General features: G+C 42.4%; 5 protein-coding genes across 15 annotated transcripts; all 5 read right to left on the reverse strand.

Annotated features, from left to right (window-relative positions):
- Window positions 1-11013: 11013 nt before the first annotated feature.
- Window positions 11014-14076, reverse strand: LOC148896482 (uncharacterized). The gene is made up of 2 exons (XM_088998316.1): window positions 13883-14076; window positions 11014-12485 (listed from the first exon to the last, which is right to left on the reverse strand). The coding sequence occupies exon 2, from the start codon at window positions 12445-12447 to the stop codon at window positions 11029-11031; it is 1419 nt and encodes a 472-aa protein (XP_088854442.1). The 5' UTR covers window positions 12448-12485; window positions 13883-14076; the 3' UTR covers window positions 11014-11028.
- A 3411-nt stretch (window positions 14077-17487) lies between these two features.
- On the reverse strand, window positions 17488-58404 carry znf1035 (zinc finger protein 1035). 8 transcript variants are annotated; one of them, XM_088998287.1, is made up of 6 exons: window positions 58098-58238; window positions 52565-52637; window positions 50560-50614; window positions 41214-41274; window positions 38899-41136; window positions 28570-31999 (listed from the first exon to the last, which is right to left on the reverse strand). In XM_088998287.1, the coding sequence occupies exons 5-6, from the start codon at window positions 41099-41101 to the stop codon at window positions 31947-31949; spliced, it is 2256 nt and encodes a 751-aa protein (XP_088854413.1). In that variant the 5' UTR covers window positions 41102-41136; window positions 41214-41274; window positions 50560-50614; window positions 52565-52637; window positions 58098-58238; the 3' UTR covers window positions 28570-31946. The 8 variants fall into 8 exon arrangements, with proteins under 8 accessions (XP_088854409.1, XP_088854410.1, XP_088854412.1 ...); XM_088998281.1 differs by lacking the exon at window positions 28570-31999 and adding an exon at window positions 46757-46817 and having other exon boundaries at window positions 32363-41136; window positions 58098-58404; XM_088998283.1 differs by lacking the exons at window positions 28570-31999; window positions 38899-41136; window positions 41214-41274 and adding exons at window positions 17488-20580; window positions 46757-46817 and having other exon boundaries at window positions 58098-58403.
- A 6319-nt stretch (window positions 58405-64723) lies between these two features.
- On the reverse strand, window positions 64724-67021 carry LOC148896484 (uncharacterized). Its single transcript, XM_088998300.1, has one exon. It carries the CDS (start codon window positions 67019-67021, stop codon window positions 65267-65269), a length of 1755 nt encoding a protein of 584 aa, XP_088854426.1. The 3' UTR covers window positions 64724-65266.
- A 17187-nt stretch (window positions 67022-84208) lies between these two features.
- On the reverse strand, window positions 84209-95063 carry LOC148896485 (chemerin-like receptor 1). Its single transcript, XM_088998353.1, has 2 exons — window positions 94434-95063; window positions 84209-87863 (listed from the first exon to the last, which is right to left on the reverse strand). Exons 1-2 carry the CDS (start codon window positions 94539-94541, stop codon window positions 86763-86765), a joined length of 1209 nt encoding a protein of 402 aa, XP_088854479.1. The 5' UTR covers window positions 94542-95063; the 3' UTR covers window positions 84209-86762.
- Window positions 95064-95215: 152 nt separating this feature from the next.
- fpr1 (formyl peptide receptor 1) lies at window positions 95216-103016 on the reverse strand. 4 transcript variants are annotated; one of them, XM_088998328.1, is made up of 4 exons: window positions 102916-103016; window positions 99228-100375; window positions 96999-97039; window positions 95216-95513 (listed from the first exon to the last, which is right to left on the reverse strand). In XM_088998328.1, exons 2-3 carry the CDS (start codon window positions 100362-100364, stop codon window positions 97037-97039), a joined length of 1140 nt encoding a protein of 379 aa, XP_088854454.1. In that variant the 5' UTR covers window positions 100365-100375; window positions 102916-103016; the 3' UTR covers window positions 95216-95513; window positions 96999-97036. The 4 variants fall into 4 exon arrangements, with proteins under 4 accessions (XP_088854454.1, XP_088854455.1, XP_088854452.1 ...); XM_088998329.1 differs by having other exon boundaries at window positions 95216-96413; XM_088998326.1 differs by lacking the exons at window positions 95216-95513; window positions 96999-97039 and having other exon boundaries at window positions 97070-100375.
- Between the last annotated feature and the right edge of the window lie 24028 nt (window positions 103017-127044).

A 127044-nucleotide genomic window follows, 5' to 3' on the forward strand; every position in this document is an offset into this window, starting at 1 on the left:
ATGGCCTCGGGCGGGCCAACGCGGGAGGGATCTCGCCCTGCCGTAGCCGACCGTAGGCAGTTGGCGTAGCAGTAGGGGCTCCAGCCCTGAATAGTGGGACCCTCCCAGGAGATGGATGGGTCGTGGGTATTCAGCCAGGGAAGACCCAATACCAACGGCGCATTCCGGGAGGGCATGACTAAAAATTGGCGGTGCACAACGTGGTTCCCCGCTACCCGGAGTTTAAGCGGGGCCGTGATGTGCGTGACTCGTGCTAACAGTCCTCCGTCCAGGTCTACGATCTCCTTGGGGGGCAGGAGGTCGATAAGCTGGCAGCCCAATGAGTCTGCCAACTCGGGATCGATAATGCACCCGTCGGCCCCCGAGTCCACTAGTGCCCCCACGGTTTGGGAGCTGGAAGGCCCAGTTAATTCACTTTCCAGCTCCAATCGCGTTACGGGGGTAGGGGGTCTTGCCTCCCGCGGTCGCCGTGGTCGCTTCTTCGACTGGGACTTACATGTGCCGGAGGTCTTTGGTTGGGGGCCTTGGGTGCGGCGAGCCCCGGGATCGATGCGGTCGCTCCCCCCACCAATCAGCATGGGTTCGGGGGAACCCTCCCGACGTCGCACGCGCTCGCTGCCGGGGTTGGTTGTCCTCGACCGGCTTCGTGGCTCAACGGGCCGCCGACCGCTCGGCTCCCTCCGTCGCTCCCGGAGGCGGTGATCTAGGCCGATGACAATGTCGACCAAGTCGTCGAAAGTGGTGCCAGAGTCGCGTGTTGCCAGTTCGTCTTTGAGATCGGAGTTAAGACCGCGACGAAACACCCCCCTCAACGCTCGGTCGGTGTAGCCGCTGCCAGCGGCCTGAATCCGGAAGGCGACGGAGTACTCCGCAGCCGAGCGGGACCCCTGGATGCAGTCGAGGAGTCTTCCTTCTACCTCGACTTCCGTGACCGGATGGTGGAATACCCGGCGAATCTCTGCCACGAAGTCCGGGTAGGAGGTGCACAGCTCCGGTCGAGACTCCCGGATGGCCAGCACCCACGTCTCGGCGTCTCCCCTGAGCAGGCTGGTGATGAAAGCTACCTTAGCCTCATCGCTGACGTAGGCATGCGGCTGTTGTTCAAACACGAGCGCGCATTGCATAAGGAATTGTGCGCAACGCCCGGTTTCGCCTGCGTAGCGAGAAGGGTTGGGTAGCGGGAGCGGGTGCCCACGCGCGGACGGGGAGGACCGAGTTGTGAGGGCTGCCAGACGCGCCTCGACCGTCTCGAATCGTTGAGACAGCGAGGTGGTGATCTGGCGGAGTTCCGCGATGGCTTGCGCCATCTGGCTCGAACGCTCCGCTTGCATGGAGAGGGCGGTGAGGAATCTGTCTTCGCCGGCGGGATCCATAGGTGGTCGGAGTATTATGTTGCGTCTCTTGAGGCGAGGAGGCAGGACTCAAGAGAGGAGGGAAAGCGGGGGTTCGGATCCAAAGTACACGGCGAGACAGATACTTGTGAATCAAGAAAAGTCTTTACTGTGAGCATGTGCACAAACAAAACAAATGGCGATGAGTGAGGGAAAAAGAATGCAGACCTGACGGAAGGGAGGTCGCGAGGTTAGCTTTCTGAATACTCCGACGGAGACTGTATGGCGCGATCGGTAGATATAGTCAGAAGGCACAATCAAGGGAATGACAAAGAGCTGTGGGAACCCAGGTGCGTGATGATGGGAGGGGCCGTCTCCAGGGAGCAGCGGAGGAGATGACAAGAGGGGCGGGGCGCGCCCAGGACGGCGACGAGATGTGACACTTTGCTCGTCTTTTTTTAATAATATTCATGCATTATGTGCAAAGTACCTGGTTTTAATTGATTAGTTATACAACTGAAGCCAGAGATGCGAGATGGGTCCAGTTTTTCCAAGCAGAGTATTTTTTAAGCCTAAGCAGTGGTTTGACCTCTGCTGGTACCCTCCCCTTTCATAAGGATGTTAATGCTGAAAATGTGAGAAATATATGTTATTGATATTGTCCTTCGTCAATTCAACTTATATAAAATATTTCTAAACAAGACCAGTGTTAAGAAATGCATCAATAGCAATAACCTTTTTCAAATTCAAAGAAAATCATATACAGTGATACCTCGGTTTACGAACCCATTGGCTTACAAACTTTTCGGTTTACGAACATTAAATTTATGACAATTTTACCTTGGCATACGAACTTTTTTCGGGATACACACAGCGCTGCCTCAATGAGTGATGTGTCGTTCGCGAACGAGCTCGCTCTTCTCACAACAAAATGGCAGCCGACTGTTTTTGTCCTCTATTCCCTGCCCCCAGTCTTCGGTTAAAGCCATGTGATTGGTCAAGAACGCAGTAGTGAGGGTGGTGGCGTTTACAGATAGAGAGAGTTGTTCTCCAAAAAGAAAATGGCTGCAGACTTGTTTTGTCCTCTAAACCCGCCCCCCAGTCTTCGGTCAAAGCCACGTGATTGGTCAAGAATGCAGCAGTGAGGGAGGCAGGCAGACGACAGTGAGTTTCAACTTTGAAAGATCAAAGGCAGTGTCGACTGCAAGGTTAAAATATCCGATCAATCAGGCTTCATAAACAACCCGCACAAGCCATCTGTACACTTGATGCATAAAGCTATCAACCCAGCTAAACAGAACACAATCACAGGGAAAGAACCTACAATGGATCATTCCTCAAGATGGTGAAATAATAAGGTTACGTTACTCATCAAGTGTTTAATGCTGAGGAAACCGGCCACTCCATTCCATCAAGCTATCAACGACCATCACAAAGGTAAATAAAACTACTTTATTATATAGTACAGTTTATTTCTTTAATTATACAGTGAGACCTCAACTTACGAACGCCTTATAATACGAACTTTTCAACATACGAACGTCAAATTTATGAAAATTAAGCCTCATAATAAGAACTATTTTCATCTTACACACTTCGGCGGAATTGTGTATACATAAATACATAATCTTCTGCGGAAGAACACCAAAGCACACGACCGTCGGCTCTGGCGGAGTGATCTTCGGCAACCGAACAGCGCTCCAGCCGCCGCTACTTTGCACACACCCTCTCATTGAATGCACACGTTGATTGCCTCCTTGCAGCTTTTTGCTTATAATTTTACGATTATGACACCGAAAAAAAAAAACCACCACAGGCTCGTGTTCAGCCCAAGAAGAAACAAAATAAAATCAACGTCGCTGAGAAGAAGGAGATAATTGAAAAACACGAACGAGGTGTGCGTTTGTGTGATTTAGCGGCAGAGCGCGGCTATGCTAAGTCCAACATCGCTGCCATCCTTCGCAACAAAGAAGCCATCAAAGGTGCGTCTGTTGCAAAAGGTGTTTCCATGCTCTCAAAGCAACGGTCTCGGGCAATCGAAGAAGTTGAAAAACTTCTGTTAATTTGGATTCACGAAAAGCAGCTACCCGGCGACAGCGTGAGTAAAGCTATTTTATGCGAGAAAGCACATGTAATTCACGCCGATATCGCTATGCGCCAACCTGGACGTTCGGCGCTTATTGAGGATTTTAAAGCCAGTAACGGATGGTTCGAGAACATCTGAGGGCAAGGAGGAGAAGGCAATGTTGGCAAAGTGGAATGATGTGCAGGCTTTTACCGAACAGTTCCATCCAGAAAAGACTCGCTATGACAATCATCAACATGATGAACGATAATGTGATGCCTCAGCTTCGTAAGACCTTACAAGTCAGAAAGCAACAGGTGTCAATTAAGAGGTTTTTAATCAGCAAAAAGGATGAGGAGTCTCCAAAGAAGCAAAGAGAAGCCACACCAGAGGTTAAGTTACCAACAGTCCTTGAGTCTCCTTCCATAAGCCATCAATGACCATCAAAAAGGTAAATACAACTTTATTTTACAGCACAGTTTATTTCTTTAATTATAGTCCTCATGTAATGTGCTTCTCTTTCCAAACAGCAAGTCCCTTTGACCTTCGACCTCCAACGCCATTCCATCAAGTCATCAATGACCATCACAAATGTAAATAAAGTGACTTTATGGTACAATGCAGTGTATTTCTTTAATTACAATACCATAGCACATAGGATAAAGTAGGTCGTGTGTAGTTTTAAGGCTTATTTAGTTGAAAAGTATATTTTATGGAAACCCGGGAACGGATTATTCCCATTTTAATGGTTTCCTATGGGAATTTTTTTTTGAGATACACACTTTTCGCCTTACACACTCTGTCTGGGAACCAATTAAGTTTGTAAGTTGAGGTCTCACTGTAATACCAAGAGTGGCTGCCTTTCCAGCAGCTCCTGTGTTTTGCTTTTCTACTTTCATTTCTTTCATAACTTTGCTGCTGTGAAATGTAAATGTCTCCACTGCGAGACTAATAAAGGCAAATCCGATCCGATCCGAATACCATAGCACATTTATTCTACATAAAATAAGGAATATTTTGTGTAGTTTTAAGGCTTAGAAAATTAGAAAGTAAAATTAAGCAAAATTACGTTTTATGGGGACCTGGAAACGGATTATTCTCATTTTAATGGTTTCCTATGGGAAATTAATTTTTGGGATACACACTTTTCACCTTACACTCACTGTCTGGGAACCAATTAAGTTCGTAAGCCAAGGTATCACTGTAATCAATATGAAGATTACTTATGAATTTACAGGCCATTATTTGCGGTTCTCATAGTTGCGGGATCAATTCACAATTAGTTCATCTCAGTAACCCTGTAATTGAATGGCGACCAGTCAAAGAACTGGGAATGGGGAAAGGTGTGAGAGTGATGGATGAATCAAGGGGTACATGTGTATTTGTGCTTCTAACTAGCTACCTCTTTGCAGTCTGCCGGTGGATGAAAGGAACTACAAGGATTCGATGTCACAGCATTGAATTCAGATACTGTATGCCGGTTGGTCCGCCTTCTGCTGATGGAAATTTTATTCCCCATGTCAGGAGTCTGTGGAATGAACGGGGATTACAACTCTTAGAACTCAAAAAATATAGAAGGATGTTGAAGTTCAACTTTTAAGCGGAGTAACGCAACAAAAAGTGTGCCAAATTATAACATTGTTCCATCATTCTCAAAAGATCTGCTTATTAAGTGTCTCTGAAAGGTTACCCTCGAGCGTGCGGGTATGTTTGGAGTATTTTTAACCTCCCAATCTGCTTGGCAAACGATATGGGAAGAAAAGTGTAAACGTTAAGCAACGTCAACGTTTCTTTTTTGAGAATACTTGTCTGTGTGTGTTTAATATCAAAGTCCATGGAGTCAGAGACTTCATGATTTTGAAACAGAATGATAGCCAGTGGGAAGGCGACATTTAAAGGCCAACCGACACCATTTTTTTGTTTCCTAACTGACATCAGAAAAACGTTTTATAGCATCTAAAATACCCAAAACACGCCGGCTGATATTTTTAGTCAAATGCAAAACACCAATAAAAATGACTTCAGGTGTCCCAAAACTACTCCAAAATGACCTTGGAAATGGTGAGTTTCAGAAGGTCCCGCCCCCTTGTTCATGACGTCACGCCAGGACGTCTTGCCTTGCTCTAGAGTCAAAACAATGGCTTCAGATTCGGAGAAGATGCTTTCTTGTTACTCATCCAGTTATGAATATGATTCAAATATTTCTGAGGAGGAAAGCATAAATGTTTGCAATCCATTAAAGAAGTCCTTCCGTATCAATTTGATCAAATAGTAGTCTTGGTGCAACACACAACGATTCACCATCGCGTTATGTGTTTTCCTTATAATTTCGCCATACACACGGAACAACACGATGTTTTCAGACCAAACAAAGTACCCAAAATGCATTCGGTGTCGCTTTCTCGGTCAGGGGCGTTCCTGATGTGACGTCACTTCAGGAATCGTCACCAACTCGAAAACAAGACTTCCTGAATATTCAGTGCGAGTTTTAAAACGTAAAATATAGCTATATGCGGAGGAATATTTGTAAAATACGCTCAGTAGAAGTCATTTGAATTAATTTTACAAATTATGGACACAACTTGTCCAGAGGCGTCGGTTGTCCTTTAAAGGGTGATATCTGAGCAATGGAGTGAGCTCAAAAGAAGTCAATTTCTTTACAAGGTGAAGAAAAATAGACATGGCATATTGTAAAGAAAATGTTTGGCGTCCCTTTTAAAGTACACTGAATCATCTTAAAGACCATGTCAAGTAAATTCAGAGATATGTTTCTAAATACATCACACCTGTTCGAAGATCATTGTTGAAAACAAGCAGATAGATGCAATATTTGATTCACAGGTGACAATTGAGCAAGGCCCACATTTGACGGAAAAACAATAAACAAAGGCTTGTTTTTTCATGATCTCTGATTTTTTTTTTCTTTCGAGTATTTTTTTTCATCATTAAAATGTAGTGGGGTTGTTTACACTGCTCTGCGGTGTCAAGTTGAAGGCATTATTTTCCATTGTAACTTTTAAGTAAAAGAACCTCAAGGATGTACATTTGGGAGGAAATGTAGGGGCGGGGTGGGTCTCTGAAGCTGCGCAAATGAAATTGTAATGAAGTTGGGATGTTGTGTTAAATCCATAAGCATAAGTGACATCCCTTTTACACCTTATATATACACAAGGACGATGTCTGGGTGGTTTTTTTTCTAGCCTTTAGCCTTAGCCTGGAACCACAGGGAACACTGTTGATTTGATGAAAGTGTAGAAAAACATGATTGACACCCCCCACTCCCAAAGCAACATGGCCAACCTAAACTACGTCAAAGTTTGATCATCTCCATGCCATGCTGACTCAAAGCTATTTGAAATGCAAAAGAAGGTCCAACATAGTAATGGCGGGATATTGCTTTAATACGAGGTATTATTATTAGTCACATACAATTTTTGAATTTTGTGAAATACTTCATTTTCTGTATTTATGTGTTTTTCTGCCATAATATTCAAAATTAAAAGGACAGAAATATTTTTGTGTGCGGTGAACTTGGCTGTCTGCTCACCCATTCCATGTTTTGTTCATTGTTTTGTCTATCCTCCCATTCACTTTCTGATTCGCTTATCTTCACAAGGGTTGCCGGCGTGATGGAGCCTCTCTCGGCTTGGCAGTAGGTTAGGGACACCCTGAAATGGTTGCCAGCCAATCGCATGGCAGACAGAGATGAACAACCATCTGCACTCACATTCCAGGGACAATTTTGAGTGTTCAATAATCCTGCCATGCATGTTTCAGGAAAGCGAGAGGATGGATGGCAACCAATTCAGGGTGTCCCCCACCTAATGCTCAATGACAGCTAGGATAGGCTTCAGCACCCCCCACAACCCTCATGGGGATGAAGCGGACTGGATGATGAATGTATTGATTTTTCACATTATCTATTCATTTGAAAGGCACGTGAAGTGGTGTTCTCACTCACTGTTTATATCTTCACTCCCTTGCTATTCACAACTTGTTCCACAAATTGGGGGAAAATCTCTCACCCAAAAAAAAGAGGCACAAAATGGCGACCTCCAGTGGCGACCTCCAGTGGCCACCTCCGCTTCCACAGGCTGATAAATTCCTTATATGGTGCTTGGACACCCTCTTCTGGCTTTCTGGCGGCTTTTGGGTGCAACACGAGGTCCCCAGACCAAACAAGTACAGCAAAATACATTGACGTGATGGAAAGACCGCTACAATGCGTCTTTTTTACGGTCAAAAGGCGGTCCTTTAGTGACGTCACGTACGGACTCGTCACCAACTCAAAAACAAGACTTCCTGAATATTCAGCGCGAGTCATAAAACGTAAAATCTAGCTATATGCGGTGGAATATTTGTAAAATACGCTCAGTAGAAGTCATTTGAAGCCATTTTACACATTATGGACACAACTTGTCCGGAGACGTCGGTTGTCCTTTAAATGCACTAATATTAAAACATACCAGTTTTTGGGACAGTGTTGTGCTTGCTCTGATAGAGAGGCGTTTGCGTTGCATGAAGCGGTAACACCAAGAAGGTCCTCCTGCAAAGCCGTTTATATTCATCTCATTGGCAACGACCTGGGCGTGGAGACGCAACTGCATCGTTGACAAACCTCTCCCAGCAGCACGTTGTTCAAGCACCCATGCGTGAACTCGTTCCTCCAACTGCGGCCACCTAGCTTTTCGCCCGCGATTAGCTTTTTTTGTTTTCTTCATTTCAGTCAGCGTAACCTCTGCTTTTTGCCAGTCCCTTACAAGTTTTTCGCTCACTCCAAACTTTCTTTCTGCTGCTCGATTGCCGTTTTCGGCTGCATATTTCACTATCTGCAGCTTGTAAGCTGCAGAATATGACTTTCTTTTCGGTGCCATTTTTATTCAGCCCTCCTCAGTTGTGTTTATAAATAACAGGTGTTACAGAAAGATCTGACCCTCCAGAAACCGCGACCGCAGGGACGACAGATTCTGACGGGTCACAGATTTCCCTGTAACACCTGTTATAGAAATGTGTAGGCTACTGTCTCTGCGCTCACAGATTTTGACGCATATATAAATCGCACCTCCGACCAAACTATGAAAACAACTGCGATTTATAATCCGAAAAATATGGTAACAAAATACGTAGATTTGCCTCAGTAACCCAATGTTACAGCATCACATTGAGCCTGTGATATTGGTAGGGCAGCCCCGCCCATAAAGATTCATTTCTGTTATTTTAAAATCTGAAATTAATTTGTACTGACATGGCGTTTGTTGTGTCCTTCAGAGTTTTGAATGGCGCTTAAAAATGTAATGTATTATGATTATTATAATACCGTAGGCTAGGTTGCTAGCTCATTACCAACAACAGTCACAGACGCGTGAACGACAGTACGGTATCGAGTCCAATTATACTCTTCAATATCTGGTTGCCAATATTGCGTAGTGAGGATAATTTTTATTTCAAAAATAGTTAAAGTGCTTGCCTGGGTGGGTGAGTCAATACTGGTCCCCTGGTGCCCATGCACTGACGACTTGATCAGCTAGCTAGCACTGGCTAGCACGAAGCTATAAGCAGCACCGTGGCTCCGTGGCTGTTTTTAAAACTTCTCCTCCATCAATTATTGGACTTTGTAAACCTGTCCTGACTTTTGTATCTTTCAGAACCTCCGAGTAGTCATGACTGAAGTGGGTCAGTGTGGTAGTGGCGGAAAAATACCCATTATAGACCACCAGTCGGCTCGCGTGCACCAAGTGTGCCCTTTAGGCGCCGTTGGAATTTTCGTTACCACCTGCAGTGGAAGTCGAAACAAAACAACGATTGTCATACAACCGACGTACACCGAATATGCTGCTTTCAAACAGTTAAATTATATCCGCAGGTCCATATATTCTCGTAAAACAGCCTGATTGGAGGTTCCACGTTCTTTTGGCTCTCCGAAGGCTGGAAGCAGTCATTTGAATTGCAGTCGAATACGAGTTGTACACGAGTTGGTTATTAATTTTAGGCATATGTTATCAAACCTCAACTGAGCATAAAATAGCTTGATTGTCTTGATTATTGTTTGAATTGTTCCCATGAAAAATTCATGAAACTGCAATGTTCCTCAACTCTTATTCCCCCAGCCTTTTTGCACACCTGACGTGTGTGTGATGTCTTTCTGTATATATACAGCGAAGCAAAAAAATGTGAATACATGACAGCACCATGATTCAAAGTACTGTACTGTATAGTATTCGTAATGCTATACAGTTAATTTAGCCCCAAATTTGGTTGCGCACAATGAAAGCAGGATTGATGTTTGTATCGTTGTTCGCCATTCATATGTCGCGGATGCTAATTTGCAAACTTTTAATTAGCATATCTCAATTGGCTATCGTGTACTGAATGACTGACTGTCTTTGTGTTGTCATATTTTTTTTTTTACTTTGTTACTTCCGGGTTGAGTGAACGCTGGCGCGTGTGGCTGCCGCTGCTCTCCCGCAGAAAAAAATGTGACTGTAAAGTGTCCTTGAGAGTTTTGAAAGGCGCTTATAAATGACATGCATTATTATTATTATTATTATTATTGACCAGAGTTGAGCCTTGTTGGCAAACGATGACCTCTGCTGGATAAATGACTAAAATGACTGAAGGGACGGAAACTGGAAATCTAAGGATTTATTTTTGCTTGATGGGACTTGATCTCAATTTTAAGTGCCAGAACTGTCGGCCGTATATTTAGCGCATTTGTAGAATAGCTAGTGCAACTCTTTTTATTAAACAACAGAATACCTCAAACTGCATTCCACTATGCTTTGTAGACACTGTAGCAAAGTGAGTCACATTTCTTGTGAGGCAAAATTGTCTTGAACGTGTGCAGGTTGTGAGGGACATACAATTCCACTAGTTAAAATTTAGACGTCTTGTAAACATAACACAGATGTCAACTAGGTTTATCTCACCACTTTTGTCCCAACAATTAAATACTAATATGCCAAAAACGACCACTTATGTGTGTTTAAGTAGTGTGTTGGAGTGATGGGGCTTTGACGAGTGGGGATGGAGCAAATTAGAATGGACCTCAAGCTGAAAGATGAATAAATAAATTTCACGTGTGCGCATGCACACACTAAACTTGAACATTTGCAAATGGCCTTCAAAAGCCTGCCAAGTTCCAAATATTTTAACCATAATTATTGGCAATGGCTGACAGATTTCAGATCTTGTCGATGACTTGGACACAAAACTAATGAACAGACCAGTCATGAAAAAAAAAAATCAGTGAGCATTAGAAAATATAGTTTAATAATACATAAAGTTCACTTGAAGTGAACACTTAAAAGTCTAACGCATCCTGATCACACTGTAGCGTATTTAGAAAAAGGACAGGAAAACTATAATAGTGCCTTGCTGACTCACCCCTCATCTTAACATACATTGGTTGACTGTAATTTAACGCCAACGACCAAATACACCAGGAAACATGGAGCATCCGAATGTTCTCTCCTGACAACAAATATTTCAGCCAGATTTATATGAATCTTTAATTTGCTCAAATCTAAGCTGATGCACAAATGCATGTAATTTAAAAGGACAGAAGATGCCAGGAAATATTATTTTACACATTTGGAATGAAGATAAGCAGATGATCTACAACGTGCAAACTGGTCAAGTTTTAATGGGGACAGATGAGGTGACCTGGTAGATCATTTCAGATGTTTTTTCTTGTACAGTTTCCACAATGTAACAATCATCTTCCATGTCATCTTCCGTATCCACATTGTCAGCACGTTGTCCTTTGTCACAAGAAGCTTGTTGGTTCTTGGCATCAGATGGGAATACGCGGTTCCCTTCACCATTGACTCGGGTGGTGACAGTGGCCTTGGATATCAGCATCTCCTGCCTGGCCTTGATCATCTTGCCGATTCGGCCGTGCTTGGCCAAGAATTCATCCGCTTTGGAACACTTGTGCCTCTGCAGCATCTGAGTGCTCTCAAACGAGACATGGCATACCCTACAAGTCAAGTCATCTGCCCCGGGGGACTCCTCCGCAGGTTTGCTGGGGTTGCTGATCTTTGTTGTGGGTGAGGGCTGAAGCTTCCCACCGCTTTTCTGGGGGTTGTCCGGCGTGGAATTTTCATGCTTGAACTGCTGGGAAGACATGGCGCAACCTTCTTGAGCCAGTCTGCTGTACGTTCGAACATTTACCCTTTTCAACGGCAGTGCAGAGGTGACTTGACGCATCTGACTCTTTTCGTTTCCCGCGTTCGAAGACTTGTGCGGGCTCCGGGTCAGGTCTATTTCCTGGAGTGGACACTTGTAATTCAGCGGTCTGGCTGTTATGAGTTTGAGTTTGGTTGTTGTGATGGGAGAGTTACACGTGTGGAAGCGAGGGACTAACTTCCTGCTGGAAAGCAGCATCCCACATCCAATGCAGCCGCAGATTTTATCAGCAATGTGACTACTACTGTGTGAAATTAGCAGGCGCTTGGTGACAAAACCATCACCGCATTTACCACAAACATAGGGCTTCCACTGGTTCCACTTACGGATTGTTTCCACCAACACCACGGGCTGGTAAAGTGTCCAAAGATCGACTGTTGGTGCTCCCACAGTTGAAAACATACTCTTCATGTTTAATCCAGTTTGTTCACCATTAAAAGATGATGCCATGGATGTATATGTTTTAGGCACACTAGAGATGGGTTTCGAAATTTTAGTCGAAGAACTTGATGCCGACGGAGGCTGCTTTGCAGACCCAGAACCACCTTCAACGTTCCAGACAACTTCACCCAACTTGAAGCGTTTCAGCTGCGCCTCTTCTTCTACGTGCTTTTCAAATCGCCGTTTCTTTATCAGTTCGTGATGCAGCACTTGTTGCCCCGGTTCGTGCGTGAGGCTGTGGCTGAACATGTCTTCGTACAAAGCAAACTCGGTTCCGCAGGAGCAGATGTGACTTGTAAGAGGGCACACATGTTCCTCTAAAAATTGCTGAGTGGAAAAGATCTGTTCACAGCTGAAGCAAATCCCTCCAATGTTCAAATCACTATCAGAGTCCCTTTCCTGGGGTTTCGGAAGCTCCATCATCAGGCTAGGGATGGATGTATTTACTTTCAGCGTAACACCTGTTTAAAAACATAAAAACACAACTATTTAATAAAACAATTCTTACTTAGGATGACCAATACTGTAAAGGGTCCTTGAGAGTTTTGAAAGGCGCTTAGAAATAAAATATATTATTGTTATTACAGTGAGACCTCAACTTACGAACTTAATTGGTTCCCAGACAGAGTGTGTAAGGCGAAAAGTGTGTATCTCAAAAATATAATTCCCATAGGAAACCATTAAAATGGGAATAATCCGTTCCCGGGTTTCCATAAAATATACTTTTCAACTAAATAAGCCTTAAAACTACACACAACATACCTTATTCTATGTATAATAAATGTGCTATTGTATTGTAATGAAAGAAATACACTGCATTGTATCATAAAGTAACTTTATTTACATTTGTGATGGTCATTTATGGCTTGATGGAATGGCGTTGGAGGTCGAAGGTCAAAGGGAATTGCTGTTTGGAAAGAGAGGCGCATTACATGACGACTGTAATTAAAGAATCAGAATCATCTTTATTGCCAAGTATGTAGAACACACAAGGAATTTGTTTCCGGTAGAACACGCTGCACTAGTATCGTCGTCAAAAAAAACTGCTAAGTGGCACTATACAGTTCCATTTTGGCTACTGTTGAAAGAGTTCAAAGAGTTAATGGCTTGGGGGAAGAAGCTGTTTAGCCATCAATAAATAAACTGTGCTGTAAAATAAAGTTTTATTTACCTTTTTGATGGTCATTGATGGCTTATGGAAGGTGACTCTCCTTCCATAAGGACTGTTGGTAACTTAACCTCTGGTGCTGTTCGATCGTGTGCTTCCGCCGAAGATCACTCCGCCAGCCATGGTGGGTGTGTATTATGAAAATAGTGCTTATTATAAGGTTTAATTTTCATAAATTTGACGTTTGTAAGACAAAAAGTTTGTAAGTTGAGGTGTTTGTAAGTTGAGGTCTCACTGTATAAGTGTATGTGCAATTATTTGTTGTAAAACCCCAACAAAAGTACTGTTTTTAATTCAGACAACTTTCAACAATGGGAAGTGTGAGCCTCGAGATTTGCATGGCTTTTCCGCCTCTCTCAAAGATCACAATAAAAATATTAACGGAAGAAGTCAAGGACTTCTTTGAGCCGCTCGACAGAGGAGCACGATGGCCATATTTGATGTTTAACGTTTCATGACAACCAATATCGACGATGAAATCGCTACTCCAACACTAACACGTGAAACAAAATTACACACGCACAACGGCGGATTGTAAATGGATAGAAAGATTCGGATTTCTTGAGTAAACCAGCGAAGTTGTGACATTTTTTGTCGCAAACGTTATTTTACTGGAACATGAGCCTGCTAGTGCTAGCGTGCTAAGCATCGCCATAGCCGGCTAACTGATGACAACGTATGCTTGCTTACCTTGGCCCGTCAAAAACTGGGGATGAGAATTCGACTATAATCCTCGCCAAAAAGGGGGACAGTGGTGATCCGTTGTCGTTTAAGAGGAGGAAAGCTGGAGTGTCAGCGTTGGGGCAGAAAGTAGGTAGGCATTCGACCACACCACCGAGGTGAGGGGGAAAAAAAGGATGCCTCGTCTTCCTCTGCGAATGGCGCCCTTTACAAAGCGTACCTCTGATGTTAAAAGGATTATACTGCCTTCTATTGACACACTAGCGGTACTACTGATACCGTAATCTGCTTTTAGTGGCGTAAAATATTGTGTGACTTTTATAATAATAATAATAATAAATTTTACCGTGGAAATATAAATAAATACATATATTAAACACAAATTTAAAGGAAAAACATGCTTTTTCTTTGTCTGCAAATACAGATTTTATCATACATCAAGGTATCAACTTCCTTGTGGCGGGCACTAGGACCAGGCATCTCACTCAGTAGGTGCACAGCAGGGTGCGTGTTTATGTAAAAAAAATATTTTACTGCATTTTCTATGTTGGAACTAGATCCACTTGTTAGCCGTTGGAATAAACACGTATCTACATTCAGTCGTGTCTGCTCATTCCTCAACGGCTACACCCTGAAGTATTTTCTGCGAAAACATGACTGGATATGAGTTACATGTAGCTGAAAATCAGAAATACTCTTCATTCTATTGGTGCAGCGTACATGTATATGAATACACACGTGTCAAAAGGCATCCGTCTTAAAAAGTATTCCCAAGTCAAATTTTCTTTTGATGACAGTTAACACTAAGTAATGAAACTACTGTGTGTGTATATATATATATATATATATATATATATATATATATATATATATATATATATATATATATTAGTGACGTGCGGTGAGGTTCTTGGCTAGTGAGGCACTGACGTCATCAGTCATTTACAAACATGAACTCTACAGAGTAGCTTATTCACCATTTGATTGGCAACAGTTAACGTGTTTTGTTTAAAATGTCATGTCAGCATTCTTTATATAAACTGTAGCATCGAAAAAAAAAAGAATTTAAAAAACATTATCGTGTTACCTTTACTTATAAATGATGTCCATGCGCCGCTCCTTCTGAAGGCATCTATAACTTCTTTGTAGAAGCTTTCCTTATCTTTCTTTGGTTTTAAAAGTCTCTATTTCTTTCAATTTAGATAAGTGATCCTCCATTCTGAAAATAAGGCCAAGCAACACGAAAAAATGACTTGATGGTTGCACTTAACTTGCTAACAGTTTACTATCTCACTAATTCTATTAATCTGCAGCCGAGGAGGCGCAAGAAGAATCTCTGTAAACACCAACGCCCCCTGTCATGAGGCAGAAGAACTGTGTGCCTCACCTATGCACACAGTTTTGATGAAAAAAAATAAAATAAACACTGTAGTACAGTGTTTATAATGTAAAGTGACTCTACATTATGTACACCAGCTAAACGGTAGAAATTTAGTTCATATACTAAAAGTGTTTGGACACTTTAATAGCAATATGCAGAGGGACAGCAACTTTAAAGTACAAATCACTAAATACATACAACTGTTTAATTTATTTTTTCATTTGATATTTCCATGACAGGTTTCCATGATGACTCACCTGACTGCACATCACTATATATATATATATATATATATATATATATATATATATATATATATATATATATATATATATATATATATATATATATATATATATATATATATATATATATATATATATATATATATATACAGTAAAGTCTCGTTATATCGATATCGGATATATCGATAGTCCCGGTTATATCGATACTATTTCTATGCACGCACGGAGAAAATTACATGCAAACAGGGTCGGATATATCGATAGTCCCGGTTATATCGATATTTTTTCGGACTCCCTTGAATATCGATATAACGAGACTTTACTGTATATATATATATATATATATATATATATATATATATATATTGCCCAGAGATCCAGACCACGGACGTTAAGACCCGAAAACTCCTCACCATGCATGGAGGGTTCCATCCCAAGTCCAGCACCCTGAGACTGTACACAAGCCGTAAGGAAGGAGGCTAGTGAGTGTGAGAGCCACTGTCCAGGATGAAACATCCAAGCTCCATGAATACATCAAAGAGAAGGCTCCAACTGATGATGTACTCAGAGAATGTCTCAGACAATGGGGAACAGAGGATGAGGTGCTGGATGAGGGACAATCATGGGAGGAAAAGCCCCTACACGGGATGTACCACCGAACCATAGCAGAAGTGGCTGATCTCAAGAAGTCCTATCAGTGGCTAGAGAGGGCTGGCCTAAAGGACAGCACAGAGGCACTCATCCTGGCTGCCCAAGAGCAGGCCCTGAACACCAGAGCCATCAAGGCAGGTATATACCACACCAGACACATACACAACACATAACTGCAGGGTGTAAGATGCTGGCAGGGAAAGCCTACATGGAGCGCCATAACCAGGTGGCTGGCATAGTCTACCGAAACATCTGTGCGAAGTATGGACTGGAAACCCCAAGGTCAAAATGGGAAACACCTCAAAAGGTAGTAGAGAATGACCGAGCAAAGATCCTGTGGGACTTCCAGATACAGACTGACAAGATGGTAATGGCCAACCAATCAGATATCGTGGTCATAGATAAAGGGCAAAGGAAAGCCGTTGTCGTGGATGTAGCGGTCCCGAGTGATGGAAAGATCAGAAAGAAGGAACATGAGAAAATCGAGAAATACCAAGGGCTCAAAGAGGAGCTGGAGAGAGCCTGGAAGGTAAAGGTGACAGTCGTGCCTGTGGTGGTGGGAGCACTCGGGGCAGTGACCCCCAAACTCAACGAGTGGTGGCAACAGATCCTGGGAACAACATCGGATATCTCGGTCCAGAAAAGCGCAGTGCTGGGAACAGCATGGATACTGCGCAGAACCCTCAAGCTTCCTGGCCTCTGGTAGAGGACCCAAGCTAAAATGGGGGACAGACACCACCCATGAGGGGTGAGACGAGGATTTTCTCTCCTCTCTCTCTCTATATATATATATATACACACTTATTGTATACAAGAGTATAGAAGAGTGTATACAATAAGTATACACTATTTATTAAACATTATTTTTAACTTACATTAAACTGTGACTATGAGGTTCAACACCATCCATTTTTATGGAGAACTTCTAAAAAACAATAATTATTAAACATTTCACTGAGTACTTTCATTTATATCTGGAGTTCCATTCAGAGCGCAGATACATAGTTGTACAGAGACCGAATGTGCAAAAATAAATTTTCACAAGTTTATTTGTATGTTGCGATTTGTGACAGAACATATCCAGTGTAATGCAGTGATGAGGTCATAATTAGTTAATCTTTAATTGTCAAAACCCGGAAACTTGAGTATGTGTTTTTTTCTAATGGTTTTGTGGTTGAAGATTACTTAAAAATATATTTTTCAAATTATGAATTTTAAAATTAAACTGAAGAAATTCATTCCTTGGATTTGTTTTATCGTTATCTGCTTGCAAGAGAATTCCACAGCTGTGCTCCTTGACATCCCCCCCAAAAAAAACAAATACAAAAATACAGAAATGAATTGGAATATTTATTAACACCGGAACAAGCGACATAATTATTGATTAAAACTTTAAGTGGAAGTATTTACAACGTTGAAACTGAAATAACAGGACTTGACAAAACTACACTTGATTCCACAGCAGCAAACTTCTACAAAACTATCACATTTTTTTCCCTCTTTTGTTCACTCAGACATGTTCTACTGTACATCCTTAAAAGCAAGTACAAAAGTTGAAAGTGGCATTTTGCAATCCCACATCCAGATCGCTGATAAAATGAGAGAATGAAAAATGCTATGAAGTCAATAGTTGCACACCCATGACATGATGCACCCTCTTGCGATGAGTTTTGAGAGATTTCAGACTTGGGTATGAACACTGACAGATATCACAGCGATGGGATTCAGACTGCTTGTGAGTCAAGAGATGCTTCTGCAAACCGTCCACAGTGCCAAACCAACGGAGACAAACTGGGCAACGCACGGGCTTGATGGGAGGTTTGCAGGCCCCGCTTCTCTGGTGAAACAGAAGACTCACCATGTTGGGGAAAATGGAGCTGCAGCGGGAGCAGCGGTAAGATTTGGGTGCATTTTGAGGGTGTCCGCCTTTGCAACGGTCCCAAGATAAGTGCCTTCGAAGGGAACAGCTGTTGGCAAACGTATTTCCGCATCGCGTGCATATCACCCGTTGCTTTTTGTTGACATTTGAGCGCTCTGGGATTGGTTCCTCTGGCGAAGGCTGACGGACAGGCATCGGCGGCGGCGGCTGCTGCTGTTGGATCCGAAGCACGAGTGGTTGTGATCGTTGTGTTTGGAGTCCCTTCAGCAGCTGGTGATGAGGATGCATGTGAATCTGCAGGTGAACTTCGTAGTCAGCCCAGGAATTTACAGTCTCCCCACACGTCGGACACGTGTAAGATTCCTGCGCGTGCTTTTGTAGATGCTCCAGGAGTAGTCTTGGAGATGTAAATCCAAACCCGCACTCGCACGTCACCCGCCTGGGAAGCACAGAGGGCAGTGACATGATGCCCCAGTTGTTTGCGTCATTATCCGGATTGCCTTTTGCGCCGCCTGGCGAGTGCTGCTGCGACGGCTCTCGAGTTGCCGCCCGTTGCAACTGGCATCGTCTCCGGTGAACTATCATGTTATCTTTGCGGCTGAAGTTTCTGCCGCAGACAACGCAAGGAAACATTTGCTTGCCGCTGCTGTTTTGGACTCCGCCGCCATGAGTGGCACTATGCGATACGGGCGCGGGCCCTCGAGGCCTGAAACCGCACAGTCGTAAATGGCGGGTCAGGGTAGAGGGACGACTGTATGTTTTCTGGCACCTGGGACAGGGGTAACGTTTAATCCCATCCCTGACAAAATATGTCAGGTTAGCAATCTCCGACTCTAGCTCCATCTCATCTTCATTCGCAGCATTTTGTGAAGAATCAAGCAACTCCGTTTCATCATCCAAGGGCATTGTCCACTGGCCGCCATTGCTGCTCTCGTTATGCATCTGCAGGGCATCCGAGCTACTGTTCTCCATCACACCGGTAGAGGCGTCCTGGTGATGGTCCATCGGAGGAGGCTTGGACAAAAATGGCGGGAAGCCTTTGGTAAAACCAGACCAGTCTGACATCTCGGGCTGTTCCAAAGTAGTCGAGGTCATTTCGGATTTGATCAGAGGTCCTTCTGTGCAAACGGAAATGCTGCTAGTTCCACGCTCATCTTGAGCATCCCTGAATCCTGAGGATTTATTACTTGATCTTAATGCTTGCAGTCTGTCAGCGGAGGGATGCGTCTGGGGCACGGCTGCTTTTGGCCCCTGACACTTGTGCTTCTTTAGGTTGTACCTGCGGGCGTAGTTGTGCTTGCACACGGGACAAAAAAAAGATTTTTTCATATTGTGGAACGGCACCATTTTGGGGAGGAACGGTGAGGTACCGGGCCCCTGCGCCGGTTTTTTCACCGGTGAAACACAGACATGATTGTCAGTGAAAGGCAGTTTGCCAATGATGAGTTGTTTGCAGCGACGGCAACATTTAATTCGCTCCTTTTTGTGCAAGAAGTGATGCTCGGTGAGTCTGTCCGAGTTCGCAAAGGTCCGACGACAGCGGCCGCATTGATATTTTCCCAAAAAGGTGTTCGTGCTAGAATCTCTGAGTTTCTGACGAGTTTCAAGAACCACGACGGGTGAGAGCATTTTTGTCAGGGAAACTATTTTCTTCGTGCTGGAGTCAATGATTCGGCTAATGGTGGGTGCTTTGGTTTTGACGCCGGTCTTTCCGAGTAGTCGTCTGAATTTCGCTACAGAGAGATCATTGATCGGTACTTCTTCAGATTCGCTGATCGGCATGATATCAACTGGGATGGCTTCTTGTTTGGGAGTGATCATATGATGACTGTGGTTTGGAAGTGGCAACGCGGAAGTGTGCTTCATGTAGGCCGTTGCAATGATTTTCATTAATTTGTTATTTTTAGACACTCGTTCCTCATCATCACTGCTCTGAGCAGGCGATGAATCCCTCACAATCTGTGGTAATGGCTCAGTAGTTGAAGGCGTCCGATCAAGTTGCCCATTTTCAATTTCCTGTGCGGGTTGATTCTGTTCAAGATTAGTTGATGGAAGCACTTTGCTCTCTTTCAGTCTTTCACAGGCTACGGGCTCTATTTTAACAGGTGGCGATACCGAAGTAGTGGGACAACTTTGGACCGAATCTGTCAGTGCCCTCAGATTAGAAGACGCAGAGCCAGGCCCTGTTTCATGACTATTTGTCGTCAGAAGTGACTTGTAAGGAGAATTATGCGACTGCTTATGGTCAATCAGGAGAAAAAAGTCTTGAAATTCCTCTCCACAATCACAGATGTAGAACGAAGGAGAGGCGCCGTCAGACAATGCTGGTGGATTGGATGACTTTAGAGTTGTTGCCAAGGCGCCCTGAAGGTTTCTGTCAGGCTGGGTCGAAGGAGGTGTAATGATCTTGGGGAGCATGTTGGCATGCGTCGCCTGATGTACGAGCAAAGCGGACAGTCCGTTGAAAGTTGCCGAACAAGCCACGCAACGATAGATTTTGGAGGACGGTGGACCACTTCCCTGGAGCCCAAGCATTGTGGACTGTTGTTTCCTGCAAATAACAAACAAAGACATGTCGTTAGATACTGCACACAACTTTTGTGTTTTGATCAAACATTTTAATGTGATGATTAGCAAGCTTAAATTGTGTCAAGACTTAAAGGACAACCGACGTCACTTTTGTGTTTCCTAACTGACATCAGAAAAACGTTTTATATCTAAAATACCCAAAACACGCAGTATGATTTTTTATTCAAATGCAAAACACCAATAAAAATGAAACTGTGTCCAAAATCTGCCAAAAATTGAGCTGCGAATTGGGCATTTTCAGAAAGTCTCGCCCCCAGTTCGTGACGTCACGCCAATACGTCTTGCATTGCTGGAGAATCAAAACAATGGATTCAGATTCGGTTACACATCCAGTTATGAATATGATTCAAATAGTTCTGAAGAGGAAAGCATACATGTTTGCAATCGATTAAAGAATTTATTCCGTGCCATTTTGAGGCAACATTTGGGGGAAAAGTCTCACCCAAAAAGAGGCAGAAAATGGCCACCGAGCTCCTGTGAGGAATGAATCAGCCCGTTTCCATAGGCTGATAAATTCCTTACATGGAGCTTGGACGCCCTCTTCTGGCTCTTTCTGGTGCAACATGAGGTTTTCAGACTAAACAAGCATTGACGTGATGGAAGGACTGCTACAATGTGTCCTTTTTTCGGTCAAGGGCGTTCCTTCAGTGACGTCACGTACAGACTCGTCACCAACTCAAAAACAAGACTTCCGGAATATTCAGCACGAGTCTTAAAACGTAAAATATAGGTATATGCGGCGGAATCTTTGTAAAATCCGCTCAGTAGAAGTCATTTGAAGCCGTTTTACAAATTATGGACAACTTGTCTGGAGACGTTGGTTGTCCTTTAAATGACAACAGACATTTTTTTTGTTTCCTAACTGACATCAGAAAAACGTTTTATAGCATCTAAATTATATTATTTTTAGTCAAATGCAAAACACCAATAAAAATGACTTAAAGTGTCCCAAAACTACTTCAAAATGACCTTGGAGATGCCGAGTTTCAGAAGGTCCTGCCTCCTTGTTCGTGACGTCACGCCAGGACGTCTTGCCTTGCTCTAGAATCATAACAATGGCTTCAGATTCGGAGAAGATGCTTTCTTGTTACTCATCCAGTTCTGAATATGATTCAAATAGTTTTGAAGAGGAAAGCATAAATGTTTGCAATCGATTAAAGAAGTCCTCCCGTATCAATTCGAGCCATCAGGACTCCAATGTAGCGTCCAAGAAAATGCAAAAGATGGCGCCCAAGCTCCGTTGGAAATGGGCTGATTTGTCTGCACGGAATTTGTGTCAACTAGTATCAAATAGTAGTCTTGGTGCAACACACAATGATTCACCATCGCGTTATGTTTTCCTTCTAATTTCGCCATTAACACAGATCAATACGAAGTTTTCAGACCAAACAAAGTACCCAAAATGCATTGTGTGTCGCTTTCTCGGTCAGGGACGTTCCAGACGTGACGTCACGGCATGCATTGTCATCAACTCGAAAACAAGACTTCTTGAATATTCAGCGCGAGTCTTAAAACGTAAAATATAGCTATATGCAGTGGAATCTTTGTAAAATATGCTCAGTAGAAGTCATTCGAAGTGATTTTACAAATTATGGACACAACTTGTCCAGAGGCGTCGGTTGTCCTTTAAAGGGTGATATCTGAGCAATGGAGTGAGTTCAAAGGAAGTCAAACAATTTCTTTACAAAGTGAAGAAAAATAGACATGACATATTGTAAAGAAAATGTTTGCTGCCAACTTTGGGAGAGACATCCTTCTGCTGGTACGCAATTTAGAAAAGGCCACCTTTAAATTAGCTGACTTAAAGAACCACCTCAGATTCAAACTTAGATGTAGACAGAGCCAGTTAATTCCTAAATGCTTGAAGCAAGCACCCCTGGAACCCGGATACTTAGCCGATAAAATGCAACAAAATTATACTAGGAAAATACTAAATTCGTGAATTAGGAGACTTAACATAGAGATAAAAAACAAACAGTCAGAAATAGAAACTTATTATCAGCGATTACAAACTAAACTTACCCACAAAATCTATCAGGAAGTGTGTGAATTTACTAAATCCGGTTATATGAGGCACCAGAGCAAAACCAAAGAGACAAAAGGGTAAATTTCAAAAATTACTTTTACTGAAACAATCTCCGCTACTGGTAAACATGCGAAAAATTAGGAATGAACAGATTTCAAGGGAGAATTGGATCAAAAATTTGTCAGACAGAGATCTCTCAGAGACAGATAAGGCGATACTAACCAAAGGTTTAAATTTCTCAGTGACACCTAAAACTATACCTACAATAGATTACATCACAGCGACTGAATCGGCTATTAAAAATAATAAACTTTCGTATGCAGAGGCAGATGATCTACGCATTAAAATATCAGCCCTTCTCAGTAGTGCCAAACTTCCTCCGTCCAACATAACATTAGAAGAGAGAAAGGCGTAAACTACTCTACAAAAAGACAAAAATATTACTATTTTGCCAGCAGACAAGGGCAGATGCACAGTGCTTCTCAACACATTGGATTATGAAGACAAAATAAATAGGTTAATCAGTGATTCTCACACTAATGAGCAACTAAAAAGGGACACCTTCCAATAGATACAAGAAATAAATGATAGACTGTCTCCAAAAGTTAGAGAAAGGAAAACATATAGACAATCAGATGTATGTTAGATTATACCCGGGAGAGGCCACGCCATGTATCTATGGCCTGGCAAAAATACATAAAGAAGGGTTCCCCCTCAGACCCATTGTTTGTAGCATTGACTCCTCTACATACAATGTAGCCAAATATTTAAAAACTATCTTAGCTCCGTTGGTTGGTAACGCAGAGTATCACGTAGAGTGAACACTACATGGTTTGTAGAGAGTATCAAAGGCCTCATATTGGAACCTGAGGAAACATTGGCGTCTTACGATGTGACTTCTCTCTTTACATCTGTCTCAACCCCAGCAGCAGTCTCAGTGGTGAGGACGAGACTGCTGGCGACTGTACGACTGCTTACACAGACGTCCCTTTTAAAGTACACTGAATCATCATAAAGACCACGTCAAGTAAATTCAGAGATTTGTTTCTAAATACAAATCACACCTGTTCGAAGATAATTGTTGAAAACAAGCAGATAGATGCAATATTTGATTCACAGGTGACAATTGAGCAAGGCCCACATTTGATGGAAAAACAATAAACAAAGGCTTGTTTTTTCATGATCTCTGATTTTTTTTCTTTCGAATATTTTTTTTCATCATTAAAATGTAGTGGGGCTGTTTACACTGCTCTGCGGTGTCAAATTTAAGGCATTATTTTCCGTTGTAACTTTTAAGTAAAAGAATCTCAAGGATGTACATTTGGGAGGAAATGTAGGGGCGGGGTGGGTCTCTGAAGCTGCGCAAATGAAATTGTAATGAAGTTGGGATGTTGTGTTAAATCCATAAGCATAAGCGACATCCCAATTACACCTTATACACAAGGACGATGTCTGGGTGGTTTTTTTTCTAGCCTTTAGCCTCTTGATTTGATGGCAGTGTAGAAAAACATGATTGACACCCCCCCACTCCCAAAGCAACATGGCCAACCTAAACTACAGTGAGACCTCAACTTACGAACACCTTATATTACGAACCTTTCATCTTACGAACATCAAATTTATGAAAATTAAACCTTATAATAAGCACTATTTTCATAATACACACCCACCACAGCTGGTCCATCAAGCACACGACCTTCAGATCTGGCGGAGTGATCTTCGGCGGAAGCACACGACCGAACAGTGCTCCAGCCGGCGCTACTTTCCACACCCCCTCTCATTGAATGCACACGCCGATCGCATACTTGGAGCTTTTTGCTGATAATTTTACTATGATGGGACCAAAAAAAAACCACCACAGGCTCATGTTCAGCTTTAGAAGACACAAAATAAAATCATCGTCGCTGAAAAGAAGGAGATAATTGAAAACCACGAACGAGGTGTGGGTTTGTGTTATTTAGTGGCCGAGCACGGCTATGCTAAGTCAACCATTGCTACCATTCTCCGGAACAGAAATGCTATCAAAGGTGCGTCTGTTGCAAAAGGTGTTTCCGTGCACTCAAAGCGACAGTCTCGGGTAATTGAAGAAGTTGAAAAACCTCTGTTTATATGGATTAACGAAAAGCAGCTATCCGGCGACAGCGTGAGTAAAGCTATTTTATGCGAGAAAGCACGGCTAATTCACGCCGTAATTAAGGCAATGTTGGCAAAGTGGAATGATGTGCAGGCTTTTACCGAACAGTTCCATTCAGAAAAGACTGTGGCTATGACAATCATCAACATGATGAACAACAATGTGATGCCTCAGCTTCGTAAGACCTTACAAGTCAGAAAGCAATAGGTGTCAATTAAGACGTTTTTAATCAGCAAAAATGATGAGGAGTCTCCAAAGAGCCACACCAGAGGTTAAGTTACCAACAGTCCTTATGGAAGGTGACTCTCCTTCCATAAGCCATCAACGACCATCAAAAAGGTAAATAAAATTTTATTTTACAGCACAGTTTATTTCTTTAATTACAGTCCTCATGTAATGTGCCTCTTTCCAAACAGCAATTCCCTTTGACCTTCGACCTCCAACGCCATTCCATCAAGCCATCAATAACCATCACAAATGTAAATAAAGTGACTTTATGATAAAATGCAGTGTATTTCTCTCATTACAATACAATAGCACATTTATTATACATAGAATAAGGTATGTTGTGTGTAGTTTTGAGGCTTATTTAGTTGAAAAGTATATTTTATGGAAACCCGGGAACGGATTATTTCCATTTTAATGGTTTCCTATGGGATTTTTTTTTGAGATCCACACTTTTCACCTTACACACTATGTGTGGGAACCAATTAAGTTCGTAAGTTGAGGTCTCACTGTATGTCAAAGTTTAATCATCTCCATGCCATGCTGACTCAAAGCTGTTTGAAATGCAAAAGAAGGTCTGACATAGTAATGGCGGGATATTGCTTTAATAAGAGGTATTATTATTAGTCACATACAATTTTTGAAATTTGTGAAATACTTAATTTTCTGTATTTATGTGTTTTTCTGCCATAATATTCAAAATTAAAAGTTCAGAAATGTTTTATTTTTGTGTACGGTGAACTTGGCTGTCTGCTCACCCATTCCATGTTTTGTTCATTGGTTTGTCTATCCTCAGAATCAGAATCATCTTTATTGCCAAGTATGTAGAACACACAAGGAATTTGTTTCCGGTAGAACACGCTGCACTAGTATCGTCGTCAAAAAAACTGCTAAGTTCCATTTTGGCTACTGTTGAAAGAGTTCAAAGAGTTCAAAGAGTTAATGGCTTGGGGGAAGAAGCTGTTTAGCTTCCATTCACTTTCTGATTCGCTTATCTTCACAAGGGTTGCTGGCGTAATGGAGCCTCTCCCGGCTTGGCAGTAGGTTAGGGACAGCCTGAAATGGTTGCCAGCCAATCGCATGGCAGACAGAGACGAACAACCATCCACGCTCACACTCCAGGGACAATTTTGAGTGTTCAATCATCCTGCCATGCATGTTTCAGGAAAGCGAGAGGAAAACAGAGTAACTGGAGAAAACCCACGATGGCTGGAAACAAATTCAGGGTGTCCCCCACCTCATGCCCAATGACAGCTAGGATAGGCTTCAGCACCACCCACAACACTCATGAGGATGAAGCGGACTGGATGATGAATGTATTGATTTTTCACATTATCTATTCATTTGAAAGGCAAAGTGGTGTTCTCACTCACTGTTTATATCTTCACTCCCTTGCTATTCAAATCGTGTTCCACAAATTCCGTTTCCAGCACTGCTTGCTCGTCTTTTGTGTGGCGAGCGGACTTTTTAAACACGTACACCTTCTTTTCACCTGCTCGCATTTACTAAATACTGTAGATCTTTCGTATCTAGGAGACTCCCAATGTAATCTCGCAAAGCACAAGACATGAAAGCCTACCAATTTATATGAAGGTCAGGGTTCGCACATAAAAAAAAGCAAATCCGAATGAAAATGCATGCTAAGCTAAAGCTAAAACGCGATAAGTATGATCCATTCTAGCCACTTAGCTAATTAAGATAGCTATGCTAATATATGAATACTTAAGTCGACACCTGATATGGTTTAGCGAGCGTTAAAAAAGACACCAAGTTCATGCAAGGCTCGTATACTTGCTGGGAAGGTGCACCAGCGAGGTCTAAGCGAAGGGAGGTGGCTGACCACGCTCCGGAGAGAGGCCACAAAAACAACGGATATTCGAGAGCAATTTTCCGCGGTCTTCTCTCCGGACCTTTTTTTGAACCTTTTTAAGACTCACTCTGTCACAGAAGCGCGGTGTCTTCATGCATTAGAAGTGGGCACAAAAATATAGCGAATAACCACTGCGTGGATCCAGCTGCATCAGTCCGCGCAGATGTACGAGGTCTCGGAGAGCCGCTTCAACCTCGAACAAATATGATGATTTGCCAAGAGGAAGAGGAGGAGGAAGAGGAGGAGGAAGAGGAGGGGGGGAACCAAGAGGAAGGTGACGTCCAGCTGCGGGAGAGAGGGACGACGACGCATGCGCAGTAGACACTCCTGCAGTGAAAACGCCTGCGCCTGTGGAAATCTTGGTCACGTGAACCCAGAGCCTGCCCCCAAACCACAAAGCACTGCACTGAGGAACCCATGAAGAGGACTCACTGGACTGCAATGGTCGTACCCGACCAGGGACTGCATTGGAATATTGTGTGCCAAAAGCAACCATTTCATTTAATCACAATCAGATGTGGGCAACACTTGAGGTATACCCACCCCATAATTCTGAGGTTTTATTGTATAACGTGGCTTAGGTTTGTCCATGTCGAGTATTCATCTCCCCCCTTCCCCATGCATGCCACCTCACTCCCCACCCCCACATCTACCGAGTCCGCCTTTTATATTCCATGACATGCATGTTGGGGGAATCAAAGACTACTAAATTGTTCACTGGTGTGAAAGTGTGTGCAAAATGGATATTTGTCAAAATATGCTCGGTGCCTGGCCTGTGATGGACCGTGAAAAACTACTATCTATCATGAAGAGATAGATCTTATTCCATCTGACTTTGGAGTAAAGGCAGACTACTTCTTGGACTGGTCAGTCGCAGGATACATACTGCATAAAGACGGACAAACAGTCACACTCACATTGTTATTGAATGTGAACAGAACAGGCACCACCAGAGAATAAGCCAGGCCAATTCTTACAAAAATATCCGGTTTCCACCCATACAGTTTTCTGGATGGAAATAGCCACTATCGCACTGCTGGGCAGAGGGAGCCTTAGTCAGGGTGATGAACAAGAACCCCAACAGTCACTGTGTCAGAGCCACAACAGTCCTCTGAGGTCAGAGTAAAAAAACCTTCCAGAGAGACAATCATCTCTGGACCTATCAGGTCTGTGTGGTACAGTGGTCAGATGGAAGCCACTTCTTAGTCAATGGCACATGGCAGCCCACTAGAAGTTGGTCAAATGGCACCTGTTCTCAGACAAAACACATACTTTTTTTATGGAAGGCGTCATGTCTGGCAGAAACCCAGCACCCCTCATCATCTGAACAATATCACCCCAAGAGTGAAGCATGGTGGTGGGATAATTTTCAGCAGTCAAAACTGGGAGACGAGTCAAGAAAGTTGAAGCGAGCAGTGTACAGATACACCCAACCTGAAAATGTGCTCCACAGTACCCAGGACCGAAGACTGGTGCAAAAGTCTACCTTCCAACAATAGGATGACTGCAAGCACACAGTCAAGGCAACAAAAGACTGTCTTCAGGACATGCAGATTCAATACAATACCAAAAACAGAGTCTGGTGAGTAGTATTGTCATGTTTCTGACAAGCAGAATTTGGTGAAGTAAAATGGGATTCCAACCATCCATTTTCTATAACGATCCACCCTGTTTCGAGCCATGGGGATCTGGAGACAATTCCAGGTGATGTCAGGCAAAAGGCAGACTGGGCTGGCTTGTGAGTCAATCACAGGGTACATTGTGACAAATTGAACATACGCTGCTTGCACAGAACTCAGGACATTACCAAAAAAGGAGTCCAAGATGGCGGCCGAGTAGGCAGCCGTCAGCAAGTGCTCTGATGAGCCTTGATTTTTTTGTTGTTTTTGTCTTGTTTTTGTGTTTTCTTTTGTCACTTTGTGTTGTTGTGCGTCGTGTGGAACGGATACGGATTGTTTTTCAGCATTTTTGACCATGACATTCATCAAGGAGGAGACTGTGCTGAGCGGTTGCGCCTTTTCGGCAGCATGGATATGCCAGTACTGTTGTTGAATGGGAGGAATGTCGGTGCCATTCGACTGTCATCGCTGGACACCAAAGGGGCCATTGTGCTTTTTTGCGCCTGTAATGGGCAGCATCTTCACAGCCCCGCTTTGTTCAGTGGAAGGTCGGCTGTTGGACAGTCTGCGGCTGGATGGATAAATGGCTTGAGGAGCCCGCGATAAGAAGGAAGGAGCGTCAGCGCAGAGCGCTGATGCGTATATGGAACTGTCGCGGGATGGAATTGAAGCTGATTTATGGGGGACAGGAGATGTGAGACGATCTCTTTTCGTCAATGGATGCTACAGCTGCGTGTTTGCTTTCAACATTTAGCTTGTAGTCGACGTGCACATTCCACCATGATGTCCCTGATCCACTGGTGAAGACACTTTGATCCTCTCCTCTTTCATCTGGAACTGCTTTATGTAACAAAGAGGGTACAGAAAGTGCTTAAGAATGAATGTCTCTCTGTGTCTTTGTGTTGTCATGTTATTTGTTATTTAGTTTTTTTTTTGTTCTTTTGACTTCAAGACGGCACCGCGAGAGTGGCTGCCTTTCCAGCAGCTCCTGTGTTTTGCTTTTCTACTTTCATTTCTTTCATAACTTTGCTGCATTGAAATGTAAATTTCTCCACTGCGAGACTAATAAAGGCAAATCCAATCCAATCCAATCCATGTCATCATCTCCATTCCATCTAAGTGTACCTGTTCTCAATGCCACCAAGTCTTTACTCGTTCCAATTAGAATTGAATCAGATTTATGTGGGACAGGAGATGTGAGACAATCTCTGCGTGTTTGCTTTCAACATTTAGCTTGTAGTCGACGTGCACGTTCCACCATGATGTCCCTGATTCACTGGTGGAAAGACGCTTTGATCCTCTCCTCTTTTATCTAGAACTGCTTCATGTAACAAAGAGGGTACAGAAAGTGCACGAGAAGGAATGACTCTGTCTTTATGTTGGATTGGATTGGATTTGCCTTTATTAGTCTCGCAGTGGAGAAATTTACATTTCACAGCAGCAAAGTTATGAAAGAAATGAAAGTAGAAAAAAGTAGTAGTAGTATGTTGTCATATTGTCTTTGTGTTGTCATATTATTTTAGTTTTGTTGTTTTGACTTCAAGACAGAGCCGCGAGAGTGGCTGCCTTTCCAGCAGCTCATGTATTTTGTTTTTCTACTTTTATTCCTTCCATCACTTTACTGCTGTGAAATGTAAATTTCTCCAATGTGAGACTAATAAAGGCAAATCCAATCCAATCCAACTAGATCACATCGAAGAGAATGCAAAATTGCATATATCCTCAAATTCCACTCCCATGTCACCCGCTAGTTTGGATTCACCCAATTTTCATGAGAGCAACACAAATGAAACATGCCACTGACAGATATTTGACTGCCCATGTCTAGTATTATAACATTAAACAACTGCGTCCTCTAAATGGGGATGAATGTCCTTGCTCGGCTGCAGATTTGGGTTTTAACTTGAAAAATAACACTACTATTAGGTGGAGGCGAAACAACATTGAGGAACAAGAGTGGTCGCTAGAGGTTGGAAAACAAATAATTGTGAAGCTAAGGCTCCAAAGAGACAAAGGCAATTTGGCTGTTTTTGTCCCAGTTTTTCCCCTTCCCGACCAGGGACTTCAAACATTGACTATCACGACTTCTAAGATTGTCCCAATTATCATATTCCTCAGCACTCTCCTGGAGTCACAACAATGTGCGTAATTTCCGGTAAGAAATTTTACACTACAAATGTTGCTATTTGTTACAGTGGGTTTAATTTCATGTAATGATTTATTAGGACTTTTTTTCCCCAAGCCTATTTCTAAGCGATCAGAAGCCCCTTTGCATTGAAAAATGATTTTAACCTCATTGTCGCCAAATGAGTGGTTGCTAGCTTTTAGGGGCAAATGTACTGCCGATTGAGGCCCACTTGTATTATCCCTGCAATGTTGATAACATCTTAGCGAAAGAACATAGATGGTTTGAAAGGGGGGTAAAAGAAGCGATTCTTATAAAACAACAAAATCCTTCATTAAACCGGTCTGGTGGGGTGAGGTTCAATTTGGATCGTTCATACAATAGCCTGCTTTGGCAAAACAGGTTAGGCAACATTCGTAATGCTGATGAGGTGATACCGGTGGGAGTGGGGCAAATAGGCCAGTCGTTAGTCAGGAATGTAGGAACACTCAGTGGGGCCCCAGGGAGTGGTCCTCTGCTCCCCCCAACCTGAGAGTAGGGACCTATCATAGCTGTGTCCGGCGCCGCCATGTCTAGACATTATGGATATATAAATAGGGCCGATACGACCAGTCAGACTTTAGTTTGCTGACGAAGCCTCTTGGATAGGAGGCGAAACGTCCGAAACCTTCAAATTTGTACAGATGACGGCTGAAGAAACCTTCCCATCGATGTCTCAGAATGGTTATTTGAAATGACTCTCCTAGTTTTAACTTTGTGGACAAAGATCACAGTGAAACACTCGAATTGGATTTGGTGCTAATCGGATTTGGTATTAATCAATCTCTAAAATTGTTAGAAGGGTTGCTACATTATGGATTTTGAGGATATTAAGCGTTTTTATCAGTTAAATGTAATAAGAGCCTACGGCAAGGAAGACATGCTATTCAATTTCAAATTGTTGAAGTCAGTCATTATATTTTGAAGTGGTTGAAGTTCACCAAAGTAGAGATGTTCACATCAACTCTAAAGATTGATCGCAGTTTGACATCGAGCAACGTCTTTACCTGACGCGTTCCAGTCATGTGGTAATTTTTTTTTAGCTTTGTTTTCATGTCATCATTCTAATCCACTCAATTAGTGGGATGCAGGATTGAAATGTTTTCCCTTATTAGATGCAACAACTGGAGTTCCCACATTTTTTTTCAATTTTGACCAGCTTTTTTGGGTATCCCAAGGCATGGGCCATTCCTCGGGGCCTCCTCAGGGTGAAGACGCCCCCATACACATCACAAGAATTATCCAAGAGCCACCTCATCTGGCTCCTCTTGAAGTGGAGGTGGTTTGTCTCTACTGTGCGCTCCAGACTTCATACAATCTCTCTAAGGAAGAGCCCGGATACCCTGCAAAACAAGTGGTTTTGGCCATTTGTATCTTGTCCTTTCAGTTTCCAATGCACAGCGAGTGACCAGCTGAACAGCTACTTGCCCACACTACTGTGATTGGGTAAAAATGACCCCCAGTATCAAATTCGTAATCACACTGTGCACAGACATTCCACTACACATCAGCGTCCAGATTTTACAAACGAGTTCATGACTCTAGAGACGAGGAAAAGTACTGCATTTCATGAGGAAGCAGCTTTTTAGTCAACACACAAACGGTAAAAATTGACCTTTAACATATTGTAGGAGTTAAATGAAGCAAAAATTCCCAGAACAAATCCACATTATTTTTGGTGGATTTGGTAAATAAAAGTCATTAAATTGTGTTCAGGCCAGATACTTTAATTTACATGGGCAATGGATGTACAGGTTCCCTCAATTGCAAACAAATATTAACTAAAATGACAAAAGTATCTACAAAAACAAAACTAGGCATACAAGCACATAGTCACCAAGAGAATGGACTAAAAACTTTCAATGCCTTGAAAATGAAGGTTTTAAAACTTCAAAATGTTTAACCCTTTTTTTTAAACAATATACAATTTTACAGTTCAAAATGACAGACTGTGTACATACAGTACAATAACTAATTGCATCGAGAACATTTGTTCAATGTAATCATTCCAAAGTGCAATTGTGGAATTTATATTTACAAGGTTTACATGGAAATATAAGTATACTTGTTTACAAATTCAAGAGGAACTGTGACCCAATCAGACACTGTCTGATACATTTCTGAAGGAGTATTGAGATGTTGTACATTGGCCATTATTTTGAAACTGAAGTATGTGTGTGTTGATGCTCCTCCAACAGGTGAGGGAAAGCAAAGGCCTTGTCACATTCGGTGCATTCATAAACTATTTGGCCAACGTGGCTTTCTTGATGTCGCAAAAGCTGAGAAGGGCGTGCAAATGACTTGTAGCACATATCACAGCGGTGCTGTCCAACTTCTTGTTCGGCATGCACTCTCATGTGCAATGACAGATCTTGGGCTGTGTCAAACTTACAAGAGCAACGGGAGCATTTGAGCTTGGTATGTGGTGCTGGTTGAGCTTGTTTCATGTGTACCTCGAGCTCATGTCTTCGAAGAGAATGGCAAAGGGCAAAGGATCTCGGACAATGTTTGCATTTGAAAAGCTTCTCTTTTGAGTGTGCTTTGTTTTGATGGTCCAATAGAAGACTTTTTGAAGAGAACTGCATTGAGCAAGTGCTGCAGTTGTACGATTCCTCTCCTGTGACATCAATCTCTTCCTCCTCCCCACCGTGCCGACGGTCATTTTCTGCCCCAGACTTGGCTGCAGTCACCACAGTTTGTTCCCGTTTGCGGGAACAGAAGTGCTTCTGGAAGGAATCACTTCCCGCAAATCTCTTGTCACACCGCTTGCACGTAAATTCTGAGACAGATTGGTGATGTCTCTTGTCGTTTTTGTCAAGCTCATTTTTGGAACAAAAGGTCCTTTTGTAAGTTGTGCATTTCGGCGCATTTGAGGAATGAACAGGGACATGGGAAATCAAGTCATTGGCCTTAAGAAAAGATTGGCTGCAAATGGGACATGAGTAACCATGAGTATTACTTCCAGGTGCATTTTCATGGGTCTTCAGATGGCTGAGGAAATGGTCAAGGGAAGAACTGGTGGTATTACAGCGATTACACAAATATTCACAACGAGACGTTGACTCTCGATGGGTCACCCTGTGCTGGTTCAGATCGGACAAGTGAAGAAACGTTTGATCGCAATCAGAACAGGAATATGTCCGGTCGTCGGGTACCTGGGAACTACGACCCGAGAGCTCTTCTGGGACTTTGAAGCGCTCATTATTACCAGAATGGTGTTTCTGGGTTTTTGCAAGGCAACTTTGAGAGGCAGAAGATGACTTTTCAGGGAATGATGCAGTGCTTGCAATTGAAACAGCATGTACTTTTCTGTGCTCAGCCCTACTAGACTTAGAAGGGAACACTCGATTGCATATGTCACATGGAAAGTTTTCTTCTCGGTGTGTAGAAATGTGTTCTGCTAACTGGGAGGCTCTTGAGAAGCTCAGCTGACATCTGGAGCAACGGTGTGGACGATTCTTGCCATGGCTATGTTTGTGTTTTCGCAGGGCAAAGAGGGACACAAACCCTCTCCCGCATACCTGACACTGTAACTCAGACGTGTGCATACGTTTGTGCTGTTCCAATTGAGAGGCTTGGAAAAAACATTTGCCACATTGCGCACATTCATGAGGTTTTTCCCCAAGATGACATTTTTGGTGATCCTCCAGGTTTTCTGAGGTTGGGAATGTCTTTCCACATACATGGCAAGGGAAGTAAGGTGCAGAGTCAGAGTCGCTGTCCTCACTACTACTTCCATCCCCAATGCTTTCATTAGACACAATAGGTTCTTGCTTAAGACTGCTTTCAGGATTCTTTTGCTCTTTTGCGTACTGTTTTCCACAGTCGGTTTGGGGAGACTTTTTGGTAGCATTGGCATTTGGTGGCTTTTTATGCAAACTAGAAGCCAACGGTTGGTCAGGATGCTGTTCATTATAATGATAGCAAAGCGATTTATTGGACCAAAACCTGTGAGTACACAGTTTACAAGCAAATGGTCTGTTTGGGTCATGGTACGATTTGTGGACTTTCAAATCTGATGATGTGTAAAATGACTCACGACACAATGGGCAATAGAAATTCTTAATTAAACAATGTATTTTCATGTGTTTTTCAAGATCTTTGGCAGTGGCGCAAGTATGCTGGCACCTTGGACAGGAAACGCGTTTAGTCGCTTGCTCCTGTCTCCCGTGTTCTTCAAGGTGACTGATCAACATCAAGCCATCGGTGAAGCTTAAGTCACACTCCGAACATTGGTACTGAACCACTTTAGCTTTGTTTGGACTGAGTTGCATTCGATCTTCATCTGAATCTTGGAGAGAATCCATTAAATCACCTTTGCATGATAACTTTCTCTGTAAAACTCCAATGTCTGTCTGTGCCTCGTTGAACATGAGAATTGAATCGGGAAGTATCAGATTAGAGTCTGGTTTTGGCGGGGATCCCAACTTGTGATCGGTATCTTTTGGGGCGAAATAAACAAACCTGCATTTCCTGTTGTGGTTGCGCAGTAGACTTTTATTCCAAAAACCTTTCTTGCATGTTTTGCATTTGTAAGGGCTCTCTTTTAAATGCACACGAGAATGACCCTTTAGTCCAGCCTTGTTTTCAAAAGACATATTGCAGACAGGGCAAACTAGTGATTCAGAAACATCACCAACGAGTTCAGTATCTAGTTTACACGTCAAATTTGTACCTTCGGAGGGGTGTTTGTCAAGCTGATCACCTTTCATGGCTGGAAGTTTTGAAAGATGATGTTGAAGGGGAGCGGTTGACCCAGGTGGATCACTCGTTTCCAATTTGTGTGCATTTAAAAAATGTTCCTGAAGCTGTGAGAATAAAGAAAACCGTAAAGAACAGTATGCACACGAAAATCCTTTTGTTGGACTTTGAGAAGTTTCTTCCCACTTTGTCGATTGGCACGACTTTGAAATACAAGTTGTCTGATGAGCTTTTATTTCTTTTTGTGGGAATGCTACACCGCATGTTTTACAAAGTTTGACGGTGCACTTTCGGCGATGACGTTTTAAGTAGTCATTCCTGATGAATCGCAGGCCACAATCGCACACAAATGGTTTGTCGCCTGTGTGCAAACGGATGTGGCTCTGTAACTGATGAATCCTTTCAAAAGAAAAGGGGCAGTAACTGCAGGGATACTTGTACTTTTCGCGAGAATGGTGCTTGAGCTTGGGCGGAAAAGTTTCTTCACAGAGTGAGTGGTGAACATTTTCTGTTGGTGGACAATTTGGTCGTGGAGTAGAATCGTGATTTTTGGATACTTTTCTGCATTTTTTATACTTCATGTGGTAATTCAGAGATTTTTGAAGAGGAAACCCTGAATCACAACGTGGGCACCTGAACAATTTGACACTATGCTGCAATGCGACATGGCAAGACAGCCCAGACTGAGTTGAGAAGCTCTTGGAACAAACCTTGCAGTCAAATCCCTCCTGGCGTTTCACTGGTTCACTGGCAATCCTGTTTTGCCAGCCCTTGCCAACATCATCCAAACTGATTTTGGGAATGCAGATTTTCAACTGCAATCTTGTTCCTTTGCAATGATCATGGTGCACTTTAAGATAGTCATACCTTGAAAAACAACTTCCACAGGTTTTGCAGCGGTACGGATTCACTTCATTATGAGTCAAAATATGACGTCTTAGGCTTCGTGGCTTCACAAATGTCTTTGTGCAGAATTTGCATTTGAATTCATCTCCAGCTTTTTCTAGGCATAGCTGCGTTTCCTCCATACCAGTCGGGATGTTTGTCGTCTCTAGTGAAGTCTCACAATTCATGTTGAAATCCTCTTCCTTGGAAACATTACAGTGTTCTTTAGGCTGTACCAGCAATGCGCTGGATGTAAAGCTTTCACCACAATGCATAGATACATTGGGTTGTACAGCAGCATGTGAAACGCTGTGCTTTAAAAGTAATGACCTGAACCTGAAGCTTTCTGTACAGTGAGGACACTTAAATGGATGCATCTTCGATGGACTGGATGTAGCGGAACTTTCACTCAGAGTCTGGGTTTCCTGTGGAATGTTTTGATGGGGTTGTGACATCTGTCCACACATGCTCTGATGATGACCAATGTAATTCGGACCAAAGTACATCCCACAACTGGTGCAGACTCGCAAAGAATTTAACTTGTGGCCGTTGTAGTGAGCGAGCAGGCGCGTTTTTTTTGAAAATGTTCGGGGACAAACGGAACACTTATGGAGCATGAGTTTGGAATCCTCTTGTTTTTGGGTCATCACACACCATTTCATGTGATTTTCCAGACGTGATTTGTGATGGAAACATTTTCCACACCAAATACAGGAATATTGTTTCACTCTCGTATGCTTGTACATGTGAAGTAGCAAAGGACGACGGGTTTTGAACTTTTCATTGCAATATGGACATTGACATGAAGATGAGTGTGTAAGACTGTGTTTCGTTAGTAAGCGGGCATCAGGAAATACCTCTTTACAAAGGGAACACTGTAGCGCCTCTTGGTAAACTGGCTCTTGTTCCGATTTCATGGCCATCAATGCTTTCCCACCCAAAAGAGATGCCTTTCCTTCCCTTTGATGTGATTTTAGATGATAAAGGAGCTCTGTAGAATTCCAAAATTGCCTTTGACAGTTTGGGCATGGAAAAGGTTTCCCTTCATGATACAATTTCACGTGGTGGACAAGATTTCTGGCATTTGGATGAATCTTCCTGCAGAGTGTGCACTGGACATTCTGATGGACAACTTTGTGATTTATAAGGTGGACTCTCTTCTTGAACCCTCTTCCACATTTGAGACAGCGGAATGGCCTTTCACCTTTGTGACACCGCTCGTGTTTCTTCAATGATTGTTCTGTGTCACAGTTTTTTTCACAATACCAACAACTCAGGGAAACATTAATATCCTCATCTGATTTCCCGACAATGTTTTGAGTCTCTTCAGGCTTTGTCTTTCTTAAAGGTGCCACTTTTGAGTTGCTCGACAAAACTGAAGTCTCATATTTGATCATTTTGCCTGCAATTTTAAACTCATGTCTCTTCATGTGTTTGTTGCGTCCTGACAGTTGGTGGAAAACTGCTGGGCAGACACCACATTTGTAGGACTGTTTTGTTTCAGAATCTGTCAAAATGGATTGTCTCTGGTTGTTTTCTATGTCTCCTTTTTCCCGTGCCACTGTCAACTCTTTGTCATCAACACTTTGCTCCGATTGTACTGCCTCGTTTAATTGATGAATAGTTTTTCTGAAGCAGGTTTTGTGAATATGTCTGGATCTATTTTTTTGCTGCGTAAACATAGAAGGACACAGTGGACATTTGAATTTGTCACCAACCTTCCCCTTGCTACGATAGATGGCCTCTCTGACACAATCACGTAAATGTTTGATTCTGTTAAATGCGTGCCTAAAAACTCGTGGACAGAGCAGACATTCATATTTTGGCAGAATCTTGTGTTCAGTATTTTCATTTTTCTCAAAATACATCTTCCAAGGCCCTTTTTTTATTATTTTGTTTATTTTCATGGAATTAGGATTTTGCCAAACGCCTGGAGAATTTCCTTTATGTATGTTATAGGTATGCCTCTTGAGTTTCTTTGTCGTTGAGTATTTCCTGCCACAATAGATACATACATTAGCTGTGCATATGTCAAACAAATTAACATAAGATTGAGGCAGAGATTGGAGCAGCGTCATGTCAGTGTCAACTTTTTGAGGTGGTGATGGTTGGGTAGTAGTTTCCCGAATACCTAACTTGATAGATTCCCGGTTGTTCGATTTTACAATGGGAATTTGTGCTCCGGAATTCTTGCATCTCCCAGGGACATTCTTGTGTCTCATTAAGGAATACCTCTGTGCAAAATATAAACCGCATCCATCACATCTACAAGGTGTTTTATGAGTGTGACAACGCATGTGCTTCACATACTGGAACAATTTTGAGAATGTCAAACTGCAAATGCTACAATGATGAGAGTTTCTTTTTTTATGTGAAAAAACAGAAACCTGGTGAGGTTCTTTGGTTTTGCTGCCCACATACTTGTCTCTGCCTGTCTGTCCATTACATATTAGGTATTGAGTTGATGTTTTGCAAAATTCGAAGAATTGGTTTGAATGTTGATGGTGGTGGTGTTCAATTAGATGATCCGCACTGTGGGTTATTTGCTGGCAAACTGCACATTGGTACAAATGACTTGGTGCAGTATCCAATTTATTCATAATTACAACAGGCTGTAGTCGTTTCCTCATTCGTAAAGAGGAGATCAGAGCACTACCTTGTTCTTTTGACTCATCCATGTCATTGGGGATTGGTTGGACAGTACACTTTTCTTCAAGGTTAATTGAGCCAAGGTCGCTGCAGTATTTTTTAACAGGAGGTATCCCATAGTCGTCACTGATCATCAATTTTTCTGGCTCCAAAGTGTCCATCCCTTCCGATAAAACTCTGACGCATTCTTCTTCTGGGGATACTGGACTTTGAAGTGACTTTTTTGAACAAGGAACAGTGCTCTCACCAAAATCCTTATTCTTGTTGGAATAGCACTCATTGCCCAAGTCGCTCTGCTGTGAAGAGGGTTTTAAATAATTGGAAATGCTGTTTTTGTTGTCAAACGCCTCATTAAAAATAGTATCAGCAACCACACTGGTACCATCAGAATCTTTACCCGACATTTGATTCTCCTCTTGGAAACACATATCTTCTCCCTTGACAGAAATATTTACATCGCTACTTGGGCAGGTTTGTGTGAGGAAGTCTGACATCCTATCAACACATGGATTGATATTTCTATTCTCGATATTATCGCTGACCAAATAAGTGCCTGTTCTTAGGGTATTTGGATTTGTTGAGGAATCTGAATCACTGCATGAACTTTGCATTCCACTGGCATCATTCGCTGGAACAGAGCTACAAATATTGTCCAGAAGAGGCAGATTTTTTGAAAACTGCAAACAGGAATCAACGTCTTGGTGTTTGGTCTCCGTCATATTTGTGCATTCCATCAGTTCACAGGTGGTATTATTCGAATCAGACTCAGGAGAACCTATGGTTTGAGGGGTGTCAGACTTCATTTTTATGTTTTGACATTGGAGCTCCGTATTTGATTGCAGGTTATTTATATCCATGCTTTCATCATGAACACTGGAGAATTCAATGTTCATTTGTTTTGGTGGATTTAAATTTTCGTTCCCCAAAGAATCTAATTTATTTTCTTGACTTTGATGGAAGGTACTGCAATCCTCTTGATCTAATGTCATATTTACGTTTTGCTGTCCAAATGCATGCAGGTTGTCATTGACTTCATTCTCCCGAGGACATGATTTATTTGTTTCCTCTGGTCTTTTCTCAAGTCCACCATTTTCTTTCATCTTTGTAATTGGTGTTTTTGTCCATTCAGGCGTTGCAGTCCTTTGCTCTCCCATATGATCCGGGTGAATCTCTATGCTGGTCATGTTTTCATTGTCACCTGCAGAGATGTCTGAATGGTATCCTTCAATTTGATTGTGCTGGACTGCACTGTTATCATTCATATTTGCAACTGATCTTTTTGTACATTTTGGTGTTACAGTCCCGGGATCCTTGATATGATCTGGGTGAATGTCTATACTGGTCATGTTTTCACTGTCACTTACAGAGATGTCTGAATAGTATCCTTCAATTTGATTGTTTTCCACATTTTCCTTTTGTTCTTGACTTTGATCCCCACCTTTACCATTCCGGTCTATAATGGACTCTCTCTCTTCGGTTGGAATCCCTGAGGCGGGCTGATTTTGTAGTGTGTCACAATTGTTTTTTAATAAACCGTTGTTTATTCCTTGAAGAGATGTATTTTCTTCAGCTGTCAATGTTGGTGAACCTGGGTAATTTGCTTTAATCTCATTTGAAATATTTAGATTTTCATGAGGTGTGCAAAGCCATTCTGATGGACTTCGTTTTGAAGTTGAATCAGTTTTAATCTGTCGAGTTGGATGATCGATAAACTCACAAGGCCTTGTTTCATTTACACCTGTGTCCGAGCAACTACTGACATCTGAATAATCTTCAAGAAGCGACGAAGCTAAAAGTTCACAATTTGGTTTAAGTTCTTGCAACTCCGGTGAATAAGACGAAGGCAATGGTCCAGATGAAGGCAATCCATTCATGGCCATGTCTTTAATATCACCATGCCCATCGTCTTCAGATCTTAATGAAGTATCTTTGAACACAAGTTGTTCATCCATTTGCCAAGGTGTTTCTCCAAAGAAGTCTTCGTAAGCACAATCAGAAGTGGGATTTCCAAGACCAGAAGTCGAGTAATAGTTTGAATCAAACGTAGAGTCTGCTCCAGGGGGAGCGTGTGAGGCTGTGGAGTTGGAGAACTCATCCTGTCCCACAAAGCTCTCGATATGTTGGGAAAGACATCCTTCTGGTTCCGATGTCCTCAACATCTTCGGTAGTGATGTGACAGTTTGAAAATATGAATTCCACTCATGAGCCATTGTCTTCGAGGAATCTGGGATGATATGCTTTCTTCCTAAAATTGAAAAGCCCCACATTATAAAAATGGTGTGCAATGACAAGACAACAATAAATTTGATTAATAAAGCCAACCTGTTCTTCAGTGTAGAAAGACTAGGGCTTTTCCCAAAAAGCGTTTCATCTCAAAGAAATTCTGAAAATAAAGAAAAACATTTTAGATAACCCAAAAGAGCCAATATCTATTGCTAGAGCACTGGTTCATACTTATATCATATTTTCAACATTTAGCTTGTAGTCGACGTGCACATTCCACCATGATGTCCCTGATCCACTGGTGGAAAGACGCTTTGATCCTCTCCTCTTTCATCTAGAACTGCTTCATGTCATCACAAAGAGGGTACAGCAAGTCCTGAAGAATGAATGTCTCTCTGTGTCTTTGTTTTGTCATATTGTCTCTACGTTGTCATATTATTTATTTAGTTTTTTTGTTCTTTTGACTTCAAGACGGCGCCCCGAGAGTGGCTGCCTTTCCAGCAGCTCATGTATTTTGTTTTTCTACTTTCATTCCTTTCATCACTTTGCTGCTGTGAAATGTAAATTTCTCCACTGTGAGACTAATAAAGGCAAATCCAATCCAATCCAATCCAATACCCATCGTAGGACACATCTACTAAAGTTGAAGTCTCAAGTTTATGTACACAATAGAACCAAAACATTTGCTTCATTCAATGCGTGCAAGGCACCTTTGACTGGGTGAATGCACTGTACGTACAATAAGTGGAACTCCCGCCTCCTGACAAAAAGTAGGGATATCTCTGTGACAATTACACTGAAATTCTTTATATTACATTTACAAACAAATGAATAACAAACACTAAATATTTTTTTCCTCAAAAAACTTTGAGATGTTCCCGAAAACAACAAACAGTTTGTGATTGGATGCTCAAGAACCTGGGCATGGAAATTCCGTCTAAATATGCAATACCCCCATTGTGGGACGAATAAAGATATTCTGATTCTGATTCTGAATACTTTCACCTTTAGCTGTGGAAGAATATCGCTCATTTTCGGATCACAGTAAAGTCTTACGTACATTGCCAGTTTTCTGACAAATGTTCTGTGCAAGCCAAATTGTACATAAAAAGGGATGCTTGTAACTCAAGGTTCTATTCTTTCCATTTGCTAAATGCCAGGAAAACATTAAATGATCACCCACAGAAAAAATGTTCATTACCTTATTCTCAGTCAGAAATGTAGATGAAGTTGATAAATATCTGGCGCCGTGCCTTTAAGGACTTGGGTCCAACATTTTGGATATCTTTCCACAACCTCCTCACAGATTGAGATCACGGTTGAGGCGACTCCAAAACACCGACCTGGGTGTCCTGAAGATCGTTTGAAACCAGTTTTACAGTATGTTCTGGGGCCCATTTGGAAGAACCTTTTGCACCAAAGCCTTAACTTGATGTCTTTAAGATGAGTTCCTTCAGTATTTAGAGTACAAGTACGCATCTTTCCTGATAATGCCATTTATTCTGTCAAGTGCACTGCTCCCTGCGATAGAAAACACCATACGGTGTAATGTTACAAACACCATCTTTCACGGATGGGGTGGTGTTTTTAGGCCTGCAAATTTCTCCTTTTCTATAAAACACAACAATGTTCATTATTGTCAAACAATTTCCATTTAAAATTTGTCCCCTTTGTGCATTAGCAATCCCTGATTTGGCTTTTCTTTTTATGTCTTAAGTGTACTGGCGTCTTCTTCTAAGGGTGACTTTTTAGCTCACATGAATATGGAACTCAAAATTGTCCCGAGGTGTGAGTGTGAGAGCGAATGGTTGTTTCTGTGTGCCCTGCGATTGGCTGGCAACTAATTCATGGTGTCCCCGGCCGAGTGCCTGAAGATGGCTAGGATAGGCTCCAGCACCCTAATAAAGAAAAAGCGGTCTGGAAAATGGATGGATGGATGAATATTGGGCTGTTTTTTCTTCTTATTTTCCTTTTGGCTTTTCCCTTCAGTGGTCGCCACAGCGAATCAGAGTCCTGCATCTTCAGAGGTTTGTTTTGGCCAAGCTTTTACGTCGGATGTCCTTCCTGACACAACCCTCTGTATTTATCCGGGCTTGGGACCAGTAAATATTGTTGGGCCATCATTCGTCATTCATCAGCACCTTTTCTTTTCACAACATTCAATAAACAATGTGAACTGGGGACAAGCATTGTTGAAGCTGTGGAGGTGGATTTCTTTTCCATTCTTGCTTGACGTGCAACTCCATCTGTTCAACAGTCCATAGTTTTTGTTGTTGTATCGTAAAGTGGGACATATATTCAATGTGCCACAGGTCAGGACTACAGGAAGGCCACTGTAGTACCTCACTCTTTCACTATGTAGCCACACTGTTGTACCACATGTAGAATGCAGTGTGGCATTATCTTGCTGATATATGTATGAAGAGGTGTCCTTTAAGAAGACATTGCTTTGATTGCAGCACGTTTCTCCAAAACCTGTATGTACCTTTTAGCATTAATGGTGTCTACACAGATGTGAAGGTTCCCCATGCCATTGGCACTAACAGCCCCCCGACCCTGCGACATTTGCGAGGCTAAAGTGAATCAGAAAATGGATGGATGGATTGATGGATGTTATGGATGCCCCATAGATTTTGAAATGTGTTAAATATTTCAATAAAGTTCCATCAAACTCACTCCCGCTGCCTTTTTAACTCATTCACTGCCATTCCCAAATTCATTCGGGAATTCAAAAGCATGACGTGGAGCGCCATTCCCAAATTTGTTCGGGTTTTGTTTATTCTTGTGGGTTGGAAGGACGGTGTGGGTTGGAAGGACGGTGAATAAAGTAAGTGCTGGTCAGACCTCTGGCAAAGTTTTTCCCTCCCACGAGGACGCAGCATTTGCCTTTTGTACAGTCGCCCCCATTTCAAGCTCAGCTAACCTCTATAACGTAGGAATTAACTATTTTCTTCTGATGAAAGAAGAGAGTCTAAGGCAGAGGTGTCAAACTCCTGTCCTCGAGGGCCACCATCATACATGTTTTCCAAGTCTCCCTGTTGCAACACACCTGATACAAATGATCAGATCATCAGCAAGCTCTGTGGAAGTCTGACATTAAGCCTGTTCCCTTGAATCAGGTGCGTAGCACCAGGGAGACTTGCAAAAACATGTAGGACGGTGGCCCTCGAGGACCGGAGTTTGACACCCCTGGTCTAAGGTTTCTTTCGCTGCATTGAATGTTTATGTAGTCCTAAAACTCAATATTCTGTGGGTCCTGCAATTTGTGTGAAAACGACAAACCCTGGCAAAGGAGTTGACACATTTTTACACATCATCTGGCAGTGAAAGAGTTAAGAAAGGTTGTGTAGCGGCTACTCCCACACCCCTCTGTTTCAGTGGGGCCAGCGCTGGGTGCCTCTTCTTCCCTACATCCACCTTTGTATTGAACAATGAATGTGTGGTGAGTATAAATGTTTAATGTCTGACAGTCCACCTCAAATTTTCATCCAGTCACATCAATGAAATTTCACAATCCAATTCACAATGATTTCATTATTAAAGAGCCATAATTTGTCCGCCACTGTTTAATTGTCGTTATTAAAATAAAAGAGGGAGTGAAGAAATTCATCTTTGACGAAAACAAAACTGTTGGCAAAGCCTGTTATTTGCAAATGATCAATGCTATGCTTGGATTTACAAAGCAAAGGAAATGGGATGGCGCAAAGCTACTAATTGCGAGCTGCAGTACTTTTGACAACATTTAGGGGCGGCCAGAGTCAAACTCCAATTTAACGAATAAATGGACAGATACAACGTTCCTCTACAAAATGGTGAAGAAAAACTGAAATATTGATAGACTGTAATATTTTGGGGTAAACACAGACTTTCAAAATAAAAAAAATTAAAGCCACCAACAGAGGGAACTCCATGGAGCTAGTTTCTGGATTGAAAGCAATACAGGCTTGCATCACCACTTTTCTATTCTCAACTCATCTTTTTTAATATCTGGCATACCAACTAAATATTTTGTGGGAGAATACAGAATGATCTGCAACTCGTCATGCGATGAGAGAAGAGACAAGGTAAACATTTGGTTTGTGATGTCCTCTTGGTGTTCATTAGTAGATGATAGACACAAGTCATGCAAAACAGGACAAAGAAGAACAACATAAGAGCTGCATAAGGGGCAACATAAGGGAGCCACTTTCGCAACACCTTTTGAAGTCAAAATAAAAAATACAACAACACAAAAGACAAAGACAGTTATTCAATCTTAAGCCCTTTTCTGCACCCTCTGTTCAAGTCCTTTCTAAAAACATTACCACTTGAAGGTGTTCCTAATACTTGCGTCTAATGTGCGCATGTCAGCATGCCTGTCTACCTGTTTCAACATTGCGATGGGGGTACCTGGCTGATTACGCATGAATTAGTTTACACAAAATGCTATTCAAATCGCCATGGCAACCCCGTGCGGCTGCCTCTCCAGCAGCTCCTAACCCTGTTGGAGTCTCTTTCCGTGCTACTATTGTGTTTTTGTATTTGTCCAATCGTGTGAGGTGTATTTTCGTTCCTGAAATCTATGTGGAGGAGATGGGCATCTTCATTTCTGCTCATCTCCATAATTTGTTTACTTTTTTTGCGACTTCTGTGAACCGGGAAACCACTCGCACACAGGATTCTATTGTTTACAGTCGAGACCAGCTGCTTGCATGGCGAGCTAATAGCGGGCTAGCAGCCACCAAACCAGATATCCCTGACGAGCTGAAGAGGAGAAAACGGGCATATCGGGCCAGCAAGGACCGCCGCAGCAGGAGAAGATACCAACATGTCCTCCCATCCGTCAGTACAGGGAATGTAAGATCGCTCCCGAACAAGATGGACAAGCTAGCGGCGCTAACACAACATAAGACGGAGTACCGTGAAGCCAGTTTGCTGCTCCTCACGGAAACATGGCTGTCGGCGATCACTCAGGACACACATGCTGAGTTAGAGGGCTTCCAACTCGTACGTATTGACAGGAATGCAGGAAGCGGCAAAAAGAAAGCAGTGTGAATTGCTGTGTTTGCGAATGACAAATGGTGCAATTCTGTGCACATCACGATCAAAGAGAAACTTTACACTCTGGACATTGAGCTGCCTGTCATTTGTGTACGGCAACATTATCTTTTACTGGAATTTTCACACATCATAGCTGTGACGTCGTACATTCCCCCAACTGCAAATGGCGACGTAGCCTCTGATGCCCTAATGACTACAAACCCAGTCCCCCTACTCGCTGCTCATCATCTCTGGGGACTTCAACCATGTCTCGCTGTAGTCCTCCTTACAAACCGTTACATAGTATGTAACCTGTGCCACCAGAGACAATAACATCTTGGACTTGTTTTATGGCAACGCTAAGGATGCATATAACCCAATCATGGAAGAGCAGACCACAATATGGTGAATCTCCAGCATGTGTACAAACCCTTGGTGCACATGCAACCAGCTGTGCCCCGTATAATCAGAAGATGGTCCACAGAGGCTGAAGAGGCTCTGCGGGACTGCTTTGAGTCAACCATGTGGGAGCTCTTCAACGAGGATCATCGGGAGGACATTGATTCACTCACCGACACCATCACGGATTACATAAACTTTTGTGAAAGAAACACCGTACCCACCAGGAATGTGCAGTGTTTCTCCAACAACAAACCGTAGATTACTCCCGACATAAAGGCCCTCCTGAAAAAGAAACAAAGGGGCTTTCATGTCGGAGAACAGAGAGGAGCTAAAGGCAGTGCAGATCCAACTGAGGAGAAAGATCAGAGGAGAAAACGGCCGACAGCATGAAAATGGAGAAGCAGCTGCAAGCAAGCAATGTCTGATGTCTGGAGGGGCCTGAAAAACATTTCTGGCCAAAAAAGCCTGGTGACATTGAATGAGAAAGACAAGGACTGGGCAGATGAACTAAACCACTTTTTCAACCGGTTTGACCAGGGTGCCTGCCCCGCCCCCATCAACACCACCTGTAGCTGCACCGACTCTCATGGTGGACTTCCTCTCCATTCACCATCTCACGCCGAGTTTCGAGCAACAAATAACTAACTGCCCTCTAAACCGACGCCACACCCTCAACCGCCACTCTGCCTCGTGGTTCCTGCCTGTCTGTCACAACCACACAGGTGAGGAGAATGAAAGCAAGTCAGGCAGCAGATCCGGACAACACCAGTTCCCGACTCCTCAGGACCTGCTCCGACAAGCTGTCTGACATTGTCCGTGTTCAACTTGAGCCTGAAGCTGGGCAGAGGTCCACAGCTGTGGAAAACATCATGCCTGGCCCTAGTACCCAAGATCGCCCGCCCGAAGGAGCTCACCCACTACAGACCGGTGGGGCTGACGTCTCACCTGATGAAGACGCTGAACACGCAGTATATTTTTATTCAAATGCAAAACACCAATAAAAATGACTTAAAATGTCCAAAATCTGCAAAAAATTGAGCTGCGAATTGGGCATTTTGAGAAAGTCCGGCCCCCAGTTCGTGACGTCACGCCAAGACGTCTTACATACATGTTTGCAATCGATTAAAGAAGTCCTTCTGTGTCATTTTGAGTCATCTGGACTGCAATGTAGCGTCCTACAAAAGGGGCAAAAAAATGGCGACCAGCTCCTGTGAGGAATGAATCAGCCCGTTTCCACAGGCTGATAAATTCCTTCCATGGATCTTGGACTCCCTCTTCTGGCGGCTTTTGGGTGCAACACCGTTCTCAGACCAAACATGTACAGCAAAATACATTGACGTGATGGAAGGACGCTACAATGAGTCTTTTTTATGGTCAGGGGGCGGTCCTTTCATGACGTCACGTACGGACTCGTCAGCAGCTCAAAAACAAGACTTCCTGAATATTCAGAGCGAGTCTTAAAACGTAAAATATAGCTATATGCGGGGGAACGCTCAGTAGAAGTCATTTGAAGCCATTTTACAAATTATGGACACAACTTGTCCGAAGACGTCGGTTGTCCTTTAAAGCTATCCATATCCTTGCCCCCCGCCATACCTACATGACCTTCTTCAAATTTCTATTCCTCTCGTTCCCACAGATCCTCTTCCTCCCTCCACCTCTGTGTGTCCCCCCTGCCCGTCTCAGCACGATGGGGGACTGAGGTTTCAGCTGCTCTGCCCCCAAACTCTGGAACTCACTTCCTCCCAACATTCGTAAAATCGATTCTCTTCCCACCTTCAAATCCCATCTCAAAACTCACCTATTTAAAATTGCATTTTCTGAGTAGCTTTATCTCTTGTTTCCATTTATAATTGTATTTTATTTATTATTGTCTCTTTGCTTGTCTGAGACTGTAAAATGTCCTTGAAAGCTTTGAAAAGCGCTTGAAATAAAATGTACTATTATTGTTATAGGGATTCATAGTGTCATTCGTCACTGTGAGGCAGCCATTGTAACGATAAAGCTGCCGAAGCTTACAAGGAATCATTCCTCAAGATGGTGGAAGAAAAAGGCTTCGTTCCTCATCAAGTGTTTAATGCTGATGAAACCAGCCACTTCATTCCATCAAGCCATCAACCACCATCACAAAGATAAATAAAACAACTTTATTATACAGTACAGTTTATTTCTTTAATTACAATACCATAGGACATTTATTATACATAAAATATGGTATATTTTGTGTAGTTCTAAAGCTTATTTAGTAGAAAATTATGTTTTATGGGGACCCGAAAACGGATTATTCTCATTTTAATGGTTTCCTATGGGAAATTAATGTTTGGAATGCACACTTTCCACCTTACACACACTTTCTGGGAACCAATTAAGTTCGTAAGGTAAGGTATCACAGTACTTTGTTTCATCTTTTGATCCCCGCCTTTCAATGTTGCTGCTGTCGATTTCAAATTTCCCAATTTAGGGACTATTAAATGCTCTTTTATTCTGAAATGTCCGACATTCAACAATTAATCTGACTTTTCTGTGCACAGGTTCAACTTTGTGGCTTCCATTCTCGCAGAAATTTCTAAATCTCCGAGATATGGCGAGGCCATGGGAAGGCGATAGGAGGGGTGTTACAGTTAACTAGCGTTTTTACCTCAACATGTCTACACTCGTGAAGGTAAAACAACAAACTCAAACGACCATTTGTTCAATGTTTTCAACTAATATCCAGATCCATTTTAGGTAATTTTCCCAAAATTTTCCAGAAGAATTTTCAGAAAATTTTGAAAATCCGTAATTTAGTGAAAATAGTGAGCAACCATGGAGGAGGGACACGCCGCTCTCGTCCACAGGGGTGAACACCAATCCACAGGCATCGACCCATGAGGGCAATAAACGCAAACATACCTGCTCAGCACCTCTCTCAGCGGGTAAATGCAAAATGGATGAATGTCTATCATCCCACCTAAACAAGAACAATCTATATGCTGAGATGAGCCTGACTATCATCAATCTTGCACATTAGTTCAGACTTTTTGGTTAGAGAAGTGACACCATGTGCCGAGACGCAGCATTTGTATCAGAGGATTATACAACCAAGGCCCCTGCTTATGAGCAGCACCTTGGGTATAAAAGACCTGTTGGGCCAGTGCCTGGTCGAGCCCAATGGGTACAGGATCACCAGGCACTGGCCAATGATCTCAGCCACCAGAGGCGTTGCGTCACTGCGAGGGAAATCAATGTCCACATATTTATTTCATGATTGGGGTCCTTCATCGAGTTTTTTTTGCCATGGATGAACTAGCCAGGGGCACAAGTTCCCAGACAAGGATCCGAGGATGAATGGGAAATAGACCTTTCTTGTTAAGGTGGCGAGTCATTATTGAGGGTATGATTACATTACAGGTAACATCTGACTTTCGACCGGCGCGACTTACGGCCACCCGTACTTACGACCACGACTGCCAGACCCTATTTTTTTACATTTTAATTCTATGCCTGGCACCGCAACGTGCTGGCAGCCCGGCAACGCGTACGTCAATTTTGGCCAGCATCTCACTCTCGCACAGCAATCAACCACGTGATGGCACCTGAGGAGGGAGCGTCAACCGACGCCGGCCGCGGCCGGGCCAGGACTAGAGCCGAGGTGGGTCAGGTGTCAGCGCTCAGGATCGCCGTGACAAGAACGCCACGTCGGGCCCACAGCCGGCGCCGCCGCCTCTTTGGAAAAGTTCATTCTGCTTCGGGGCAAGGTGGCGGGTCGGCGCCACAGATGGCCACGGGGTCGAGCCGTACATTAACGCGGAGAGCAGGGTACGGCTGGGAGAGGGCAACCGGTAGAACACCGGCGACCCAGACCCAGGCCCGCCAGCCCCTGTGGTGTCTGAATCAGGTCATTTGCAAGTCATTTAGCACCAAGTCTCGTTTCAACGTTTTGAATTGATTTCGATTTACAAGCATTTTGACTTTGACAGAACCCGGTCGTAAGTCGGATGTTACCTGTATATACAAAACCTTTAATTGAATCTTAAAAACATACCTGATGTCTCCAAATGCTTATTGGGTTTTCAATCTGGAAGATGAATCGTTTCTCCCTGTATTTGGAAGAAAATGAACATACAGTAAAGTCTCGTTATATCGATATCGGATATATCGATAGTCCCGGTTATATCGATACTATTTCTATGCACGCACGGAGAAAATTACATGCAAACAGGGTCGGATATATCGATAGTCCCGGTTATACCGATATTTTTTCGGACTCCCTTGAATATCGATATAACGAGACTTTACTGTATTACTTATAGTTTACAAAATTGGGTGAGTCAGTAAATTTTGCTGGTCAATCTTTTGCCATTTTCCAGCACTCAGGCCACAAATCCATCATTGTAAGTATGTCGTTATTTCCAGCCAAACCTTAACTGTCGTGTTAGTCTGCCACAGTCATCGTTATTTCACGACTGTTTCTCGTTCTGCTACATGATTTTTGTAGATGCATTTGGTATTCATTAATGTCATGTTGCGTTTGAGTACATATTTATTAGTTACCGTATTTTTACGACCAAAGAGCGCACCGTGTGAAAAGGCGCAGTGTCATTTATGTGTGCCATTTCTGTATTTAACACACACATTGGGCGCACCGGATGAAAGGACGCAAGTTTTATATGCCGGTACATATCCTCTACTGCCATACGGGCGCCCGCCTTACCACAACATACAGGCGTATTTAAAAAAACAGATCGGGAGCAAAACTGAGTTTGGCAGTGCTTTATTTATTAATGACAAAGTAAGAACATTTTGTGATCATCACTCAATAGGCGTCGGCATGATAAAAACAAGCACATTACCGGTAACAGAATCGAACAGTTGCGCTAAATCCAACATGGCAGGTTCGCTTTCCTCACTGTCAGTTACTTTCTGTGCCGTGCGGCTCCTCGGAAATAATGCCGGCTTTTCCGAAAGCTCGAACCACCGTGCCAGCAGACACGTTAGCCCAAGCATCCACAATCCATTTGCAAACTGTGGCGCAACTCGCCCGGCGCTGATTACCACTCTTCGTGAAGCTGTGGTCTCCTTCTGTCATCCATCGCTCCCACGCCGCTCGCAGCCTCACTTTGAACGGCCGGTTCACACCGATGTCCAGCGGTTGGAGTTCCTTGGTCAATCCACCCGGAATCGCAGCAAGCGTAGCGTTCATCCGCTTCACATTGTCTGTGAGATGCGCTCGCATAGAGTCACAAATCAGAAGTGACGGTGATGTGTGGAAAAAACCTCCCGGTCTCCTTACATACACCTGCCTCAGCCACTCCATCATATCCTCGTCCATCCAGCCCTTTTCGTTTGCCTTAATAATGACGCCTGCTGGAAATGTTTCTTTAGGCAAAGTCTTTCTTTTAAAAATCACCATCGGCTGCAGTTTCTCTCCGTTCGGATGGTGACAGTCGAAATGCTCCTTCCGCTCGCTCTTTGCTCGACGATCCATTGCTTCCTCCACTTGCGAACCATCGACTCGTTAACTTTATATTCTCTCGCAGCGGCTCGATTCCCATGCACCTCGGCGTAGCTGATAGCCTTCAGTTTAAACTGAGCTTCATAACCATGTCTCTTTGCCATTTTCAGGGTTGTTCAAACAGCAATGTTCTGCTTAAAGCACACACGTACCTGTTCTTTTATACACAACCCACGCCCACGCACTCCCCTCATGTTCTCTACCACGTCCTCATGGTGGTCTCTAATACGTCCGCACATTCGGCGCACTGCACTACAGGGCGCACTGCACTACAGGGCGCACTGCACATTTTGAAAAAAAATCTGAGACGTTTATATGCGCCTTATGGTCGTGAAAATACGGTAATATCCTGTTTCAACGTTTGTACTTTTGTGAATTGATTTCTTACGACACACTTCTTTAGCAGTTGAGGAAAAAGGTGAGACACTCTACTACATCAAGGCCTCTGGAAGAAGTTGAATTAAGGAGTGGAATAGTAAACTTGGTATGAAAAACAGCAAATAAGTATATCTCAACTAAAAAAATTGTAACCCACCGTAACCCCAGCCATCAACGTCGGAGGTAGTCAAGGGTTGCACTCCTCTGACCGGCACATTTCCACCAGTTGTCTGAAAAACGAGAGTATGTTAGTGACGGATTGAGAATGTTAATCTGCAATGACCAGCGAGTGGCGATTCCAGTGATGGATGCCAGTTTCCAGTCATTCATCAGTAAAACAGGCACCCATCAGTGACAGCTTGACTAGATCTGTCCAATAATCAAAGTTAAATGATTTTAGCTCAAGGGCTAATATTTCACTACTGGATCGTATTGTAAGTAGATGGGAATATTGAAGTTGCCGATCTCATTTTAAAACGCTATCTTTCTGTCAATTGTGTGGATTTTGCAAGATTGCGTCACATCAAGAGCTCAGGCCAACCAATCACATACCACTTTCCAAGTTTACAAGCAGCGGTCGATGGTGGGGGTTAACAAAAATTTGGGGTGTGTGTATACTACAGATAAAAAAATATTCTTAGAATAATTAAAACCTCGGTGGTTGACTGGTTAGTGCATCGACCTGACAGTGCATGGGTCGCCGGTTCAATCACTCTCCGGACTTCCTGTGTCATGTTCTCCCCGTGCCTGCGTGGATTTGCTCCGGGAAGTCCGGTTTCCTCCCACATTTGAAAAAACATGCATGGCACACTTATTGAACACTCTAAATTGTCCCCAGTTGTGAGTGTGAGTGCGGATTGTTGTTCATCTCGGTGTGCCTTGCGATTGGCTGGTAACCGGTTCAGGGTGTCCCCTGTCAAATGCCCAAAGACAGCTGTAATGGGCTCCACCACCCGCCCCGACCCATGTGAGGATAAAGCGAATTAAAAAATAGATGGATTAAAACATTTTCCCTTCAAATCAGCAAATGTAGTGGTGATGTGAGTATAATAGATTAAACATTTGTGCACACTTTCAATTTTAGGTCCAAAATACCATGATCTGGAGATCTGAACCTAACTATTTTTTTAATGTGGAATTGTCCTCCTGACATAGAGGGGGTGGGGGGACAACGATAATATACACCGCAAAAAAATAAAAGACCTGCAGTATGAACATAGATAACTCAATAAATTATCCATTTAAGAGTTGATGGTAATTTTGTACTTTCTTGGCATTGGTTTCCTCCATCACATCATCATGCCTACTAACGACCCGTTCTGAGGTATATAGTTTTCCTGTGATTGCTGTGATTTCCTGTGATTCCTGTGACGTTTGAGAGCATCTAAAATACCCAAAACACACAGGCTGATATTTTAGTCAAATGCAAAACAATAGTGTCCCAAAATTGCAACAAATGAGCTCGAAACTGGGGAGATTCAGAAAGTCCCACCCTCTTGTTCGTGACGTCACTTTGGGTCACAAACTGCCTTGCTCCAAAATCAAAACAATGGCTACAGAGAGTTCAGATTCAGATATGCTTTTTTGTTACTCATCCAGTGATGAATATGATTCAAATAGTTCTGAAGAGGAAAGCATAAATGTTTGCAATTGATTACAGAAACATTGTTTCTGTGAGGACATGTGTATACCAACAAAGTCCTTGCGCTCATTCAACAACAACAAGCCATGGTTCACTCCCAAACTCAGGCAGCTTAGGAAAGAGAAAGAGTCCGCATTTAGAAGCGGCGATCGAGCAGTTTCCAAACTCGCCCGAAACAGATTGACAAAGGAAATTAACATCGCAAAGAAAAGTTATGCGGAGAGGCTTAACAAACAGTTCTCCGCTAACGACTCTGCATCGGTGTGGAATGTCCTGAAAGCAGTGTACAACAATGGTATGGCTGATGAGTTAAATACATTCTTTTGCCGATTTGAAAAAGACACCCCCATTTCCCTGGTCTGCCCACCACTACCAGAAACTACCGTATCTCCGCCCTCTGCCCTACAGATCCATGAACTGGACATTAGACGGCTCTTCAAGCAGCAGAAGATCAAGAAAGCTGCGGGACCTGACAGAGTGTGTCCCTCCTGCCTGAAAGTCTGCGCTGACCAGCTGGCTCCGGTCTTCACACGAATCTTCAACAGATCCCTGGAGCAGTGTGAAGTCCCATTCTGCTTCAAACAGTCTACTATCGTCCCAGTTCCAAAGAAACCAGCACCCTCGGGATTGAACGACTATAGACCTGTTGCTCTGCCGTCTGTGGTCATGAAGTCCTTTGAATGCCTCGTGCTGAACCATCTAAAGATCATCACCGGACCTCTGCTAGATCCTCTTCAGTTTGCCTACCGGGCAATCAGGTCTGAGGAGGATGCAGTCAACATCGGACTGCACCACATCCTCGACCCTCAGATTCCTGACAGGACGGACACAACAGGTCAGACTGAGAAATATATCATCCTCAACACGAACCACGAGCACAGGAGCCCCGCAAGGATGCGTCCTCTCTCCATTGCTCTACTCTCTCGACACGAACGACTGCACCTCAACACACCCAGCTGTCAAATTCGTAAAGTTCGCATACGACACCACGGTCATCGGTCTCATCAAAGACGACAACGAGTCTGCCTACCGACAAGTGGAGCACCTGGAGCTGAACACGCTCAAGACAGTAGAGATGATCGTGGACTTCAGGAAACATCCATCACCACAGCTACACCTCACACTATCCAGCTGCCTCGTGTCAACCGTTGAGACCTTCAAGTTCCTGGGAATCACAGTCTCCCAGGACATGAAGTGGGAGGTCAACACCAACTCTGTCTTGAGAAAGGCCCAACAGAGAATGTACTTCCCGAGGCTGCTAAAGAAGCATGGCCTGCCACAGGAGGTGATGCAACATTTTTACACAACTGTCATCGAATCCATCCTGTGTTCTTCCATCACCGTTTGGTTCGGGGCCGCCACAAAAATGGACAAAATCCAACTTCAACGGACAATTAGGACGGCGGAAAAAATCATTGGCACCGCCCTACCCACTCTCGAGGACTTGCACACTGCAAGAATCCAAACTACGGCTCGGAAAATCCTATTGGACCCTCCGCACCCTGCCTACCACCTTTTCCAGCTACTCCCCTCAGGCAGGCGCTACCGATCCATGCGCACCAAATCCAGCAGACATTTAAACAGCTTCTTCCCCCAAGCCATTAACTCTTTGAACTCTTTCAACAGTAGCCCAAATGAAACTGTATAGTGCCACTTAGCAATTTTTTTGATGATGATACTAGTGCAGTGTGTTCTACCGGAAAAAAATTCATTGTGTGTTCTACACTCTTGGCAATAAAGATGATTCTGATTAAAGAACTCCTTCCGTATCAATTTGAACCAGTGAGGATGTGGACTCCGATGTAGCGCCCAGAAAATGCACAAGATGGCGCCCAAGCTGCGTTTCGTCCTATATATGAAGCCGCTTATCAGAGCCGTAAAGCCGCCCGTGATTGGTTAAATTCCGTGGTAGAAGACAGAGACGTGGGTTTTACGCACACACACAAAGGAGACCGCCACAATTCGAACAAGCACACAAACATCAGAGATGTTGAGACGAGAGTGAAAGCTCCGACAGCGCTACAGAGTAAAAAAATGACACGGTGGAAAGTTGATGTTTGTCCTATCGGTTTGCTCCACTAATATGGCGATTGCTCTCTTTCACCAGGTGAGCTCACAGTTAGCATCCAGTGTGACTAAATGAGTAAACATGCACCAAAGTCCCGCTATCCAATCACTAACTCAGGTTAGCTTCCTCGTTCGCCTCCGCTGGTGCTTGACTGCTCTGCTCTGTTGGAAATGGGCTGATTTGTCCGCTGGGAATTTGTGTAAACTTACACCTTCTTCATGCATGTTACCGCAATTGAAAAATGTCCAAGCCCGGATAAATACAGAGGGTTGTGTCAGGAAGGACATCCGACGTAAAAGCTTGGCCAAAACAAACATGCGAATCAAACCTCTGAAGATGGAGGACATTGATTCGCTGTGGCGACCCCCTGCTGGGAAAAGCCGAAAGGAAAAGAAGAAGTTATTTATGTAGTTTTCCTTCTAATTTCACGATGAACACGGTGTTTTCAGATGAAAAAAAATTACCCAAAATGCATTGTGTGTCGCTTTCTCGGTCAGGGGTGTACCAAATGTGACGTCACGGTCAGGGATGTACCAAATGTGACATCACGGTCAAGGGTGTACCAAATGTGACGTCACTTCCGGCATCGTCATCAACTCAAAAACAAGACTTCATGAATATTCAGTGCGAGTCTTAAAACGTAAAATATAGCTATATGCAGTGGAATCTTTGTAAAATGCGCAGTAGAAGTGATTTGAAGTGATTTTACAAATTATGGACGCAAATTGTCCAGAGGTGTCAGTTGTCCTCTAAGATTTTAGATTGTTTTTTTAAATCAGTTCTAAATTACAAACACTTTTTTGATCTTTAACTTATTTTCAAAAGGTTGGTCTTGATGGAAAGACTGCTATAATGAGAAACTGACAGTGTACAATTGTCTTTTTTTTATTAACTCATCAAGTGATGTTTGAACATTTGGACTCAAAATACATAGGGAAAAATGTTTGCTGCTCAAATTGTGTGATTAAGAGTGAAACCATGACAGTGAACCGGTGGAGTTGACACACATGGCGAATATAACATTGTCTTGAATTTCAAAACAGCTCCACCTTACTCAGGTTCTTCATGAGAATGAGTGGCATGAAAGTGAAAACAAATGAATGAAATTAAGTATTTTTTTTATTTACATTGTATTTTAAGTGTCTTTCAAAACTCTAAAGGACACTTAACATATTAAATGTCTTTGTATATGCTTATAAGATGATTCTAATGCTTTCCCACCAAATAAAATACATAAATATATCAGAAGGCCGGTTAATGAGTTTGTGACACTGATTAAAATCATAACACTAAATTGAGTGCTTCCTCTAACAGCTGGTGGTCGTCTCTTGACAAACACTTTGTTTTCTTGAAGAGAATGTATCTATTCATTACCTATGACAACACATATTCAATAACATCTCTTCTGTGGTTGAGAGGAAAGAAATGTCATATGTGCTGTACCATACAGCACAGATGAAATGTCCGATCGTGCAACATACATTGTATGATCGTGCAACATCCAGAACATACAGTGTATGTTGCACACATTTGACAATAAAGTCGACTTGAACTTGAATTTAAAGACGGCTACCCCTTTGTTCTCTTTATAATAAGGGTACGATCAATGCCGATAATTTAACGCTACTTTTGTATGACCGAGAACAAATGAGAGTCTATCCTCTTGCTAAATGTGCGAGTGTGTGGTGTTGTTTATTCACAGATAAGAGGGATTATGGGTCAACTGGTAAATTCACCGACTTGATCACAAATAAAATCAACCAACTGTTCGCCGCCAAATGTATTTACGTCAGAATGGTGGGGGCACTATCAAACGTGGATCGAGTAATTTTCAAGTATCTGATACCGTGCCCCGCGTGTTCAGGTTCTGAGTGATGCCTAGGAGGAAAGCTAGCATGCTAGCAAGCTACGCTCCTTAGCCAGCTTTGACACTAACCAACTGACGATTTTCATATACAGTATTTGTAGGGCGGTCCTTACCGTTCAAGAGCCCTTGTCCTCGAGTTCTTCGTTGCCTCACTTCTCGCAGCAGTTGTCTCTGGTTTTATTTCGTGTGGAGTTACCTGCTAAACCAAAGACGCACTTGTTCCTTGATAATAGCTTTGCTGTTGTCAACAATGGCTCGAGAAGAGCTGGGGGTACGTCGGAAGAGGTTGGGGGTCGTCGTTAAGTCAACTGGAAGTCGTTCTCTGGTAGACAAAATCGGCTACTTGCCACCCCGTAGCTGTAGATTCTCAGCTAGAAAACGATCACCATCCACCATTTTTCTTTCCTTTGCGGGTTTTTTTTCACACAATGTTCCGCAAATGTGTGCGTGTTCTCAGTACAACCAATAGCAATGGGCAGTGGAGACGCACTGATCCCTCCCCTCTTCTCTCTATGGCGCGAACCGCCTCAGACTTCTTCCGGTCCTCTACTGGTGTTCCTTGCTGCTGCAGTCGATCCTCCCTCCGTGGTGTCCTGCCTCAGCGTTGTGGAATCAACAACCCTTTTCTCCCCGGGTGAAGTCCTCATCTGGGTTTACGTGTGCCCAAAGTGCGTTTCCATACTTCAATGTTGTTGTGTTAGTGACAGTATCACCGTTGGTACGTCTGCTCCTGTTCCTCACCCCGGAACCTCCCTAGTCCTCACAGGGTTAATCTGTCGTCAACCACCATTTTGTGAACTGGATCCGCTACAAAATGGCGCAGCCTGACTCGAGAACGGGAAGTCGCCGAAGGGGAACAACCTCTCGTGGTGAAAATGATTGATGATCTCCTACATGACCAGGACTACCTTATTATATTTGTTTTTATTTTGCAAATAATTGGGTAAAGGATGATGAAATAACAAAAGGTATATGGAAGTGTCCTTAAATGGTGTCAAATAAAGGATTAGAAACAAAACCCGGAGGGGTGCGGGGGAGGGCACAACATCTTCATGGATACTGGTTTACAATCCTATAGCGTCTCAATACAATGAAAAGACTTGTCGTGTACACCACGTGCCAGACAGCAGGCACTTGTTAGTGAACATTTTTTGAAGTATTTTAGATTTAAAACTAGATGGTTGCGATTCAAGCTTTGATTCTGGGTAAAAAAGAAAAAGGCTATTGGTTGCAAAAGAGGCGGTAGTTTATTTCTTGTTTACTGACATCGTGCCTTAAGGTATCGTAACACCCACTACCAGCTCATGACATGCAGCACTCTTCTGTGCCCCTTTCACTCTGAGATCTGCACCTGTGTGACTTGGGTTTCTATTTTGTATGCAATACAAAATCTAAACAGCAAAGCATAAATAAAATTGATTAAGATGACTACAATCAGTATGTAAATAATTAGTGATGATGTACAGTATCGAATATATAAAATTGAGAACCAAAACATTTGGTTACTCTCAAAATGACACCGTTACACATTGTTTACCCAAAGCATCACACTTATGTCAAGGGAATCATTTTTATTGTTGGTAGATTGTCAAACAACCGGTGCATTGGAAATCGTCACACATCAAAACTGTAATGTACAGATGGGCCCACATGTTTCTGGGTTGTTTCAACATTGTCGCAGATATACAGCGGAACAGACTCAGGTGCCCATGATGGCCATGTCCACAGTGAGTGACTTTTCCATCAAAGCTGTGGAACAACGTGGCAGTCAACTTAAAGGGCGGATGGTCCCATCAAAGATAATGGAAAGAATGGATATTCCCTTTGAATTCCCATAGCCGCACAGTTCAACAGGAACATAGAATACATATTGATTCATATAGCGCTTTAACAACAGCTGAAGCTGCAACAAAGCGCTTAACATTGACAGGTATCATGTACAGCAAATAAAGCAGTCACAAAGTTAGTAGAAAGCACCAGGGAGTGAAACCAAGATCGAGTAGAAATCATGCTGAGTCGAATGCCAAAGAGTACAAGTGAGTTTTGAGACTGGTTTTAAAGATGGGCAGCGAGGGTACTTGCTGAATGTTTAGTGGTAGGTCATTCCAGAGTCCATTGCTCATTAGTTATTTGTTAATGCAAGTTTTTATCATTTGGTATATATGTATCCCTAACATGTTATTTGTGGTGGAATCTTGTCAAGCCCTTATAGAATCCAATTGTAATATGGGGAAAATAGGAGGATTGTGGTGTGAAGTCCCAGACCCACTTGACAAGTACCAGGAACATTAGCCCAAAAACCTTTGTTTCAAGTTTTTTTTGTGATTTTATTTGCAATAATTTAGCGCAGTACAATGTTGTGTAGCTAATGGACAATGAACTAATGAAATAACCCTCTCCCAAGTCAGTCTATTAAATTCAGGTTTCGCTGCAAAATGAATTACATTTACCACTTACAGTTGTTTCTTATCCCTGTCTCTCACAGGTTGCAGTTTTTCATGAAAAGCAGTAGGACAAGGGTGTAGGGTCAATGTGGACCTGCAAAATTCTGTTGTTTTCCATTTCAATATGGTATACATGACCATTTTGTGTTTGGGAGCCTTTTACTGAGCATCATCTTTATAAAGTTCAGAGTTGCTTGTTCTGTAGGCACAAGGGGACACAAGCCAGTGTCTTATTGTGCTGGTCCCAAGCCCGGATAAATACAAAGGGTTATTTATGTAAGGAAGGGCAGCTGACGTAAAAGCTTGGCCAAAACAAACATGCGAATCAAACCTCTGAAGATGGAGGACACTGATTCGCTGTGGCGACCCCTGAAGGGAAAAACCGAAAGGAAAAGATGTGGTATACCCGAGGGATTGGTGCTACTCCATGATGAGTATTTCACTCATCTGAAAAACTTAAAGAACTGATATAAACAATAGTTGTCCTTTATTTTGCCGTTCATTATTATCAAATTTGGCTTACTAATCATGTAATTACTGGGAAATTTAATCAAAGAAAAGGTGTAGTCATTTACAAGACAACACATAATCATTCGGTGACATTTTCAATGCCAGTGAAGTCCTTTCAGACTGACAACCTGAGGAAACAGTATCTGCTGAATCCATACAGCCATCCATTTTCCAGACTGCTTAATCCACATTAGGGTTGTGGGGGGTGCTGGAGCCTATCCCAGCCATCTACAGGCATTAGGCGGGAGACACGCTGAATTGGTTGCCAGCCAATCACAGGACATGGAAAGACAAACACCCAGTCACTGTCACACTTCGGGATGATTCAGATTATTCAATCAGCCTGCCATACATGTTTTTTGGAATGTGGGAGGGACCCAGAGAAAGCCCACATGGGCCTGAGGAGAACATGGAAACTCCACACAGAGAGGCCGGACCGGGTCTTGAACTCACGACCTCTGCACTGGGAAGCCGGTGTGTTAACCCCACGACGACCGGGCCGCCCTCTACAGAATACAACCCAGTAAAAATGAGTATGTCAGCACAGTCTGGTACTGGTGTCGGGAAACCTCAGTCAGCTTGAATACCAGACTCTAATGCAAAGTCTTATAGTAGCCAGTGTTTGAGTGGACGACTGAACGGTACAACTATTTGATTCTGTGCCTTAGATGCCCAACAACTTGAAACCCAGTGTCTCACATTTTGTTTATATCAGTACAAATCTTGTGATGTCATAACAAAGTGTTTTTTTCAAAATAATATGGGTATTTTGGTTAGTGTTTGGAAGGAAATGGCTCAATTTAATCAGGAATAGCGGAATAGCAGTCACCCACGCAGCAATGGCCTCTGTCCTACTTAAATTGTAGTGCTCCCTGAACATCCGTTCCCCGGGATCAACAGTCAAATGCATTCTCCCTTCTTCCATGGACATTGTCTCAGTACTCTGCAACCATACTGCGCCCAATGGGAATGTAGGACTGTCACCACTCATGTGTAAAACACTTCACCGGATCCAAAACATTGTGCTGACAGTTGGTCAGAGGTTTCTCTCATTGTGCAACACTTGACATTTACACTCCCGAGGCAGCCAACTCTGGCATCAATGAGGGTGCCCCCAGCGGACGGTCAGCAGATAGTGAACTTGGCTGTGGCGACCTGACCCAAAGGTTAAACAATGCCTTCTGTAGCCACAAAATAATCGCAAATATGGCTGACATCCACAAGCCAAGAATCAGTGTTAAGTATGTGTGGGCGCAACATCCTCATGACCCTGGTCGTCGGATATTACACACTACCTATTTCTCCAAAACATACTGATTGGAAATGCATGATGTAACATAACAGGCTGCACATCTTCAAAGAAGTTCAATTTTTGACTCATCAGTCATTGTTTTTTCATATTTTTTGAGGATGACCAATATGTATTTTGGTCAATATGAGATGACACGGTGCATTTTTGGACAACATTGGTTTTTGCATGGGAACTTTCCCATGGACGCCATTTTAGGTGAACACTGCCCATTCCGGAGGCCAGTAAGGACTGGATTTCTTTGGATGTTGTTCTAGGTTCTCTTGCAACCTCCTGGATGAATTGTGGTCATACTTTTGGTGTCATTTCAGCATGTCAACCTCTCATGGGAATGCTTGCCACTGTTTCCAATGTTATCCATTTGTAAATCATGGCGCTGACAGTGAGTTGGGTAGCTGCAGTGTCTTGGAAAGTTTTCCAGACTGGTAGACTTTTTTTACCAATTTATTTTCTTGATTTTTTCTTGAGATCTTGCAGCCAGCCTACTTCACTTTGTTCAACAGATGTGGTGGTAGGGGGTGTTGCCTGTGAAATTGAGTTCAACTTTCCCAAACCCATCACAATTTGTGATTTAACAAGGAAGGACAATTACTTTTTTAACATAGGGACAAGTAGTTTTTACCATAGAAATCAGACCATAGAAATCAGGAAGCGTGCAAAAGTTATTTCATAGCACTGTACATTCAGGTACAAGTTTGGCCACAGAAAAGAGTTAACATGCATTTTAGGAAAATTGTTTTCACACAAAGTGGCATGGATAGTTGGTCTTGCATTTTAACCATCCTACTGGTCTCACAATCATCTCTTATTAGTAGCCTTACACACGGGACAGCGGGCAGAGGAACATTTTAGGATAATGTTGCCTTTGATGGCCAGTGTGAAAGACTATTCTTTAATTTGGTGAAAGAGCAAAATGGACATTTGAAAGAGGATCGATAGAAAAGGTTCAAGGACTCATGTCACAAACTATCAAGATGAAACTTGAAGTTAAACTTGAGAGGGAGACTTGTTGCTACTTATGAGTCATGGACCTTTGAGTTCCAACCCTGGGGCCAAACACCAGAGCCTTCAGTGGAAGAGTCAGACAGGGCTCACACTCTTTTCTCACAATTATTTACCAACCACAACCAAATGGCAAAATAAACAAACAAACATCTCTTGCAGCTAGTTATCAATTATCATCCTTTTTTCCAAGAGATTTTCATGACATCCGCAAATGTCGTGATATTAACGCAAGACCTCACTTGGATGCTGAAATCTAAATTGGTTTCTTTGCAAACTAAATCCAAATGAATTCCAGCTGATTGACTAATGAGATGCTAATGGGTTGCACAGAGACCACGCTCGATGCTTGTACCCATGGCACTGCCACAGTCATGTTTAGGAGCCCAGGAGCTTAACATGACCTAAAAACAATGAAAAGTCAGATTCATGGTATTTATTATTATTTACATGCAGTCAATAATAAACTCAACAATGCGCAAAAATCCAAATAAGAACCACGGGTTAGCCCGTTTCTAACTCGAATTTTGGTCACAAGGATGACTGGATAGCTGATCATGATGGAATATTGGTTCTGCTTGTGCTCTATGTAGAAGTAATCTATGTCTTTTGAGTACAGAAAGTACTTGTATGTGCGGAGTCTGTTGCGTAAACACATGAAAATACACAAGGAGAGATGTGCCAATTCAGAAATCGCACACTTTTGGGAGGAGAATGCCGACTACTTTATTTGTGTGGGCAGTGACATTCATTCATTTTGTGGAAGTTTTGTTGATCAATGTAGATCGTCGACATTACATTGATTTGCATCATGACGTTGTCCGTCCAACTGTTCATTTCACATACAAAAGATTAGTTTGATGACTTTAAGGATAAGACGTAACCAAAAGAAAATCATGACTACATTGTCAAAGTTGCATCGAACTCACTCCCGCTGCCTTTCTAACTCATTACATGCCATTCCCGAATTTATTCGGGAATTGAAAATACGACGTGGAGCGCCATTCCCGAATTTGATCGGGTTTTGGTTTTTGTTATGGGGGGGGCGTGCCGATAAAGCATAGAGAAATAGCACCCGTAACTGACACGATGCCGTTTAATATGGTGCTACATAGTTTTGAAAATACGGTTCTTAAATCTGTTGATAAACATGCAATAGCTGCAGCCTTTTGGTAAGCTTCTCCTAATGAAAGAAAAGCCCACCGTGGTCACCAAAATAACTTGATTATGACAGAAGTAATAATTTAAAATGTCATTGATGGATGCATTGTACTGTACCTGCAAATAGGTTTGAATGTATTTGATGGTAAAAAAATGTTGACTACGTCCTTCAATATCACCATGAAAATAATTAGGAGAAATAATTTTACGGAGCTCACCTGCTGCGATTTCCTTAAACATTTTCTATTAAAACAAACAGGCAAACAAACACATGGTCATGAAGGCAGAGCAAAATATATACAAGATCCAATAATTTCTCTTCATGAATTTAATCTTTAAAAATGCAAATTAATGACATTTTGCATTGAAAATTGGATAAAGAAACTATCACAATGAAAGTAAACCGTGACAAATGTGAGCTATTATTGTCGATACCATGGAAAGTAACTATTTCTCCAGTTCTTGGGTGGAATTTTCTGGTTAACTACATTGTGAAACAGAGAAACAATGCAGAAATTAAATTTGATGTGTTTAACTTTGTATGTTGTAGGGGCAATGCACAAGTACATTGTATTACTCAGGGCTTTTGACAAAGTCATTAAAAACAAAAAAATAATCCTAATAATTATAATAATCTAAACACACAGGTCAGGAAATGGTCTATCGGTTTTATCATCGGTAATCATTTACATGTAAGAAAACCTTCGGCTCTTTAAGAGATCTATTCTTTGTAACAAAAAACAAACACATTCAGAAAAACTGACTTGGAGGACAAACATTATAGTTACCCATTATTCTCTGAGCCATGAGAAGTCTGGTGTTGAAGAAATGTCTCCAAATGTAAGAATGTCTCTGTTCACTCTGTGCATTCATAAACAACATGGGTATGTCCTTTGTCATTGAGAGTCTGGTCCACCATGTCATCGTCCTCTATATCATCGACATGACTCTTCCCATTCGTACCAGTGGCCTGGGATGATTGTTCCACAATGGGTTTATGCCAAGCGCTTGGGTGATTCTTAAGGTGAGCCTCAAGTGTGGAAGCATTCATGAATTTAGCAGGACATAAAGGACACTTATTGTGACATCTTTTATGAGAGCGTAAATGACGCTGGTAAATATATGCCAGTCGAAATCTCTTCCCGCATTCTTGACACTTATAGTTGACCCGGCCTCCTTTCTTTGGTCTCATCCTGTCCAGATCTACTTCTGATGCAGCCGGTTTACTGTCTGAATTGTGGGTCACTGGTTCTATGAACAACTGTTTCAAACCTGGGTTTTTTTCTATGTCATCTTTGTGATTCAAAGTTAGATGCCTTATTAGATCACAGCGCTGAGGGAAGTGTCTACCACAAAGTGTACATTTGTGCATTGTACCCTTATGGTATCTCATGTGCCTTGACAAACTACTTGAATGATTGAAGCCACGTTGACAGACCTTACAGGAAAATCGTTTGCTATTTTTACTTTTACCCCTTTTATATATAGATACAAGTGTTACCTTTTGCTTGGGCTTGATCAAGTCTTGATTCTGCTGGTAAGGATACCTATTTCGATGTGTAAACTGATGCTCTTTAAGTCTAATTATATTTGGGAACTGCCTCCCACATAAACCACATCTGTAAGGCGTGATAGATGGTGTAGTGTCAAAATTGTAGCTTGTATTCTGTTCGTTTATGTTATCACCATCATTGAGGTCAATAGAATTCCCATTACTGTAAAAATTTTCAACTGGTCTAGCGTTATTGTTTTTGGACTTTCTGTCAACTTCTGATGCGAATGCAGCATTCGACGCCTTACCTTTGCAATGGTGCTGTGCGTGAGTCTGAAAATCTGACAACCAAAAGAACTGTAACTTGCATTTCTGACATGGATACATTTTGTTAATCTTGTTTCCATCCTTGTTCAATGAATTTTCTGCAGTGGCAGAAATATGACTCTCTTTTTGATGCGCAAGCAAGGCATACGGTTTAACGAATCGTTTTCCACAATGGCGACAGGAATGAAATCGTTCTCGTGCGTGTTCTTGGAGGTGTGACTCTAGCGCTTGTTTACCTTTAAAGGTGTTGCAGCACAATGTACACCTGTAACTTTGCTGTGCGTTACTATATTGATGGTGGATGCGTAAACTATGCAAGCTGTTGAATGACCTACTACATATTTCACAACGGTAATCAAACTTGGAAGGCGCTTCCTTTGCATTGTTCAAGTCCACTGACTTCTGTAAATTTGGCTCAGGAATGGATTGGGGCCTTGGAATAGGAGACAAAGGTTTGACAGAGGGTGTGAAATGTGGCAAGTCGACAGGAGAAGGTGGTTTCATGAAGGAATGTGACAGCGGAAAGCCGTTTACAACTGCTAGAGTGCCATTTTCTTGCAGCACAAATTCTCGAGGGACCTCAAATCCATTGGATGATCCGTCAAAGGAAAACGATTCCAAAGGTCCATGAATAGCCATGTGGTCTACAACTTGTGTGTAATGAGAAAACCCATCACCACACTCTGTACAGATGAAGGTACATGGATCTCCACCGAATTGTGTTGAAGAAACACTGTTCAATGCCTTCTGCCTTTCCATGATGAAATGATGTGGTCCATGTGCTGAAGGCATCACTTAGGCGACACGAAGAGCAAAACTCCCAGAAATCATTTCCATGTGGGGTTATAAACCAAACTCCTCAGTCTCTCAATAAACCCAATTGAACAATGTATCCTTCACAGCTCCACATGGTCATGGTTTTAACAGCATCTAGAAGGGAAAACAAAAGATTAAAATAATGATTACAATGTGACAACCACTTCTCTTCGTATCGGCTACATCACAATTTCAGAATACAGTGAGACCTCAACTTAGGAACGCCTTATAATACGAACTTTTCATCATACGAACGTCAAATTTATGAAAATTAAGCCTTATAATAAGCATTATTTTCATAATACACACCCACCATGGCCGGTCCATCAAGCACACGACCTTCGGATCTGGCGGAGTGATCTTCGGCGGAAGCACACGACCGAACAGCGCTCCAGCCGGCGCTACTTTCCACACCCCCTCTCATTGAATGCACACGTCGATCGCCTACTTCAGGCCCGGCCAACCCGCGGCTCCCGAGCCGCATGCGGCTCTTTGGCTGATTTCATGCGGCTCTTCAGGGGCCGACTCGCAAGGGGCGTCCACATGACAAGCGTAAAAAAAGTTTGGCGATGTACCGTAATTTCGTGACCATAGCGCGCGCTGCACATTTTGGAGAAAATTTAAGACTTTTAAGGGCACCTGAGAATCGTGAAGACTTAGGTTCACCTGATAGTCGTGAAATTACGGTATCAAGCTGACCATGTGACGTTAACACGCATGTGCGTGTGATGAAAATCAATCATTTATGTCGTAAACAACGGGGGGCCAACCAATCAGAGACTCGACACAAATTGTTTACGACGTAAACAATTCATTTGCGTCAAGTTCGCTCTCAAAATAGCAGGGAAAAATGCACAGCAAAACGAAAATATGAAGACGAACACAGGACGTTTTTAACAGAGTGGGAGAGTTTATATTTTTTTGTTGAGCGTAAGGACAAGCCATTCTGCCTTATATGTCAGGCGTCATTGGCGCATTTCAAAGCGTCAAATCTTCAGCGCCACTTCAGCTCACTCCATGCGAACATCGACCAAGAATTCCCCAAAGGGACTGAACTTCGCAAGCACAAGTTGGTCACTTTAAAAACTCAGACTGAAAAGCAGATAATTTTTTTCCGAAAATTTACAAAGCAACCACGAGTGCATTATGGATCTGGCTTTTTTGGTCGACATGCAGTGTCACTTGGACAAACTGAACCTTACCCTGCAGGGTAAGTCAAAAATTTTGCCTGACTTGGTGCAAAGTGTGTTTGCGTTTGTCAACAAACTGAAGCTGTTCAGGGCGCATATTCAAAAGGGAGATTTAACACATTTTTCCACTCTGCTAAAAGCCAGCGGGCAAGTCACCACCGATACCCTGGATAAGAAAAGACCCAGATATGCAACACTGGTTGAAAACTTGCACGAAAACTTGTGACCCGAATCCGTGATCTACAACTGAAAAGCCCGCAGATTACGTTCCTTGTCGACCCATTTAATGCGGAGACGGACTGTTTGAAAGCCCCGCTAGTCACAGATGAAGCTGCGGCTGAGTTAGAGATGATCGATCTTTGTGAGGAAGATCAATTGAAACCTGCTTTAAGGGAAGGGACCATTGAGTTCTGGAAATGCGTGCCAATGGAAAAATACCCCAATGTCAAACCGGCTGTGCTTAAGATACTGTCAATGTTTGGGTCAACATACGTCTGCGAGTCTGTGTTTTCTACCCTGAAACATGTGAAATCAAAGCATCGATCGGTTCTGACTGACACTCATGTAAAAGAATTGCTTCGAGTGGCAACAACAGAATGCAAGACAGATTTAATGAGGATTGTTCAAGACAAAGAATGCCAGAAGTCCCACTAAGCAACATGCAAACTATTGTCAATTATTACATTTTTGTTTGTGGACTTGGTTTTACTGAATTTGTGTGTGGAAAGACAGTGTTCTTTGTTGCCTGTGGTTTTAGTACTCTCGGAGTCAATTTCCAATATATTTGCTGATTTTGTATTTAAAAGGTGATACTTATAATAAATCTGTCTGAGCAGAGGTCTGTGTGTGTGAGGGATGGGGCGATGGAGTGTTCATGTGTGTCCATGTTTATCAAAGTCAGCGTTATTGTCGAATATGCACATATGCATGGCATACAGCACAGATAAAATTACTGTGCAATCGGACCCAGCGTGCAAGGCACTTATAATGACTTTAACAAACATAATAAACACAAAAACGCCAATTTGACGGGAGAGGGGAGCCGCTGCGTGTTCACGCACCGCCATCTTGATGTGGCTCTTTGCAGTAACATACCGTATTTTCACGACCAAACGGCGCACCGTGTGAAAAGGCGCAGTGTCATTTATGTGTGCCATTTCTGTATTTAACTTACACATTGAGCGCACCGGCTGATAGGGTGCAAGTTTTATATACCGGTACATATCCTCTACTGCCATACGTACGTCCGCCTCACAACAACACACAGGCACACAAGTGTGCGTATTTAAAAAAACAGATCGGGTGCAAAACTGAGTTTGGTAGTGCTTTATTTATTAATTACAAAGGAATAACATTTTGTAATCATCACTCAATATGCGTCGGCATGGTAAAAAGGAGCACATTACCGCTACCGACTTTTCCGAAAGCTCGAACCACCGTGCTAGCAGACACGTTAGCCCAAGCATCCACAATCCATTGGCAAACAGTGGCGTAACATGTAGCCCTTTTCGTTTGCCTTAATAATGACGCCTTCTGGCAATGTCTCTTTAGGCAAAGTCTTTCTTTTAAGAAATCACAATCGGGAGTGTCTCTCCGTTAGCATGGTCAAGCACAACAGGAAACAAAGCGTTTTCGTGAGCTTTTCAGAATAATTCCCCGGCTGTTGCTGCGCTACCGCAGGACTACGGTAGCCCGGCGAATTATTCTGAAAAGCTCGCGAAAATGCTTTGTTTCCGGATGGAAAAATGGCACAGGTTCATAAAACGCCAGCACCAAGACGGACCTCCTTGGAAATGTTCAATTTTTATTTCTTCCACTAGCGTTACTGCTACTACAGTGCGCGTCCGCACTACAGGGCGCACCGCACATTTTGAAAAAAATCTGAGACGTTTATATGCGCCTTATGGTCGTGAAAATACGGTAGTAAAAAATGTGGCTCTTAGTCTCTGACTGGTTGGCCACCCCTGGCCTACTTGGAGCTTTTTGCAGAAAATTTTACTATTATGGGACCGGAAAATAAATACCACAGGCTCGTATTCAGCCTCAGTTCAAATGTGGTGCGTTATGATGAATAAATTGAAAAAACTACCAGCCGTACACGTCTACTCTGCTCTGCTCTGTTTATTTGTCATCCAAGACTTGTGGTGCGTTCAGGTTCGAGAATTGCGCACGACTTTTTATGACTCTAGGCTGTTTGGAAAGCATTGTCTAACTGAATGAGCAGGGACAAACACTTGCCAACGTTTCTGTGTTGATACACTTGAACGCACCCCCTGTCAAGATGCGATAGAAGTGATTGTGATTGGCTAAAGGGTAGAGTCATCTGTCATGGTAAGCCAATCAGAGCGAGTGTTTTCACACACACCGGAACAGCGTGTCAATAGTCGCGCTAAATTGTTACGTGCGAGTTGACAGCTTGGGCGGGGCCGCCGCTCGCGACACTTTCATTTCATTTCAACGAGTCACTGTCACCTCACCAGTGACATGATTACAACGAAAGTGCATCGCTATGTCTTGTGCTGGCAAATCCAACAGTTTGCTTTGCACAAGGTGATCGTTAGACGCGAGTGTGCCATTTTATTCGCCCCGCCCGCCTTCTTTTGTTGCGTTTTATTCGGCGTCCGTGGAATCATCGGACTTGCGCCTTTTGTTGTCATAAAATCTTTTCCAGCACCTACGTACGGGACTCGAAGTGAATGCAGATGACATCGAGGAGCTTGTTGCTGACCATAATGAGGTCATCAACACAGAGAATTTGATTTGCCTTCAAGACGACAAGCAGAAGCAGGCCATTCAACAGTTGATGTGTAGGCTTTTATTGAACAGTTCCATCCTGAAAAGGCTATGAGAATCATCAACATGATGAATGATAATGTGATGCCTCAGTTTCGTAAGACCTAACAAGTCAGAAAGCAACAGGTGTCAATTAAGAGCCATCAATGACCATCACAAATGTAAATAAAGTGATTTTATTATACAGTGCAGTGTATTTCTTTCATTACAATACAATTGTACATTTATTATACATAGGATAAGGTAGGTTGTGTGTAGTTTTAAGGCTTATTTAGTTGAAAAGTATATTTTATGGTAACCCGGGAACGGAGTATTCCCATTTTAATGGTTTCCTATGGGATTTTTTTTTAGATACACACTTTTCGCCTTACACACTCTGTCTGGGAACCAATTAAGTTCGTAAGTTGAGGTCTCACTGTATCAGAATCATCTTCAATGGACTCGGATGTAGAAGACACAAAGAAAATGTTTCCAGTAGTACAGGCTGCACGAGTATCATAAACAAGGATAAGACAAATATGTTTGGAACGACATTTCACAATGTATGTGGACCGTTGTGTGATGGTGCCACCCAATGAAAGCAGTGAGACAATGTGAAAAAGTATAAAGAAGAGGTAAAATGATCAGTTGTAGGATATAATACTACAGTGAAGAAAATAACACCCTGCTATTTTGGGATTTCTTACACTTAGAAATCATGGAGGGGTCTGAAATTTTCATCAAACAAACAAAAAAGAAACATCCTTAAAATCACAATGCATTATTTTTTTTCATGATTCATTTGTGTGATATAGCTGCAAATAAGTACTTGAACACCTGAGAAAATGAATGTTAATATTTGGTACAGTAGCCTTTGTTTGCTATTACACAGGTCAAACGTTTCTTGTAGTTTTTCACCAGGTTTTCACACATTGCAGGAGGGATCTTGGCCTACTCCTCCACAAAGATCTTCTCTAGATCAGTCAGGTTTCTGGGCTAACGCAGAGAAACACAGTTTCAACAGAGTTTGAGCAGCCTCCAAAGATTTTCGATTGGGTTCAGGTCTGGAGACTGGCCGGGCCATGCTAGAACCTGGATATGCTTCTTACGGAGCCACTCCTTGGTTTTCCTGGCTGTGCGCTTCGGGTCGTTGTCATGTTGGAAGACCCATGACCCATCTTCATTGCTGACTGAGGGAAGGAGCTTGTTCCCCAAAATCTTACAATACATGGTCCCAGTCATCCTCTCTTTAATGCAGTGGACTCATCCTGTTCCATGTACAGAAAAAAAACCCAAAGCATGATGCTACCACCCCCATGCTTTGCAGTAGGGATGGTGTTCTTCAGATTGTAGTCTTCATTCTTCTTCCTCCAAACACGCTTACTGGAATGATGACCAAAAAGTTCTATTTTGGTCTCATCTCACCACAAAACGTTCTCCCATGACTCCTCTGGATCATCCAAATGGTCATATGCAAACTTAAGACGGGCCTTGACATGTGCTGGTTGAAGCAGAGGAACCTTTCGTGACATACGTGATTTCAAATCATGACGTCTTATTGTATTACCTACAGTAACCTTGGAAACTGTGGTCCCAGCTCTTTTCAGGTCATTGACCAGCTCCAGTCGTGTGGTTCCGTGCTGATTCTTCACCTTTCTTAGAATCATTTAGACCTGTTGAGCGCGCGGTCAGGACAAACCATCTATGATTTGGCGGAATTTAACACAAGTAGGTATTATTGAGCTTGAATATTTCGTTGTGTAATAATATGTTTTGAATGTTGAAAGTGATTCCATTTTTCAATAAATGTTGATTTCTTTGCCCCTTCGATGGAAACTTAAAAACAGACGCAATCTTGATAAATCACAGTGCATATGTTATTTTAATCTATTTCCATTTCCTCCTCCAAGTATCTGCGAAATAGTTTGTAAATGCCATATCTTGCATATTCCTTGAGACAAATTTATTAACTGATCAGGGATATTTTTCACATTTGAAAGACAGTTAATAAATTGGGTTGTAGTGTTTTTACTGTGCTATGAGGTTTGTACATACTACATTTAAAGGACAACCGGCACCATTTTTTGTTTTTGTTTCCCACTGACATCAGAAAAACGTTTTATAGCATCTAAAATACCCAAATCAGGCAGGCTGATATTTTTAGTTAAATGAAACCAAGAGGTGATATCTTGCATGGGGCTCCACTCCGATTGAGATTGACCGCCATGTTTAGCTTCTTGGACTTTTTTTCACCAAGCTGCTTGGCAATTGCTCCGTAGCCCTTTGCAGCCTTGTGGAGGTGTACAATTTCCTCTCTGGTGTCCTTGGACAGCTCTTTGGTCTTTGCCTTGTTACAAGTTAAAGTCTGACTGATTGTATGGGGTGGACATGTGTCTTCATGCAGCTAACGACCTCAAACAGGTGCATCTGATTCAGGATGATACATGGAGTGCAGGTGGACTTCTAATGGGTGGACTAACAGGTCTTTCGGGGTCAGAATTCTAGATGATACACAGGTGTTCAAATACTTATTTGCAGCTGTATCTTCTTTCTTTTTAGGTGATCTCTGACAGTGGACATGCACCTACGATGAAAATTTCAGAACCTTCCGTGATTTCTAAGTGGGAGAAATAGCAAAATTGCAGGGTGTTCAAATACTTATTTTCTTCACTGTATAACAGTTGTTCAGTTCATTCAACTTCCAATCCGCATATTTCTCATTAGGGTCCTAGGTGGTGCTGGAGCATATCCCAACTGTCTTTGGACAGTACACAGGGCACACCCTGAATCCATAGCCAGGCAACCGCAGTGTACACAGATACAAGCAACCCTCCATGCTCACACTCACACCAAGAGGCAATTTGGAGTGTTCAATCAGCCCGCTATGCATATTTTTTATGAAATGACACAGGAAGGCCGGAGCAGTGATTGAACCCACGACCTCTGCACTGTGAATATGTGCTAACCACTTGAATACCGGGCCGCCTCAATTGTACATTTAGTGCAGAAAATCCTAAAGTGATCAGCAGCAGTATTCGTGGTACAAGTGTGCAATTATGCAGATGTGTGTAATCTGTAAATCCATATTTTACTTTTTCGTCCGACCACTTTCTTTTTTCGCTGACAGCATGGGGAGTCTCACTAAGACACACATACAGTGAGACCTTGGCTTACGAACTTAATTGGTTCCCAGACAGAGTGTGTAAAGCGAAAAGTGTATATTCCAATTTTTTCCCCCATAGGAAACCATTAAAATGAGAATAATCCGTTCCCAGGTCTCCATAAAATATAATTTTCAACTAAATAAGCCTTAAAACTACACACAACATACTTTATTCTATGTATAATAAATGTGCTATTGTATTGTAATGAAAGAATTGCACTGCACTGTATAATAAAGTTTCTTTATTTACATTTGTGATGGTCGTTGATGGCTCTTAATTGACACCTGTTGCTTTCTGACTTGTAAGGTCTTGCGAAACTGAGGCATCACATTATCATTCATCATGTTGACGATTCTCATAGCCACAGTCGGTTTATTTACCTTTGTGATGGTCATTGATGGCTTGATGGAATGGAGTGCCAGGTCGGAGAGAATTGCTGTTTGAGATGAGTCACATTCCAAAAGGACTGTAATTAAAGAAATAAACTGTACTGTAAAATAAAGGCGTTTTATTTACCTTTGTGATGGTCGTTGATGGCTTGATAGAATGGGGTTCAGACTTCAGACAATCATTCTCTTTGTAACATTCTTTTAGTCAAAATTACATATAAAAGGTGGATCTTCCCTTTCTCCCTCCCTCCCTCCCTCCAAAACACCAATAAAAATGACTTAAAGTGTCCAAAATCTGCAAAACAATGAACCCGGAAGCGGCCAGTTTCAGAAGGTCCCGCCCCCTTGTTCGTGGCTTCAACCGAAGACGTCTTCTTGCTGGAGAATCAAAACAATGGCTTCAGATTCGGAGAATATGCTTTCTTGTTACTCATCCAGTTATGAATATGATTCAAATAGTTCTGAAGAGGAAAGCATACGTGTTTGAAATGGATTAAAGAATTTATTCTGTGCCATTTTGAGGCAATGGGGGGGGGATGTAGCACTAAAAAAGAGCCCGAAAATGGCGACAAAGCTCCGTGTAAGGAATTAATCAGCCCGTTTCCACAGGCTGATTAATTCCTTACACGGAGCTTTGTCGCCCTCTTCTGCCTCTTTTTGGTGAAACACGAAGTTTTCACACCAAACAAGTACAGCAAAATGCATTGACGTGTTGGAAGGACTGCTACAATGTGTCCTTTTTTCGGTCAGGGGCATTCCTTCAGTGACGTAGTGTGAGGACTCGTCACCAACTCAAAAACAAGACTTCTGGAATATTCAGCGCAAGTCTTAAAACGTAAAATACAGTAAAGTCTCGTTATATCGATATTTAAGGGAGTCCGAAAAAATATCGCTATAACCGGGATTATCGATATATCCGACCCTGTTTGCATGTAATTTTCTCCTTGCGTGCATAGAAATAGTATCGATATAACCGGGACTATCGATATATCCGATATCGATATAACGAGACTTTACTGTATAGCTATATGCGGTGTAATCTTTGTAAAATACGCTCAGTAGAAGTCATTTGAAGCCATTTTACAAATTATGGACACAACTTGTCCGGAGACGTCAGTTGTCCTTTAAAGCTCTTGCAGAACACTGGTCAATAAATCATTTACGAATGGAAAGAGTATGAAAGCAGTGGAAACCTACAAAGAACCGGAATATGTCCTCTGAACTTTGAGCCGAAACAAGAAGAGCATTACAAAGAGATGCAACCGAGAAGACCATGTTTATCGAGGAAGAGGTTTCTTCAGTTGTCAGCTGTACTTCTTTGAAGATGTCGGACGTTTTGCTCCTCGTCCAAAGAGCTTCGTCAGTGAACAGGATATTTTGCAAACTCCAACAGTATTTTTTTTCTTCTGAAATGGCCCTGTAGTTGGCTCCATCAGCATTCCCATCAACACTTGCACAATGCTGCTGATTTTAACCTCACTATCGTCAAATGAGTGGTTGCCAGCTTTTTGGTGCAGATGTACTGCAGATTGAGGCCCATTAGCATTGTCCCTGCAATGGTGATTATATTTTATTAAGCCTTTGTTTCGTTTGATGAGTGGTGTATAAAACGGTGGTTAGACCAGCCATGATGTTTGGACTGGAGACAGTGCCATTGAAGAAAAGACAGGAAACAGAGCTGGAGGCATCAGAGATGAAGATGTTGAGTTTTTTTTGGGGAGTGACCCGGTTGGATAGGATCAGGAATGAGTATATCAGAGGGACAACTCATATTAGAGGCTTTGGAGGGAAAGTCAGAGATGCCAGACTGAGATGGTTTGGACATGTCCAGAGGTAAGAGAGTGACTATCGGGAGAAGGGTGCTGAGTCTTGAACTGCCAGGCAGGAGACCGAGAGGAAAACCAAAGAGGATGCACAAAACGGGCTTAGATGGAGGACACTGATTCACTGTGGCAACCCCCAAAGGGAAAAGCCGAAAGGAAAAGAAGAAGATAGAATAAACGACATTACTTTTTTTTCTTCATTTGACAGCCTATCTTTTGGATGCACTCATTTTTGTGTTAAGGTATTTATAGGTTTGAAATAGGTAGGAATTTGGTGTTGCTATAGAACCCCTGCAATATAAGGTACTGCTACTCCTCTCCTTTTTTGTTTCTGCAGGATTTTTGTTTTTTTTCCATATTGTTTTCTTTTGATATTTGTTGAAAGACCACTGAGGGTAACCACAATTTGTGAACGCTCTCCTGGCATGTTTTGACTCCTTTTCCTTACCATTAACACTTGGTATTTGTTCAGGGGTTCTGATAACTCCTCGTTTGTTTTGTAGTAGGTGATTTGATTCAATAAGCAGGTTGGTCAGTGCGCGTGGCCTTCCTAAAGACTTCTGGTTTTAGCTCTCTGTCCTCTTGTATAATTACTTCGCAGTCCCAAAAGGCTAGTTAGTTTTCTTACATGTCCTCGCGAGTAAATTTGATATTGGTGTCCACAGTGTTGAGGTGATCTGTGAAGGATTGAATTTAATGTTTTTTGATTATAACAAAAGTGTTGTCCACATATCTAAACCAGCGCCTAGGTTTACTCCCCGGGAAGGATGTGAGGGCCTGTTTCTCCATCTCTTCCATGTACAGATTTGCCACTATGGGTGAAACTGGTGAGCCCATAGCACAACCATGAATTTGTTTGTAATTTTTTTCTCTAACTTGAAAATATGTAATGTTACGGTACATTTCCAATAATTGGCAGATGTAGTCCGGTTTAAGTTTGTTTTTTCATGCACAGAGGAGTCTTCCAACAGCCTCGTTCTCCCCACTGAGACTGCTGCTGAGGTTGGGACAGATGAAAAGAGAGAAGTCAAATCATAAGATGCCAATGTTTCCTCAGACTCCAATTTCAGGTCTATGATATACATACATACATAAATACATACATACATACATACATACATACATACATACATACATACATATACATATTGTAACTGGCGGGTATCTTGTCATTGGTTGCCATGACAACAAAAATATAATTTATTTTGACTTGTTCTGTAGAAGTGTTTAATGTTTCTATGCGAACCTTTAGAAGTGTGTTTTTTTAAAATCGTCTTCAATACTTTATGTTTTGCCATTATCACTTCCATTTCCGTGTCATGTGTTTCGATAAAAGCGAGTAAGGCGAGACAGACGGAACGAGACTAATGCGAGAGAGACAGAAGTAGAGCAACTGCAAGAGAGAGAACGACAGTCCTAAGTCTACGTCAACGTTTATCTACTTTCGGTTAACAAGGTGCACACGGTACGTTATTAATTTGCTTATTGACTGAATGTTTTGTCGAACTTATTGTAATGTTATTGTTTCAATGTCCTTTATAGTTTTCAGTGTTCCAAATGTTTCGCAATAAATGTTGTGACATCAGTACGAAGCATCATCCTTGACGGAGGTAGATCCACATATACATACATATATACATATACATATATACAGTAAAGTCTCGTTATAACGTTATATTCTCGGGAGTCGGAAAAATATTGATAGAACCGGACTTTCGATATATCTGATCCTGCACCGAACTACATTAAAAGTGGGCAATAAATGGTGGATCTTTGATATGGCATGTCATTTTCTCCTTGATTTCATGGATTGCGTATCTAGCATGCTTTTGTACTGTAGTGAAGTGAAAAATAAACTTATGCATTACATAAAAACATCATTTATTATTTTCATAACGCACTCTTGCAATATCTGAGTAGCACTCGACATTGTACTATACCAGGGGTGGGCAAACTTTTTGACTCGCGGTCCGCATTGGGTTCTAAAATTTGACAGAGGGGCCGGGCCAGGAGCAAGTTATGTCCATAATTTATAAAATCACTTCAAATGACTTCGACTGAGCGTATTTTACAAAGATTCCGTGTTTTTGAGGCAAACGGGCGGGGGTGAATGTCGCACCCAAAAATGGCCACCGCTGTTGTGAGGAATGAATCAGCCCGTTTCCACAGGCTGATAAATCCACAGCATATAGCTATAGTTTACGTTTTAAGACTTGCGCTGAACATTCATGAAGTCTTGTTTTCGAGTTGATGATGATCTCCATGTGACGTCACGTTTGCTCCGCCCCTGACTGAGAAAGCGACATACAATGCATTTTGGGTACTTTGTTTGGTCTGAAAACTTCGTGTTGATGGCAAAATTAGAAGGAAAACACATAAATAACGCGATGGTGAATCGTTGTGTGTTGCACCAAGACAACTACAGTAAAGTCTCGTTATATCGATATTCAAGGGAGTCCGAAAAAATATCGATATAAGCGGGACTATCGATATATCCGACCCTGTTTGCATGTAATTTTCTCCGTGCGTGCATAGATATAGTATCGATAGAACCGGGACTATCGATATATCCGATATCGATATAACGAGACTTTACTGTATTTGATATTCGCTGACACAAATTCCCAGCTGACAAATCAGCCAATTTCCAATGGGGCTTGGGCGCAATCTTCTGCATTTTCTGGGTGCTACATTGCTGTCATTGGCGGCTCGAATTGATATGGGAGGACTCCTTGAATCAATTGCAAACATTTATGCTTTCCTCTTCAGAACTATTTGAATCATATTCATAACTGGATGAGTAACAAGAAAACATTTTCTCCAAATCTGAAGCTATTGTTTTGATTCTCGTCAAAGGCAAGACGTCTTGGCGTGACGTCACGAACAAGGGGGCGGGACCTTCTGAAACTGACTATTTCCGGATTCATTTTGAAGTCATTTTTATTGGTGTTTTTCATTTAAGTAAAAATATCAGCCTGCCTTATTTGGGTATCTTAGATGCTATAAAACGTTTTTCTGATGTCAGTGGGAAACAAAAACAAAAAATGGTGCCGGTTGTCCTTTAAATGTAGTATGTACAAACCTCATAGCACAGTAAGAACACTACAACCCAATTTATTAACTGTCTTTCAAATGTGAAAAATATCCCTGATCAATTAATAAATTTGGCTCAAGGAATATGGCGTTTACATTCTATTTCGCAGATACTTGGAGGAGGAAAGGGAAATAGATTAAAATAACATATGCACTGTGATTTATCAATATTGCGTCTGTTTTTAATAAGTTTCCATCGAAGGGGCAAAGTTAAAGAAATCAACATTTATTGAAAAATGGAATCACTTTCAACATTCAAAACATATTACACAACGAAATATTCAGGCTCAATAATACCTACTTGTGTTAAATTCCGCCAAATCATAGATGGTTTGTCCTGACGGCGCGCTCAACAAACTCTCCACTGACGCCCTCGCCCTCACGCACAAACAATACACGTGTACCGTCGCCGAGCACACAGACGTACGCTACCTGCAGTTGAAATTTGCATACTCGGCATGGCAGCCAATCAGAAGCCTGCTTCCTTCTTCCGGACTTTCGCAAGCGTTATAAAGTCGTGCAATTGCATGTCGTTTTCCAAAATAGATGCACAGAACCTCAGCCCAGAAGAAAGATTCAAAAGAAGCTAACAACATATGTGACGCTACAAAACGTAAATTTACATTAAACCGTGACTGTAAAGTGTACGTGAGACTTATGAAAGGGGCTTAGTGGCTCGTAGGAAGCAATGCAAACGTTGCATTGTGCACCACAATGACAGTCGACTACTGCAGCAAAATCTACAGCCATGCACATTTCCCGTAAATTAAGCAAGGTAGCATTTGTAGTAGGTACATTCTTGATTTAAAAAAAAACTTTATACTTTGGGACAATGTTTTTTAATGTGATTTCTTGTCTCATTGTGCTTCAAGTTGCAAAAAATGGGCCAGGCAACTTTTCAGTTATCTGCCCTGTTGTTCGCTCACTTTTTGTCATGAGTTTTAGACACTCTTTGTACTATAATTTGGGAAAGTTTGGCGGGCCGGATTAAAAAGCCTAACGGGCCGTATGTGGCCCGCGGGCCGTAGTTTGCCCATGTCTGTACTATACACACGAGAGAAACCACGAACGCCAGCATGTACATACTGTATGAAAAACAGTGATTATTGCAAGTGATAAAGATATCTGAATACAACACAATTAAATACATGTATGGAAAACAAAAACTGCAACGTTTACATTACTTACATTGATAAAGTATTCTGCGGCACGTCGAACTCTTTCGCAATGGAGGATTTGCTCCTTGTTGGATTCTCCTCCACAGCCACTATTGTGCTTAGTTCCGATGTCACAATTCTTACGTTTCCCCATGGTTGAAATTAGTGTTGAAAAACAGTATACTGTATAAGAAGACTCCTGTATGTTTCAGATGCTATTGCAGCATTAATGAAAGATGTGAGTTCTGCTACACCGTTTTTATAGTGCTCGAGGATGACAGTGCAAGACACGGAAGCTGGTCACGTGACCAACGGGTGTTACAGATACAGGGTTCGCTAATGGTGGTAACTGTATTGAAATCCTTAAGCAAATATCGATTCAGCTTAAGCTGCTTTTGTATTGATATAAACAGACCGAATTGGCTGGCGGGAGATGAAAAGGACACCGTAGTAAGCGGATTATTGTAATAACTGGGTATCATACTAACCGGAACTAATTATATCATAAAAGACTAGAAATTTATATATTATCTCGATCCAGAAAATCGCAGTCCTGGGAACAGCACGGATACTGCGCAGAACCCTCAAGCTTCCTGGCCTCTGGTAGACCTGAGACACCTGAGACAATCCAACACATAACTGCAGGGTGTAAGATGCTGGCAGGGAAAGCCTACATGGAGCGCCATAAGCAGGTGGCTGGCATAGTCTACCGAAACATCTGTGCGGAGTATGGACTGGAAACCCCAAGGTCAAAATGGGATACACCTCCCAAAGTAGTAGAGAATGACTGAGCAAAGATCCTGTGGGACTTCCAGATACAGACTGACAAGATGGTAATGGCCAACCAACCAGAAATCGTGGTCATAGATGAAGGGGAAAAGAAAGCTGTTGTCGTGGATGTAGCGGTCCCGAGTGATGGAAACATCAGAAAGAAGGAACATGAGAAAATCGAGAAATACCAAGGGCTCAGAGAGGAGCTGGAGAGAGCCTGCAAGGTAAAGGTGACAGTCGTGCCTGTGGTGGTCGGAGCACTCGGGGCAGTGACCCCCAAACTCGACGACTGGTTGCAACAGATCCCGGGAACATCGGATATCTCGGTCCAGAAAAGCGCAGTGCTGGGAACAGCACGGATACTGCGCAGAACCCTCAAGCTTCGTGGCCTCTGGTAGAGGACCCGAGCTAAAATGGGGGACAGACACCACTCATGGGGGGGGAGGGAAAGAGGATTTTTTTTATAGTGAAATGTAAATTTCTCCACTGCGAGACTAATAATGGCAAATCCAATCCAATACAATCCAAAACGGATGGCCTTGGTGTAATAGTAACACCGCATATCACCCTGAGAACATCACCACTGTCAAACATTGTGATGGCTGCATCGTCCATGGTCTGTGGCTGCCTTGCATGAGCAAGGACTAATAGGATAGCAAGAGTTGGTGGGAATACTGGTGGAGTCAACCATAGGGCCATTTCGGAAAAACAAACATACTGTTGGAGTTTGCAAAAGACCTGTGACTAGCTTTGAACAAAACCCATGCTAAACAGAGCAAAATCCATAATAGAATGGTTCAAAACCAAGCATTTAAAGGTGGCCAAGGCATACCATCAATATCGATTTATGTAGAGCTTGAACAACAGGTGAAGCTGTAACAAAGAGCTTAACATGGACAACTATTGTATACAGGTAATAAAGCAGTCACAAAGATAGAAAGCACCATGGGTAAAACTAAGATCAAGTCTGAATCATGCCCAGTCAAATGCCAAAGAGTACAAGTGAGTTTTGAGGCGGGTTTTAAAGATGGGCAGCGAGGGGGCTTGCCGAATGTTCAGTGGCAGGTCATTCCAGAGAGTGGCAACAAGGTACAACACAGCTCCAGGGCCATCAACCGCTGCTTTCCATTGGGTTAGCATGTCTGACTTGATCATGGCGGTGTCCTACATTATAGTGAGGGGAAATTTGTGGCACTACCACCCTTGCAGCCATGGTAACTGGTAGGGTCACCATGCCCAACATCCAGCCGTGTTCCTTGCTGATCGTAGAAATGTAAGCATTCATCAATTGACTTTGACACCCCTGCCATAAGGGGTAACAGAATGCACATTCATTCAAGAGCTGCAATCAGCCAATGTCACGTGCAGTCTCCAAATGCTGATGAAGGCTATATTTTGTATGGAATGCATGTTTACATCAAACACTGATAAAATAAATACAGTTGAGTTGAGTATATGTGTGTGTTGATATTTTATAAATGGACATACACGCACACATATACATATATACACGAAAAGAGGGCCTAAAAAAAATCACAGTTAAGAATAAATACCTTAACAGCATATATTTTACATTCGGAAAAATAAATTTCACAGCAAGCCACCCAACAAAAATGTTGAAAAATTGGACATACAGATTAATTGTGTACTGTATTTGTTACCATCAAGTGGAAGAGCATGAATTGTCACTTTCCATCACAAGTTACAAAAAAAATGAATAATACTATGCAGGTATTTGTGACTGAATTAAGTGACTGTTGATAATTTTCCGTGTAAAACGGCAGACTAATTACACACTGGTTGAGAAACGGACGAAAGAACACCAAGATTGTTACACAAAACGGTTAAATGATATGTAGCATTAATCTTTTAACATTGTTCGATTTCAAGTGCTATTTGAGAAATTCGAGTGTCGGATTTGTGTGTAATCAAAAGGGAAATGCAACATAACTCACTTCATGCATAACACGTCACGAAAATATGCCCACACACCAAACCTTCCACTTTACGAAATCTAACACAGTACGTGCATGTTGGAATCGGGAAAACGTGTCAGCAGGGATGAAAAAATGCCTGCACATATTTAGACTTGCAATTGGTAGATGAATGCTACAGATCTCCTTTCCAATGCGGCCTGTTACGGCTCTTCGCGTATATGCGACATAAAAATCACCCTCAAACGCAACATACACACAATTTAAATATCAAACAACGAACGCAAAAAAGCGAGAACAATGCCGTGCGCCATCTTATCGTGTTATTTTGATGTTTTTGTCTCATTTTGTGATCGGGAAAGAGAGACCGTTAGCAACCATTAGCAAACCGTCATATAAATGTAACATTTAAATAAAAGACGTCACTTAACCATTTAGTCTTATTTTTAAGGAAGACAGCACTTACCGCGACATCGATCACGTTTGTTGACACGCCAGAACGATATGCGTCGGTTCCCAATCACGCAGCTTGATGCTAACTGGCCGCTTCCTGCTACGGCCATGGACGTCCGTTGCTCCAGGCCAAACCGCCCAAAGATCCTGTTTGACACGAGGATTACGTCAAATCCTTTTTCCCCGATCGTCGTAAGTTTACAATTTAGGACGCTACTAATTTTTTATTTTGATTTAACGAGTTGCGTTTGGATAATGATGCAATCTATATGTACAAACGGCTCGTGTTCCTTACATATCCATTGTGTACAGATATATTATTGACAGTCGCAGGGTTTCTGTCTCTCTGCGTGTCTCTCCCTCTTTCTCACCGACTGTGGATGATGCTAACATATGACTTCTCAGTTACAGAGGTGGTTATAAGAACATAAACGATGAGAACATGAACGATAAGAACCATACACGCGCGTCTAATTTAATATTCATTAAATTTTATTCAATAAATAAAGTACATTAAACTTTGAATACATTTTGCAGCTTATACCACCATTCCTGATATACTTTCTTCTCTTTTGGCATGTTTTACAGTTAAAATCAAGGCAAATTATTGCCAGTAACATTTTTTTCTGTGAACGTTTGGCTCATTTAGAAACGGAACCAAAAAGTATGCACAATTGTGTACAATCATCATAAGAGAGCATGAATTAACCTTTTGTAGGTAAGTATGTTTTTCAAAATATTCTGTATGAGCATGTGCTTTGGAATTGACAAAAAAGTAAAACTCTTCAAAACCAATGGAAAAATTAGCAAGTTTTTACTTATTTTGGATTGGATTGGATATGCCTTTATTAGTCTCACAGTGGAGAAATTTACACCTCACAGCAGCAAAGTGATGAAAGGAATGAAAGTAGTAAATAAAATACATGAGCTGGCAGCCACTCTCTGGTGTTCAATTCACATTGAACACCAGTGATTGCCATCTTGAGAACAAGCCAAATTGCTCAGAGAGATGACGATCCATGTTCATCAGAAATTGGATTGCAGACGCTCCCCAATTTACGAACATTCGGGTTACGAATAAAGGTACATATGAACATTTTTGCGGGTACAGTATGTCGAAAAATGTTCGGACAGAGATGCTGTAAGTTAGATTTTGTATTGCGTGCCTTTTTCCAGCCGAGCTCTGTTACGATTGGCTGCGTAAAGTATGTGGGCAGGGAGGAAATCCCTCTTCCCAGTTGATGCTCCAGGAGGACGTGATACATAAGAAAAAGTAATGGCTGCTGGCACGTAATTCAGTCATTACATGCCAGCAGTTTCAGTAATAGCTGACTGAAGACCCAAGGATATATGTGGCCGTGCCCATTTCGTGGTAAGATCAGAGCATTGTAATCAAATGGTGAATATAGTTTTGCTTTTTTGAATGTTGCTGTTCCGCTGACCAGTTTGTGTTTAGGAGCCTTTTACTGAGCATCTTCATCTTTATTAAGTTCATAGAGTTGCTTGTTCTGTAGCCACAAGGCGACATAAGCCAGTGTCTTCTTGTGTCAGTCCCAAGCGGATAAATACAGAGGGTTGTGTCGGGAAAGGCATCTGACGTAAAAGCTTGGCCACAACAAACATGCAAATCAAACCTCTGAAGATGGAGGACACTGATTCGCTGTGGCGACCCCTTGAAGGAAAAAGCCGATAGGAAAAGAAGACTCCAGTAGGTGTGAATTTATTTTACGACTGTTAGAGCGTCTGTATTTTATACTTTCCCGTTCAGTGTCTGACTTAAACACACATTCCATGTAAAATATAGCACTGAAGCAAATTCACCATACGAACGACCACTCAGAACGTATCTCGTTCATAAGGTGGGGAACGTCTGTACTCACATCATGCTTTGGATTTTTAGATGTTTGTTTTGTGTTGTGCTGCCATGAAACAAGGTCTGTCTCACAAATGTTGTATTAATTTTCTCTTTCGTGTATTTGGTGGAATAACAAATGACAAATACAAAATTTAATTGACTGTGGGGCTTTAACACAACATGCCGAAACAATCAGATCAAAAAATCTTTAATAGTGCCACAATGGGGAAAATTGCAATACTATATACTGTATTCACTAACAGACATTCTGTCAATGTTGAAAAACTGAGACCAAGAGCAAGAATATAGACATCAAAATTGTCACGGTTTGCGAGGTGATGATGGCGGGTGCGGATCCCAAAAAGCAGGCAGGAGTGAGCAGGAGGTTGTTTGACAAATTGTATTAAAATAAGGCAGGAACAAAATGTAAAACATCAAAATCATCTGAACAGAAAAAATACAAAGTATCAAAAGAAGACCAAAAGTAAAAGTCCGCCAAGGTTAAACAAACACATACACAACGCATGCAGCAAACAAGCAGCAAACAAACAATGAACCGGCACCGGATGGTCGTGCCGGGTGTCCTTTTAAGTGTCAATGATTAAACGACCAGCACCTGCGAGGCTGCAGGCAGGGCTGACGTCGCTACCCGCTGGTCGCCAATCTGATCGGGACGACCAGCACCCGTGCAGGTGTAGACGGGGCCGACAGCGCCCCCTGTTGGTCGCCAACCAGATCATGACAAAAATGAACACAGGAATTTATAATTTTGGGTCTGTTCTGCAACTGTCACAATTTGAATGGTGGTGGTGGACCCCAAAAAAGCAGGCAGGATGGAGGAGCAGGGTGTATTTGACAAATTGCATTAAATAAAGTCATAAGGAACAAAATGTCAAACAACAAAGTAGCAAACAAAACCACGAGTAAAACATAACAGGACGAAACAAACCTGACAGGGTGAAACAAACAATAACCTGACACTGAATGGTCGTGCCCGGAGTCCTTTTCACTGCCACTGATTAAAAAGACCATCACCTGTGCAGCTGCAGGCAGGGCCCAACAGTGCCACCCATTGATCGCAAACCGGAACGCGACAGCAACACGTTTTACAGAAAGTCAGAGTTTACTATTTTCATTGCCTTGACTAGTTTCTACTGTCTTTGACTCTGCATGAGTGTTCTCTTCCTGGAAAGCATGTTCTAGTACTTTCACAATGGATTTACAAACTTTATCCTTGAAATCTTGTCCCATGAACACATAGAGCAGTGGATTTAGACAACTGTTGAGAAAGGCCAAGCTTGTGGCTATGGGCAGCCCGAGTGTTATTGCATTTTGGATTAGTACACTTGAATATTGATAACTGGTTAGTTCCAACAAAACAAGGACATGAAAGGGAGCCCAGCAGAGGAAAAAAACAATTATCACAGCAGCAATGATCTTCAAGGTGCGACTCGTTTGACTGGCCAGGTTTGGATTCTTTCTGAGGCGATGGATGATGGCAGCATAACAGGAAACAATGACGATAAAGGGGATAGCGAAACTCAGGAGGAATCGAGTCACCGTTATCGCCTGATGGCGAAACAGCCGGAGCTCATCTAGCTCCGGTGTGAAATCGTCAGAAAATACAAAGTTGTTGTAGCAGTTAATAACATCTTTGTTGAAGAAGGATGGCCTTGTGTCCCGGAAGATGAAGAATGGAGTGCTTAGAATCAGAGCCACCACCCAAACACACAGACTCAGGCGGGAAGCTTTCTGGACACTGCGGTGGTTCTGAGCCCAAACCGGCAACAACACGGAAACGCATCGGTCAATGCTGATAATCATCAAGGTGTAAACACTGGCGAACATATTGAGAGCACTAACTGCACTACTTAGTTTGCACATGAACGTCCCAAAGGGCCAGTGGAATTCTAAAGCAGTGTACGTCGCACTCAATGGAAGAAAGGCTGTGAAGAGAAAGTCAGCCACAGCGAGGTTGAGGAACCATACAGTGTTAACCGTTTTCTTCATCATGAATCCAGTGACACCTATCACCACACCATTGCCTAGCACACCCAGGACAAAAGCTAGGGTGTAAACGACAATTGACATGATGTTGAGAGATTTCCTCAACTGAGCATTTGAATCGCTTGTGAAATTGCCAAAAAAGTCGTCAGTGTCATTGAAGTCTTCGACGACCTCCATCATCTTGAAACCTGCAAAGAAAAAAACAATTCTCTCCATCACGTTTCATAGTGATGCTGTTCTCAGAATAAGCCGTTATGCAACATGCTTGCAACTTCCTCCGTTGACAATAAAATGGTTACTGCATTTTGTGGTTTTTCCTGTTGGCTAACTAATGAAAGTTGTGTACATATCTACGTACAAGGTGTCAAGTATCGGATGGAACCAATATATGTTTTCAGGATACGAATAGCATGCTATGAACTTGTGTGAGCAGAGGTGCAAGAGTGTGTGTAATCATGCGGAACAAAACACACAGTTTGCATTTGATATTTTCAGATTCATTGTCTAGAACTGTTTTTTCATATACAGGGTGACCCCAAAAAAACGGGCCCCAACCCTATTTAGGCTCTGTTTCTTAGTGTTTTGACCAAATTAAATGAAACTTTGGTAATAACTAGTTATTATATTCAGAACATCTCATCAAAACACTAGGGTCTTTGGCATTTTTTTTCTCTGTTCTACAGCATATGTTCTACATGGCCTCCATTTAGCTTTGCACATTTCCTGAGGCGCAGCACGAAGTTGTCCATGACGTTTTTACAGACTAAATTGGTAATAGCTCTCATCTCCTCCCTGATGGCTTTCTTGAGTCCTGGGTTTCTCGGCATAGACTCTGTCCTTAAGATAGCCCAAAAGAAAAAAATCTGGGGTCTTAAATCCGGGCTATGGGGTGCCCACTCAAAATCAGTCTTGAAACTGATCACTCGGCCTCCAAAGTTCTCGGGACAGGTTTGAGGAGTGAGAACTTTCACCGTCTTGCTGGAACCAGAACTTGCTCATGAACGACAAGTAAATGGACCAATTCAGTCTGTAAGAACGTCATGGAGCTAAATGGAGGCCATCTAGAACACAGTGACGTGCAGTCAGTGGAGGCAGGGGAGGCAGTGCCTCACCTGTCATCATGGAAAGCTGTCATGGAAATATCAAATGAATAAATAAATTAAACAGTTATATGTATTTAGTGATTTGTCTGGACTCAAATGGGTTATTGCGACCTGAAAAAATTACAACGGAGCCTCATCAAAAATGAGCAAAGACTCAACATCAGCATCCACAATGCTAAGGTAAAGGAGAAGCGGGAGATTTTAAAAGATCTCATCAATGCCACCTGCTTCCTTACCAAACAACAGCTGGCATTCCGTGGAAATGATGAAAGTAAAGGCTCTGCTCATCGTGGCAACTATGTGTAACGGAGTTGTGCACTTAGATTATTAAATTATGAAGGAAGTGACGCAACGGCGCACAGTGTGGCACCATGTCCCGCCCATAGTTCCAGAACAATCTCGAGGAGATTCAGGGTGAGTCGCAATTTTCTGTTGATGTCGATTAACGCTCATTTTCATGACAATATCTTATTTTGTTTCCCCTTTTGTACTGTCTAGTGTTATCTAATTAGTTCCCTTGTTCATTTCGAGTCCAGATTACTTTTTGTGTCATTATTTACTTCACGTTTTGTCGAGTGGAACTTTGGAGCACATGTGCTTCATAGTGCTTTTCTATTGCGCAGTTAATCACAAGACGAAACCCATGCGGCTTCACCCATCCCTTCTGCCATACTGTGTTGCAGGTAATAATTGTTTCATTTCGTTTTTATTGAACAATATGTAGTTTCTTGTGTCGTGTTTCATTTGGCCGTGAGTGTCCGCGGCAGGTTGAACTGTGCGCCAGCCATTACAAGCGCACCGCGTGTTCTGCCGAGTCTCCGCCTATGATGCGTTCAGGGACATCTTGTAAATAACAGTGAACTTGTGTTGTATTCTCTTTTTCTGTAAATAACCACTATACGATCACATGTTGTTAATTCTGTTTTGTTATCTACAATGTTTTGCATTTGAGAACAATCTTGAGGAGATTCAGGTTAATCACAAGACGAAACCCATGCGACTTCACCCATCCCTTCTGCCATACTGTGTTGCAGAAATAAAAGAAATAAAAAGACACATCCACGCCTCTCGTCTTCAATAAGACGGCAGCATCGTGGAGACGAAGACAGTCACTGTTGTGACACCCGTCACACATGCTTTCGCTCAGAAAGATGACAGGCTAGCGCAGGGGTGGGCAAACTTTTTGACTCGCGGGCCGCATTGGGTTCTAAAATTTGACAGAGGGGCCGGGCCAGGAGCATTTGGAGGGAGTGTTTGGGCCGGAAATACTCCGAACAAGTTATGTCCATAATTTATAAAATCACTTCAAATGACTTCGACTGAGCGTATTTTACAAAGATTCCACAGCATATAGCTATAGTTTACGTTTTAAGACTTGCGCTGAATCTATGAAGTCTTGTTTTCGAGTTGATGACGATCCCCATGTGACGTCACGTTTGGACCGCCCCTGACCGAGAAAGCGACATACAATGCATTTTGGGTACTTTGTTTGGTCTGAAAACTTCGTGTTAATCCGTGTTGATCCGTGTTGATGGCGAAATTAGAAGGAAAACACATAAATAACGCCATGGTGAATCATTGTGTGTTGCACCAAGACAACTATTTGATATTCGCTGACACAAATTCCCAGCTGACAAATCAGCCCATTTCCAACGGAGCTTGGGCGCAATCTTCTGCTTTTTCTGGGTGCTACATTGCTGTCATTGACGGCTCGAATTGATATGGGAGGACTCCTAGAATCAATTGCAAACATTTATGCTTTCCTCTTCAGAAGAACAAGAACAAGAAAACATCTTCTCCGAATCTGAAGCCATTGTTTTGATTCTCGAGCAAGGCACGACGTCTTGGCGTGACGTCACGAACAGAGGGGTGGGACCTTCTGAAACTGACCATTTCCGGATTCATTTTGAAGTCATTTTTATTGGTGTTTTTCATTTAACTAAAAATATCAGCCTGCCTGATTTGGGTATTTTAGATGCTATAAAACGTTTTTCTGATGTCAGTGGGAAACAAAAACAAAAAATGGTGCCGGTTGTCCTTTAAATGTAGTATGTACAAACCTCATAACACAGTAAAAACACTACAACCCAATTTATTAACTGTCTTTCAAATGTGAAAAATATCCCTGATCAGTTAATAAATTTGTCTCAAGGAATATGCAAGATATGGCATTTACAGACTATTTCGCAGATACTTGGAGGAGGAAATGGAAATAGATTAAAATAACATATGCACTGTGATTTATCAAGATTGCGTCTGTTTTTAAGTTTCCATCGAAGGGGCAAAGAAATCAACATTTATTGAAAAATGGAATCACTTTCCACTTTACACAACGAAATATTCAAGCTCAATAATACCTACTTGTGTTAAATTCCGCCAAATCATAGATGGTTTGTCCTGACCGCGCGCTCAACAAACTCCTCACTGACGCTCTCGCCTTCACGCGCTAACAATACACGTGTACCGTCGCCGAGCACACAAACATAGACTACCTGCAGTTGAAATTTGCATACTCGGCTCGGCAGCCAATCAGAAGCCTGTTTCTTTCTTCCGGACTTTCGCAAGCGTTACAAAGTCGTGCAATTGCATGTCATTTTCCAAAATAGATGCACAGAACCTCAAACTAGAAGAAAGATTCAAAAGAAGCTAACAACGTATGTGACGCTACAAAACGTAAATTTACATTAAACCGTGACTGTAAAGTGTACGTGAGACTTATGAAAGGGGCTTAGTGGCTCGTAGGAATCAATGCAAACGTTGCATTGTGCACCACAATGACAATCGACTACTGTAGCAAAATTTACAGCCATGCGCATTTGCTGTAAATTAAGCAAGGTAGCATTTGTAGTTGGTGCATTCTTGATTTAAAAAAAAACTTTATACTTTGTGACAATGTTTCTTAATGGGATTGGTCTCATTTTGCTTCAAGTTGGGAAAAATGGGGCAGGCAACTTTTCAGTTATCTGCCCTGTTGTTCGCTAGCTTTTTGTCATGAGTTTTAGACACTGTTTGTACTATAATTTGGGCAAGTTCGGCGGGCCGGATTGAAAAGCCTAACGGGCCGTATGTGGCCCGCGGGACGTAGTTTGCCCATGCTGGGCTAGCGAGTCATTTTGGAACATCCACTATATTTACTAGCCTGTGAAACAGAATACAGAACGATTTAATTGAAGCAGTTGGTGATGTCATTAGAAATGACATTAAAAAGGAGATGGGTGCAGCCCCATTTGTTGCTGTAGACATAGACGAGATTGTCATTCTCAGCACTGAAAACATACAGTCGGAACAGGACTGATCAAGGATTACTTTTTTCACTGGCAGTGATCTCAGTTGATACAGAGAGACTTTTAAAACTGAAGAAAGATAAGGAAGGCTTCTATAAAGAAGTTATCGATGCCTTTCTTCAGAAGGAGCGGCGCATGGACTTCATTTACAAGTAAAGGTAACACTATAAAAACGTTTTTTAAATTATTTTTTTCTATGCTACAGTTTGTATATATAAAGAATGCTGACATGAAATTTTAAACAAAATACGTTAACTGTTGCCAATCAAATGGTGAATAAACTACTCTGTAGAGTTCATGTTTGTAAATGTGACTATGATGACGTCAGTGCCTCACCAGCCATGAACCTCACCGCACGTTACTGCTAGAACACAAGCTGTAGAACGAAGGAAAAAAGGCCAAAGACACCAGTATTTTGATGTGATGTTTTGAATATGATAAACGAGTTATGATCAAAGTTTCATTTCATTCGGACAAATCACTAAGAAACGGGGCCTGATTAGAGTTGGGGCCTGTTTTTTTTTTTTTTTTTTTTTGGGGGGGGGGGGGGGGTTCACCCTGTATTCACAGATTCCTTGTAATTATGGTAAAGTCCCATTGCATTTGCATTGGTTAGTGATAGGCTACTAGTGATTCGAATATAAAGTGTGATTTGTCATTGCCGTAGAAGGAACAGTCCACTGTAAACCAACTAATCCCTGGTCTCAATCTTTATTGATATGAGTTAACACCAAATATGAATGTGGGTGAAACTTCATTCTGTCCATGAATAAATATGTGCCTCAGAGTTATATCATGGGTCCTCTTACTTTTTATGTCTGACAAACTGTTAACACGAGAATGATGTGATGATGGAGGTTTTTGTCAAATTACTGCATTTATTGGCACTTTAGAGAAGAGTGAATCGATTTATTGTCTGTTTCCGAACCTTTATTGAGGCAAGGCAAAAGAAATTACAAAAAAATATATAAATATAAAAAAATAAAAAATATACATATAATTCAATAAAAAAGCAGAAATGTCACAAAGTTTGCACATTGAAATAATAATCAACTCATTAATTTACTCACGCATTTACTGAAAGCTATTTTGTAACATATTTTTTGATACACTTGCCTGAATTGATGATAAATACAGTGATGTTGAATATTTTTCGGACCAGGTGAAGTTGAAAATTTTCACGCGTTATCCCAAATGACCTAACATGGCACATTACTCAGTGATTGCAAATTTCTGGATGGATGTTCCAAACTAACCTCCCACGCAATAATAACAGAGTTAAAACTAAAACGGCTAAATAAGTCTCTTTCAAAGTCTTAACTCATTCACTGCCATTCCCAAATTTATTCGGGAATTGAAAAGCATGACGTGGAGCGCCATTCCCAAATTTGTTCCGAGTTTTGGTTTTTTTCTAGCTGGGGGGTATGGTTTAAGCTCCTGTCAGACCTCTGGCAATGTTTTTGCCTCCCACGAGGGGGCAGCATTTACCTTTTGTACAGCCGCCCCCACTTCCATTAGAGATACAGTAATTCGAGAGCCAAATAAGATTGGCATAAACTTTTTTTCTGATGAAAGAAGCGAGTCTACGCCTACGGTTTCTTACTCTGTATTGAATGTTTATGTACAATAGTCCTAAAACTCAATATTCTATAGATTCTGCAATTTGAGTGAACAGAACAAAAACGTTGGCACTGGAATGGACACATATTTGCACATCGTCTGTCAGTGAATGAGTTAAGTACTATTAACAATAACTATTCAGAATTTTTTTGAAAAAAAAAAAAAAAAAAAAAAAAAAAAAAAAGAACTGGGCAACCCATTATAGAGAAATTGTTACCATAAATCAAGCTCCATCTCCAAAAAAGCAAAATGTCACCCAAAATGTCATTCATTTCTGCAGTTCTATACAAATCTTGAATATATATATATATATTCAAGATTTGTATAGAACTACAGAAATGAATTACATACAATGTTTTGTATATATATATATATATATATATATATATATATATATATATATATATATATATATATATATATATATATATATATATATATATATATATATATACAGAGAGAGACTGTTTTTAAAAACTAATGTTTATCATACATGAAGCTAAGAAAGATAGTTATTTAAAATTCAATCTCTCAATAAATCATATTTTGCCATGGATACCAATCAAAATGATTTTGCGAGTTATAAACTTAAAAGTATTTACTGATATGTATGTTGTTTAATTAATCCAAGTAATATATAAATATATAAAATAATTATTTATAATGAACTACTGAAATAAACAAACTTTTGAACAATATTCCAACTTATTGAGATACAACCGAGCCAAATCACAACTGCCAAAATATAATATGTACTGTACCTTTCTCAAAACTCTTCTGTGTGGTGAAGCTGAGACAAAAGGTGAAATTACCCAAGTCAGTCGCTCTAATAAAGCAACCAGTGTGATGACACTACCCACTTGGGGTGACTCAAAGTTCATATGCACTTTAAAAGGCTTATTCTTTTTGTGTGTCTAGTAACGTAAAACATTTTGAAAGTTTCCTTAACTAAAGGGAAGTTAGAGTTTAAGAAACTCACACTAATAAAGAGAACATGCAAACTTTGGCCACATGCGCAAATCTTGGCACACATGCTCCCATTTGTTTTTGTTTCTGTTGATGTTTCATTTTGAGACGCTTGATGGATGCTTACTCCATCCCAAGCCGTAGACTCACAACACGGCCATTTTTTTGGCACATTCTACATTTTCTATTAAGGGTTCACCACTCTGGGTTGCCCCTCTAGTGAATATAATAGTGATTTCTTTGACAGATTTGTTGACTAGGACTATTTAGATATAGATATCGTGTTGCAATTGAATTCACATGAAACCAATTGTCCAATTCTATAATGCAAACCGTTTTTAATACTTAAAAACATTCATATAATCTAAATGAATACTTTTGATACACTTTTAGTAAGAAAAATAAATACATTAAAAACACACAACTCTTGATCTCGTAACTGTTCATTGAGCTCAATTAAGAAACACTTGAGCAAAATAAAATCCGTTGGATTTACTTAATTAGAAAAAGTGCATCACTTGCACATATTGTATGTAAAATGGTAAACAGATATAATTTTCTTGTGTTTGCCACAAGAATAAACAAAGGATTTGTGTTCATAAGACGCATTTTAATCATGTGCAACAGAAAATTAAGTACTTTTTAAAATTATGCGTAAGAGATGCCACTTTGACAACATTTCTGAAGAGGTGTCCATTCATCCATTATCTAATCTGCTTTTAAATAGAGTTAAACATCTTTCCCGATCAGACAATTGAGGCGTCTCAAGTTGACGATGACTGCAAAGTTGACCTTTACACACTTGTGGCAATGTCCCATTTCGTTGGATCCTATGCATCTGGATAATTGCCGGGTCTTGGTTATGGCTGACCATGCTTTTTGGGTCTCTGTGAAAGAATAGGATCATTTAATAAGTGGTAACCATAACAGTCAACTCAAACAAGTCACAGTGTAACACAAGAAAATAAAGCCAGCAACAAAATTCATAGGCAAAAAAGCCAAAGCACACATTTAAAAATCCTCAAAAGAGCACCGCCAATAGCAGACTGGAATTGGCTGGAATTAGGCCACAAAGTACATGACCTTGGCGGGAACCATGGCCGCTTCTCAATAAAAATATTCACATGATAGCCCTTCAATTTTGGGTGACTTGAACTTGCAAATTCTGAGTTGAACAACATGAAAAAATCTCTCCCCAGCACATTCCTGAATGGAAAAACTCTCTAAAGACGTTTGACCGGTTGGAATCTGAGCAGACTTCAAAATGCAACACAAGGTATCATGGAGTCATGGGCAAACTGAAGGTAACACAACTCACGTCCCGATTGCATCTCATCCAAAAACGATGAGAAGAAGAGAAATTTGATAATCTGGAGACAAAATTTACAATGAATTTATGTCAACACGCATATAAATCCCATTTACGCCGAGCGTGTTCAAATGTAAAAAATCAAAGTAAAATCAAAACTGAGTATCAAATTGGTATCAAACGAAGTATATAATTAACAATAACATAATTATTCGCGTCCCGGTCCGGCCTCCCTGTGTGGAGTTCGCATGTTCTCCCCGGGCCTGCGTGGGTTTTCTCTGGGTCCTCCGGTTTGCTCCCACATTCCAAAAACATGTATGGCAGGCAGTTTGAAGACTCCAAATTGTCCTGAGGTGTGAGTGTGAGAGTGACTGTTGTTTGTCCTTGTGTGCCCTGCGATTGGCTGGCAACCAATTCAGGGTGTCCCCCGCCTCGTGCCCGAAGACAGCTGGGATTGGCTCCAGCACCGTCCGCGACCCTAATGAGGAATAAGCGGTACGGATAATGGATGGATGGATAATTATATAATTAACAATAATTAATGTGGCAAGAAACAACATGAATGCATTTGAAAATGAATATCTATGTTCATATGAACACGCTCGGCGTAAATGGGTTAAAGGAGACATTGCAAAATAAAAAACTTGAAATGTAGTGAACATCGTGTCACATGCAAAGGTAAAAATGGGAATTTCAAGCAATACCCTCCACTACGCGACATATGGCAGATACAGTGTCTCAACTTGCTTTTTTTGAAACTATGACACATGCAAAATTGCTGGTTTAATATAAAACAATCAGCTCAAAAAAAAATCTCAATAGAAATTTGTAATAAACAGTACTCGTGGGTGAGCCACGTTTACTGTCTAAACTACATATACAGTCCAGGATAATGTGGAAAAGTACCGTAACTTTTTTTTAACCAGATGTCATCTATGTCTCATTTATTGCCGAATATAATCATTGACATCTAATAATGAAATCTTAAGACATCCATCCAATTCTTTGATTATATATTTTCAATCAATAAAACTTCTCAATTGAGAATTCAAAGTAGACTTACATGGATATACATGTAACAGTCTGTTGATCCACTGGAGGTCACTAGAGAAAACACATGAATGGATGTTACAAAGCAGCTCCATTGAACAGATTCTTCAAGATCACCTTTATTGTACGCACACATACACTTTGTTTTAACCATTTACATTTTTTTCACAACAATTAAGATTTCTGAGACAGGTTGTGTGCTTATATAGCCATACCCATTTACCCATCCCATGACAGGTGGAGTCCGTAACTACTTAGAGGGGGCAAAAATTCAAATAAAATGTCTACGAATGACTGTATGCTGTAAGACTGTTCAAAGATACTTTTCCGGTGTATAAGGCGCACCGGAGTATAAGGCACACCCTGAATGAATGGTGTATTTTCAAACTTTTTCCACATACACACATACACATTTCTTTCATCACTTTGCTGCTGTGAAATGTAAATTTCTCCACTGTGAGACTAATAAAGGCATATCCAATCCAATCCAATATAAGGCGCACTGGCGTATAAGGCGGACCTTCAACGAATGACAAAGGTTTTCCAAATATAAAGCATGCCACTTTTTAGGCGCTACAGTGGAGACTGTGGTTATGCACTTCTTCTTCTACAGGGGGAAATGGAGTCTTTGGTTGATGACATTAGTTGTGAGACCTATTGTGGCACAATATATCTTCACAAATAAGGTACACCTGTATATATGGCTCAGGGTCATGTTTTGAAGAAAATGATGACTTTTGGGTGTGCCTTATACACCGGAATATACGGTAAGTGATATATGTGGTCATTTCTGATTTTGTTTGGGGGGTGGGGCAAAATAAACAAATAAACAAAAAGATCGATAAAAAAGAAATAACATAACATTTTAGTAAAGATTATTTTCTTTGGATAGTAATTATACAGCCTGCATTTACTAAGTAGAACCTCAAAATAATATTAACAGCAATTTATAATGTACGAAAACATGAAGGATAATGCAAAGCAGTTTATTCCGGTTATAGAGTAAAAATAAAAATAAATGGTTGAAAGTGCAATTGTGGTCTTGGTGATGATGAGTATTATTTATTTACCCATTCAAATCAAGAACCTGCTTCGAGAATGAGGAGTGATGAAATGAGGATTACTGCATTTTAGAATCACTTCCTCAAGAAATGACATCGCCACGAATGGACACCTCAAATGTAACCTCAAATAGGTGTATTATTCACTTTAGGTAAATAAATATAAAACTTTATGTTCCCATGGGGTGAAGGAACATGGCAATTTCAACTCTGTTGTAAACCAAAACAGGAGTAGGATGCCAAAATAAGAAAAAAGCCTCTTTGATGAATTGGTGTTTTTCAAATGTGCTTGCTTCACTGTAATATACTGTGAAATGTAAATGTCTCCAATCCAATCAAATACAGATGTTCCCATACTACGTGTATCTTCAATGGTAATTATCGTTTCAGTCGACTTGCCCCACAGATTTGTTTCAGGTAGCTGTACGTCTTATTTGTTGAGCCCTGTCTGCCTTGATTCTTGCCATTTTGCAGCGTATCTTGAAAATCTAAATTCTTAGATTGTGTGAAAGTCCAGTTTCAAGTCATGTAAATTCAAATAAAATGTGCAAAACAAAACTGGCCAGTTACAGTTACTGTACAGTTATTAAATAGATGGGACTTGGAACAGGCACTTGACGAAATTCTCTGGATCGACTCTGGGTTTATTTGAGATAGGAGCAGCTCTCTGAATCTTTTAAAACTCTAGTTTCCATGGCGGTGTCGTATTGAGTGTAAAAATACAGCTGGAAAGCTGAGGTCTGCAGTGATGTATTGCAACTTTCCATAGCTGACCTCATGCATTTCGTATTGATGGGAGCCGAGAGTGAATCAGTGGCACCTCATCAGGGCGCAGCCGGGTTGCGCAGAATTGTTTTCCCTTTGATTTCTTCAGAAACAATTTAATAACATTCAACTGCTCCACACCAACTAAATCCTTAACAATCATTTCATACACCTCCCTATTTGGTTTCAAGTTGCACTGTGTCCTCTTTGGAGTGACCATATATGATATGTATCATATAAAGAAATACCCACAGTCGACAAATGCATCACAGCTTGGATACAATGTTCTGAACATTCACATTACAAATATTGTAAGTGTCTATGTGGAGCAGTCGAGGCAAAAACTATGATGATTCGTCAGGTGCAATTGCAACGGCTATGTACAACGACAGTATTGAACATGGGCAGCTTTATACCTCAGCTTCAGAAAGGGACTTGTCTTTGCTTCGACTGGTGACCATTGAGTTTGTGAAGGTGTACGAGCGGGAAATCTCTTCCTGGAACGCAGTCTCCAGTACCTTCAGGATGGACTTACGAACTTTATCTTTGAAATCTTGTCCCATGAATACATAGAGTAGCGGATTGAGGCAACTGTTGAGATAAGCTAGACTGGTGGCTATTGGGACCCCGATTGTGATGACATGGTCCAATATTTCACTCTCATAATCAGTCATGTGATTGACCAACTCGATCAGAGCGAGAATGTGATAAGGAGCCCAACACAGGAAAAAAGTGGCAATGACGGCGGCGATGATCTTGAAGGGGCGACTCGAATGGCTGGCCAAGGTCCGGTTCCTACGGAGGCGGTGGATGATCACAGCGTAACAGGACACGATGGCGGTGAAGGGGATGACGAATCCCAGAAAGAATCGAGTCATGGTCATGGCCTGATGGCGGAAGTATCGCACCTGGGTCACATGTGGCGTGACATAATCGTCAGAGAAGGCAAAGTTATTGAAGCAGTTGATGATTTTGTCGTTGTTGTATGACGGCCCGGTGTCCCTGAAGATGAAGTAAGGAGTGCTCAGGATTAAGGCCAGGATCCAAACACCCACGCTCACACAGGAGGCCTTCTGTACGCTGCGATAGTTCTGAGCCCACACGGGCCACACCACCGACACGCATCGGTCAATGCTGATCACCGTCAGGATGTAGACACTGGCGAACATGTTAAGGAAGCTTATGGTGCTGTTCAACTTGCACATGAACTTGCCGAAGGGCCAGTGGAAATCCATAGCGGTGTAAGTCACGCTCAAAGGAAGGAATGCTGTGAACAGGAAGTCGGCCACGGCCAAGTTCAGGAACCAAACGGTGTTAACTGTTTTCTTCATCTTGAATCCAGTCACCCAGATCACCACACCGTTTCCCAGCACGCCCAGGACAAAAGCCAGGCAGTAGACGATAAGGGACATGATGTTAAGAGATTGTCTCAGCTCGGCGTGGTCGTCACCGTCGTCATACTCATCCTCGTCGTCGTAGAACGTGCTGTTTGTGATGCCGGCATCAGAAATGTTTATGTCATAGTAAGGCGTCGCACCCATTACGTCCATCATTGTCCTGAGAACTGCAACAGAAATACACAAAACAAGTACAATATAGATTAGGGGAATAAAAGTACACCGTTGTCATTTTATGAGAGTAAAGTTCTAGAAGGAAAAAATAGGTCTGCATTTTCAGAAACTATAGCAGCAGTGTTACATCAATAAAAATATGAAGACCATTTTTAAATTAAAAAGTAATATTATTTGGATTGGATTGGATTGGATTTGCCTTTATTAGTCTCGCAGTGGAGAAATTTACATTTCACAGCAGCAAAATTATGAAAGAAATGAAAGTAGAAATAGCAAAACACAGGAGCTGCTGGAAAGGCAGCCACTCTCGCAGCGCCGTCTTGAAGTCAAAAGAACAAAAAAAAACCTAAATAACAAATAACATGACAACACAAAAACACAGAGAGTCATTCATTCTTAAGCACTTTCTGTACCCTCTTTGTAACATAAAACCCTCTTTGTTACATAATTTGTTCGAGAAATGAAAATATGACGTAGAACGTCATTCCCAAATTTTTTCGGGTTTTGGATTTTCTTACTGGGGTGCTGATAAAACGCTGGCCATACCTCTGGCAATGTTTTCCCCCTTCCACAGGAGGGCAGTATTTCAACTTTTTTCCATTATAGCACTTTGTTCCAGCTTCGGCTGTTGTTAAGGCGCTATATAAACCATGATGTATGTATTGCATTGTATGTTGGACAGCCAACATCATTTCAAACGCATATAACTCCAGACCCATATGTACGAAAATGTAGGAATGAACTCTCTTAATCTGATGAAAGAAGAAAGTGTAGGGTTTCTTACGCTGCATTGAATGATTATGTCCTGGAATTTGAGTGACAATGAAAAAAACCCTGGCACTGGAGTGGACACATTTTTGCACATCGTCTGGTAGTGAAGGAGTTAAAAGCAAGCACAAAAAAGTAAAGAAGTTATGTGGCGTGAAAAGCATTCCAATATTACAAAGAGATATTTTTCACTATATTGAATCAGTCAGCAAAAAATACATGTATATATTTAAAAAAAATTGTGACGTTACCTGAACTTAATATCAATTCATATGATGATAAATACTGTATGTAGGTCTCTAGAAAAAGATACAAAGGCTGCTTTTTGAGTTCATTTTCTTTGAGAATTTTTATGTTCATTTGTTACAATTGCGTTTTTATTCCCCAAAATAACATTGGTCAACAGCAAATGTGAATCAAAGATGGGTTGATGGATCACTAAATATATTTTGGCACTGATTTGAACAACATAAAAAAATCTCTCCCCAGCACATCAGGATTTTGGGATATTTTCATTTTTTTGTATTAAAGTTTGACAAATAAAAGTTTTTGCAACACATATTTTACCATGCATCTGAAAAACACATTTCATGTGTTGCTGACCCTAAACTTAATTCATAGAGAAGACTAAATACTGTATATTACATTATTATTATTCTGTCACTCATCTTAACCGCGTATTCCTCATTAGGGTTGCGGGCGTGCTGGAGCCTATCCCAGCAGTCTTCAGGCAGTAGGCGGGGGCATTGGCGGGGGCATTGGTTGTCAGCTAATCGCAGGGTACATAGAAACGAAAGACCATTTGCACGTACACTCACACTTAAGGACAATTTGGAGAGTTCAATCATCCTGCCATGCATTTTTTTTCTGGAATGTAGGAGGTGACCGAAGGACCAGGAGAAAACCCACACAGACCCTGGGAAGAACATGCAAACTTCACTAAGGTTGGCCGGAGCGACCTCTGGACTGTGACATTTACCACTTGACTACCAACTTATTGTTGTTGTTGTTGTTGTTATTCTTGGCTTCAGAAAAAAGCCCCAAATTGTCATCATCCCAAACAAATAGATGGAGAAAGTTTACTTGTATGTATGATGAAAAAAATGTCATTAAAACTTGATGACAAGTGTAATTTTCTAAAAATTCAAGAAAAACATAATTTAAAAACACCAATCAATTTATTGCAGTAATCTAATTCTGCTTGAACAAGATAGTTTTACTAAAATAATATTTACATTTTGACATAAAATACCATTTTAATACTTGACAGAGCAGTAGTTGTTTCTCTTTATGGATATTTATTCATACTGCATCATTTAATCATGATTTTTTTTTATTCAATGGTGACCCTTCAACAATAAATTTTCAGTTATTTCAATAGTATCTTCATGTGCCCCCTGCCCCACCACCCAGGCTCACTCCTCCCATGATTAATCTTTCAATGCGCAAAATATTTGCTCTATTATGGAAAAACATCTTTCTTTGAAAACAAACATGGTACGTGTAATTCATAATGGCAGACGACAAAGTTGAGCTCATTAAATAAACCACCCGAATGAAAGCACTTAACCAGCGAGCGTGAACTCCTGCTTAATTAACACATCGCAATCAGACCAATTGCCTCATACTTATTAAAAAATAACTGCTATAACAACAAAAAAGTGTGTGTGATAGGTCCTAATATACTGTAGATGTCGGTTGGCAATCATTTCAAAAATATACACATTGGTTTTAAATTGAAATAAAATACAAAAACACACAATACCTTCTCCTCGTGCAAGATGTGTCCGAACCAGAGCGCAGACTGCTTCTTGCAAGCTGCAAATCTCTCAACCCGGTCTCATGAAAACGCCTGACGTCAGCGGCCACATCGAGGCGGGACCACAAGCGCCCCTGAACCTACCCCCACTCCAATACCCCTCCTTATGTCTGTCATGTTTTTTGTGCACAACAATCCTGTCTTTGAGAAATCATAAGCAAGTTTGTCCACACTTGATGGAAGATACAAAACACACGCACGCACACAAACACACACACGCATACACACACACACACACACACACACACACACACACACACACACACACACACACACACACACGCACACACACGCGCGCACACACACACACACACACACGCACACACACGCGCACACGCATGCACACACACACAAAGTATGTCTAGACAAAGTGATGCCTTGTCACAGCATGTCTTTTTTTAATGGGTGAGGGGGGTAGAATACATGTAAAAGCATTTGTCTTTTGGGAAAGTCCACAAACGAAGGCATAACAATCCAGAAAAGTGCTCTGTTGAGATGACAATCTGAAACGGGTGAGGAGCTGCTGTCTCTTCATTTGCACCAATCCCATGTTTTACTCTCATCGTGGGCCGAGCTGAGTTTACTTGAGGTTAACTGTAATTGCTGTGTGCTGACTTTGAAATGACATCTGGGCTTGTAGGTAACATATTTGTAATGTCCTCTTTTGGTGTGTATTTGGGAAAAAAAGAACAGAAAAGTCACAGCGGCATCTGTCAATAATTAGGGTTAAGAAGCTGTTGGGAGAAAAAAATCTTTGCAGCTGTCCACTCCACTTTGGACATTGATGGGGACGAAGCAAAACAGGCGCGGAAGGACAAAATTATGTCTTGAAAACATTTTCCTGGCTTTGACATGAATAGATGAACATTGCAAAGTTTGGATTGATACTCTTGACCAGGCGCAAATAGATAGAAATGTACTTTGGAGATAGATGGACAACAGACGTAAACAGCCCATAGAAAAACGGAGGACAAAGCGATGTCGGGCTGAATGATTTAAATATATATATACACTGAGACCTCAACTTACGAAATTAATTGGTTCCCAGACAGAGTGTGTAAGGTGAAAAGTGTGTATCTCGAAAAAAAATCCCATAGGAAACCATTAAAATGGGAATAATCCGTTCCCGGGTTTCCATAAAATATACTTTTCAACTAAATAAGCCTTAAAACTACACACAACATACCTTATCCTATGCATAATAAATGTGCTATGGTATTGTAATTAAAGAAATACGCGGCATTGTATCATAAAGTCACTTTATTTACATTTGTGATGGTCATTGATGACTTGATGGAATTGCGTTGGAGGTCAAAGGTCAAAGGGACTTGCTGTTTGGAAAGAGAGGCACATTACATGAGGACTGTAATTAAAGAAATAAACTGTGCTGTAAAATAAAATTTTATTTACCTTTTTGATGGTCGTTGATGGCTTATGGAAGGGGAGTCACCTTCCATAAGGGCTGTTGGTAACTTAACCTCTGGTGTGGCTTCTCTTTGCTTCTTTGGAGACTCCTCATCCTTTTTGCTGATTAAAAACCTCTTAATTGACACCTGTTGCTTTCTGACTTGTAAGGTCTTACGAAGCTGAGGCATCACATTATCGTTCATCATGTTGATGATTGTCATAGCCAGTCTTTTCTGGATGGAACTGTTCGGTAAAAGCCTGCACATCATTCCACTTTGCCAACATTGCCTTCTCCTCCTCGCCCTCAAATGTTCTCGAACCATTCGTTACGGGCTTTAAAATCCTGAATAAGCGCCGAACTTCCAGGTTGGCGCATGGCGATATCGGCATGAATTAGCCGTGCTTTCTCGCATAAAATAGCTTTACTCACGCTGTCGCCGGGTAGCTGCTTTTCGTGAATCCAAATTAACAAGTTTTTCAACTTCTTCGATTGCACGAGACCGTCGCTTTAAGAGCATGGAAACACCTTTTGCAACAGACGCACCTCTGTCGCTAAATCACACAAACGCACACGTCGTTCATGTTTTTCAATTATCTCCTTCTTAGCGACGGTGATTTTATTGTGTTTCTTCTTGGGCTGAACACGAGCCTGTGGTGGTTTTTTTTCGGTGTCATAATCGTAAAATTATAAGCAAAAACTGCAAGGAGGCGATGGACGTGTGCATTCAATGAGAGGGGGTGTGCAAAGTAGCGTCGGCTGGAGCGCTGTTCGGGTGCCGAAGATCACTCCGCCAGAGCCGAAGGTCGTGTGCTTTCGTGTTCTTCCGCAGAAGATTATGTATTTATGTACACACACTTCCCCGAAGTGTGTAATATGAAAATAGTTCTTATTATGAGGCTTAATATTCATAAATTTGACGTTCGTATGATGAAAAGTTCGTATTATAAGGCGTTCGTAAGTTGAGGTCTCACTGTATATATATATATATATATATATATATATATATATATATATATATATATATAGCTAGCTCTCAGCAGGACAGGACAAGGGGCGCAATGGGCGGCAGGTTTGAATACAAACAATGGTTTTAATAAAGGTTTTCAGGGGGAATTCACAAGTAACAAAGGCAAGAAAAGCGTCTCTTCCAACACATCAATCATCATAAAGTCTCTTGTGAGGTGAAACTGAAGACGGAGTTCTTTTCCATGTGTTTCTAGGCCTCAGGCCTCTTGATGTCCTTCCTAGGTAGCCTAGTCACCTTTAGCAAGGGTCCAAATCCAGTGGTTTGTCGTATGGTCCCAACTGGCGATGAGTTCCATGCAGCAATCAGTTTCTCCACAGAGCACAGCAATGGAGCTTGTCTCCCCGGCCACCACACTCAGAGGTTCTCTGCCTTAAAAGCCTTGCATGCCAATCAAGCCGTGATCAGCCACAGGTGTGGGGTTTGGATGGTGCCAAAACTCTCTCTGGGTGGAGCCATCTTAGGGGAATGTATTTGCATATATATATATATATATATATATATATATATATATATATATATATATATATATATATATATATATATATATATATATATATATATATATATAAACAATATATATATATATATATATATATATATATATATATATATATATATATATATATATATATATATTGTGATGTCACGAGAGGCTGTGTCCTGGAGGGGAAAAGCATCCCCCTAAGATGGCTCCACCCAGAGAGAGTCTTGGCCCCATCCTGTACCTTAGAAGGAAGCTGTTGCCCAGGGAAAAGAACTATTCCACAGTGGAGAAGGAGTGCCTTGCCATTACATGGGCTTTGGAGTCATTACGCTTCTATCTCCTGGGAAGACGTTTCACAGTGATCTCTGATCATGCTCCTCTCCAATGGATGGCCAGGAACAAGGAGACCAACAGCAGAGTAACCAGGTGGTTCTTAAGTCTGCAAGCCTTTAACTTCTCTGTTGTCCACAGGGCTGGCAAGCGCCAAGGCAATGCAGATGCCCTCTCCCGAAGGGAGGCCTTCCTGGCCTGTTTCGCATCGTTCACCCCGCCGAGGACGTCGGTCTCAAGGGGGGGGATGTGTGATGTCACGAGAGGCTGTGTCCTGGAGGGGAAATACATCCCCCTAAGATGGCTCCACCCAGAGAGAGTCTTGGCCCCAGCTGGTGGAAAGCAGCAATTCAAACCACACACCTGCGGCTGATCACGGCTTGATTGGCAAGCGAGGCTCTTAAGGCAGAGAGCCTCTGAGTGTGGAGCTTGGGGAAAGACAAGCTTGATTGCTGTGCTCTGTGAAGAAGTTGATTGCTGCGTGGAACTCATCGCCAGTTGGGACCACACGACTGGACACTGGATTTGAACCTAGCTAAGGTGGCTAGGCTACACGAGGAGGACGTCAAGAGGGGTGAGGCCTAGAGACTCTTGGAAAAGAACTCCGTCTTCACTTTTACCTCAGAAGAGACTTTATTTGGATTTCAGTATCAGAAGAGACTTTATTTGGATTTAAGTATCAGAAGAGACTTTATTTGGATTTAAGTATCAGAAGAGACTTTATTTTGATAAGTATTGGAAGAGACACTTCAAACCTTTGTTGCTTGTGAATTCCCCCTGGAACCCTTGATTAAAACCTTTTGTTTGTATCCAAACCTGTCGTCCATTGCACTTCTTGTACTGTCCCGCTGAGACCTAGCCTCTCATGACATCACATATGGTGGAGGATGCGGGCACTGGACAAGCGTTAGTAAGTGCATGGACATTGATGGTTTGTGTTATGTTTTTTCTAAATTGAAAATATCCTCAATTACAAAAATGGAAGACATTTTGAAAACCCTGCTTGCAAGTCAGGAAGCCCAATATCAGGCCAATTTGGCTCTCCTGGAGGAGCAAACGAGAGCCAATGAACTGAAGGCAGAGGAATTGCTCTTGCAAAAACAAATGGCCGCCAAGAACATGCCCCGGGTGAAGGCGGGTGATTTTTTTAGCCAAGATGGGGGGGACGGATGATATTGAGGCGTACATGCATACGTTTGAAGCAACAGCCACTCGAGAAAAGTGGCCCAAGCAGCAGTGGGTGGGATTGCTTGCACCCTTCCTGACAGGGGAATCTCTGAATGCTGTCCTGGACTTGACCGCAGAAAGGAGCAGACGACTATGATTATCTAAAAGCTGAAATTCTCAGCAGACATGGGCTCACCAAGTTCGGGATGGCACAGCGCTTCCACACCTTCCACACCTGGACTTTGCCTCAAGAAGCAAAACCCCTTACCAAGAAGCAGGTGAGGTCATTCTTAGGCATGGCTGGCTACTATAGACGCTTTATCGCTGACTTTGCTACTATAGCAGCCCCCATGACAGAATTGACGACCAAAAAACACTCCCGATTGGTGAAATGGAGCCCAGAGGCCGAAACGGCCTTCGTCAATCTAAAACAGGTGCTGTGTTCCAGCCCGATCCTGGTGGCACCAGACTTCAGCAAGGACTTCATTGTCCAAGCTGATGCATCAGAAGTTGGTCTGGGGGCTGTACTCTCGCAAGTACATGGAGGAGAGGAACATCCCATCCTGTACCTTAGAAAGAAGCTGTTGTCCGGGGAAAAGAACTATTCCACAGTGGAGAAGGAGTGCCTTGCCATTACATGGGCTTTGGAGTCATTACGCTATCTCCTGGGAAGACGTTTCACAGTGATCTCTGATCATGCTCCTCTCCAATGGATGGCCAGGAACAAGGAGACCAACAGCAGAGTAACCAGGTGGTTCTTAAGTCTGCAAGCCTTTAACTTCTCTGTTGTCCACAGGGCTGGCAAGCGCCAAGGCAATGCAGATGCCCTCTCCCGAAGGGAGGCCTTCCTGGCCTGTTTCGCATCGTTCACCCCGCCGAGGACGTCGGTCTCAAGGGGGGGGATGTGTGATGTCACGAGAGGCTGTGTCCTGGAGGGGAAATACATCCCCCTAAGATGGCTCCACCCAGAGAGAGTCTTGGCCCCAGCTGGTGGAAAGCAGAAATTCAAACCACACACCTGCGGCTGATCACGGCTTGATTGGCAAGCGAGGCTCTTAAGGCAGAGAGCCTCTGAGTGTGGAGCTTGGGGAAAGACAAGCTTGATTGCTGTGCTCTGTGAAGAAGTTGATTGCTGCGTGGAACTCATCGCCAGTTGGGACCACACGACTGGACACTGGATTTGAACTTAGCTAAGGTGGCTAGGCTACATGAGGAGGACGTCAAGAGGGATGAGGCCTAGAGACTCTTGGAAAAGAACTCCGTCTTCAGTTTTACCTCAGAAGAGACTTTATTTGGATTTCAGTATCAGAAGAGACTTTATTTGGATTTAAGTATCAGAAGAGACTTTATTTGGATTTAAGTATCAGAAGAGACTTTATTTTGATAAGTATTGGAAGAGACACTTCAAACCTTTGTTGCTTGTGAATTCCCCCTGGAACCCTTGATTAAAACCTTTTGTTCGTATCCAAACCTGTCGTCCATTGCACTTCTTGTCCTGTCCCGCTGAGACCTAGCCTCTCATGACATCACATATGGTGGAGGATGCGGGCACTGGACAAGCGTTAGTAAGTGCATGGACATTGATGGTTTGTGTTATGTTTTTTCTAAATTGAAAATATCCTCAATTACAAAAATGGAAGACATTTTGAAAACCCTGCTTGCAAGTCAGGAAGCCCAATATCAGGCCAATTTGGCTCTCCTGGAGGAGCAAACGAGAGCCAATGAACTGAAGGCAGGGGAATTGCTCTTGCAAAAACAAATGGCCGCCAAGAACATGCCCCGTGTGAAGGCGGGTGATTTTTTTAGCCAAGATGGGGGGGACGGATGATATTGAGGCGTACCTGCATACGTTTGAAGCAACAGCCACTCGAGAAAAGTGGCCCAAGCAGCAGTGGGTGGGATTGCTTGCACCCTTCCTGACAGGGGAATCGCTGAATGCTGCCCTGGACTTGACCGCAGACAGAGCAGACGACTATGATTATCTAAAAGCTGAAATTCTCAGCAGACATGGGATCACCAAGTTCGGGATGGCACAGCGCTTCCACACCTTCCACACCTGGATTTTGCCTCAAGAAGCAAAACCCCTTACCAAGAAGCAGGTGAGGTCATTCTTAGGCATGGCTGGCTACTATAGACGCTTTATCGCTGACTTTGCTACTATAGCAGCCCCCATGACAGAATTGACGACCAAAAAACACTCCCGATTGGTGAAATGGAGCCCAGAGGCCGAAACGGCCTTCGTCAATCTAAAACAGGCACTGTGTTCCAGCCCGATCCTGGTGGCACCAGACTTCAGCAAGGACTTCATTGTCCAAGCTGATGCATCAGAAGTTGGTCTGGGGGCTGTACTCCCGCAAGTACATGGAGGAGAGGAACATCCCATCCTGTACCTTAGAAGGAAGCTGTTGCCCGGGGAAAAGAACTATTCCACAGTGGAGAAGGAGTGCCTTGCCATTACATGGGCTTTGGAGTCATTACGCTATCTCCTGGGAAGACGTTTCACAGTGATCTCTGATCATGCTCCTCTCCAATGGATAGCCAGGAACAAGGAGACCAACAGCAGAGTAACCAGGTGGTTCTTAAGTCTGCAAGCCTTTAACTTCTCTGTTGTCCACAGGGCTGGCAAGCGCCAAGGCAATGCAGATGCCCTCTCCCGAAGGGAGGCCTTCCTGGCCTGTTTCGCATCGTTCACCCCGCCGAGGACGTCGGTCTCAAGGGGGGGATGTGTGATGTCACGAGAGGCTGTGTCCTGGAGGGGAAATACATCCCCCTAAGATGGCTCCACCCAGAGAGAGTCTTGGCCCCAGCTGGTGGAAAGCAGCAATTCAAACCACACACCTGCGGCTGATCACGGCTTGATTGGCAAGCGAGGCTCTTAAGGCAGAGAGCCTCTGAGTGTGGAGCTTGGGGAAAGACAAGCTTGATTGCTGTGCTCTGTGAAGAAGTTGATTGCTGCGTGGAACTCATCGCCAGTTGGGACCACACGACTGGACACTGGATTTGAACCTAGCTAAGGTGGCTAGGCTACATCAGGAGGACGTCAAGAGGGGTGAGGCCTAGAGACTCTTGGAAAAGAACTCCGTCTTCACTTTTACCTCAGAAGAGACTTTATTTGGATTTCAGTATCAGAAGAGACTTTATTTGGATTTAAGTATCAGAAGAGACTTTATTTTGATAAGTATTGGAAGAGACACTTCAAACCTTTGTTGCTTGTGAATTCCCCCTGGAACCCTTGATTAAAACCTTTTGTTTGTATCCAAACCTGTCGTCCATTGCACTTCTTGTCCTGTCCCGCTGAGACCTAGCCTCTCATGACATCACATATGGTGGAGGATGCGGGCACTGGACAAGCGTTAGTAAGTGCATGGACATTGATGGTTTGTGTTATGTTTTTTCTAAATTGAAAATATCCTCAATTACAAAAATGGAAGACATTTTGAAAACCCTGCTTGCAAGTCAGGAAGCCCAATATCAGGCCAATTTGGCTCTCCTGGAGGAGCAAACGAGAGCCAATGAACTGAAGGCAGAGGAATTGCTCTTGCAAAAACAAATGGCCGCCAAGAACATGCCCCGGGTGAAGGCGGGTGATTTTTTTAGCCAAGATGGGGGGGACGGATGATATTGAGGCGTACCTGCATACGTTTGAAGCAACAGCCACTCGAGAAAAGTGGCCCAAGCAGCAGTGGGTGGGATTGCTTGCACCCTTCCTGACAGGGGAATCTCTGAATGCTGTCCTGGACTTGACCGCAGACAGAGCAGACGACTATGATTATCTAAAAGCTGAAATTCTCAGCAGACATGGGCTCACCAAGTTTGGGATGGCACAGCGCTTCCACACCTTCCACACCTGGACTTTGCCTCAAGAAGCAAAACCCCTTACCAAGAAGCAGGTGAGGTCATTTTTAGGCATGGCTTGCTACTATAGACGCTTTATCGCTGACTTTGCTACTATAGCAGCCCCCATGACAGAATTGACGACCAAAAAACACTCCCGATTGGTGAAATGGAGCCCAGAGGCCGAAACGGCCTTCGTCAATCTAAAACAGGCGCTGTGTTCCAGCCCGATCCTGGTGGCACCAGACTTCAGCAAGGACTTCATTGTCCAAGCTGATGCATCAGAAGTTGGTCTGGGGGCTGTACTCTCGCAAGTACATGGAGGAGAGGAACATCCCATCCTGTACCTTAGAAGGAAGCTGTTGCCCGGGGAAAAGAAGTATTCCACAGTGGAGAAGGAGTGCCTTGCCATTACATGGGCTTTGGAGTCATTACGCTATCTCCTGGGAAGACGTTTCACAGTGATCTCTGATCATGCTCCTCTCCAATGGATGGCCAGGAACAAGGAGACCAACAGCAGAGTAACCAGGTGGTTCTTAAGTCTGCAAGCCTTTAACTTCTCTGTTGTCCACAGGGCTGGCAAGCGCCAAGGCAATGCAGATGCCGTCTCCCGAAGGGAGGCCTTCCTGGCCTGTTTCGCATCGTTCACCCCGCCGAGGACGTCGGTCTCAAGGGGGGGGGGATGTGTGATGTCACGAGAGGCTGTGTCCTGGAGGGGAAATAAATCCCCCTAAGATGGCTCCACCCAGAGAGAGTCTTGGCCCCAGCTGGTGGAAAGCAGCAATTCAAACCACACACCTGCGGCTGATCACGGCTTGATTGGCAAGCGAGGCTCTTAAGGCAGAGAGCCTCTGAGTGTGGAGCTTGGGGAAAGACAAGCTCGATTGCTGCGCTCTGTGAAGAAGTTGATTGCTGCGTGGAACTCATCGCCAGTTGGGACCACACGACTGGACACTGGATTTGAACCTAGCTGAGGTGGCTAGGCTACATGAGGAGGACGTCAAGAGGGGTGAGGCCTAGAGACTCTTGGAAAAGAACTCCGTCTTCACTTTTACCTCAGAAGAGACTTTATTTGGATTTCAGTATCAGAAGAGACTTTATTTGGATTTAAGTATCAGAAGAGAATTTATTTTGATAAGTATTGGAAGAGACACTGTTCAAACCTTTGTTGCTTGTGAATTCCCCCTGGAACCCTTGATTAAAACCTTTTGTTTGTATCCAAACCTGTCGTCCATTGCACTTCTTGTCCTGTCCCGATGAGAGCTAGCCTCTCATGATATCACATATGGTGGAGGATGCGGGCACCGGACAAGCGTTAGTAAGTGCATGGACATTGATAGTTTGTGTTATGTTTTTTTTTCTAAATTTGAGCACAACAATCCTGTCTTTAGAAGACATTTTGAAAACCATTCTTGCAAGTCAGGAAGCCCAATATCAGGCCAATTTGGCTCTCCTGGAGGAGCAAAAGAGAGCCAATGAACTGAAGGCAGAGGAATTGCTCTTGCAGAAACAAATGGCCGCCAAGAATATTCCCCGGGTGAAGGCGCGTGATTTTTTAGCCAAGATGGGGGGGGGGGGATGATATTGAGGCGTACCTGCATACGTTTGAAGCAACCGACACTCGAGAAAAGTGGCCCAAGCAGCAGTGGGTGGGATTGCTTGCACCCTTCCTGACAGGGGAATCGCTGAATGCTGTCCTGGACTTGACCGCAGACAGAGCAGAAGACTACGGCTATTTAAAAGCTGAAATTCTCAGCAGACATGGGCTCACCAAGTTCGGGATGGCACAGCGCTTCCACACCTTCCACACCTGGACTTTGCCTCAAGAAGCAAAACCCCTTACCAAGAAGCAGGTGAGGTCATTTTTAGGCATGGCTTGCTACTATAGACGCTTTATCGCTGACTTTGCTACTATAGCAGCCCCCATGACAGAATTGACGACCAAAAAACACTCCCGATTGGTGAAATGGAGCCCAGAGGCCGAAACGGCCTTCGTCAATCTAAAACAGGCGCTGTGTTCCAGCCCGATCCTGGTGGCACCAGACTTCAGCAAGGACTTCATTGTCCAAGCTGATGCATCAGAAGTTGGTCTGGGGGCTGTACTCTCGCAAGTACATGGAGGAGAGGAACATCCCATCCTGTACCTTAGAAGGAAGCTGTTGCCCGGGGAAAAGAAGTATTCCACAGTGGAGAAGGAGTGCCTTGCCATTACATGGGCTTTGGAGTCATTACGCTATCTCCTGGGAAGACGTTTCACAGTGATCTCTGATCATGCTCCTCTCCAATGGATGGCCAGGAACAAGGAGACCAACAGCAGAGTAACCAGGTGGTTCTTAAGTCTGCAAGCCTTTAACTTCTCTGTTGTCCACAGGGCTGGCAAGCGCCAAGGCAATGCAGATGCCGTCTCCCGAAGGGAGGCCTTCCTGGCCTGTTTCGCATCGTTCACCCCGCCGAGGACGTCGGTCTCAAGGGGGGGGGGATGTGTGATGTCACGAGAGGCTGTGTCCTGGAGGGGAAATAAATCCCCCTAAGATGGCTCCACCCAGAGAGAGTCTTGGCCCCAGCTGGTGGAAAGCAGCAATTCAAACCACACACCTGCGGCTGATCACGGCTTGATTGGCAAGCGAGGCTCTTAAGGCAGAGAGCCTCTGAGTGTGGAGCTTGGGGAAAGACAAGCTCGATTGCTGCGCTCTGTGAAGAAGTTGATTGCTGCGTGGAACTCATCGCCAGTTGGGACCACACGACTGGACACTGGATTTGAACCTAGCTGAGGTGGCTAGGCTACATGAGGAGGACGTCAAGAGGGGTGAGGCCTAGAGACTCTTGGAAAAGAACTCCGTCTTCACTTTTACCTCAGAAGAGACTTTATTTGGATTTCAGTATCAGAAGAGACTTTATTTGGATTTAAGTATCAGAAGAGAATTTATTTTGATAAGTATTGGAAGAGACACTGTTCAAACCTTTGTTGCTTGTGAATTCCCCCTGGAACCCTTGATTAAAACCTTTTGTTTGTATCCAAACCTGTCGTCCATTGCACTTCTTGTCCTGTCCCGATGAGAGCTAGCCTCTCATGATATCACATATGGTGGAGGATGCGGGCACCGGACAAGCGTTAGTAAGTGCATGGACATTGATAGTTTGTGTTATGTTTTTTTTTCTAAATTTGAGCACAACAATCCTGTCTTTAGAAGACATTTTGAAAACCATTCTTGCAAGTCAGGAAGCCCAATATCAGGCCAATTTGGCTCTCCTGGAGGAGCAAAGGAGAGCCAATGAACTGAAGGCAGAGGAATTGCTCTTGCAGAAACAAATGGCCGCCAAGAATATTCCCCGGGTGAAGGCGCGTGATTTTTTAGCCAAGATGGGGGGGGGGGGGATGATATTGAGGCGTACCTGCATACGTTTGAAGCAACCGACACTCGAGAAAAGTGGCCCAAGCAGCAGTGGGTGGGATTGCTTGCACCCTTCCTGACAGGGGAATCGCTGAATGCTGTCCTGGACTTGACCGCAGACAGAGCAGAAGACTACGGCTATTTAAAAGCTGAAATTCTCAGCAGACATGGGCTCACCAAGTTCGGGATGGCACAGCGCTTCCACACCTGGACTTTCCAGCCAGACCAACCTCCACGGGCACAGATGCATGAATTGGCCCGCATCGCACGGAAGTGGCTGGAACCGGAAAGGAGCACGGCAGCTGAGGTGGTCGAGGCCATTGTCGTGGATCGCTACTTACGAGCCCTGCCCTATGAGGCAAAAAAGATCATCAGTCAGCAGTCGCTGACTACTGTCTGTCAAACAGTGGCAGCAGTGGAACAGTACCAGGCCACAGCGGAGATGCTGCGAACAACCAGGAAGGAAACCGGCAACACATCCCCATCCCGGACTGAAATGGCCCACACAAAGGTGCCCAAGCTCCCCAACACAGCCAAGATTGCTCCAGGTAGTGACAGAAGTCCACCCAGGCAGTGGCGGACGCCCAGTGGCACCGAAACCAGACGATGCTACAGATGCGGAGAGACGGGACACATCTCATGGCAGTGTGGAAAACCAGCGGAAGAGTCCATACCGACCGCTGACTCTTCCAGTGCCCACCCTGCTCACTATGCCTCCCTCCTGGGGGGTAGTGAAAGCTCACTAACAAGACCCCCCACCTGTCCAGTGACGGTGAATCAACAGGATGTTGAAGCCCTGCTGTACTCCGGAAGCCTGGTCACCTTGGTGCGCCAAACGCTGGTGGATCCAAGCAGTTTGTCTCCAGAGAAAACCCTTCCAGTCTCCTGCGTCCACGGAGACACCAGAGAGTACCACACTACTGAACTCACCATGACCACAACCAAGGGAATCATCCGCACGGTAGCCGGTGTGGTTGACTCTCTCCCTGTCCCCCTCCTGATTGGACGCGACTGCCCGGCCTTTCACCCACTGTGGAGAGAAACACAGGAAAGACTGGCCCGACTACCTCGGAAGGCGAGAGGTAGGACGCGTGTAGTGAATACCCAAGCCTACCCCTCTGATTCACTCTCCCCAGCCTGTGCCCTCCTAGGGACAGCACATGCACCACCAGAGACGGAGTCTGGCCCAGAGAGCGCCGAGGAAACTCCAGCCCCAGAAAATCTCCCGGCTTCCAGTGGTGATGAGAACCTCTAACAGGCCGGAATGGTACAGCCCAGTTACAGGATCCTACCCTTGCCAACGCCATGAAGAATGTGCAGGTCTTAGAGGGTGTAGTACTGGGGGAAAGGACAAGCCCCACATACCCCCATTTTGCGGTTGACCGGGGGCTGTTATACCAGGTGACGAAGCAAAAGGATGAAGTACGTGTACAACTTCTTGTGCCACAACCACACCGAGCCACAGTACTGGACTTGGCACACACACACCTGCTAGGGGGACACTTTAAGTATCAGAAGATACTTTATTTTGATAAGTATTGGAAGAGACACTATTCAAACCTTTGTTGCTTGTGAATTCCCCCTGGAACCCTTGATTAAAACCTTTTGTTTGTATCCAAACCTGTCGTCCATTGCACTTCTTGTCCTGTCCCGATGAGAGCTAGCCTCTCATGATATCACAATATATATATATATATATATATATATATATATATATATATATATATATATATATATATATATATATATATATATATATATATATATATTATATCGTAAAGTATATCGATATTCAAGGGAGTCCAAAAAAATATCGATATAACCGGGAGTATCGATATATCCGACCCTGTTTGCATGTAATTTTATCCGCGCGTGCATAGAAATAGTATCGATATAACCGGGACTATCGATATATCCGATATCGATATAACGAGACTTTACTGTATATATACCACCACAGCTGGCGGAGTGATCTTCGGTGGAAGCACACGACCGAACAGCACCAGAGGTTAAGTTACCAACAGTCCTTATGGAAGGTGACTTTCCTTCCATAAGCCATCAACGACCATCAAAAAGGTAAATAAAACTTTATTTTACAGCACAGTTTATTTCTTTAATTACAGTCGTCATGTAATGCGCCTCTCTTTCCAAACAGCTATTTCCTTTGACCTTCGACCTCCAACGCCATTCCATCAAGCCATAAATGACCATCGCAAATGTAAATAAAATGACTATGATACAATGCAGTGTATTTCTTTCATTACACTACAATAGCACATTTATTATACATAGAATAAGGTACGTTGTGTGTAGTTTTAAGGCTTATTTAGTTGAAAAGTATATTTTATGGAAACCCGGGAAGGGATTATTCCCATTTTAATGGTTTCCTATGGGATTTTTTTTTTTTTTTTTTTTGAGATACACACTTTTCGCCTTACACACTCTGTCTGGGAACCAATTAAGTTGGTAAGTTGAGGTCTCACTGTATATACATGCTGTTCCTAGCACCTATATATATACACAGTAAATTCTCGTTATATCGATATTCTCGGGAGTCGGAAAAAATATCGATATAACCGGACTATCGATATACAGTAAAGTCTCGTTATATCGATATCGGATATATCGATAGTCCCGGTTATATCGATACTATTTCTATCAGTGACGTGCGGTGAGGTTCATGGCTGGTGAGGCACTGACGTCATCATAGTCAGATTTACAAACATATGAACTCTACAGAGTAGTTTATTCACCATTTGATTGGCAACAGTTAACGTATTTTGTTTAAAATTTAATGTCAGCATTCTTTATATACTGTATACAAACTGTAGCATAGAAAAAAATAATTAAAAAAAAACGTTTTTATCGTGTTACGTTTAGTCCATGCGCCGCTCCTTCTGAAGAAAGGCATCGATAACTTCTTTGTAGAAGCCTTCCTTATCTTTCTTCAGTTTTAAAAGTCTCTCTGTCTCAACGGAGATGACTGCCAGTGAAGAAAGTCGTCCTTGATCAGTCCTGTTCCGACTGTATGTTTTCAGTGCTGAGAATGACAACCTCGTCTATTTCTACAGCAACAAATGGGGCTGCACCGATCTCCTTTTTAATGTCATTTCTAATGACATCACCAACTGCTTCAATTAAATCGTTCTGTATTCTGTTTCACAGGCTAGAAAATACAGTGGATGTCCCAAAATGACTCGCTAGCGAAAGCATGTAATAGTTCAACATAGTAGCCACGATTAGCGGAGCCTTTACTTTCATCATTTCCACGAAATGCCAGCTGTTGTATGGCAAGGAAGCAGGTGGCATTGATGAGATCTTTTAAAAGCTCCCGCTTCTCCTTTACCTTAGCATTGTCGATGCTGATGTTGAGTCTTCGCTCATTTTGATGAGGCTCCGTTGTAAATTTTTCAGCTCGCAATATCCCATTTGAGTCCAGACATTGTCACAATTTGAGAACAGAAGGCAGAAAAAGCAGAAAAGGCGGTTTCTTGCTGGACATCCACACAGCCAGCCTTTTCGTGTGTACCAGTCCGCCTGAAAAGAGCGATTATTGTCTCCCGTTGTCTGAAGCAAATAGCGATATGCAGAAGGACAGCAATGCAGTCTCACTGCAGAGCAAGCCAGCACAGTAAGCATAGTGATTGCGCAATCCATGGTGAGGCTCAGCCGGCTGCTGCCTCACCGCTCGTCTCTACTTAGTATTTGAACGGTAAATGTGAAAATTCAGCGATTTTGAAAAAAATCCTAAAACGGTGAAGTTAAATGGACAACAACTTTACAGTACAAATCACTAAATACATATAACTGTTTAATTTATTTTTTCATTTGATATTTCCATGACAGCTTTCCATGATGACAGGTGAGGCACTGCCTCCCCTGCTTCCACTGACTGCACGTCACTGATTTCTATGCACACACTGAGAAAATTACATGCAAACAGGGTCGGATATATCGATAGTCCCGGTTATATCGATATTTTTTGGGACTCCCTTGAATATCGATATAACGAGACTTTACTGTATCCGATCCTGTGGCATGTAAATTTTCTCCTTGCGTTCATACAAATAGTATCGTAATAAGCAGTACTATCGATATAACCGATATCGATATAATGAGACTTTACTGTATATGCTATATATATACATGCTGTTCCTTGCACTGCACTTTATATATATATATATATATATATATATATATATATATATATATATATATATATATATATATATATATATATATATATATATATATATATATATATATATACATACTTGAGAATGCTTTTGTCTTTTTTCTCAGAACCATACATTCCTAAAACTTTTGTCAGGCACAGGCGATGCCCAAAAAGAACCATGTTGGAATCTCCAGATGGGCAGTATTCAGACTGTGATCCGCAAACCATGTAATCCACCCGCCCAGATCCTACATTGGTATGTCGTACATCGGCATGGCTTCTAAACTTAGCCCTTGGAAGAAAAAAAATCATTAAAGACGTTAAAAATAAAGACAACTTTGACTTTTTTATTTTCAAAGCATATGGTAATTCTATCAGACAACGAGCTGAATAATCTCGGAGACTTTTTATTTGAGTGTTTCAACGCAGTGTCGTAAAAGCGTAACACATTTCAAACAAAATGTCACCAAATTAAAACATCAGTGCTTCATCAACAGAATTGGATGAACATTTTACATATAAGCGAGCGGAATGCATGGAACGGAGTGGGAGTGTTTTTCTCTGGAGAGAGTGAAAATCAATCTCTTCCTTAAGTGACCTCAAGTATAGCTCCCTACCTTTCAGTAAGCATCTCAGTTTAACCCTGTGGTCACATTTCCTCCTGCATGGTTAGTCTTCTTGGTTTTTGTAGCCCAACTCGCCGCGCATTTGTACATCTGTTTGACATGAGATTGGGTTTAAGTCTCTGAGGGAATGTTGCAAAACACATGAAATGATCCGTCATGACTGTGCTTCAGCGATGCAACGGTGAAGAAACAGCAGAAGCTTTGCTGATATTTGTAGCCATGAAAGTCATTAGACGTTTATCCTGAAACTGCACATGTAATCATTTTACTATTAAAGAATATTGATGAGCTAAATTCTTTCATCCTATAATGGTCAACCATGCCCATTTTGTAGAGAGTTAAAAGTCACATCTTAAAGCTTTAAAAGACTCCACCTCACAGGGCAAGTCAACGCCAAAATGGCTTGTTTTCTGAAACCAATGCATGATTTGCTGTTGAGCAACTGTGATGTCATTTTCAATCGACAGCAGTGGCAAAATGGCCACGCTTGAGATGGACAACGATAGATTTGAAATGCTTAACCTATTGTCCACAAATGCAATTTTAATCAGAGTTCCAAGTTTCATTGGGGCTCTGTTCAACATTTTGTGTTGACTACCCCTTTGACCTGCTTCAAGACAATGTAACTTCCCTTTTTCTTCTGTTTTCATATCGTGCTCTTCTAATCACTAATGGTTCCAGCTGGTCCCTTGAATTTCTAAATCTCGGGCACAGTAAAAAAAAATCCAAAACACACTTGCATAGCTCCTGATGTATGTATTCTGGACTAGTGTGGTTTTCTGAATCCTTGCATAACAGCATTGAGAATTTGTAATGAGTGTTTCAAAAACAAGCCGAAAAACAAGCAAAAATACACACACAGAGTTGGTCATTTGATGGTGGCTGAAGTGGGCTCTGGTGAGGTGTTTAGGATTATGTGCACTACTGTGGTGTCTTACGCAACAGTGTTAACATAAGTGCCAAATGACATAAAAAGCCAACGAAAAAGCAAAATGCATGCATTGTGTCAGTCCTTGAACTTAATGCTCATGAGGTGTACTGGCCCAGGAATTGTATTTGCACTTTTGGGGACAAAATGCTATCAAAGCCAATGAAAAAATAAAATGTATGCTCAGACTCCGTTCTCGTTGAATTCCACACTGTACAACTTCAGGTGCATTTCACTTTAGAGCGGTGAAATTTAAAATGATGATTGTACATTCGCTTATTTCATAAGTTCATGTGGTAAAACACAACATTGCTCAAAATGGCGAGATGATCAGAACTGCAAAGTAAGCTCCCAAAACCTGCCCAACCCCAAAACCGAGTTCCCCGCTAATATACAAACACAACCACACAGGAACAGATCCTTGCCAATAGTCCAGATGTGAGGGGGAGGAAGAATGGGAAGGGCGCGGGGGTAAGTGGAGGGGGGTTAAAAAACAACACGAAAAGTCAAGGATTGTGTCCATTTACACCATCGCTCATGCTCAGCTCGAACAACGGCCTTTGGGAGCGCGTGGGAGGACTCATCACCAACTATTGTATCTCGGACGCATCAATAACCAAAGCTTCCCCATATGTTTGCACCCGAGCAAACAAATGCACTTCAGCAACCTCTGGAAAATGACAACGTCTGACCGAGCTAAAGTCTAGGCAGACTTTGTTTAAATTTGTTTGAATGTGCTTGACTAATAGCAGCTTTCATATCTGTGCAAAGATTTACCAACCGCCCCTCCCCATCCCCCAATCTTTTTTGGACGCAGCCTTTTCACAGAAGCAAAAGACACAGCGTTTTGCTGGTGTCTGTCGGGGATATTAATAGTCATCTCAAGCCTATAGTTTGAGGGAAGCCTTCTGAGTGTGCAGCTTTGCCAAAGTTCTTGATTTACCAACCAAACCTGCAATTATGCGTACACCACACAAATACCAATTTGGGTGTGTAGAAGGAACCAGTGGCGGCTTAAGGAGAATGCCAGAGCAAAACGATCTACACAGTTGGACTATGTGGCTTTATTACGTTGGATTTAGGGAGGTGGGGGAATAACCCCATCATGCTAAAGCACAATGTATGCATGCTTACGTCTTCCATGCCCTTGTGTGCGGCACAGTGGAGCGCTAATAACATAGTGTAGTTTCCACAGTCATTGTACTGCAATTCAACTGGTATTTATCATAACTATGCAGTGCAAAACAGTTAAAGCACATCACGTTTTTCTGTCTGAGTGAGACGACGGAGATGGAACTTCTGGATTCCAGTTACGGCGGTGTCATAAAGACACAAATAGGGGGAATTTGCAGAAAGCTGATCCCTCCAAAGTTTTTTCGTCTTGTTGCGGCGCTGAGTGGGAGTCAAATATTGGTCTCCCTGAATGTGGAACGGTCGGGGATTTTGTTTTTCCAAGTCAAAATGAGTGCCTACTGTGCTTGCCCCCATTATGCCTCATTGCTGTGTTCTTCTTTTTCTCCCACAAAATACACCGCACACAAGAGGGATAAAAGCTACGCCTCAACAACCAAAACCACTTCCTTACTTTGGTCCTTCTATTTTCCACCACAGCGTTTGGTGCCTTACAGAAGACCAAAGGGATATGAATAATCAACCTTGGCTCCATCTGACAGAAAAGAACCCTGGTAATGCATAAGTCATACAGTGCTTTCTTTCTCTCAAACAGTTTATTTGGAGGCACGGTTGAATGAGATGAGGGGAACCGGAACTGGTTAAATAGGAGGCACCAGATGGTCAAATAAACAAAATTCCCGACGCGTTGCGAAGTCAGCAAGGCTAAAATTAATAATAGGACCTATGCAATTAACAATATTATTGAGTTCAGATACAAGGCAAAAACTGTATTTATTTATTTTTGTTAGTTTAGTTTTTTTAATAAACGCCTTTTATTCATTCACTTGAATAAATTCTGCCTTCCACATGTGTAAATAAACAAGCATCTGGGTGTCACATGGCATAGCGAGAAACTTTAACACTTGAGGGAGTGAGTTCTATTTTATTAAATGATGTATTTATTTCAGCTTGTCCTTTTGTCCAAAACATGTATTTTAATATACAATACGTAGTCGACAAAGGGAGATTTCTTGAGAAAATTAGGGAAGATGTGTATGCACCATTCTTTCTCATGATTTCGCCTGCTGTGCGAGAAATTCAAATGGGGTCAGCGGTCCGTGCAAGAACAATAGCGACTATGAATGAAACTAAAAACAATTAGTACCATATTTTCTAACAAGGATGAAGAGATGTTGATTCGTCTTGAGTGGATAATTGAATAGGATTTGCCTTTATTAGTCTCGCAGTGGAGAAATATAATAATAATAATAATAATAATAATAATAATAATAATAATAATAATAATAATAATAATGCACCACACGGCAAAGTGGCGAAGAGTGTCTCAAAGAAGGATGGCCGCGGTTTGCGGAAAGAGTGTGTACAGACTTCTGCTAATCATTTGTGCGTGTTTCTAGTCGCATTTTTACATGGTATTGGTCAATCGGGAGAGATCAATGAATTTTGCCTCACAACAAGTGGATACAAAAAAACAGAATCAGACACATGGTTGCAGTTTAATTTGTGGATCAAAGTTTGATCAAGAATAACAAAGAATTTGTCTTGATTTTGCAGTTAAGGATGTTGCCACCGGAAAAGAAATAGGATGTTTGAAAAACAACTTCAGACAATAAAAGGAGTAGAGTGAATGTTCCCATGACAGAAATGGGATCGTTGACTTTCTGCGTATGATGAAGTGACTAGCAAGACGTCATCTTTGTGATCTCATTGAAGTCAAATAGAATAAAGAAAGAACATTTTTACGCTTGGTTCCTTTGACGAAACGTTCAACCCAGCTTACATTATTTTGTGATATAAATGTGATAGGGGATATACCTAAACACCAACAAAGATGAAATGTCAGTTCTTGTTATGTTTGGCGGCACCGTGGTGGCATGTTGACAAAAGACATTGTTGATGTTGTGCCAAAAATTAAACAGAGGCTCAGAGGGGATCAAGCCTTTTTAGTTGCTGGTCTCACTCTGGAATGACCTGCCACTGAACATTCGTCAAGCCCCTTCGCTGCCCATCTTTAAACCCCGTCTCAAAACTCACTTGTACTCTTTGGCATTTGACTTGGCATGATTCCGACTTGATCTTGGTCTCACTCCCTGGTGCTTTCTACTATCTTTGTGACTACTTTATTTCCTGTATATGATAGCTGTGCATGTTAAGCGCTTTGTTACAGCTTCAGCTATTGTTAAAGCGCAATATGAATCAATGTGTATATTATTGTATGTTTCAAATTCCCACAATTGCCAAGTCAACGTGCTCATTCACCATTCACCAAGGCAAAGAGGAAGTGCTTTTGAATGTGGAAGTAGATGGCGTCTACGCCGGTTGGGTTGGTAAGCCACAATTAGGTTGCATTTGACAGGCGTCGGGCCGGAACCTCCGATATCACAATTTCATTTCACAAATTTACATTTTTGTTCAGTCCACATACAATATGTGGGTGATTTTTATTTTTTGCTATTTATTGGTATTTATCAAATATTCATCTTTTCCTTTCGGCTTTTCGCTTCCGCGGTCGCCACAGCGAATCAGTGTCCTCCATCTCACCCGGTTTTGTGCATCCTCTTCTCTCACACCAGCTACCTTCATGTCCTCTTTGACAACATTTATAAACCCCCCCTTATGCCTTCCTTTTGGTCTCCTGCCTGGCATTTCAAGTCTCAGCATCCTTCTCCCAATATATTCACTCTCTCTCCTCTGTACATCTCCAAACCATCTCAGTCTGGTCTCGCTGACTTCCTCTCCAAAGCCTTTAATGTGAATTGACCCTCTGATATACTCATTCCTGATCCTATCCAACCTGGTCACTCCCAAAGAAAACCTCAACATCTTCATCTCTGCTACCTCCAGTTCTGCTTCCTGTCTTTTCTTCAGTGGCACTGTCTCCAGGCCAAACATCATGGCTGGTCTCACCACAGTTTTATACACCTTTCTTTTCTCTTCTTAATCGGTCGAGGCTCAGGTTTACAACGACCTGAGCCGTGACTGATCCGGTATCAGATCCAGAGGTTTGATTCGTATGTTTGTTTTGGCCAAAATTTCACATCGAATGCCCTTCCTGACACAACCCTCTGTATGTGTCACGTCTGTTCGAGGAGTGGTGACACAGGCTCGAGGGACGAAGAAAGGTAGCAAGGGGTGGATCCGAAATACACGGTGGAGACGGTAAATTTAAGAAAGGTTTTTACTGAGAGACATAAAGCAAACAGGAAATTAGGCAACTGAGTAGAACAGCGTAACAGACCTGCGTGCTGCTGGGTGACAAGGAACTACGGAGAATACACTGGCGCGGACCGAGCGGGAATGAGTGACTTTTATAGCCAAAAGGCACAATTAATGGAATGAGAAACAGGTGAGTGAGTCCGGAGAGCAGGGAGGGGAGGGGCCCACTCCTGCCGCAGAGAAGGATGTGACAGGAGGGAAGGGGCACGCTCCTGGCGCTGAGGAGGATGTGACAGTATGTATCTGGGCTTGGAACCGGCACAATAAGACACTGGCTTGTGTCCCCTTGTGGTATTTTTCAAATGAATTACCAATAAAAAAATGCTGAAATTTGTTTGCTCCCGTTGACAATATAATGTAAATGGACAAACATGGCCATGAACATAGATTCCTTCACACTCCAGCGGTACAAGAGATACGACTCGTCGTAGCCATTGGTAGTCGCAATAAAAAGAGTAAAACGCAGCTCAGTCAAATCATTTCCAGGTCAAACTGAATTCAGAGAAATGAATACAAGAATAGTAGTTGTTTCAAGGAATTACCAGACAAGGTGGGGCCGATAAATGCAGTTTTGCTTTATTTGAAGTTAAAAAGCACAAGCCCCGAGTTGCAAGCTGAAGCTGGGTGTTTTTTTTTGTACAAAACTGAGGTCGAACCTGCCTATGCTGGAAGGGAATGCGTTGTATTCTAGCCTTAAGTGTATAATCACAGGGTTTGGTTAAAAACGCTCTCCCATTTTGCTGTCTTGTCTGTTGTCGATTACCGGCGATATGTTCGTACATGAATAACGCACCGTGACTCAGAAAGCCACTGCACAATGAATTCATATTTGTGATTATACCCACAAACTGAAATTATTGACTGGCAACATACAGGTGACGCAAATCTTAATTTTGTCAGTTTGCAAGGTGGTTATGGCAGTTGTGGATCCCAAAAAGCAGGCAGGAGGGACCAGCAGGTTGTATTTGAGAAATTGTATTAAAATAAACAGGAACAAAAACTAAAACATCAAAAAACATTCAAACAGAAAAATACAAAGTATTAAATAAAAACCAAGAGTAAATGTCTGCCAAGATGAAACAAACACATGCACAGCATACAATGCAATGAATGCACTGCACAATGCATACAGCATACAATGAACCGACGCCGAATGGTCGTGCCGGGAGTCCTTTTGTCTGACACTGATTGGAACGACCAGCACCTGTGCAGGTGCAGGCGGGGCCGTCACCGCCACCCGTTGGTCGCCAACGAGATCATGACAAGTTTAGCAATGTGGAAGGTGACGTTAAGTTTTTGCGATACAGCCACAAGATCATGACCATGAGCTAACAAAGAAAACAACACGCATCGGAAAAAAATGGCCCAACTCGGAAAGGTTGGAAACAGTGAATTCTAATTAAAGTCAGCGGCGAGCCGTGCATGTCAACCCTTGGCATTCAGTAGTGGTACGTATGAATCAATCCACAGCCGGAAGTATGGTGTGATTTACTACACGTCCACTGACCAGGAAGTAACTTGTGACTGGAAGAAACTTAAGAAATACTGTCATTAAACTATTCAAATTTTTGCTATGAACATGTGGATTCATAATAACCTCATAAAATTCCAGTAGTATTTGCTCTTTATACTAGCTTCGAAGCTGGCCAACCTTAATGATGTTCATCTATCTTTGAAAAGTCCGTCTTGAAAATGGCCTTAACAGTATATCTGCAACTAAATCCATTTCTTCTCCTTCTTCAGCCATTGTGGGTTGACAAAACCACGATTAAATCAACACAAAAATATATCTGCTTATGCAGCTCGCTACAGACACAGTGTACTCGCTCTGGCCAGAATGCTCTTATCACTAGCGGCTGGTAATATTGTGATTGACTAGTGCCAATCATGTGACTAGCCAATCACAGTTTGCAAGAACTGTGATGTTTTCAGCGCCTTCCAGCAGGCCTTGAGTTGTCAACTCAAAATCGGATTGGTTTTAAAGCAACAGTTTCATCAACATAGATTTTTATGCTTGGGGGCCCGCAAAACTGATTGTGATGGCACACGGGTAGATTTCTGGCCCTGGTAACAAATGATGGCTGAAATGTGATCGGTTAAATACGAAAACACCCATCTGGAAGCAGCACAACAGGGGAAAGACAATGGAAGGAAGACAATTGTAATTATTTAATAAGAATTCATGGACAAAATTTAATTAACATTAATTTGTGATTCAGATATTTTTCGGCCAGCAGAGAAGGTCGTGCAGTCCCTGACGGCCATCACTGCTTAAAGGACAACCAACACCTGCGGCCGGACAAGTTGAGTCCATAATTTGTAAAATCACTTCAAATGACTTCGACTGACCAC

This window comes from Hippocampus bargibanti, linkage group LG06, assembly GCF_051943395.1.
Source record: "Hippocampus bargibanti isolate YZ-2025 linkage group LG06, ASM5194339v1, whole genome shotgun sequence".
NCBI classification, from domain to species: domain Eukaryota; kingdom Metazoa; phylum Chordata; class Actinopteri; order Syngnathiformes; family Syngnathidae; genus Hippocampus; species Hippocampus bargibanti.

Bases quoted from the DNA above. Each gene is read 5' to 3' on its own strand.
- LOC148896482 (XM_088998316.1), bottom strand. From the start codon at position 12,447: ATGATGGAGCTTCCGAAACCCCAGGAAAGGGACTCTGATAGTGATTTG.
- znf1035 (XM_088998280.1), bottom strand. From the start codon at position 41,101: ATGGCTCATGAGTGGAATTCATATTTTCAAACTGTCACATCACTACCG.
- LOC148896485 (XM_088998353.1), bottom strand. From the start codon at position 94,541: ATGAACTTTGAGTCACCCCAAGTGGGTAGTGTCATCACACTGGTTGCT. The intron at 87,864-94,433 runs GTTTTGAGAAAG...AACGTGATGGAG, and splicing joins CAGCTTCACCACACAGAAGA to AGAATTGTTTTTTTCTTTGC.
- fpr1 (XM_088998326.1), bottom strand. From the start codon at position 100,364: ATGATGGACGTAATGGGTGCGACGCCTTACTATGACATAAACATTTCT.
- LOC148896484 (XM_088998300.1), bottom strand. From the start codon at position 67,021: ATGCCTTCAGCACATGGACCACATCATTTCATCATGGAAAGGCAGAAG.